Below are 144,179 nucleotides of genomic sequence, written 5' to 3' on the forward strand. Positions count from 1 at the left end.
AATTCACTTTTAAAGATCCCATTCACGTATAAATTATTCGTATGCGCTGAGAACAGTCCCTTAATTGGCGATCGAAATTAGCTGCAGGTGGAGTAGAGCAGAACTTTCTATACCTATGGCAACACTTCACATGCTTTCTCTATTAGCGTGTGGAGAGTCATAGAGGAAGGAAGTACGTTAGTTTTCTCTTGATTTTCATATAGATTAAAATCTTTTAAACTGGAAAACTATATGAAACTGAAAACTGAATTAAATATATTTCTGAAGAAAAGCATCACGGAAATTTAAGAAAATATTTTTATTAAATCAAAAGGAAAAATATTAAGAAAAGGGAAAATATCGTAGAACATTCCTGTACAACTCAAAAGAGGAGGAGAGGGAAGGGAGAAGGGCCAAATGCATGAAACCGGTCTCTCCCCAGATGGCGTATTCAAGCGTTGCGATCGCCAATATTAATTTCACTTTTTGCTTTCTTAGCCAAGTCAAATCTTCTTTTTTAACGAAAAAAAATTGCATGCAATAAGAACGTTGCATCATAATATGTTACAGGTGGAGCAGATCAGAACTCTCTACCTATGGCAATGCCATGTGGATAGTCATAGAAGGAAATATAAAAATATGAGGTTTCATCTTGATTTTCAAACAGATTAAAATGTTTCAAGTTAAGAAGCTGTAAGGAACTCAAAACTGCATTTTAAACAAAGCCTCTTAAAGAAAGCGTCAGGGATATTTTAGAAAATATTTTTTATAATTAAATGGGAAAAAGTCCCAAAGTGGACTGATCGTAAAAACGCCTGCGCAGGGACCAGCCTGCTTAGGGACCAAGGGTGCGCGGTATCGGTCCTCATTAAACTGTTCTACCATAAAGTGCTCGACTTCGCGGGCAGGTTGCCCATCCCCTCTGCTGAAGATCAAAATATCGAGGGCATATTGAACAGCTCTAGTGTGACGTATATAAAGTGCCTACCTACCTAAATGGGGAAAATATTGGAGAAAGGGGATTGGAGAAAGGGAGAAGTGCCATCGCAATTTTGATCCTCAGCAGAAGGGGTGGCACCCCCGCTTCGGTAGCCCAGCGTCCTGCACGCAAAGTCAAGCACTATACGGTAGAAAAGTTTAACGAGAACTGATACCGCGCACTCTCGGTCCCTACGCATGCTGATCAAAATGGTCACCCACCGCTTACTGACGGCAGTCAGTGATACTTGACTTCGGTGTTCTACTGAGAAACGTATCTTTACGATCAGTCCACCTTGGGACATCACCGTCGAGGGAGAACGAGTGCCTGGTTGGTGAAATATTGGCTATCGAAATAGGCGACCGGTGGTGAAGAGCAGAACTCTCTACATATTGCAGCGCTTCGCATGCTTTAACCATTAGCGTGTGGAGAGTCACAGAAGAAGGAAGTACGTTAGTTTTTGTCTTGATTTTCATGTAGATTATAATCCTTTAAGTTGGGAAACTATATGGAACTGAAAACTACATTAAACATAGTTCTAAAAGAAAGCATCCTGAAAATTTTAACTTTAATTAACCTAATTTAAACTTTAGAAATATTCTTCCTAAATTATTAGCATTTAGAAATTTTAGGTTGAGAGAAAAACAAAATTTTCTGAGCTCTTCTAAATCATTACTATTTTCTCAGACTGTTGCATTTAACTTATAAATTATTAACATAAACGTTCCAAAATATTTTATTCTATTAAAACATTGTTGACCGGTAACTAGTTGATTCTAAAATTATATTTCATTTTATTCAGTATAAAATTTATAGAGTTTCTATACTATTACGGATTATTATTCTGTAATTGAATAGTTTCTATTTCTATTCAATTACAGAATCATAGTCCTTGACATGTCATAGTTTCTGTATGAAATTGTCTTTTAACAAATTGTTGATAAAGTAGGCACCACAGGCTTTGTTTCCGATTCCATATGGACAAAATTTAGATTGAATCATTTTCTTGGTTTACCATCGTATCTTCGTTCATAAAATTGTTTCTTGAAATTCTTATTTAACTATTTTCTTACTATAAAAACTCGTTAAATATTTTTATTGTTAATTTTAGCAATAGTGGGAAAAGTTAAATCTTAATACTGACTTAGAATTTTAAAAAAGTGACTTCGCGTTTATTATTTTAATTTCAGACGTTGAGTGAATACAGTTTCACATAAATTTTAATTAAAATTAAATATAACTTATTAAAAGGGATATATAACTATTTACCGTTTACTAAATAAAATACAGTGACTAAATATTTTTTATCATAAAATATGTATAAAGATAATATTAGGCTAATACTTTTTAATATAATTAAAGACTTAAGTAAAAAGATTTGAAAAACAGATTTAAAAAAAAAACCTTAAAATGAGAAGCAAAAATTAACTTACATGCAGATTTTAAAAAAATAAATAAATATAAAGAGTAAAATGAAATTAAAAAATTAACTTACATGTAAACGATTTCTTGTAATTACTTTATGCTGAGAACAACCAAAATAATATTGAAAGTCTAAATTGGAAACATGTGAACACATATATTAGATCATAATATATGATGTATCTGTAAGAAGAGAATGTGCTTGCCAGTCATCATTTTCAAATGTATGTTATTTTCAAATCACGAATTCAAAACAAGTTAGAATTTTTGATCACAATATTTTCTATTTTATTTTATAACCGCCGTTGAACACCCGACTCAATTTTGAGTTTACACCTTCAAGTGTGCAACTCCGTAGCCTCGTAATTTTGAACCCAAAACAGAAAACAAGGGAACTCCTGGATCAAGTAGTGGGAGAAATGTGCCATCGTGGAGGACTTTTTGATGGGAAATATAAAATACGATTTTTTCGCTAATGAAAATATTTTTTATGTCCCACAGTTGGTGTTGTCGTTTTAATGTTAGTGTCATATAATAACTATTTTATGTAAGTATAGTATTAAGAAGTTAGATAAGTATTTGGCGAAAAAATTGTTTCATGTCTCGTGACTCTTAAGTACATTATTTTAATGCCGAGTCAAGCTGACAGGTTTAAACCAGCCAGCTCAATCGTTTGGTTTAAACCAATGAAATTAAATTTTAGCGCAAGTTTTATTTGTGAAGTTTAATTGAATTGCTGAGTTTAATTGCTGAAGTGAATTTGCATCATTTTAAATAAAAACACAAATATGCAATTTTAAAATGTTTACACATCATTGCGTACCTTCAAAAATATCTATATAAAATAAATTAATGTGAGTAAAGTTTTATGTTAAGTCATAATGTCTCTAAAAATGCGTGACCATCACCAACTCTGTTTAGTATTTAAAATGAGTTAAACAAAGTAATAATTGAAAGAGTACAGAATTACCCAGCACTATCGGACATCAACTTTTAAACTGGTTCTGGATGATGTGCACTGAAAGATGTTTTAATAACTGCTAAGTTTGACGAAATGATTAATACCATTTGATTTTTTTATAATTGTTATATCTTTATGTTTTTTAATAACTATTTTTATTAGCGCTCATGGTTTTCCAAATTAGTTTATTATTCCAGAATTGCAAATGTTTACCATCTTATTTTAATTAATTATGCATAGTTTTAAAATGCATGATTTTATTTATGGGAAATTTTTTAGTTCAATTTTAAACAGTATAAAAGTAGTTAAACAGTAACAGCATGTTAAAGGGGCCCTAAGCATTTCTGTGCCCGGGGGGCCCTGCATTCTATTAAAATGACCCTGATAAAATGAGTAAAAATTATTGCCAAAATACCTGTCAATCAGGTTCTCATTCACATGCAATGAAAGTGGCCCTTATCAGGAATTGCTTGTTCATGCGTACACTCGCATTAACGTGCGAACGCATACTTAAATCAGCAAAATCGAAACCACGCAATTTGTGTCTTTTTGTGACGCAGTGAAATTGTGTGAAAGAAACCGTCAATAGCCCATTGCGCAGCTCTAGTGCGACGCAAATAATAAGTACCTATGTACATCACACAACATTCGAATGTCCTAGACTTGGTTGCGATAGCATGGGAGACGCTCATGCATGAGCTTTTCGAATTGACGCTCGATACACCATCAAGGGGGAAGACCGGTTCCATGCCTTTGGTCCTTCCCTTTCCCTCTGCTCCTCTTTTCAGTTGTATTGTAATGTACTACGATATTTTTCCTTTTCTTAATATATTTTCGTATTTAATTGTTGAGAAACGTGTTTTGAAATTTCCATGACGCTTTCTTTTAGAAGTATGTTTAATTAGTTTTTAGTTCCACACAGTTTCCTAACTTAAAAGTTTTTAATCTATTTGAAAATCAAGACAGAAACTAATGTACTTCCTTTTTCTATGACTCTCCACACGCTAAAGGTGAATGCATGCGAAGTGTTATCATAGGTTGAGAGTTCTGCAATACGCCACCTGTAGCCCATTTCGATCGCCAATGGTGCTTGACTTCCGTGATAAACTGGGAGCCGAGTCAGACGATCTGTCAATTGGCGATCGAAATGGGCTGCAGGTGGCGTAGAGCAGAACTCTTTTCCTATGGCAACACTTCACATGCTTTCCCCATTAGCGTGTGGAAAGTCATAGAGGAAGGAAGTACGTTAGTTTCTCTCTTGATTTTCATATAGATTGAAATCTTTTAACTTGAAAAACTATATGGAACTGAAAACTACATTAAACATAGTTCTAAAGAAAAATATTATGGAAATTTTAAAAAATATTCTTATTAAGTAAAAAGGAAAAATATTAAGAAAAGGGAAAATATCGTAGTACATTCCTATACAACTGAAAAGAGGAGGAGAGGGAAGGGAGAAGGGCTAATGGCGATCGAAATGGGCTGCAGGTGGCGTAGAGCAGAACTCTCTACCTATGGCAACACTTCGCATGCTTTCCGCATTAGCGTGTGGAAAGTCATAGAGGAAGGAAGTACAATAGTTGCTCTCTTGAATTTCATATAGAATAAAATCTTTTAAGTTGGAAAACTGTATGGAACTGAAAACTACATAAAACATAGTTCTAAAGAAAAGTATCACGGAAATTTTAAAAAATATTTTTATTAAATAAAAAGGAAAAATATTAAGAAAAGGGAAAATGTCGTAGTACATTCCTGTACAACTGAAAAGAGGAGGAGAGGGAAAAGAGAAGGGCTAAAAGCATGAAACCGGTCTCTCCCCAGATGGCGTATTCGAGTGTTGCGATCGCGAATAGTGGGACAAGTTGATTTGAATGAGAATTAAAAAAAAATAATTAACAACTGTGTTAAAAATTCCCTTCCCAAAAATAGGCTGGTTCATACTCCGGATTAAACCAGGTAATCTTTCAGCAATTAACTTTAATGTAGCATTCGCACTGTATGAGATGGCACATAAAAGCGATTCACGCATGAGTGAGCAGTCTGTTCTACACGTATTTTGCAAGAATTAACTCGCGCGTCTACTCCAATCGTGTGCAGTGTGAATAACCCTAAGTAAAACTGCTTGGGGATCATTCTTTCTGCATGCAATACCTGTCGCCATCCAGTGAAAATGAGAATATTGTTATTGATGGTTGACCGTGTAAAGCTAAGCACAGATGGCGCTAGGGATTAAAATTCGTCGCACGACTTTCGGGTTATTACTTCCAATTGATTTTTATGCCTGAACTTGATAAAGTGCTCCATCTAATATTTTATGCCAATAGTGTTTACAATATAACGCATTCTTTCAATTTAAATTTCAACGAAACAAGCAATAAATTAATTTGGAATACCTCGTAAGCCAATTCAACCTAAAAAATATCAAACGTTGTCTTTTTACACAAATATAGCCAAATAAGCGATAACACTCAAGGCAAGGCAAACCTTACACTTTATTTATATTTTGATATTAATTTTCTTAAATTTGTTTTAGGCTTACAACCAGTTCGAATTTGTAAAGTACAGGAAACTCTTATGAATGATAAAATTAAGCGTGAATTTAATCACAAATTAAAAACATAAAGACGAGAATGTGTTCTTTTTACTAACCATTACACTCAACTTTCTGTTGAGACATCTTTTTCTCAGAAAATTCTGAGGGTCAAGTTTTTTGTTTGTGTCCATATGGAAAGTTGTTTAATGCCCCTGAGGGATAAGGGGGGACACGAAGACTGTCCTAACTTCTACCCCATCGTCATCACGTGACCACGCCTTTTGACGCTAACTATAATGCATGCATACTTTCTCCGCATCCAATAAAGAAAACAATTTCGCAATACATCACACCATTTAACGTTAAAGAATTCCATTTTTAAATTATTTGGAAGAAATGAAGTACTAGTAAGTCTGTTTTATCAACCTTTTTTGTTTTAATTTGCTCTTAAATAATGTATATATTTATATATGCTTGTGAATTCAATTATAATTGCTCACATATGAGTTAAAATATTAAAATAGACTTGTAATACCTATACCTACTAAGTTGTCTTAGGAACTACAATAAAGAGGATTCTTTATCAAACAGGATTATTCTTTAGCTAAAATGCACGTGCTACTCCATCAGAAATAGTTAAAAAAATAGCGTGTAATTTTCTACCCAATCCAGAAGACAAGGAAAGTCCTGGATCAAGCATTGGAAGTAATTATCCTTTGTGGAAGTCTTTTTGATGGAATTAACCTACATTTGAGATACATGGAGAGAAAAACTACGGAAGTCATCCACAGTTAGCCAAATGGCAAGTGGATTCTAACCCAGGGTCCGTCTACTATTAAGGATATTTTGTGTCATCTTTGCAGTCGGTGCAAGCAGCGGGCAGAATTCGTATCGACCAGGTATCACTGGGAGTCGCACCCAGGTAAACTCATAAGGAGGCGAGCTCTCTATCCCCATTGCCAGCACGACTCAAGCTTTTGGTTTTATTTTATTTTATACCAGTCGTTGAACAGCCGACCCAATTTTGGGTTTACGACTACCAATGTTCAACTCCGTAGTCTTGTAATTTGAACCCAATCCAGAAGATAAGCAAAAACTCCTGAATCAAGTATTGGGAGAAATTCGCCATAGTGGATGACTTTTTAATGAAACGTACCGCATTTGCTTTACATGGAGAGGAAAACCACGTAAACCTCCCACGGTTAGTCTGACAGCAAAGGGACTCTAACCCATTATCCGTCCTCTTCTTATAAGTGAAGATAGTAATGTCCTCAGATTGACAAAATGTCCGCATTGAGCATATCATCGAAAACTACCTTATCGATTAAAAAAAAAATGGTTAATTAGGAATAACCATTTTTTATGGCGTATGTGTAACAGAAATTACACAATTAGTAAATAAAAGAAATATGTTTTTCTTTGTACTTGTTTACTGTGTTTTTCTTGTTCTAAATTTTTACTTTGCACAGTTCGCATGGCACAAAAATGTAAAGTATACAAATATTTACATTATTTTATAGTATGTAGTTTTAAATGACTTAATACAAAATTTGAACGAAATCAGCTGAATAATTTCTGAGTTTTTCAATTTTAAATGTATTATGTTTAAAATTTGATTTCTTGAGAACTATTCAATCGCTTTCGTATAACTTTTGTGTTTTATTACTTAAAATTATGTTCTTTAAAATGATGTAAAAATTTTTATACATTAAAATGCAAGAAAGTTTTCGTCTATTATTAAATACATTTATAAAAAATAATAAATAATTATGAAATTTTTTTTCACGTGAAATTACTTCTGAATAATTGAGTTTTATAATTTTGTTCAAAAATTTTCGAGTTATAGCGAAATACTCAAAAAGTGAAATTAACATTATAAGGGACCAAACTTTAGACTGCTCTCCTGCTTTAACTATCGGAAACAAACTTTGAAGATTGCAGCTTCTTCATATTTTGAAAGTCAAGAATCCAATACTGTCGAAGGAAAGGTAAGAAATATAGAGAAAATATGTTTTGTATGTATTGTTATCAACTCAAAAACAAAGAAATAAACTTTATTATAATTCTTAATTCATTAAAGAAAAGTAATAGAGTAGGACAGCTAATCAATTGGTTTAACTGGAATATCGATCCAAATCAGCCATTCTTATTTCTTGTTTTGATGGTTCCAAATTTCCTAAAGAAAAAAAGTTTAAGGGTAAATAAGCTCTAGAGGAAAGTAGGCGAGTGTAGACATGGTGTTAATGTGGGCTAATGGAATATTTCTGTTATTTATCACTGAAAATTTCGTGTCTCTTTCTTCATTAAAGATAGTTTTCAATCTTCGAAAATCATGCATAAAATTAATTTTGTTTATTTAGAAGCCTAAATAAACAAAAGTTACTGTTTTTATCTTGAATACGTAGCAGGTTTAAATCATTCACTTTACAAAGATCCTTAGGGGTTGAAGAAAATTATGGAAACACTTCCAATAATAACTGATTTTTTTTTACATTTTTCTAGAAATACTCAGAGAATTATTTTAAAACTTTAGAAGTTATTAGGCTATGCAAATTCAAATACATATCAATAAAGTTTATAGCTTTTAGAGGTTTGAGGGAAAGGCAATAAATTACGAACGAAAATTTGTATTTTCGAACATCTTGTGCCAAAAAATACAGAAATAAGCTTAAAACTTGTATCAATTACTTTGGTTAGTATATGCAATTATTGCACAAAATTTCTTAAAGCTAGCTTAAATTTTCATGGAGATAAAGACATTCTTACATTAAAAAAAGCAAAATTTTTATCGTAATTTTTAATTAATAACGAAAATATTATTCTAAAATTTGAAAAAGTTCGTTTACAATTGTGAAAGATGTAAACATTTAAAGCCGCCCATTCATACTGCGCATGGGCGAAAAATATTAAAATTTTTTTTTATTTTCTTCGTAATTTTGTTTTGAATAGTAACATATGAAAAAAATCCGATTTGAATATCTTAAAAATTTAAAACGTTTGTAGCAATTTTCTAAACTGTTTGAATAAATTTTGATAGAAAGCTATGAATGGTAAGCGGTTTTCCACTAATTTTATTTTGTACTATTGAACTAGAGTTGTTAGAAAAGACATCAGCATTGTTTAAAGATATCCCCTATAAGAGTACGTTTCATTTAGCGTGTTTTTTTCCTAATGTCATCCCGTTTTGTGGTCTGGACCATAATTTTTAGGTGTTATCATTTGTTATCAAATTTTGTTATATGATGCAAAATAATATTTGTGAAAATTCCTTACCAATTAGAATTTCGATAAAAAAGTACAAAAACTAATTAGAAAATTTCTAGAAACCTTTTACATTTTCACGATATTCAAATCAGACTTTCTTCTTTAGATAGCAAATACAATTCAAAACAAAGCTATGAAAAAACAATTTTTTTAATGTTTTCGCGCATGCGTAGAATAAAAGGATTACTTTAAATACTCATATCTTCGCCCAGTTTAATACGATTTTTTTTAAAATTTTATAAAGTTATTTTTTAATTAATTAAAAATTGCTCCAAAAAGATTGTAAAATTTTATGAAATACTTCTGCAGTTATAGTAAGAAAACTAAGGTAAGAAAAAAAAGTTTTTTATAAAAATATCCTAATGAAATTCGGTGCAGTTACTGCACATTATAAACAAAGTAATTGATATAAGTTACAAGCATTTTGCTGTAATTTTGGTACAGGGTGTTCAAAAAACATTCTTTTTCATTCGTAACGCATTGACGGTTCATCAAATCTCCAAAAGCTTTACATTCTATAGATATGTATGAGAAATAGCATGATCTATTCACTTCGAAAGTTATAAAATAATTTTCTAAGTATTTCTTAAAAAATATGAAAAAATTAATAAGTATAGAGGTGTTTTCATAATTTTATTCCACCCCTGTGCAAAAAGTTACTTTTCTCCTTCATCGGAAGCTATAATATTTGCATTTTGAAAGGCTAAATATAAAAGGTTAAACTATTATAATAGAATAAAATTTCTATAACTTTGAGTAGAAAATTCCAAAATTCCGCATCCATCTAAAACTCTAACAAGAAATCGTTTAAATTAATTTTATTATAAGTATCTTAAACATGACTCTTCCAACTCCATTATTTATCACGCCGTGCGCTTGGCAAAATTTTTTTGCCATTCTTTAGAGATTTTTTTTGCCCAAACCAATACGAAACGGACAAAATATTTTACGAATTTTTCTCAAATTTAGCCCATTTTCAAAAAGTTTTTAAATAAATAGTTTTCTCAAAATTTATAACTTAGGTATCGCAGATTTAATATTAAGTTGAAAAAATAATTAGTTCTTAGTTAAAATTGACCTGCAAGTTTTAGATTAAAAAAGGGACTCAAATGAAAACTGCAAAGTAAAAGACACGTTTCGATTGATCCCATCATGATGCTTCCACAACAACCATAGAATAATGATATCAATGAGATGGTTCACAAGATAGAAGCTACCTTTCATGAGGCACCACCAGAATTTACTGGCAATTTGTGAAGTCCTTTTTGGGGCTTTCACTTTAGTTCTTCCATCGGCGATTTCTTTGTAGAACCTGAAATGATACTCTGTTTCAAGTATCCATTGAATTATACTGTCAAACCTTGCTATGGTGAACTTTCAAGGTACCAAAAGTTTTGTTAAATATAACCGGTAGTTCACTATATGAGTAATGCAAACAATTTTTACTAATTTTACCGAACTGCTCCGTTTTATTACACATTATTTAAATAAATGACCAATAAAAAGAAATACAAAAATGTTTAAAAAACTATATGTAGTAACAAAAAATTAGTTAACTTTTACTTTTATTACTCTTCGTCTTGTGCACAGAAAATTTAGGGATGGCCTTTATTTAGGGATAGGAAACTGAGATAGAAGAAGCAAACAAGAAAAAATGCTTATGGCTACATTCCATTTAATGGATGGTTTTAAAAATTGGTATATGTATTTTACGCAGAAATTTCAAAAGTACTAAAAAATGAAGAAAAAAATCATTCGAAAACAGAAAAAAGTTCATAATATCCAATTTCCTCTCTTCTTTTGGTTCACTGTATCCACGAAAAATAACATATTATATGTATATAGCTAGGCACGGGAACGAATATTTCGTTCACTATATCTGGGAGTTCACTATAAACCATGTTCACTATACTGTATAACTATTTAAGCATCTTTTGTTCTTATTGTCTGAAACAGCACTGCAGAGCTTATTTTAAAGCTAGAAACTTTTAGAAACATGTAAAGATCTTTGTTTTTATTTATTGTTTGTAAAAAATATAGGAATAGAAGAAAAAGTTTACAAATGTTTTCTTTTACTCATTGAGCTGTTTTTGGCATTTTATAATCAATATTAAACACTTGATTATCTGCAATAAAAATAATAAATTTAAATTTTCCATTGCATCAAACATGTTTCATTAATTTAAGTTGTTTAGGTGCTTCATGGTGATTGAAACTTAATTTATGGATGAGTTTCGTATTTTTCATTTTTGTAAGGAAACTTTATTGTTGTATTCTACAAAATAATATCGAGCTATTTGAAATCTATATATAATAACTGTATGATCAAAAATAGAAAAAAGAAGAACATCTTCTTTAATATAAACATTATTATTACATTATAATTTTCTTCAATTTGTGAGGAATAAGAAAAGGTCAATTTCTAATAATAAGTACTGTTCCTCTTCTGAAGTTTAAGATCCTTCTTTTTCTTATTGGTTTTTTACTCTTTGATATAAAAAGCTTATTTTTGACGATATAGTAATCCTTGAACTTGTATTTCGCTATTTTTGACATAATTGTACTAGCGAAATCACGCAATTTTTGATTAAACGTGAAATCTCAAATACAGTAAAGCACCGTGTATACTTTCTTATTCATACGTAGATTAATTGCAGTTACCTTAGTTTATTCAGCTATCTTAATTTGCCAAATAAAACTTTTACATGCCTGTACATCTTTCTCGATTGCATATTAATGAGAACACTGGAATGTACCTATTATTAATCTGTCAAAAGAAAGGACATAATATCTGCATCAACATTTTTGCTTTAAGTATAAATCAAAATGTATTTATTACAAAAATGTATTTTGCTTCATTTCATAACATCCCTGAGGATGATCCAAAGACATGCCATTGCAATTTTGAATCTCTGCAGAGGGGATGCCACCCCGCTTCAGTAGCCCGACGATCTGCACGCGAAGTTGAAGATGTTACGGTCGAACAGATTAACGAGAACCAATATCTCACACCCTCGGGCCCTACGCAGACTGATCCAAGTGGTTACCCACACTCACACTGACCGCAGCATATATATATATATATATATATATATATATATATATATATATATATATATATATATATATATATATATATATATTCTAATCATTTAAATTTAAAAGAATGAATAATGAATACTTTTTTCTATCTACATCCTACTTATCGTAGAATAGTTCATTAAGCTAGTAATGTTTAATTTCGGAGGGGGTTTTGTCCCCCAAACGCTCCCCAAAACTACGCACTGATCCTGCGCAGCTTGTTTTTAGTCATGCTTTTTCATTAGTGATTCGTTAAATTTCGATAACGTTTTCATTTTCCCCTCCTTATATGTTAATTGATATAAGTTTTAACACGGATTCTTAAGGAGGGATCATATTTGTGAAATCCTATGAAAAATTATCTAATTTGGTGAGGTTCCGTTGAGAAATATAATCTTTTTTTGACGCATGCATGCGGCATTTTGAATGGCTTTAAACTCATCCCGAATTAAAAAAATTTCAATCAGTTAATAGTGAGTTTCACATTGCTATACCACAATATGAGCACTCCTTAACCTTTTGAAGCAGAATTTTCATTAAACATATTTTTAATTCTTTTGTCATTATTTTGTATTAATTTAGTTCAAATTAAGTGAAAAATGTTATACTTAGTATTTTAATAATTTATGGTTGTGAAATACAGCACGAAACATCGGTGTCTTTTACTGAGTGAAATCTTCCAAACAATAATATTTAAGAATTGCACTTATTTGCATTTATTTAGAACTATAAGAGAGCAGTTATTCATCATTGAAATTTCCTTAATTTACAAAATCAATAATTGATAAAATTGTTTGAAATTTTTTTGTTTCAGATTTTTTTTATTTTAGAACAAAAATAATTCCGCTAATCTGACAGATATTTTTAGTAACTATAAGACTGCTCTTTATTTCTGAAAAATACTAAAATATATGTGTTTGATTATAATTACAGCATCAGAAAAAAAAAACATAAAAGGGACTTTAATTTCTTAAGAAAATGGCTTCGAAAGTTTATTTTCCGTCATTGAAATGAATTTTCTTGCAAAATGTAAATTGAATTCAACAATTTGTCTTATTACAATCAAATTTTTATTGTTGTTCAACTATGAATTTATAAGAAAAGAATTTTAAAACATATTACTCTTCTGATTTTTTATATATCATTTTCTTTAATTCTTGGCATTGTAAAACTAAATTTATTCATTTTTCATTGCAAATTTAATTTTATTTCCAAATAGGAGGGATATGTAAATTAAAATGGAGTGGCATGTTTTAAGCTTTTTACACTGAAGGTGACAATTGTGTTGTGTGTTCACTTTGTGTTATAATGTATTTATTTCCATAATTGTTTTAAAATAGTTTAATTTTATTTTTTATAATTTTATAATCGTCGTTGAATAGCCGACCCAATTTTTTGAGTTGAAGACTACCAATGTTCAATTCCGTAGCCTTGTAATTTTGAACACAATTCCGAAGACAAGGGAACTCCTTGATCAAGTATTGGGAGAAATTTGCCATAGTGAAAGACTTTTTTGATAGAACTAACTCGCATTTACGCTTCATGGAGAAGAAAACCATGAAAACCTCACAGTAAGGTTAGTCTGGCAGCAAGGGATCTTTAACCCATGGTTTGTCCACCACTGAGTATATTTTACGTTAGCACTGTAGTCGATGCGAGACGGGTGCAAAATTCGTATCAACCAACCATCGTTGGGATTCGGATCCGGGCGCGACTTTACACATTGTCGACTCCCGGGCACCTCCACTCGCCGCGGTTTTATTTGTCAACTGTTTCACCGCCTTATCTAGTAACCCTCACTCAGAGGCAACCCTACGCTCGCCTCTACAGCACTCGCAAAAGTCATAAATGAATCTTCGCGCTCATGGATATTTTTAAAAGTTGCTTGTTGAATTAAGTTAAAATTTTATCCTCGTTTAAGACTAGAAAAATTCAAATAACGAGAACAAAATACTTCGTTCTTCTTAAAAGAAAGAGGAAGAAAAATTTACATACACACAATTATTTCAGTTAATTACATACATATTTCGATTAAAAAAAATTTCAAATAGAAACTATTCTTGTAAATTAAATAAAAATCTGGAGTAATAAAATAGTCAATTATTCAGAATAATGAATTTCTTTTGAATATCTTACTTAATAAACAAAGTTTAAAAAAATAATTCCCTATATAAATCATGACATTATTAAGTGTACATATTTTTAAAGATAAAAGTATTAAAAAAATTTTACTCAGTTTGAAAAATAATTATTTTCATTTCCTTCATTTTTACCAGGTTTTATCAATTATTTCTATTTTGGAAAAAATATGTATTCTTCAAAATGCTTACAATATCTTAAAAAAATTGCATATATTTTATACTGAACAACTTTTGATTGACAGTATTTTCTTCATAAGAGAGTCTTTAAAAAAATTTGAAAATATTTTCATTAAATTTGTTCAAATATTTTCTGTAAAATGCGTGCTATTAGGAAAGCAAGGAGAAAAAATATTTTTAGTGAAGCCATGACATAAAGAAACAAATCTATGACATATTCACTACTATTTTCGTATAGTTAATTTATTTTTTATAACATCAAATCATATTTATTGAAACTTAAAGTTGTGGCTGCTTAACTTTTTTTAATGTTTCTTAAATTCGTCAGGGAAAATTCCGATATTTTCCATTTTTCTTGCTTCTATCACTATTATTTGTATATATCTGAAATTACTCACCTTCGTTTTAATTGTTTCCTAATTAATTTTATCATATATGTTGCTATATATATTTATCCTTTCATTCTATGCTTCATTAATTTCATAACATATCCATCTTGTAACTTTTTATTCATAATTTTATAACAACTTCAGCTTATTAGATTCTATAACTCAACAATTGGTCTATATATTTTATAATTTTTTTTATTCAATTTTTGGGCTTCTAAATAAGATATGGAAAAAATACTATGAAAATTATTACATTTATTATCAATCTAAAATTCGGCCTTTTTTTCCTCCTAAGTGCGAAAACACATTTACTAACTTAAGGTAACGTAATTTAACACGATTCATCTATTTTAATAAGAAAGATTCAGAGAAAAGCAGGATCAGAAAAAGTGAGATGTGTATTTTAATTTATATTCTGCTTCAAAAATGAGACAAAAGAGACACAGAAAACTTTTCTGTTATTATTTAATAGTCTTCATTAGTCTTTAAAATTCCGAAAGAATTTTTCCATTGCTGGAATCATATAATAGTCTCATTTGTAACAAATTGTTTTTTAATTTTTTTTTACACAATAGCTTTTATTGTATGCAATTTGCTTTAAAAGTTCAAATATTTATTCTTGGATTGTCATGCAGTCTGTGTGTCTGAAAACTGTATGACCTATTTTATTTTATTTGTTCCTTGCAGAATGGTAATAATTGTTTCTTATTTGATAATAAAAATCTTACTATTGCTGAGATAACTGATCGCAGGAGTTTTGTTTTATTATCATAACATCGATTAATTTTTTTGAGAAAAGTGTAAGTCCTCAGCCTTTCAACCCAATTGCTTTAAAACTACTTTCTTTATTTAAAGAAAATTATTAAATTTAAAAATTGTTAAGATTCTCTTTTTTGACTCAATATCTTGTCTTTAATGAATCAGAAATAAATAAACAGATTGTCCTTATATTGTTATACAGTTATGATATGAGAATGTCAAAGTTGATGCTTACTGTTTACATTATATTTTTATTTTACAAATCATAAAAAGTTTTCTTTAATCAAAATTGTGTTCACCTCATAAATATACTTTAACTGCTACAAATTTTTCAGTCTTTGCTACCAAAGCTGTGGAGTTGGCTAATACGTATGAAGGAATTTATCGTTTGGGACATAACATTTACAAAAAAGTGTCAAAGCTAAGTACAATTGTTTGGACGCAAATATTGTTGGCACTGCAAATAGGAATCATTACATCAAATTTAATCATAGATATCAATGTCAGAAAAGTAAAAAAGAATAAATTCATGTATAAAGCTGACAGCTACAATCTCCTCATCATTACACGTATATAAAAAGAAAATGCTTAAAACTCATAAATTGTGTAGTTACTTAAATTAAAGGTTCTAAAAACTAAACAATAAGGTACAAAACCCTGCTGCATTATAGAATATTGTGTCCACATACTTAGTAAAGACACCATAAATTATTTGCTATAATTTTATAAAAATAATTAAAAAGCTATACCCTACTCATATATCCTACTCCCACAACAAAACTTTATCCTAAAAAGGAAATAAAAAAGTAAGAAATAAATATGTGTTTCAGGAAGTCCGAATAAAAAGAGAATGATAATACACAAAATTTTTTAAAGCAGCTAAATTTATTCACACCACATGTTCACTCATGCGTTTTTTAAATCGTATGTCGCAAGTGAAACATGCGCGAATTAATATTCGAAGATTTTCGCGAGAAAATTTGAATCCCGACTTGGCGAATGTAAGATTGGCGAATTTCAAAATACGGTGCCAAAGAAGTGCCCGGGAGTCGACAATGTGTAAAGTCGCGATCCGGGCAACCTCATTGGGGGGTGAGCGCTCTATCCCCTGAGCCACGAAGGTTCAGTTTAATTTTATTGTAGTTCATCTATGACTTTATTTAAAAAAAAAAATTTTTAAAAAAGGTTTTAAGATTCTGATTTCATATTTTTATTTTCTTTAACTTTTGGTATTGTAAAACTTTATATTCATTTCTCATTGCGCATTTTATTTTATTTCAAATAAGTACTGTATAGATGGGATATGTGAATTAAAAAGGAGTGGCACGTTCAAAACTTTTTACACTAATAGTAGCACTTACAGTCTTCACTCTGTGTTAAATTTTTTAGCAAATCTCAACACCAAAAATGGTGTCAACTACTATACACCAAAGTGGTGTTGTGTAACCCCATGCATAACTCTCGGTTGTTCCACTGCACCAAGAACTATGGATATTTCCTGGTATAGCGAAAGATCAAGAAAATTATTTTACATTATTGCTGTAAAGTAACTCCCGCCATTTTTTGGTATTCTGAAACGATAAAATTTATAATTACAGTAAGATATGATACACATATGAGTTATTCTTACTGTTCAAACATTTATTGTTTCTAAACTACAAGGCGGTAAAGATGATGAATATACATAAAATGAAATGATTCATGATTTATGTTATTTAAAAGAGTGATGAAGGATTATAACAGTTAATTGCAGCAAGCCACATCTTGAGTTCCATTACAACAACTAACTTGAAAGTTTTTGGAAAAAAAAGTTATTATTTTCCTCGGCGCTCGCAGCGCCATCGGGAAACAATTTTTACCATGAGGATTTGGGACACTTATAATACAAAATGAAGAAAGAATTATTAATATAAGAAGCATTAAGACATTAATTCTTAAAATAAAATTAGCTTGTTAATCGAATAAACCTGCCTCACAGAGAGAATATTAAGATGAACTAGGTTTGACAAAATAGAAGTGAATTAAAGATTAAACATTTTAAAATTATTTAATACAGTTGACAGATTTCTGAAAATCTTTTATAAGAGCATGATTATATAAATAACAAAACTAAAAACATTCATGTCTTTTATTTCAGATAACCTCGGTTTTTGTAGAAAATTCAGCAGTGAGGAGACGACCCAAAACTCTCATATTCTCCTGCTCGATTATGTAAACAAACTATACCATTGTCGTCTGACCGTTTCCAATCATGCGCCAAACTTGACGAAAATAAATCCTGAATGAAGTAAACACATATGAGCTTGGTATAAGATTCTTCAATTATTTGTTTTTAGATTTAACTATACCCTTTGAAGCGCGTATGAACGCTAGATTTGGTATTAACTTGAAATAAAGTTTTTGGAGTTTTTCAACACCAGATTCGAATAGGTATTACAATACAGTATTGACAATATATACATTACCTGACTTCAATTATGTTTTTGTAATTTAGTGCTTAGAAATGTTAATAATATAAAGGATCTTCGTCGAATTTCAGTGATAAAATTACCAATACTCTATTCATTATTCTTATTGAGTAATAAAACTATTATTTATTTAGTATCAAACCACTATCACTACTCAAATACGCTTTAGAAAAATGCCTTTCCACAAGTTAATCATTAAACGTGCTATAATTAGAGTTGTATATTTTATTGACAGACTTACTCATTTATTTTCAACTTAGTTTGACTCGAAACTTGTATTTTTACATCTGTATTAAACAAGTAGAATAAAAATCAAGAGAAAATAATTAACTTCCGAGAATGAGTGCATTTATTCATTGATTTTAGAAGATAGGTTAACTTTTAGATAAATTATTGGAGCACTCAGGGTGTCGGTCATTTTTACCGTAGTATGTAACAGAACAGAAAATCTGTTGTACCGTAAGAATTGTAAGAATTACAGTAAAACCCCTAAATCATTCTAATTAAATAAATATTACTGTAAAAATGGACTTTTCGGATGATTCTCGGTACTTTAATTCGGAATGTTTTAAAGTGTAAAAATTTTATCAGGTAAACATTATCATTTTTAAGGCTTCAGAAAATTGCTGTTAAAGTGTAAGTAAAAAATGAAAAAAATCTAAACATTCGCATTTTAAACGAGAAAAAAAAAAAAAAAAAAAAAAAAAAAAAACTGGCAAGCATGTAACATACAGTGCGCAGAAAAACGCCTCAATAACTTTCGAAATAATGATCTGATTTTCATGTTTTCAAACATAATCATTTACGGGCCTAGCCCTAAATATGCTGATTAATCTGCACCTACGATAGTTGAAGATGCTAAATGATACCCACAAACGTACTTTCTCTGAATTAACATTCATATTTTTTGACAGATCCTTATCTTGACCCTCATCCCTTATCTTGACCCTCAAGATAAGGGAGGGGAAACCACACAAAGAAAGAAATTGAGGTAAAATTACCGTACTCAGGGCTGATTGTGAGTCCAACTCAAAAATCCGGAAAATTTCTTGAGTAAAATCATTAAAGACGCATAATGTCTTTATAAATTTAAATCATTGGTATTTTCAAAACATTGAATTCCAAATAAATTATATACAGCATAACTTAAATGAATAATTATGCATAAGTTTACTTTTATCTCTAATCACATTTATTATTCTACCAGAAAAAATATTTACAAATGAAAGATACCAAGTATAAATTCTAGTTCTTCTTCTTGGGCACTACAGCCTGTAACAGGCCAAGGCTGTCCCAAAAAGTTTTTGTCATCTTGATCTATTCTGTGCCATGGCCTAGTTCTAATATTTTTAAATAAAAAAAAGAATTTTTATACATAAATGTGATCGATGATTTCTTGAAACTTCGGGACCAAAGATTTCCGGAATCTTCAGGAGTGCAATTCAGGAGTGCAAATCTTCAGGAGTGCAATTTTTTCCGGAGTACAATCACCCCTGCGTACTGTATGGAAATGACATTTCTGGTTAAAAAAAAGTGTACGGTATTTAAATCATTCGTCAGATGATTTTTCCGTACCTGTAGTAACGTTTACCAGAAATTCTGATTTGCAAACTTATATAGTTCTTATTGACACCTATTTCGCAAAAAATATCAAACTGAAAATAAATTTAACCGAATAAATAATTTTTACGCCTTACTCCATTGTGCTTAGGCCATTATGCGTTTTATGACCCATAGGTATCGTAATAAAGTTCTGGTAGTTAGGACCATACTTTTTTTTTCACTCGGTGCTTAAATCTTGCTTTCCAAGAAATCAAGATTTTTTAAAGCCTGCTTTAAAAAATCATACTAATTTAAATAATTCAGGAGATAAAATTTCTTCTTTTTTTATTCTTGTTATTTCATCTATAAAAGATAATTACTCATATTTATTGCAGAATTATTGTTGATAAATGCATAAAAACTAATTGTTTTTAAACTTTATAGCAAATAATGAAAAAACAAAAGATGCAAAATATAATCTTATGTTAAACAGAAAGATAAGTGTATTTCACATTTTAATCTTGTTTACAAAACTTTGATTTGAGGTATGATATTTTTAATGATAATTTTTATTTGCTTTGATTAGTTAGTTATTAAATATACACGGTTATTCATTCTGCTACTTAAAGTTATTCAGATTTTCAGATGTAACATTTTTAAATACATCAGCAATTAGTTTAAAGTTTAGTGTTTTAGCAATTGTAAAAAATTGAAGAACTTATGTGATATCAATAACATTTAACTTAATAAAAGAAATGTAATTTTTTTAAAAAGTAAACTGATAATAATTAGCATTATTATTTAGAAGACTAATTATAGAAGAATAATGATAATCTCTCCCCCACAGAATCATTGGTATTTTGGAAAATTGGAATTCTCACATAATCCCGGGATCTTTTCGAATCAAGTTTTTAATTGTATAATCATCAAATTATAAGTAAAATTACTCAATAAATTTTTAAAAAACCGCTCAATAAAGTTTTAACGTTCAATTAAAAATAATGATGTGACATCGAAGAAAATATCATTATACTATTTTACGATATTTTAGTGGTTTTTACCATATTTTTTCTCTCAATGTATCTCAGTTTAATAAAGGACTAGATAAATTGAGCATTAAGAATTGTAAGATCTTAATAAGTTTCATAAGGCCAACTAATACAATCTGAATATCTAATCTGAGTTCAGAGCAATAATTTAGATCTAAAATTCAGAGCTATTTTGGCTGTACAATTGAATTTTAGTTATAAATACAAATTTAAAATACAGTTAAGACACTTAATATCTGCTTATAGTTTCTTTTATTTATCGTTTTTCTATTGTTTCTATTTTTTGTTTTAAACTTAAGATGTCGAATCGTTGAATTCTTTATCTAAGACATTCAAATTTTTTAATTAGTTTCAGGGGGAGGATTGAGGCTGATAAATAAAGAGCTTAAATACATTTTTGAAATTTCATAACGATTTCGTTCACATTTTTTTATTTTGCAATTTAAGATGACATACTTTAAATAATATAAAACTTTGCATGTCTTACAATTCAAAATTTATTCGACTATTATTACACTAATGTTTGTGAAAATTGCAGCATCATGAAAGAGTTATGTAAATAGAACCACACTTACTTAAGTGAACAAATAATTAGAGATAACATGCAAATTATTAGAGTTACAAAGCGATTGCGGATGTGAGGAACGAGAATCGAATCCTTATCAGTTGCCTGTTCCATGCATACGGGACTGTAAATATGACGACGTTGAGCATGAGCTCAGCGTTTATTTATTTTATTTCTTTTTGTAAATTTCATCATGCATTTGTACCACTGTTAGTAATATGTGATATAAATTTCCTTTTCAGAGAACTCCCTCAGGATGTTGCATTTTCACAAACATTAGGGTAAATAAAATAATAGGAAACAGTAAATAATTAATAAAATTATTTTTTATGTTAAACTGTCTTGTATACTCAGAGAAGATACGTTTTTGTGTCGGATTGTACTTAATAAATTAATTATTCAACATATTTAAAGTAACTATTAACTAATTAATTAACACATTAACTAACTAATTAATTAACATTTTAATTTACTAATTAAATAACATAGTAGTTAACATATTTGAAGTAAATCTTTAGAGCCATTAGATTAGGCATTCAGTATGTAAAAATTTAATTAATCAGTATTGAAAAAAACTTTTTTTATTGTTGTTGTTGAAAGTAGATTTATTTTGTTTAGACCAAGTATTAAGCTTCATTTATAAATAATATTTAAAGCCTCAAATTAATAGTATTCCTACTACTAAAATGCATTCTATAAAAAACAATATTAAACCATTTACTAGATTTTGAATAAAGGATTAAAAAATATTCACTCTTTTTCCATATATTAGTTAAAAATTAAAATGCTCTACTCAGCATTGTGCCATTCTTTAGCAGTTTAACTATAATAACTATTAATAACTACAGTATCAAATGATTTTTATAAAATAAACATTTCTTGTCTTTTTTTACAGATTGAAGCAATAAAATTTTTTATATGAAATGAAATATTGAAATACACTTTTCAAAAAAGAAATTATTTGAAAGTAATAGAATGATGTAAAGGAATAAAAATGACCACTTGGTGACATGAATATTCGGCGTTGTTTGTTGTTTTCGCATGCCTGTTTAGGCAGAGGGGTGTGATTGTTCTTGTTCTCCATTGGCGCCATCTATAGCCAGGAATTTCGACTTCTGCCACACCCATTCGTCTCACCCGTTCATAGGGCGAACCCATTCATACAGCCATTCATTCATCCACAGATCGTAATTTTGACCTGAATCAGAGAACGATCGATCTCTAATCCAGTACCCCCAGAAGTAGTGATTAGTTATGGGAATATGGAGGACTTTGCGACTCGACAGATTTAACGTGCTGCAGTCACCATTTACTACACGATGAGTCTTCGGCCGGCGGGGTTCGAACGCACGAACTCTCGGACATCCGCACAGCGCGCTACCGACCAGGCTAGATCGGCCCTACATGAATATTTATATAAATAAAAATAGTAAATATGTATTTCGCAAATAATATGTATAAAGCACAAATATAAATATGTATAAAGCACAATAAATGAACATAAATAAACAAAAATCATAATAATTTCGTTTAAACTAGTGACTAGTTTAGAATAAAAGTTAATCCTTTAATTTTAAGTTCACTGTACCTCAGACTAAAGATCCCTCGTTTTATTTTATTTTATCTTTGAACAGTCGATTCAGTTTTGAGTTTACGGCTACCATGTTCAACGCCGTAACCTTGAAACTTTGAACCCGATCCAGAAGACAAGAGAACTCCAGGATCAAGTAATGGGAGAAATTTTACCTTCGTTGAGAACGTTATAATGGAACAAACCCGCATTTGCGTTACATGGAGATGAAAACCTCCCACGGTTAGTCTGACAACAAGGGGACTCTAAACCACGATCCGTCGACCTCTGAGGATAATTTAGGTCAGCGTGGTCGGTGATGTAAATTATCCTATGTTCGTTGAATGGTCGGTGCTAGCCGGGTGTGGAAGCCGTATCGAACAGCCGTCGCTGGGATTTGAACCCGGTTCACCTTATTGGGACGCGAACGCTCTATCTCCTGACCCACAACGGCTCAAGATCTCTAGTTGAAAATTTCCGTAGTTGATTGATGCTGATGTAGTTGATTAATGCTGACTTGGCGATCATTTCAGGTTTTTCAAACTGTGTGAAATATTTTTTATAGCTGCTGATAATCAGGTTGATTTGGAAATAAAATCCTTACTTTGAAAACCGAACTAAGTTACTAAAATGTTATTCTGTATTAGATACTAGTTTTTTTTAAGAAAAATAACTTCTTTTTGTTAGGTCTAGCAAAATCAGAAATGTTTATGCTTGCTGTACCTATGCCAATGTTATGCCTTGGATTGGTCTGAGGTAAAATATGCTTAGCAGATTTATTAAATGAAGCAAACTAAATATCATTATTATTTTAATTATACCAACAATTGAAAGTAATATTATTGAGATAAGGTAATTTCGATTAAAATTAATGATGGAACTTGGAATAATACATCAGGAATCTTTTAACTGTCTTAAGGGCATCACTGACACTGTTGAAAATTCCGAATCACGCTGCCCCAAAATTCATTTGCTGGCTACATAAAATTTCACTTTATTTTGGTATTTTCACTAGAATGTTGCACCAAACATAGGTGTATTTAAGAAACAAAACACCGATTTTAATCCTTTCCTTTTTTTTTCGTTTATAAAAGCAGAAGAAGGTTGCACCATTATTAGGTATTTTTAAAGCTCCCAAATGCAGGCTAAGTTTGCCATTTACCGTAACAAAACTTTTTACTGTAAGTAGGTTATTTTATGATCAATTTATACCAGCAGCCAAATTAAAAAGGCAATGCAAAAGAAATGAAAATTAATTAATACAAATAAAACATTTACCAACCTAAATAAGTAGATACTTGAGATAACATGTATCCCGTCCGATATATCGAGATCGAGTTTTAAAGAAAAGATGGCGTCGTAAACAAATATCGTTCGGTTTACAACCGCAGTCAAAGTTTTGTGTCATTTACCAATTTTTTTTCCTAATGGCGGGCATTGAACTTTTACGTCCTTCGTCTAGGAAGATGCCGGAAGTATTACTCATTTAACGTTACCAAGTGGGCACTTGTGAACTTAAGTCACGGAAGCTAGCAGCATTACCCACGCCACACTGCCACAAATACCCGTTTATAGGGTGGGCTACATTTACACATCCCACAATAGAGAACAACACACAGAGAGAAACATCTATGCCCTGTGTGGGGATTCGAACCCGCTTCGCAGTCAGGCACACTAACCGCTCGACCGTCTGGCTGATGACCATTTACCAAATTTTGGTGTAGTCAGTTGCACCAGTTGTGTTTTTCGACCCTACTTTACAATTTGTGGTGAAACTGAATAAAAGATAATCGTTCATTTAACCAAACTTTTGGATAATGCGAAACTTTGCACCAAATACTGGTTTCAGATTTACAGTGCACTAACATAAGTTTCAAATGCCAAGATTTGAAAAGGCTAGATCAAGCATTTTGATGCACCTCCTTAGTAGCGTACTTTTCCCCATCAGCTATGGCTTATCATGAAACAGTTTTCATAAGACGAAAATTTCCAAGCTCTGACAAAAATTAAGTTAAAATTAAATACATAGCAGAAATTTGTAATGCTGTCCAGGGATTGGCTTTAACATAAATTAAAGCTAAAGTTTGCAATAAATGCCTTTAAAAATATTTTCCAACTAAAATAGACAATTTTGGACATTCATGATGTCAGTCAATGTAACACCTCCATTTCTTTCTTTTAATAGTTTTTAGATGTTTACAAATAAAATATATCAGCAATAGATATCAGCAATAAATATCAACAAATATCAGCAATAGATGAGCAATATTTTACCGTTCGAAAGACTTGTAGAAAAAATAAAACCTATTTAGTTTTTTCTATTATAAAAACAAATGAAAAGAAGTTAAATTCTAGCATTTTATTAAATCGATTAAATTTGACTTAAAAGGTCAGAGCACATTTTGTAGTATAAATATTTATGCGTATGCAAGGATCTTTAAATTATTGTGATTAAACAATAACTAACGTCAATTTACTTTCTAGTTAACTTTGATATCTAGAAATATTTATGTCATTTTTAAATTCATAATATAGAAGTTCTCAAGAACCTTTCCACTTATATGGCATATTTTCGCTGACACGAAAAAAAAAATAACTATTAAAGCTTACTTTAACATTTTCCCTTCGTTTTAAAAGGCTTAATTTAATAGATTAAATTATAAAATTAGTTTTAAATAATTCAAATGTTTCTGCAAAATTCTGTGTTTCACGAGTATCAATTTATATGCTAAAATTAGAATTCTAACTAAAAATGCTTGAAATTTATTTTTCAAAGTATCTTTCTTTCAACTGTATTATTTTTTGCTCATTTGACGAAATTTCTGCGATACTTTATAAATTGTTTTGCCCATATTTACATTCTCAATAAATTATATCTCTGAAACTAATACAAAATTAACAAAATATTTTAGATATACTATTTCCTAACCAAAGAACTAACTCTAAAAAAAAAATTCAGCTTGCTTTTTGAATGACACTTCGGGTACCTTTCTTGTAAATGTCAGTTATACAGTCGTGCAATTAAAAAAAAAAAAAACAAATTAAGTGCTTCACAACTGATTTCGAGAAAAGCGGCTTGACTACTGTTTTCTTCTTCTTGGTTATACTATCAACGCTAAATTAGCCGAGCTGAAAACAAAATATTTTAAGGATTTTTTTTTAAAATATGTAGCTCATCATGCATAAATGTCAAATGTACTAAAATCTCAAATTTGAAATTTTTATAGCTTACATTGATTTTGTTTTATTGTACGGCAGTAAATGATCTAATATTCGATTTGCAAATCACGTTCTTCAAACTGATTGAAAGTATGTACAAAGACAAATTTTAGGATATTTCGTAAAGTAACGACGTTCTTAAATGGATTACTAGGAGGCATTAAACATAATTAAATATTTTAAACGGTTCAAAATTTATAATAGTAATTTATAAAGCATAAAGAAAACATAATTGTTAACTGAGACTTTTTAATTAACTGAGATTTTTTAACTACTGACATCAACATGTGCAAGAAATAGAACGCCTTTAACTTTAATCTCTTTTGTAGTTAATTACAAAAATAAGATTTTATTATTGAAAGTAAATAAAGCTTTTAATTTAGTAACAAAATTATTAAAAGTCATTCCCAAATGGATTTCACGAAGACATTAACAGTAATGAAATATTTTAAATGTTTTAAAATTTATAACAGTAATTAATAAAATATAATTATTAACAAGATGAGCATAAAACAATATTAGAAATTGGCATTAATTAGTGGACAAATAGATATTTTTCTACAAAAAAGAGGAGAAAAAAAAAACTTATTTCCTATAAACAACTATTTTGAAGAGAAAAGAAATGAAATTTTGTCATGATATTTGCTGTTTAGTAAATGAAACGAATAAGTAATTACTTTAATTTAGTAACAAACATGAAACATAGATAGTTACCAGTAGACAGACGGCTTAAGAAGATTAAGAGAGATGATTTATGTCGCCACAAGCCCTTATCAGTTCTCCGTCCAGTTCGCAAATACAGTCTGGACAGTCGAATGATAAGGAGACGTGGAAACTTTTCTTCATCTGTAGTTCTTCCTCATCTGAAATATTAAAATGTATTTTGTAAAAATCTAACAATTATGAAATAAATATCACTTCGAATAACTGACCATGAAAAAATTAAAATTAATGCCGAAATACCATGCAAATTACTCTATAGGAATTCTTATAAATTTGAAGTTTTCAAATTTATAGGAGTTCGTTGGTGTACCACCGTAAATATGATACTTTATAGTTGATGCAATATATATTTTAATGAAAAAATTTCCACTGTAAATTTGTTAACTTACAATAAGGAAATGTGAATTTTAATGAAAGATAAAATTACAGCAGTTTTTTTTTCTTCAAGCGGGCAATATATGCTTATCTTGCCTTAAAAGAAAGGGAAAATACAAATAATAATTTTATTACTGTTTAGAATAAATAGTAAATTTATTAAAAAAAAAACCGTTTGATACAATGTAAATTTTAATTTGCTTATTCGGCATTAAAAATGTGATTAGTTTCATGATATTTAAGGATAAGATTTCAAATATGTTCTTTCAAAAAAGAAAATCTTATTTATTGAGATCGTTTAGGTCAAATTTGCATTTTTTTCTTACCATGATCAACCTAATGGTATTTCCTTCTTATTAATGGATGGTTTGGTAACTAAATGTTTTTAGTCAAATTTTTTTAGATTTAGTTTAAAACCAATTTTATGAGCAAAAACAATCTTTCGAATTTCACACATAAAAAACAAATAAATAAAAAAAACTACGACATAAGTACTTTAAAAATGTACAGAATTAAAGAAAAAATCTTTGAAAATCGATTGAATAGACATTTAAGTTACCCATTTGTAGATGGACTAAATAAAAGTCTCTCCTTTGTGCTGTCGTTTAGAGAAAGCAACATTTTAATTATTATTCAATTAACATAATCTTCAAACAATAAACTTATCTGTTATCACGTGCCATAATTTTAAAGATAACAGACACGTCACCTCTTCTGATTGATTTATACTAAAAAAAGAGAAAAAAAAAAGAGCTCTATTGGAAGAAAAAAAAGTTCATTGATCGGTGAACAATGACGACTATTCTCGTTTTTGAACGCACTACATTGTCAATTCACGTTAGTTTAAATGTGTGCTTCCCGGTATTTAGCGGTTAGTGGAGCCATATGTTGGCGACTGCGTTTCCGAATTATCGCCAATACGAACATTGGTCCCTATAATCGTCAAGTATGAATTTTAATATCGCTTTTATTTGTAAAGAATATCGATATTTAACAATATATCACGATATTTTTCAAAATTAAAAATTTTTTTTCATAAAAATTCAAAATTTTTTTTTCAAAATTAAAAATTCATTTTTAGGCTAATTAACACTTTCGTCACCCGAATAAAATTAATCAAAATTAAAAAAAATATCGCTTTCAATAATTATTGTCCTGCTTAATATTAGCGATATTATCTTCTAGTGATCGATAATGATGAGGATATTATCGTATGCGATAACTATAGTTGACAATAATGATCGTGACATTATCCTATTTTATAAATTTTTATTCTATAAATGTTTTTTTTACGCTTCACATCGGAAAAAGTTTTCACTCTGACATCTTACAAATATGTTTAGATGCAAGACGAATATACTGTTTTTAAGCAAAAACAAAACCGAAATTATTAATAACTCTTGATTGAATGATGGGATTTTTACCCACTAAGACTCAATTGTCCGAAGGACAAATATGGCAATTGGTTATAGCAGACGATATTTAAAATTATAAAGTCAGTCATATTTCATTTTTGTATATTTCATCGTATTTTATAATTGTTTAGGCAAATAATTTTTTTTGCTGAAGATTATAAAGTCTGTTAATCTAATGCAAAAAATAATCTTTTATAATTATTTTTCATTATTCAATTTCATAATGCATCGAACATGCGTGAATTATAGGAATGTATATTTAAAAGATGTTAAGTAATCTTTAACATCATTTAAAAGTGAGTAATTTTAAGTGACGAAATCAAAAATTTAAATGCACTCTGTTGAATAGTTTATTAACAATAAAAATTAAAAGGTCATATTTTCAAATTTTCACACCGCTAGAACAATTCGACTGATTTTGTTGAAATTTTAGAGGTCAGCATTTTAAAATTATGTTGAATAAAATGATTTGAAAAATTGCGTATCTTACAATTCAATTATTTTCCCTTTTATTAAACTAAATTATAAATAATTGCAAAAATTATGTTGTACTGTAAAATAGTTTGATTTGACGAGCTTAATAATTATGAGGCAAAAATTCGATTCGCTTTAATTGTCATTATTATATGATGAAATAAGAAAATAGGAAAAAAATAAAGAAAAATTTATATTAAGGATTAAAAACTTTCTCTTGACTTAACTACATAGACTCATATCGCCCTTCTCTACTTTGAGGGTGAAAATTTCAAAAAAGGGTATGATTATTTAGAGAAAATGCATTTCTGTTTCTGATTTTTTGAACTAAAATATCGTCTGTAATATTTATTTAGCAAATTTTAGGTCAATTTCTTGAACTCCTGATATTGTAATTAAGTACACTGTTAAAAATTCCGAGCCACGTTGAACCAAAAATTAGTATTCATTTGCTGGCTTCATAAAACGGAGCTTTACCAAATTTTGGTATTTTTACTAGCTCCAAATATCAGTAGAAGAGAAAAGTAGGTGTTTTGAAGAAACAGAACACTGATTTTCATTCTTCCCTTTTTATTTCTTTTATAAAAAAAAGGAAGATTGCACCATTATTAGGTATTTTTAAAGCGCTCAAATGCAGGCTAAGGTATAGCTATTTACCGTAACAAAACTATTTACCATAGGAAGTTATTTTATGACATACCTCTAAGCATTTTATACCGCCAACCAAATTTGAAAAGGCAACATAAAAGAAATGAACTTTAATTCATGCAAATAAACAATTTACATAACTAAATAAGAAGAAACTTGAAACAACATGCATGAGACAGAATTGTAAAAAAAAAACATGGCGTCTTTTACCAATTTTTGGTGCAGTCAGTTGCACCACTTAAATTTTTCTATATCAGACTTCGCAATTTATGGTGTAATTGAAATAAAATGATCTTTCATTTAACTAAACTTTGGGTTAATAAGAAAGTTTGCTCCAAATACTGGTTAAAGATTTACCGAGTTTTTTACAGTGTAAGTTGATCAATGAATTAAAAGTTAAACAAGGCGTTCCATTTATGATTTTGTCACCACATTCAATTTCGTTAGCTTAGTCTGCATATTTATGATATAATAGACATTTTAAATAGTATTTTTCGTTGCATTTTTTAAAATTGTACTTAACGTTTATTTAAGGAATTTACCTACTTTAAAATTCATAATAAAAAAAAATCGTAATGAAATTGAAAAAAATGCATGACAAATTAGGCACGTTATCAGGAAATAATACATTTATACTACGTGTAGACTAAAATTTTGTCTGACTAAACGTGTGACTAAATTGTTTTCTTTTTAACTTTGGAAGCAAAGAGTATAAAGTAACGGTAAAAAAAATCAAATTTTAATATCGCCAGCATTAAAAAAGTTGTAAACAGTTAATAAAATAATTATCTATTATTTGAATTTCAGCTAACAAGACAGGTATTTCAAACCATTAAATAGGATTCACAATCGCATTTTTTTATGAGAATATATTCCGTCTCAACACCAAATGAACAGCAGGCAAATTAAAAAAAAAATTAAAAAAACCGAATGCCTAAAACCTTTTAATCTAATGATCGGACAGTCATGTATTAAACGGTTCATTTCGGTTCAGATTTGACACAAAAACGTATTTTCTGGAAAATGTGGTCCCAATAGCATGGTCCAGAGGGCCCCTTAGTGTGAATCTTACTTTTTGCATATTTTGCTATATATTTAAAACAAATTTCACAATAAATTATAATGTTTGCTTACCTAAAGCCAATTTCAGGCAAAATTTAGTTTTTTCGCCATTGCTTTTTATTATTTATTTTAATAACAATTGAAAAAGTTTTGAACTATAATGTACACAATCTTCTGTGTAACTTTGAATTATTCTTAAAATGTGAATACAAACGGTAGAATAGTTCTTGTTAAATGAAAATTTAAGAATATTACTTTTTCGAATTTCTATTACTCGAAATCAATTCAACCGATATCACTTAAATTTCGGATTTTATCATTTTAAAATTTCCCAGCTTTAACGACGTAAAAATTTTTTAAATTCACTCTTGAAATTTTTTCTCGATGATTACTGTATTAAATGATGAAAAACAGCAAAAAATGTGAATAAATTATATTCTAAAAAAATTATTCTTGGTAAAGCTTTTATTAACCTTGAAAGGAAGCACACAAAACATAGAATCAATTTTGTTATTTCTACCAAAAGTGAGTGAATCAATACCTTCAATTGCAACATGAATAAATCCTAATTATATCGATGAAAATCTAAAAATTATGATGAATTTTAAAATTATGGATTTAAAAATTTGATTTAATCAGTACTTATGATCAAGTTGATAACTTCGAGAAAAAACTACTTTAAATCTTAAAAGAAACTAATTTTAATATGTTTAGTTTTAAATTTTACTCTGTTTGTAAGTTGATTTACGAGAAATATAGATACATTCATCACTCCCGGGCGTATTATTTAATACTTTTCAGTAATTATAACCAAATTTTTTGAGTAATTTTAATACATCATTTTGAAATAAGTTATGTCGCTGAAGATATTTAATTTCGTAAATATTTTCAATAAAGAAATTTAAAAAAATATATAATAATTAAAATTTTCTGTTTTAAAAAGTGATTGCAAAATGAAGCAAGTACGTAACAAAGATCTCACGAACTTTGACCCTTTCTGCTCAGCTTCTGTAGGAGTGAGATAATTGTGATGATAACACGAAGTAAGGGGCCGTGCACATAATGCTAGTATTATTTCATTTAGCTATGAAAATATGTTGAAAAAAATCACTTGTTTACAGAAGAATAATGTAAAAGAAATGAAAATTTATTCATTCATTTTTCAATACCGAATATTTAAGTATCCACTCATATATTCACTTTCTCAGTAATAAAAACTTGCCCATAGGAGTATTTAATATATATATATATATATATATATATATATATATATATACAGTCAAACCCCGCTATAGTGAACCTTCAAGGGACTGAAATTTTGGTTCACTATAACCGGGTGTTCACTATATCGGTTACGCAGGCAATTTAACTAATGGCTCCCAAACTCCTTCCTTTTATTACACATTATTCAAATAAATGACTGAAAAATATTATGTAGTAGCAAAAAATGTGTTATTTTTCATTACTCTTCGTCTTGCGTACAAAAAAAAATTTGTAATCTTTAGCTGATGAGCAATCCTCAACATCAGATATGGAAACACTTCTCGACTCCTGAATTTCCTGAATTTCTGTTATTCCGTTTTTTAAACCTGTCTAACCTGCTGTTCGAGCACATAAAAGTAGTCTCATAAAATCACTTAGCAAATTCATCCACATTTGTCCAGATACTGGAAGATTGCGGCTTATTCGAATGGTGAACCACTTTAGTAATGCTTCTTCCTTGTGATTTGCTTTTCTCAACTTTTTTCTGCTACCGAAATTTTTTTTCATGAGCAGAAATTATTAATTGCCTGCTTTTCCATATGTTACAAACTTCAGATTTGGATAGTTTATATTCCCTGAAATTATCAGCTTGATTGCATTCATTTTAAATGTTTCTGATTATGCCCATTTTATCATCAAAGGAGAATGTTTTACGTTTACTGCTGGCCATAGATAAATTTGAGATACTTGTTTGCAGGCTTTTTTTTTTTAACTGAACTAAGAACAAGAAGGAGTTGAAATGAGGGCCTTATCAACACATATTAGTGTCCAACCGTTTGACCTATAATGAATAATTACTCATTCCATCTGACAAAAAATGCATATTGATCCCACTGACACCATGCTGGTACATCATCTGCCAGGGTTCGAAACATCTGCTTAGTTTGTTTAGGGATGGGAAAGTGAGATAAAAGAAGTAAACAAGAAAAAATGCTTATCACTACATTCCCCTCTATAGATGGTTTTTAAAATCGGTATATGTATTTATTTTGAAGTAGAAATTTCAAAATTATGACAAAAAAAAAAAAATGAAAAAAAATCAGTCGAAGACAGAGAAAAGTTCATTATATCCAACTTCATCACTTTTTTGGTTCCCTATATCCACAAAAAATAACATTATGCGTGTATAGCAAGGCACGGGGCCGAAAATTTCGTTCACTATATCCGGGAGTTCACTATAGCGGGGTTTGACTGTATATATATATATATATATATATATATATATATATATATATATATATATATATATATATGTGTGTGTGTGTGTGTGTGTGTGCGTGCGCATTTCATTTAACACTTTTTGAGGAGGTTTGAGACACGAACATCTAAAAAATTATGAAATTTTCTTATTTATAACAATAAATTTAATTATCGATCAAATATTGACAAAAATATGTCATTACTTCACTTAGAGGGCAGATTAAGTCTGGAATTAATTTTTTCTTCAGTTTGAGTTTGAACTAGTGCTGAAACTTAACAGATTCTTCTCTTCATGGTCTTTTTTTCAAAAAATTTTCAGCAATTTATGATCTCACATCTCAAAATCATATAATCTCTCTCCTCAAATTCGGGAAACTTTCTTAGGTTTTATTTCATATATATTTTTAAAAATAAAAAAAAATATGAAATTTTTATTTTTTAAATACTATTAACTAAAACTTTTAAAGATAAATTTAAGTATGGGCATTTTTTAAAAAATAAATCTGAAGCTTAATGTTGAAACATAATTTTTTCACTTACATCAACAATTAGAGACATTTATCTGATTTATTAGAAATGACGAATAGAAGATTTTTGTTTCATACTTGTTACATGAATTTAAAACAAAATTTAAAAATATATTTTGGAGCTCTTAAGGCTATTGATGATGTCCTTAGTTGAATTTGAATCGGAACCAAAAATCTGTGAAATATTTAAAGTTCCTAATAGAAAAAACTGTTTATTCTTTCCATTAGAGAAGATTTGACATATTTCAGTAGATTTATTTCAATGAAATCATTGAGACTAGGTAAAATTCCTTGTAAAATTAACTAAGAACTTATTTATATCAAAATCACATGAGTGAAACTAAAACATATTTGATTAAGCCGAAAATTGTAATTAATATATCATAATTATTGAAAAGAGATAATTTGAAGAGAATTTATTAAATAGTCTATGCACAAAGTAAAAAAAAAAGACCCGGTTTAAATTTTTTTTTGAAGTAGGATATTATCTGTTCCTAATTTCTTTGACATGCAAAATTCTTTTCATATTGGTATGCATTTATAATAGCCATACTTTCTTAAGTACTAAAGTATGCAAAGCTGTAGGACATGCTAATAAATATACAAGCAAAATATTATTCGGTTTTTAAGTATTAGGTTTTGATAATTTGTAATAATTGCACAAGTTAGAGGACATTTGAAAATATGTATATAATATATTGTAATATAATTGTCATTTATACTTATTCATAATATATACTTATTCATAATAATAATAAATGACATCATAAATGAAATTAATTATTATTCACAAAAGAGTTTTTAATGGTGCATATCAGAACCTTTACTCCAATTAAAATTTTAAAAAATTATTAAAATCTCAATTCTCAATTCAAATATGGCTTCAGAAAACACATTTGCATGATTTTTTTTTCTAAAATTAGAAATATGTGTAAATTCATGTTTTCTTATTTTATACTTTCAAGCGAAAGCACCTTCAGTTGTGGTGGTTCCAAAGGTGAAAGCCTTTTCAAGTAAATACTTTTGTTGGCTTTAAATTTATGAATAAAATTTGTAGCTGAGAATTGGATATTCACATAAAATCTAACACAATATCGCTTTGTTAGTGAAAATTCAAATTTAAACAGGTTTACAAATCCTATTCACCCAATCACAATGGCTCCTAGGAAAACGTAACTGGAGTCGAATAAATGACGTCACCGTTTTTTTAAAAGAAGAATTAGGTGAAGGGTCCTTTCTAAAACTATAAAATATTGTCAAGAGTTCATTCTTACGATGAAGTACTTTGCAAAGGGCCCGTTTTTATGATTCAACAATTTGTCAAAGGTCGGTTTTTTACGATAAAAAATAAGCGAAGATTCCTTTTAATGCTAAAATAATTTGTGAGAGTCCATTTAAATATTTTGCATTTTCAGTCAAATGTTTCTTAAACTGCGATGTATCTGAGATGAGTATGCAAATACTTTTATACTCTTTCAGTAACAGTATTCTGATTTTTGTTTTTAAAATTGTTTAAATTTTGTTTCGTACTGAACATTGGAAATCAAATAATGTGGATAAAATATTACGTCGAAAATTTAATTTTAATAGGCAAGTGAACCTCAAAATTAATAATTATTAATTACGGCATGAAAAAAAGTGTAGCCTATATTTGTCATTCCATAATTACGCCCTTTGTCTTTAAAAAAATATTAAAAATACATTAGTTTTAAAACTTCATCCAAATAAATTTTGTTAAACTAAATCACAAAAACAAAACTTTAATGATTGAACTAACTAAAAATGTTTTCGATTAATTTGATAAATAAAAAAATAACTGAATCTCAAGACAGGAATTTTGATCATTGAATAAAATAAAGATAATCTTCGATTGATGTAAAAAAGCAATCCTCATAACTTTTATTGACATATGTATTAGTAACAATATTGAATTTCAAGATTTTAAAAAAAAGTGAAATCAACTACATATAGAAATGAAAAAATAGAACGAACACAAAATTTTGCCAACATAAACTTTTTTCTTTTTTAAATATGTTCAACTATCATTAGTTCAGTTAATTTTTCCATATCTCATTTAAATCAGTAATAAAATCAATTAATTTTTATTAAGTGCAGGATAGTATAAAGTAAAGTCAATTATTTAATTCAGCTGATTTAATTTTATTTTTGATTGAGAAATCCTGTACATCAGTTAAATTTAAAAGAGAAACAGAAATTCCTTCTTCACATACCGCCATTTTTTTTCTAACAATTTTTCAACATTCTATTGGCGTTCACTTAATTTTCTCAGTTCATTTCATCGATTATTTTTCGGACCAATTATTTTATTAGTTTAGATAATAAAACCCTATTTATTTAAAAAAAATGAAAAACAAATGATAAAGGAAAACAGTTTTTTTAAACACAAACACCAGGCATGAATTTTGTCCCTCATTAACAGTCGTTCTAAAGCAACTTGGCTAACGGGTGTTACAATGCGGCAGGCCTATTGATTGTCAGTAGAATACAATAAGCTAGCTGGAGCCCTGTAACATGAGAAAATTTAGAGCTCCAGCTCCAGCTCTGTCTCAGGCTCCAGGCAAACCACAGCTTCGACACGCTCCAGCTCCGGGTGCCTGATGTATTCAGTTATTATTTCCATTTCAGTAGATTTAAATTCCATTCATGAAAATGAACTGCGCTCCATTTAGACCTTTTTCTATTTGTTTTTTTTTTAAAGTTAAATTTAACTTATTTTAAAACAGAGGATTCGGCTCGACTCCAATTGATATCTGATTAAGAAGTTCATATTTGAAGAAATAAATTTTAGGAAAAGTATTTGTACAAAATATCGAAATTGTGCAAAACCATTATAATAAAAAAGGCGAATATAAGTATCTCACGCGTACAGCCGTAAACTTCTTATTATCTCATCATTAACTATTACAAATGATACATTATATTACTTTCCCAATCTGTTTAATTAAATTTTCATGCTAGCTAAACGAAATTTGAATGAATAACAAATGATTCAAAACATAACTTATTGATTAATATAATAATTCAAATCAAATAATTCTATAAAGCAATCATAAGCTCAAATATGATGAATTAAGTTCTTGATAAGTTATAAATAATTGTCATGATAGTCATTTGAGTAATATTTTTGCTCACATAAATATATATATTGATCTAACTAACTTTAATAAGACCGAAAACTTATTTTCTTCTCTTAATTTAGGGCCCTAACAACTTTTAACTGAACAGAGTCAAGCAAATTTTTTCAACTGCTACTCCTGCAAAATTTTTATCGACTCTGACTCCATAGCCCTGTTTGAAAAAGTTAAAAATCAACAAATGATAAAAGAAATTCAACGATTCATAGAGAGAGTGTAAAAAAATGTCGAGAAAATTAAGTAAATGACTTAACAAAGGATGTCTCATTAATAAGGATGTTGTATTTTAGTGAAATTAATGTTTCACTTCCGGTTGCCTTTCTAGATCAAATGTGAGAATGGCCTTCACACAAAGAACGCTTTGTTTAGGAAAGCTTTGGACGACCTTACATTTATTTCATTTACTTCTCACATATTTATTTTCTCAACAGACCTTTTTTTCGACAAAAAAAAAAATGTAACGTCATAATTTTAAAAACAAAAGGAACACTGTTTACTTATTTTAAGCACGCTAAATAGTTTTAAAATTCTCCTAATATATATTTCAATCTGGATCATATCTATTTTATTGATCTATTTTTTAAATACAAGGGCATTTCTCGAAGACTGAAAACAACGTGAAAAGCAGTTAGTTCTGTATCCTATTGATATTTATTCACTAAATATTCATTACTTATGCAATATACTTTGCTATTTAAATGAAAATTAACACTATAATGACTTTATTCACGAATTATCAGATTATCCTAGAAAATAAATTTATGGAGAAAACTAAACGCGTTGCACACGTTACATATTTTGGACAATCCTATATTTCCCGTGAAAGAAAACGGCATTTTGTCAAAGAAATGTTTAATAAAACATAGGAAAATATTTAAATACTCGAAAAATTATCTTAATAATGGATAAATAAGTTTATAGTACTTCCCTTATTCTATTTTTTGTTAAAATAATAACTTGGTTTTGTACATTTTTTTTAACGCAAATCAAAACACTGAATTGCTTCACTTTTCTATGAAAACACTTTTCTACAAACTTTTTACATAATAAAGTACTGCTTCCATTTGTTCAGGATATTATAAAGAAACCGTCATTTTCAAACTTAATATTCTCATTTTTACTTTTTAACATACAAAAGAATTTTTTTTTCTGCTGATACATTGGTTCAGTTAACATCCTGAATGCACAAAATTGGTTTTAAATTTTTTTTGAGGTATTCATTGAAAACCTTTGCAATAATTCCTTTCACTAGACAATTAACACAGAATTACAAATTATTTTAAAATTTTAACTGTGAATTAAATTTAAACTAATTTTTTGTCGTATTTCATAGTTTAGATCTGTACTATGCTCCATCTCTGAGAACTTCCCAAATACATTTATATTTTGAAAAATATAATATCATATAATCTTTTTAACAAGCATTAAAATTTTTTGATTATCAACATGGCTTGATTCATTTAAAAAAATATATAAACAATGTTAAGAGTGATTTTATTTCAAAATATTTTATTGATAATACAATTTTGCTTTCTCCCAAATGTTAATTAATAAAAATATCTTTCAGAAGTTCAAAATTTCAGCATAGAAATTGTTCTTTAATTTAGTTCTATCAATATTTTTATGTACCACAGTTATGCTTACATTATTAAATATTATTAGCAGATTAATTGTGGAATTGAAAAATTTACATCTATCCAATCATACGATTATTCAAATCAGAGGATAAAAAAACATGATGGAAAATAAAATTGTTCTTTAAATGTCTTCATATTTTTACATTATAGTTAAATTGGCAGTCAAAAAGGCAGTTAATGTTCCTTTAAAATTAAGAATAATAATTCATTAGGTAAGAAAGTTCATAAATAAAATTTTGTAAAAATATTCAAGTAGGTATAAGGTAAATATTTTCTAAAAAAATTTCATACTAACAATAACTGTTGATATATTGTCGTAAATATCATATTTTAATATTTTACTCTTTCTATTCACTATTGCTTATTGTGTTTTTCTTAATAGAAATTCATCACATCTAAGTGTTGTTGGTTTTTAGTTTACTGAAAATAAGCAAAACGAGAGTTAAGGAATATTCTTTAGAAATTTGAAGAAGAAAAAAAAACGATAACCGACTCAGAAAACAAGATTAACAATTTAAGTAAAATAACAGAAAAACGTGACACACTTTTTTTCAGTTTGAAATTTCAAAACATTAGAAAGCTTCTGCGGAAAAGATTTAGTCAATTTTTGTTTACAGCTTTCAATCTTTATTTTCTATATTTCTTACGAATATGATACCCTTTAACAAAGTAATTCTGAAATAAAAAATAAAGTTGTCTTTTAATTTAACCCTTAGAGTATTTCATATTTTAATGAAATTAAAATCATAGTTATAATGTAAAATCTAAAATGTTAGATCAAAGAATAAATTTTGCTATTAAACTTTTCTTAAAATTATTCATTTAAGTTATACCAGCAATAACTGTTGATTTAATAAGATAATCCACATCGGATTTCGCTCTTACTGTGCACGGGTATTTATAGTTTTACTTACTTTAAATTTATCACATCAAACTAGATATCAGAATATATTAAAATTAAATATAAAATATATTTAAATGTATTTTATCAGTAGACAAATTTTAATTTTACTTAGTTCTATAATATTTGTAAATATCTATAATATACTTACTTACATTCATATGTAATTTAACTGACGGTTTAAGAATATGATATGGCAGATTAAATATTTTGAGTTGTAAAACAAATTTTGTTTCAAAATTTTATACAACTTACCGACATTACGTTAAAGTTTGATTCCATAAGTTTTAATCCATGACTAGAATTAATCACATCTTTCATGGTTTCATTTTAAAAAGTACAGTGTTTTAGTTTGCTCACATAGCAGATAAGATATGCATTGTATTCAGAGATAAGCATTCTCAAGTGCGTTACTCTGCTTGACTTTCTTTCGTCATTTCCTTTTTATTTATTTTTGCCCAATTACTATTTTTAAAGCGCCATCTTTCGAGTAGACTTTGATGGAATATTTAGTACTAATGAATTATTTTGAAAGGAAAATTTCTTAACAGCGAGAAAAAAATAGTTGAAATGAATAAAAATTATGTAAACAATACTTTTGGGTTATAGGGAACGCTACAGTGCTTGGTGGCAAATTTAGCAAGATTAGTAGTATAATAAATATAAACAGAGCCTGACTAAGGCAGGGGCATATAGGGCAGTTGCCCCGGGCCCCCGCATCGGAAATCCCCCCTCAAATCGAATAGAAGGTTTATTTTAGGTTTCCTTCTTTTATGAACGTTTTTTTAGACAAATTATCAGTACAGTGTAAAATCAGTTAGTTTTATGTGAGCTTCTTCCTTAATCTATCGTATGAACACAAAAAATCTATTTTTCGTAAATTCATGGCTTTCTAGTGCAAATTCAGCTAAATTTTCGCAATATCGATGGACAAATTTGGCCAATCTGAAGCCTTTTATTACATATCGAAAATGTGATATGTTTACAAAAATACAGGCTTCTGATTGGCTTAACTGAGTCATTGTAATTGCAAAAATTTAGCTGAATCACTCCCTAATGTCAGCAAGGATATGAATTTTTCGTAGCTGTATGACTAAGTTAACAATCAGAAAACTGCATTCGGCATGATGGACATAGAAATGTCAGAAAATCAATAAAATGGACAGAATGATATTTCGTATGACCATTGGAGGGAGGGGGACATTTATAGCTATTTTAGGTTCTAGTCAATTTTCTTGTTATATATCTATAATGAGGTGAAAAATTTAAATATTTCCATAAGGTCCCGTTCTTCATTACTGAAATAATGAAGCAGTGGGGGGTCCCTAAAGAAGTTTTTGTTCCGGACCCCAAATTAGGCTAAGTCGGACCATGCATATAACGATTTTCGAATTCCATGCTAATGTGTTAGGCATAGAGAGAATCTCTAAAAATAGATTTTATTAGGCAATCAATATAAGGTTGCGGTATAAGAGACTATATTATAGATTTTTATTTATTGAAACGGATTAAATTAAAAATAATTTGTTTTTAAATGTTTGAAATATATTATGCATATTTCAGCATGACAAGTATTTAGCTCTCAGTTTCATTACTAATTGTTCAGTGGCTAATTGGTTTATCTTTTGGATAATTAGTGGTGTAGTTAAGCAGTTTTTAGCAGTTCTGCCTTGACTGCTCTGATCTGATATGCTTGAAATACCATAAAAATTAGTAGCACCGTTACCCATCTGGCTCATACTCCCCTCCCAAAATATAGCCATTTTACCGCTTTCCACTAACAAATAAATTGAGTGTTTGACATAAGAAACAGGTTTCCATATCTGTTAAAATATAAATATTTTAACAGATTACTACAAAAGTTTGGAATAAGAATAATTTTATATTATGCTAATTAGTACTCACAAAAAGCCAAAAAAAAGTTTTTTTTTGCGGCTATTTACTCTTTTTCTAAACGTGATACTAAACCTCAGGTATTTTTACTGTAAAATTTTATTTTCTCAATGTGATTATTTTTTATTATTTTTATCAACAACAAAAAATCTATATGCGAGAAAGGAAAAATTTCCCAAAACGGCAAGTAAAGGGAATAAAAAGGATAGAAAGAAAAAAAGAAAACAAAGGTTGAAAGAAGGGAAAAAATAGGTAAATTTAGACATTTTTAGAGTCTTTGAGAAAATTAAAGTCAACTTTATTTTATAAAATGCAAAGTTCGAATGCTTTTTAATTTGAAGTAAAATATATTCAAACATTATTTTAAAAATAAGAATACGTACTAAACACATTAATTTTTTCAATAAAAAAATTTCTATCCAAACCTAAGGAATTGCTAATAAAAAAGGTGGAACTGAAAACTCAAAATCTGTTTGATTGCAAGGGAGAACAGAAATATCAAACTTGCAATAAAGTTGCAGGTACTATCTCAATTTTATCACTGGTGATTCAACTAATTTCAAAAGCATTTTCATATTTTTCTCGATTAAAAAATGATTTGCGAATTTGCAATCATTTTTTAAACTTCATTATTGACAAGGAAGGATACAACCCCCCCCCCCCAAAAAAAGTGTATGGGGTGGGGATCGAGTCTATGGATTTTTTTCAAAATATCGAAGACATCCATTTTTATTTTTCTGACATGACGTTATTTCTCCAGATACACCTCCGATGTAAATAATATGTGGCCCATTTTTATTTCGTGGCTACAGCGCCATCTGCTAACTAAAATTAATAAAAGTGCAAGTCAAATTGTATATATATATATGGAGAATACAAATGTGCTTTAAAAAAGAGAGGAGGGCTATTGGTTAAGATTTCGTCGTAGTTAACTCTGTCAGACATTCAAGAAGTGAGGGATTCGAGTTTTGCACAATAAAAGCCATCATTTCAAAATATTTCTTGCCTGCATTTTTCGAATTTTGAGCCAATCCAAATTTCTCTACGTATTTTATTTAACCTTATAACTGGGGCGAACTACCGACCATTTTTTGGGTTGAGGACTATCAATGTTCAACTCAGCAGCCTCGTAATTATAACCACGTAATTTTAAGCCTAACTCGGAAAACAAAGGAACTCCTGGATTGGGACAAGCTAGCTTTCAGCGAGGACTTTTTGATGGAATTAATCCTCATTTGCGTTAATGGGAGAGATAACCTCCCACGGTTAACCGGGCTGCAAGAAGATTTTATGTCATGATCCGTTTACCACTGAGGATATTTTTTGTCAGCGTTGTAACTTGTGCTAGCCGGGAGTAGAATTCGTATCTTGAAGTCATCTTTGGGATTCGAACCTTGGCAACATTAGTAGGAGGCGAATGCTGTATTTCCCGAGATACACCGGCTCTCATGAGGTAGCTCGTGGGACACTCGCTCTATACTTTTCGAACCATAAAGAATTGAAGCTTAAAAGTGTTTTAAACAATAGTCTTTCGAGGCCTTTATGTTTCTTCTCGCAATTAAACAGATTTTTTGTGTTTCATGCACAGTTTTCCTGAACTGCTTTCAATAGCATGTTTAAATTTTCTTTTTTATTCGCAAATTAAACGTTAATTTCTGAATCCCAATGAGTATGAGGTTCTTTTTCGTCATTTTGACGAATATAATAAAGGTAAAAAAGAAGGGGAAGGCTCCTGTAACATTCTCCTTACAGGACATCTGACGTATTCATTTGTATTCGTGTTTTTATTAATTGAAATAAGTTTGCAAAAAATTCTATCAGAGTTTAACACCCTCTTGTTGAAAACAACAACATTTAAGAATACTTTTCAATTATTTTTTCGATTAAAAACAAAATTTACTTTAAAGAACAAAAAATTTGCATTTAACTAGTCCCTAATGAAACGGGATAACAGTCAAACTTGAAACAGGATTTATTTCTTACTTCAAAATCTGTAATTTTTGCATGGCAAACTTAAAACGCTCAAAACTATACAAAACTCAAAATGAATAATACAGATATATACTAATATATAAATATATGCTAAAATATAAATATACGATTAGCAATAGAAAAAACAAATTTTAATTTTATTTTCCTATTTCTTTTAATAGTTTAATTATATTTAAGCTCTCTCATTTTCATCAAGATATTTGAATTAAATTAGCTATAATTATTACATAGCACTGTTATAATTTTGATTTTCATATTATTGAAATTAAAATATTTTATTCTGGTTTTGTAATTTGCAAGTTTTTTGTATATTTTTTTTTAACTTTATAACCTTGACTAAACTGCAATATATAATGTAAATGATAGTACTGAATAACTTTATAAGCAGAATTTTAAAAAAGAAATTTAAAAGAAGAATTATGCAATGCATTGCAATATGATAATATGAAAAAAGGATTTTAAGTAATTCTACCTTGTATTTTATAAAAAGAAACGATGACTTAAATAATTATCAGAATTTTAGTTCTTTTCCCATTATTGGACTATCTTCTTTCAAAGACTTTACAATTATATAGCGTTTTGCATAAGTATATGTTAGCATATAATATACTTAATTAATAAAAGGGTTTCTTTTAAAGAAAATTTCTTTTCAACATACATTAGTTTTAAAAGGGTTTCTTTTAAAGAAAATTTCTTTTCAACATACATTAGTTTGTATAAGAAAAGTAGAAATTTAATATTTAACTCTAACCACTACGGACAATTTGCTATTTAAGATACAAATAATGAATGAAAAGGATGGTGAAATCTGTTAAAAAATGACTCATTTTAGAAACTTGCCTACTCTGACTCTAATCCGTCCGTTACTAGAAATACTTTTTGACAGCAGAGAAAAAGTATAGGAATTGAACAGTCGTCACCAGAATTCGAACCTGAGCGTGTTCTTCTTTCTACCTTCGCAATTCTACTTTAATTAACTGAGGGTTTTAATTAACTAAGATTTTTTAATTTCTATCATTGAGATGTGTTAGAAATAGAAAGTCTTTTACTCTACTTTCTTTGTAGTTAATTACAAAAATAATTAGATTTTACTATCTAAAGTAAATAAAGCTTTCAATTTAATATCTAAAAAATACTAAAAGTCATCCAGAAATGGATTTCAAGAAGGCATTAAACGTAAATAAATATTTTAAACGTTTTAAAACTTATAATAGTAATTTAAATGTAAAAAAAAATCCAATTATTAATTAGGTATCAGACATAAAGGACAGAAACATTAAGATAAGTCATAAAATAATATTAGAAATGGGTATTAATTAGCCTAAGGAAATTTCAGTTATGGCAATATTTAGTTTTATTAATTGATCATATACAAATATTGTTATTACTCAATATTTGTTTTGCGACATCCATGTGACAAAAATTTGACGAATTATGATTGATTGAAAAAAAATATAGCATTTCCATACACAAGAGTTTTACAAAAGTTTTTATTCAACTATAAGTTATAACTTCCTAACTGGTATTTTTTGTAAAACAGTTTCAAGTTTTAAAGAAGTATGATAAGCTTGGTGCAGCAAGCATTCTAAATCATTTATTTTTTTACATTATATTTTTGTTATTTTATATTTTCGATTTGTTGAACGTGACAAATAAACATAGAATAATTTTTTTCTAATTGACCCAAATAATGAAGGAACTAAGATCAAGAATGAACATCATGAAGGATCAGCAGGTTAATAAATCAATGAATAATCAGCTCAATTAAATCAGTGAATTAATGAAAAAGAGAAACAATGAATCAACGAGTAAATAAATTAGCAGGTCAACATTTTAGACAATGATTAAGTAAGTAGGTCAATGATTCAGTAAATTAGCAGAAAACGTTTCTGGTAATTAATGAAAAAAGAATCAATAAATCAGCAAATTAATAAATGAGGAATTAATGAAAGAGAGATTCATCAGATTTGCTCACATTCCTTGATCAAGATTGCTAAAAGCCTGCCTTTACTTCAAAAAATCATATCGGACAGACTTCGTTATTTAAAAAAAGTTTTTTTGAAGTTTATTTATTTTATGCCTCACTAATTGAATCCAATGCGTGTATTTTATTCATGATAATTTAGTAAAAATATGTTTATCACGAAACTTATGGATCAAAAATCAATTTTTATAAGTTAAATGGTTAATATTAACCAATACTGCAGGGTACTCTGACTATCAAGTGTCTAGTTGTAAGAAATTAAGCAACAAAAAATGAATTTTTACCGAATATGTTTTATCCATCTTTTCCTGTATTCTACACTTATTTTTGAGGAAATTACAAAACAATTAAGAAGAAAACTAACAAAGAAGCTAATTTATTTTAAAAATGTAAATTTTGTAAATGTAATCTGCAATTTTTGTAATGAAATTCAGTAGATTAAAAATAATTTTTTGATAATTTATTACATTAAAGACAAATTATATTTTAACCAAGTTAAAGTTTTATTAAACAATTTGACATTTTTGTAGTCTTCAAATTTGAGTTTGTTTCAAAGTTTAGCACAAAATTTTTACTTCATGAGAATTTTTATGACGTAAACAAATAAAAATGTGACGTCAATTCACCCGATTCGCTATGAACCAGATTTTTTAGACAAAAATTGCTCCGAACGTATTTCTATCATACTCCAGTTTTTCCTACCTCATTCTTTTGCTCTAGAATAATCTATTTACTGACAAGCTTTTTAATGTCTTGTAAATGAGGTATATGAAATGTAAAATAAGGCTTCTATAAAATATGTTAGACATGTTAACAAAAACTTGTTCGATGTAAAAGTGAGATGCTTGGTAATCTTTGTTACTTTTGTTTTATTCATGCATTTATGTTACATGCATTGTTTTAAAAATTTCCAAATAAATTCCAAAAATAAGCAGTTGCAAACTTTACCAAAAAGGAAAAAACATGGATTTAATGGTTTGCCGCTAAATTACTTTTAATAATCGATCACTTCCCTGAAATTGATAGGTTACACTATGTTTCCCGAAATTTTAGCTACAAAATAATGTAGCTTTTTTAATGTAGCTGGCTTTTTAACAGTTGTTAAATAAAAAAAATATTTCCTGGTTTTTTAAGATTTTAAAGGATAAATAAAAGCTGTTTCATTCAAATAAAAGCGATTTTCTTAAACGTATAGTGAACGCAATTAAATGCAAAGAAATAACGGTTTTGTCATCTGCTTTAATACAAGAGTATAATATTTTTTTTCCGCATTTTCAATCACATTATTTCTGCTTATTCGATTTTGTAAAATGAAATCCAGAATCTAAATAAAAGAATAGAATGAGCAATCATTCCAACAATAACAGCAAGCGTAAAAAAATATGCATTAAATCAAGAGTTATTAAATATGTGACTAGTCATAGAAAAAGTCAAAAATATTTCAAAATAAACTTAGATAAAGATAATTGAATATTTCATTTAATCCTGAAGATAACTATTGATTTAATGTTAATGAGATATCCAGAGTTTACCACATGGAGGGCAAGCCTCCATAGCTATTATTAGGGGAGGATACTTTATTTATACAATTTTGTAGTTTTAAACTGTAAATTCGAATTAAGGAATACTTTTAATTGTTTAAGGAAATTTTTGTTCAATATTTGGGGGAGGAGAAAATTTTTTAAATATTTTTGGTAGGAGATATTTCTTTCAGTCAAATTCATAACATAATCATCAATGCCTAATTTTGGAATCACATAAAATAACAAATAAGAGAAGGAAATTTCCAACAAGTAGTTAAGTTTGAAGGGAATAGGAATTTTTTGGGTGATGGATTAGATTTTAAAATAATTTATGGAGGGGATTTTTTTATGTGGGGATTATTCCTTTTCTAGTTCAATTTATTTTCTACTCAAAATTTATATTATAAGAGATGCATCTATAGAACCAACAGATTATTTGGCCGAACTGAAACACAAGTTTTAATAAATTTTTTGGGTGGTATTTTTTAAAATCTTTATTGATGTGACTATTATTTTGTTAATTTTTATTACATCTCTATTATATCCCAAAAAGACGTCAGAGTTCTAAAAAAATCTAAGAATCAAATCTAAGACATTTTTAATCATACGCAAAATCAAAAAGCACCTGAAAAGCATCCCGAAAAAGCACAACAGGAAATAAAGCATCAAGAAAAACCACAGGAAAAAAAACATCATAACACGAAATTAAGACTAAATTAATTAAGTATTATGATTGGAACATTAATGATTTAAAAAAATTTTATTTTTAAAATTAATTGATTTACAAGGGTTAGTTAGAAGTTTATAAAAAGGACTTTTTTGCATTTCATACTTTTTAATACCTTTATTTCACACTATTGTGCATGCGAACTTAAAATATTTTTAACTCCAATTATTATGCTTATCATATTGCGAAATTATAATCTAATCAACTGAAAATAATATTTTTTAAGAAAGAGCTGAACATTAAAATGAAATATTTCATTATTTTTATAAATATTTTTAGCTTCACATAAGAGTAACACACTGAGAAAGTATTGCCAATTGTTACAAGCTATATGATAACATACTATCATAGGGATATAAAGTTAAAAAAACATAAAACTTCAAAAATTCATTTTCCAACACTTTAAATTAATTCTAGTATATAAACTAATTTTTTAAAACATAAGTATCTAGTTACATCGCCTACTAGTTTTAAGCATCTATTCAGAAACGTAGAGAAATGTTGAAACGAAAAAAAGAATTGCAAGAAAAAAAAATACTTTTATCAAAATCTGCCCGAATCTTTTTAAAAATGTTTTATTTTTTTAGCATTCATTAACATTCTTCTATCATATTTAAACACAGAGAAAAAAAGTTAGGCCAAATCTACCAATATATGGTACAATTTACCTAATTTTTTCATGATACCTCAGAGTATGTCATAAAAACTTGCTATTCGCTTAAATTTACTTTTCAGTATTGTATTTTTGACTAAATGTGTCGTAATAAGAATTACAACTTTGAAAACCAGAATTTCCCATAAACCGTTACCATATGAATGAAAAAAAATTAAATCTGTATATATTTTGGTTTTATTAACTAGTGTTATGCTTTTTTTTTCACCTGAAATGTATTTACTATACAGAAAGGTAACTTCACCATAGTTTCTCCGTTAAAATTTCAATAAAAATGAACAACTGCATTAGAATTATTTACCATGTGTAGTGCACCAAAAGCAAAATATAGTTTTATATAATTTTAACTGACAAAAACCAAAATTGAAATGGAATAGGTCAAATAGAGAAAAAATTAAAAATTCAACTTTTCTTAAAATTTTCTGATTCTAATCGATTAATCATTGCTCAAATTTTTAACTTTTCATATATAGACATTTAGTTTAAAAATATATCAAAAAGCTTTTTCAAGCGTCTTTAAACAAAATGATAAACAAATAATTATTAAAATTGAGAAATAATTTTTTACATTTAGTTTTCTTTGGTTAAACGAAAACTATAATTGCGTTCAAAAAGTTTTTTATTCTCATATGAAATTAGGCAGAATGTGCAAACATTTAAATTATTATTAAGGAACACAAATTCTCTCTCTCCTAGCCTTATTATTGGGATCATATTTCCCAAATGGACGTTACTATCCATATTTAGAGGATCAAGAATCCAAATTCGTCATTTTTAATTAAAAAAAGAACATTTTTGTGACTGATTTTTAGTTACTTAAAAAAATTGTCAGTATCATCAATTGAGTATTTAAAGTTAACTTCTCAAACAGTTTGCAGTAATCCGATCAATAGATCAAAAGCTATTAAGTTGTTCCCTTTTTCATTTTGTACATTGATGTAAGTGAAAAAACATGAATATTGAACATCAATGAACAAAAAATATCTCATGTCAAACTAATTCTTTTCAAAATAAGTATTTATTTTTGTAACATTATCCTTTCATCGTTTGAATAAATGTTTCATTTATTCATACGTTTTTATTGCAATGCATTTTAACCACGAATAGAAAATTAAAATTCCTCCAATTTAAATTACAAAAAACAATCATGGACTTTTTTCTAATTCAAGGTGAAAGAATTTTCACTATATCTTTGAAAATGGTTTAAATTGTTTTCGAAAAGTCTCGTTTGCCAGTAAAGTTTAATCAAGTACTCAAACATGCTTTCGTTATCGAAAAATAACACTTTTTAAAATCGCGGGCCTTTGCTAGCTAGAAAATTTTCAAATTTAATATGTATGTTAACTAAAATCCAATATTTCTAAGTAATTTTAAATCCAAGGCGTGTTGCTATGGTAACAAAATTAGGCATCATTGCATCTCGTAAAGTAAAAGTAAAACTAATTCCTTCTTTTATAGATGGGCAGCCATCTATTGATTTTTACATCAATTTCGAAGGTTTTTCTTCACATGCGAGAATATTTTCCACAGTTCTTTTTATACATTTAATATAAGCTGTAATTTCTTTTGTGAAAAATATATTGATCCCCATAACATTAAAATTTCTTTCTAATGTTATGGCTAAAGTTAAATCTTATCTAATAAATAAGCACGGATGTTATCATTTAAACAGAAATATTCCTCACATTTCATTTGAACAGAAATAAGTCTGAGTACAATTTTCCTAAATATAATATAATCCTAAAAACTAAAGATATAACTATCAGACCTACAAAATTAATTATTACATTTTTATTACAATTAATTATTACGATATTATTACATTTTCAGTCCTGTTAACAAAATTGAATTTAAGTCTCTTAAAGATTCTATAAATTTTGAAAATCGTTGGGGTATTAATCACATATTTTGCCAGTGCGACCGTTGCTACAGCTAACAAATCAGACGCAAATTTAGACGTGAGGAGCAGGATGAATGCGTCGGTTATCAAGAATACGATAAATCCTCATTTGCTTACACATTCTTAGAATCTTGGGCATAAATTAATTTTAAAAATAAATTTTTTTTTTCCATCCCAGTCCTATCAACTTATCTTGATCCCTGGAATCTTATTTCATTCCCTTGTTAACGACATTAGTTCCTCACCATTTCTCTATAGCGCGTGGAAGTGGATTTTATCCTGATTAACCCCAATAAGCCGAGGTTTCTTTTGTTCCGTTTTTTTTTTCATCTTTATTTCTTTTATCACTTGGCTATTGCTGTTTCTCTAATTTTGTTTCTCACCTTTGCTTTCCATTTTTCGTTGGCAACTTTATATTTTATATTTCAAATCATTTTTGCTTCCTCCTATTCATGTCTGGTATATCTTGAGAATGGATGCCTATTTTTGAGCGCTTGAAATATGTTAACTTTTATTGCAATTCCATCCGCATATTTTTGAAGCCTATAAACGTTTTTAATCAAGTAACACAATCTTTCTAATATAATTATCATCTATTACACGTATATTTATGTACTTTCAGAAGTAATCTTTTATAGTATAATTACTTTATAAGTCCAATAATAATGATCGGTAATCAAAGATTCTATTATATTTGTTATATTTAGCCAATACTGACACTGATATATATATATATATATATATATATATATATATATATATATATATATATATATATATATATATATATATATATATATATATATATATATATATATATATATATATATATATATATATATATATATATATATATATATATATATATATACGCAACAAGAAGATAGATAAATAGTTACTTACATAATTATGATCTTTTAAATCAACTAATACATCATCTCTTTAAATTCAGCAGTTTATTTGATACCTAAAATATCGCTGTATCATAAATTCCCTGTTTTTGCAAGAAAAATGTAAAATAACTATTTCTATGTTGACGTAAATATGTATATATATAATATGTACATGTTTTATACATTGTGGAAACATGCACTTTCATAATCATTTTAATTCAGTACAATTTTTATATTTTGCAACACTTTTATTTAAATGGAAAGTAACGTTCTTTATTTTCAATGAAAATGTCTGAGTGTATGTAAAAAGTATAAGAAAATAAATTTTCAATTTTACTACTCAAACAAAATGTTTTATGTTTCTTCAAAATTCCAATATGTTTAAAGATTAAAAACGAACTAAACGAAAACAATTTTTAAAATTTGATGAATAGAAATTTATCAAAGTCGCACACTACTTTGTTCATGGAAAATTGTATTTATGAAAAGTTTTAATTAGAATAAAGGATTTTGCTTAAAACTTATAAATTTTTAAACATAAATTAGTGTGCAACAATAAAACGAAATATTTTAAACCTCAATAGAGAAAAGTTTTAAAAGTAAAAGACACAGTAAAAAATTACTCTGAATAGATATTTCAATTCGTAACTTTTTATTAAAAGCCTATTACATTGAAATAAAAAAGTTTACAAATGAAAATTTGATTCTTCATTTTCTTGAGATGAATCTGTTTCTCAAACATCTCGTGAGCAAATTCAGCAGTGAATCTACGATTTTAAAAAAAGTAGTTAATTTTTTTATTGGTTTAACAAAAAAAGTTAACAATGTGTAAACAAAATAATGTGTTTTGTTCATATTGTCATTCATGCATCACAGAGGGGATTTTAAACTCTTTTTTGAAACTTTCATTCAAAAAATTCAAGCATAAAGTTATATTCATACTGCAAAACTGAATAACATTTTTTATTTGAAATTTCCGAAAAGGCAAGTTAAATAAATTATTTGTCGATGTCATTTGCTCACAAGGTTATGAAAAGATTGCCTCAAGATTAGTAAACTTTCCTAATCGTTGTATTAAACATTCACAAAAATAAGTAAGTTTTTTAAACTTATTTTCATGGTTTAAAATTTTTCAATGATAAAGGCTTAAATGATACATTTTAAATGCAAATGTTATTTTTAATAAATTTTTGAATTTTAGAAAAATAAATTCTAGAAATAAATTTATATTTTTTTTTTTACCCGGATATGTTTTTAATTTAAATTCAAATGCGCATTTGTTTGTATGATAAATTGCTCACTGCAGTTAATTTATTTTATATATTTTATAACATACAGCTGCGAAAAAATAAAAGAAAAATTATTTATGGCGACGAGAAAAGAGTAATATTTTCGTAATATAAATTCAAATAAATGTAGCTTTTGAATTTTTTCTCTATCAGCTTAAAACCACAAAAACTCTTCAGAAATATAAAATATTTTTTTTTACAATAGCAAAAACAAAGAATAAATGATACATACGGTATATATATATATATATATATATATATATATATATATAAATATATATATATATATATATTTATATATATATATATATATATATATATATATATATATATATATATATATATATATATATATATATATATATTTATATATATATATATATATATATATATATATATATATATATATATATATATATATATATATATATATATATATATATATATATATATATATATATATATATATATATATATATATATATATATATATATATATATATGTATATATATATATTTCTTAATAATTTACAGGAGAGTAAAAAGAGTGATTCTTACCTTTTTAAGGTACTGAAGTCCCTTCTTAGCATGTATTCTAATTTTAAGACACAATGAAGAATAAGAGAATAAATTTTACATAATTCTTTTTACAATAAATTGCATGTATATTTTTTTAGAAAATTTAAATAAAACTTGCAAAAGAAACCTAAGTTCATTCTTTTTTATCTAATCTTCGTTCAAATTTAAAGCTACTTACTTGTATAAATCTTGATGCAACAGGTCATCATCAAAACGGAAAGAAAAAATATATTTTCACCAACCTCATACATTACTATATTGCTTATGGTCCTTAAAAAGAATACAGATTGTATCTAACCTTAGATCAAAGTATACATACCCATAACTACCAAAGATTCCTTCGAAATACTTGAAATTAATGAATGAGAGAGTGAAACGACAGAAGATTTCTTCACCACTTCTTTAAAGTGCATGATTTTATTTAGTATGACCATTTATATATATATATATATATATATATATATATATATATATATATATATGGTCCCCTGATATAATCCCCAGAAGCAAGGCGCCCGGTTATACCCCCAGACACTGGGTACCCATTTTAGTCACCTTTAACGACATGCATGAGCTGCATTCGGCCTATTCTTTCACACCTATTCACCACACAGGATTTACACACAGATCTTTTTAAACCCACTGGAACAAGAAAGCGGGGGAGGCCGCCGTTGAGATGGGCTAGATGGGCTGATTCGGTGGAGTCTTATTTTCTTGCAATTAATGAAAAGAATTGAAGATCAAAGATATATCGGAAGTCATTATGGTGAAATCTTCAGAGGAAGGCATTTGCCCACATTGGGCTATTGGGCTGACTGGTCAACTATGATGATATATATATATATATATACATATATATATATATATATACATATATATATATATATATATATATATATATATATATATATATATATATATATATATATATATATATATATATATATATATATATATATATATATATATATATATATATATATATATATATATATATATATATATATGTATATATATATATATATATTGGGTTTTCTCATTGGCATTAGAGTTCATACAATTTTATATCATAATTCAGATAAATGTGGCCTTTGAAATCAGTTTCAATGCAGACTGAGATTGCTGGAGTCTATGTTGACCAAAGGATCATGAACACATTTAAAAGAAATGGATATTTTTTCCTAAATTTATATTCTTTTACTTTTTTAAATGAATTTTTGGCTAGGAATCAGCCATTGAACACTCCTTTTTTGTTAAAAAAAGGAAAGAAAATGAAGTAATTCATTCTTTAGTTTGATCATTTTAGGAATCGCAATTTGAACGCATATAAGTGCAAATCCGTATATTTAGTAAAATAATAATTGTGTCTCTTGTTACAATTATTAAATATGAAACGATGGATTGCTTCATGTGTTTTATGCTTTTTATGCAGCAAGTAAATCAGCTAAAGATTATTGAAATACTACATAAGGAATCATGTAACTTAGTAATATATTAATAACAAAACTCATTTACATATATTTGTTAACTTTCATTCCTTTTTAAATCAGAAAATAATAGATCTACCAGCATTATGCAGACCAGCATAAAATATTCCTATTTCCCGTTGAAGTGGTGTATACTTTAAAAGAAATCGAATTATTTTTGCTTAAAAAGAATTTAATTTTTTGCTACTATGAACATGATAAATTGTACTAATAATTAGTTTATCTTTTAATTTAATTATTTAAATCAATGATATTTTTTTGAAGTCACGTGATTATGATTTTGAGTTAATATATATTTTCTACTTATTAGACTTGTTTGTTGTTTGCTATTGTTATTAGTTTTCGCTTATGATTAACCATCAGGGTTACAAGTAAGGTGATTTCTTCTTAATGAAAAAGTGGATTTCCTTGGATGTTACTTATTTCCCTTATCTTTAATTTTTCTAAAAAACAGCAAATTTATCATATCCACTACAAGCATATATGAAATATCGTGAATAGTCGATATTTTCAAAAATCTTGATGATGATATTTTAAAATGAATTCTTGTGATGATCGTGAAAAACTTCTCTTATGATAAATATCGAATATGTGATAGTATAATAATCGTGGTAATCGATCAGTATGAAGAATTGAAGTGATCAAGTTATTGATAACAATTATTATTGAATACAATATTATCATGAGCAATGATAATTTTTTTTAGGTTAATCAAATCGTGTTCTATTTAAAATAAAGAAAATTATTCGAATTTGAATATCGTAATTTTCTGGTGATCTATTGCATTATTAAAATTTCGATATCGTCTAGAAATAAACAAATATATATTATTCTCTTACGTTATTGCAAATCACATTTCCTAATAGAGATTCTTTTTTAACCAAATTCTTATGTTTATCTTAATTTATATAAATAGCTCATTTGATAACTCGTTGATCATTTATCTTTATTTAATAATAGTTAAATATACAAATAAAAATTTTAATTTTATTGCAGTTGCGTGTAATTAAACTTAATGTTTCAAAACTATCAGAGTAGTTTAATTTTATACTAAATTTTTAAGAAGGAATAGAACAACAACAACAAAAAACAATAGGGGTCTTAATTTTCAGTCATTTCCGTGCACATTAAAAAAAAAATCTGGAAAAATTACAGCTCTGCGTTTCAAAGAATTTTCTAGCAAAAAAAAATAAATTCTGGCTTATGAAAACAAAATAAACCGCTCATTTGGTAATTTGTTCATTCACATGGTAATGGTTTACAGGAAACTCTTGTTTTCAAAATAGTTCTTATTATCCCACATTTTGTAAAAAATACAAAACTGTAAATTAAATTTAACCGAATAAAGGATTTTAATGCCATGCTCTAAGATATCATGATAAAATTACCTAATTTTACCACATTTACCAAATTTTATCACACGTCATAAAAATCATATTTTTTGATAATATTACCGAAATCAATACCGAAACATTTCGTTAAAATTTTTTTAAGATTTTTGAGCTCCCATAGAGCCGGAAACACGGTAAATTTTTATCATATTTTGGTAACTTTTCATCATTGATCATTATTTTTTTATTAAGCAAAATGATTGAGAATGATAACTTTCTGTTATTAAGATAATTATATGTTGCATCAGCTCCTAACTAGACTGAATCCATTTCCTTTCTCATAAATTAAATTTAATAACTGTTGTGAGTGCAAATGATACTTTTTCTTTACTTATATTATATTTTTACATACAAAATTCTCATTAAAGAAAAGTATTGATGTAACAGCCCGTTGTGAACCAGGGATCATGGAGGTTAACGTCTCACAATATCTAGACCAACGGGATGATTGTGGCAATGTGACCAGCATTGCGTACAGACCGTCTTTACTCCCCAGAGATGCTGGTACCCGTCGACGCGAAGCTGTGTGGGCAACCATTGCGGATCGAACCCCAGTTTTTCACAATGACAGTTCAGTGCCATGACCACTAAGCCATTGTGGCTACTATTCGCATTAACTTATCTAAAATATTTTCAAGAACTTAGATTCGATAATTTTTTTTTCTTTTTTGTCATGAGAAATGCACTCTCTTTCAGAAAATGCTATTTCAATAATTGCTTTATCTGATTGGAATATGCAATCTGTCGATTGTCTCATCAATCGTGAATAGTTGAAATAAACATTGGGTTTAAGTATAAATCATTATAAAATTGTTCCCGTGGACTCTTAAGGCTCCCACAGTGTTACTTCAATTGCTTTAAACTTCAGTAAGAAATATTTTTGACATAATTTAATTTTTAAAATATTTTCAAATCCCATCTTTATCTTTCCCCATCTCTAACTTCTTAAGACTTTTAATTCTATAGAATGAAAACCTTTACTAAGTCTTACAAAATGGTCATAAATTAACGTTTAACGAAAGCGGTAAAAAAAGATCGAATAATGGATCCTTTTTTCTTTGTAAATTAAGTAAGCCTAGCTTAGAACAAGTAGTAAAATCTGGTACTTGGTATTTTTTTCCACGCATAAGATGCTTATAGAACATGTCATTTTATAATTAATGTATTTATTTTTAAATAGATAATTTTTTAACTGCCTTTGAGCACTAGATGGCCTAATTTATTCCCATCCTATGTAATATGCGATTAAATTTTTTTAATGTCTAAAACAATCAACACACACAATTTCTGTTGTATTAATAAAATGTTTAAGTTACTAGAAAATGGTGAATAGTTTTCATCAAATTTTCATAGCATTAATTACTAATATGATAAGTGGATGCTCTATCAGAGAAAGGTATTGCATGATGTTTTCTGCAATTTTTTTAATCATATATTTTTCGTATATTTATTATTTAAATTTTTCTCGACATCCGAATATGAATAGTTTCTCTAATCAAGAGGTCTACGGCATTCTTGGGAAACTACTTGTTATAAACATAATCAATACACGTTCCCAGTCCTCTGTCTGAATTTTTAGATGCCTTTTTTGTGGTTTAAATTATTCAAAGGTTTTTTTAAAATTTTGGTTGCATTATTTATGTTAGAAAGTATAATTAGTGAATATACTGCCAAAAGTGACCGTTGGTAAAAGTGAGATAAATTAATCGTTCTTATCTTAACGTTCTTCACTTAAATCGTACAATGACTTTTTTTTTATGTGGATACTTTGGCATTTATTGAATTTATATCTTTAATGCTTGGTTCTTTTTCTTCTCAAAAAGAGGTAAGTATTTAAATGACTTATGAACTTCTATTAATTATCTAAATTTTAAGAACATAGTCACTATCAGCAAACCTATGATATTGTAATCACTGAATGAAGTTCTATTAATTTTAAGTTTTCTTTTAAGAAGGTAAAAATACTAAGAATGTCTTGTAGATTACCAAAATAAGGAATAGAAATTTTTGTATATAAAATAGAAAAAAATAATTATAAAAATTCTCAATCTTTTTGGAGAAGAAATTCCTATTAATTTTAAAATATGTTTCTTTTTTTATTTTAAGATTCATTTTTATTGGTTTCAAAATGTTTTTTATATAGATATATAAAATAATAAAAATAAAATATTAAATTTCTTTTAAAATTATCTGGATTTTTTTTATCAAATTATTACGTAATATTAACTAATAACTATGTTTTACTCATACATTTGTTTGTGTTCTAAAAAAACCTTTTTACTGACCACATTTTTCAGTTTTCACATCCACTGCTTTTTTGCTTTTAAAAGTAAATGAATAAAATTGGCGTAAAATATCTGCTACATTTTTCGGCGGAACTTTAATAAATAAACCTCTTTCTATATTTGCAATGTTTCAATGCAGATCAGAACTCCGATAATTAAATAAAAACCCTGGTAAATTTTTCATATTGTATCGTAAAGACATTTCTGGTAAAAAAAAACAAAAAACAACAACGTAATTTTAGTAATAAAACCAAAATATTCGGCATTGAAACCATTCATATGGTAGTAGTTTTCCGGAGATTTTGGTTTTCAAAGTTACAGTTCTTATTACCACATATTTAGTAAAAATGCAAAGCTGAAATGCAAATTTAACCGAATAAAGAATTTTTATGCCAAGAACTAAGGTATCATGATAAAATACCAAATTTTACAACATTTACTAAATTTTAACACATGCACAATAGTTTATGGTTAATTTTATCAAAATCATTACCAATGCTCTTTGGTAAAAATTACTTTGCTTTTCGGAGTTTCCATAAAGCCAAATTTACCATACGTTAATTTTTTGGCCATACTTATATTGATATAAAAAAATAATAAAAATAAAATATTCAATTTCTTTTGAAATTATTTGAATTTTTTTATCAAATTATTGCGGAATATTAACTATTAACCAATAACTATGCCATTCACATGCATTTGTTTGTGTTCCAAAAAACCTTTTGACTAATTATGTTTCTCAGTTTTAGCATCAAATGTTGTTTTTTGTTTAAAAGTAAATGAATAAATTTGGTATGCAATATCAGCTACATTTTTCGGCGGAATTTTAATAAATAAAACTTTTTCTACAGTTGCAATGTTTCAATGCAGACCAGAACTCCAATGAATTAATAAAAATACAAGGAGAAAAAATTCTGGTAAATTTATCATATTGAATCGTAAAGACCTTTCTGGCAACAAAAAAACCCCATAATTCTGGGAATAAAACCAAAATATTCGGTACTGAAACCATTCATATGGTAACGATTTCCACTCATATGGTAATAGTTCTCCGGATATTTTGGTTTTCAAAGTTACAGTTCTTATTACCACATATTTAGTAAAAATGCAAGACTGAAAAATAAATTCAACCGAATAAAGAGTTTTTATGCCATGCCCTAAGGTATCATGATAAAATGCCAAATTTTAACACATATTATGAAAACATTTTTTATTGTTAATTTTATCAAAATCATTACCAATGCATTTTGGTAAAAGTTGCTGCGTTTCTCGCTGTTTCCTTAAAGTCATTTTACCATATTCTAGTGGTTCTGGCCGACTTTTTTTCTCAGTGTACCTACCAATGATATTTTTCTCGCCCATATTGCAGCGTAATTACGTACTTGAAATTAAATCAAACATTTTATTGCCTTTTATGTGAGTTTATATGCTATGCTTAATTTTTAATCAATTATTTTCATTTTATTATTTTGAAACTGAATATACCACATAATATTCAACTTATATTAATTCTATTTTTATATCTGAGTTATTTTTCTCTCGTTCAAAACGCAGTGGGATAACGTATTTGAAATTAAATTTAGCAATTTTTTTGCCTTTTATGTTAGATTATATACTATACTTGCTTATTAGTTAATTTATTTCAATTTTATAATTGTGAAATTGAATATGCCACGTATTTCAATTTATAAATTTGAATTTTTGTTTTTTGTGGAATAACGTATTTGAAATTAAAATAAACAATCGATTGCTTTTTGTTAGATTACATACTATATTTTCTTATTAATTCATTTATTTTTATTTATGATTTTGAAATTAAATATTTCATATATTTCAAATTATAGCAATTTCAAATTTTTGTTTTTTGTTCTTTCTCATTGTTTTCTCATTCAAATCGCAGTGGAATCCCGTATTTCAAATTAAAATAAACCATCGATTGCGTTTTATATTTTATTATATTTTATATTTGCTTAATAGTTAATTTATTTTTATATTACTATTTTGAACTGGATATATTTCAATTTACACCAATTACATTTTTTTACTTCCTGTTGAGATATTTTTCTGCAGTTATTTTGCAAACTCTCGGAATAGAGATCTACCATTGAAAAGTATTTGAAATGGCTGGGAAATATCATGTCGCAATTGGAAAAACTATTTAGTAAATACAAAGTTTCATTCAAGAAATATATTATATACACATATTAATACACAGATTTATAACCAAGTTTGTACATAAAGTACTGTACTAGCCTCGATGTTCTAAGAGAAAAAAAATTTATTTTTGATGAATGTCTCATAAAAACAAATGATATCAGAATTGTTTAATTATTTTTTAAAATTTTTTTGAAGAGTCACTTAATTATAAAATCTTTTTTAAGTTTAAAAATTTCTATATATCTGAGCAACAACAATAGAAAATTTTCGTATCATAAGTCATGTTTCATTTATTACCGAAATATTGAGAAACATTTTTAATTATCTACGGTTGCAAAAGAATTCATTTCCAGAAATTCTCTTTAAGTTTTTATGAAGAAAAGGAATCGCAAGAATTACTTATGAATTAATCAATATGTAAGCAAAGCATAAGAGCTATCGACTTATTTTTAAGATAATTAGTATCACAGTATAAAATGTAAAACAACACAGAGAGAAAAGTTTGCAAGAGTAAAAGCAAAATTTTTTAAAAATAAATATTCGTTATTTTACATTGATTCAAATGAGATATTATTTCTTTAAGACAAGCTGTTATAAAATTTTGAACATGTTGATCCATTATATTAATTAAATATGCTTGAAACTTAATAAGTTGCAACAACAGCATTATATTTCTTAAATCATGATAGTATGGCTCGATTTGGAGGAAAATATGTTCCAGTTTTAGAGCGTATGAGGATTGTACCATATTATGATTCAAAGTACTAATATTACGGTTCCTTATTGGACAGATTTTTCTGTGTCTGTTAACTTATATATTTTTGCTTTAAGATAGACAGAAATAACATGATATGTTGAAATGATGCGCTTTTTTTCAAGATATAATGATTTAATATATAAATGATATGGTTATTTCTTAGATAACGAAAAAATATGTTCTTTTAATTGTTCTTTCATTAGGATTATGAAATAATTTCTAAAGAATATGCTTTCTCTCAAAGGAAAGGAAATAATCTTTAAATGATAGGTTCTTTCATTGAAATATTCAAATATATTTTCAATAACGTGTTTTTCCATTAACACTCGAAAAAATCTAATTTTTTAAAAAAATGAAATAATAATCTTAAAAAAGAAAAAAGGCATTTTATTTTGCTGCCAAAACAAGCTTCATGCACATTTTATTTCAAAAGAGTCTTGGGATTTGGAAGGTGTAACAGATTTCAACTACATTTAAATGAGTTATTAATGTGTAATATCATTCTCCATGCAAAATTAAATTTACTTACCTTCAAACAATGAAGACAGTGGCTCTGAATACTGAAGTCACTTACCTGAGTAAAAATAAATTCAATTTAGGCCAACATATTTAGAGTATAATACATAATGTAAAACTTTATTAAAAAATATTTGAATTAATATACAAACGAAAGTAGCAAAGAGTCAAACTAAAAGAAATAAAGTGAACATGAACCAATATAATTAAATTAAAATGCATTGTTTTAAATTTTATTAATAATTAGTACGGTATAAATACTCCTTCAAACAAAATTTGCGAAAAATTGAATTGAATAAAGTAAATTCAAGGTAGATATTTAGAAAATTACATATAATTAAAAGCTTTATTAATTATTTGATGGAATAAATATTACGTTTCTTAAACCAAATTGGTTGAAAGGTGGAAATAAATAAATTGTTAAGTATCATTTACTTTATTACGAAAGAATATAATATTTTATAAGTTTAAAGGATTTGTTTGTAACCAACACTTCTCCCCAGTTGGTATCAAATGTTCCCCTACATTCTTTTCTATAAAAGCACAAAAGAAGCATTGTCATCACGATGCAGCTGTTTTCATAATGTAGCTAGATGTAAGAGTGGGTATAGAGTAAAATTTTTGCTTCAATTTAATCTTTATTTATGAAGACTTAAAATTAGTACAAACGTGATTAATTTCGTATGTTTCATTCAGTGTCTTTCTGTGCATTTATTTCTGTAAATAAACGATGCAAATAGAGTACATACAATTTTTAAAGCTAATTTATTTATTTTTATTTATCAAATAAATAATGTTGAAATTTTTATAATTAAGGAAAATATTTAAGATTACCTAATTCAATGTAAAGAAAAACATTATTTATTAGATAATTTTTAATCGAAACGTAATAAAGATCTCTACGTTTTGATATGGAATAAATTTCAAGCCTAGTGCATTTTTGCAAAAATTTTTTACAACAAAACCTTAATAGTTAGCACTTACCAATTTATTCTTATATTTATTTGATTTGCAATCATCTTAAGCGGTTATGGTCTCCCCAACTGTTTCTTTATTATATCGCAATATGTTAAAATATTGTGAACAGTTTCAACTATCCTCGGATCAGTAAATAAATTATCAAATAGTAAAATAATTATTTGGGTCTTTACTTAACAAAAAGAATTTCATAACGGTTAAGAGATGAAAAAAATAATTTATAGAATATGGGATGAATTTTAGCTTTTACATTCTCTCTTTCACCTACAGGTAATTTTAATACAATGCAATCATTTAGCATAAATAAAGATCCCTAAATTAACTAATAGTTGAAATAATAATTATTATTTTAATTATTTTTTCAACTGTTCCATTAAATAGTATCGGTATAATTTCACCATGTAATTAAGCCTAAAGAAAGTTGAAATAAATATTGATAAAATATTTACGAGAGAGAGGTTCCAGATGAAAGGGATGAAAAGGATGCTTGTTGCTAGCTGTGTAGAGAATAAGTTGGAAATGTGCTCCAACTACTATTCTGCGGCAAAAAGCATGTGCGCATGCGCGAAGGCTGCTCTACTTGCTGACAGTCTGCAGTATGAGGACAATATGGCGGAAGTACTGGTAGAAGAGGAACTCTTTTTTATTATTCCCGTTATCGTTTGGCTCTTTCAAATCACTTTTAAAATTAAAAATTAAATAATATATTTAAATTTCTCTAACAGGGTATGCGCGGATTTTTTCAAAAAAGTTTCTTTTGTTTCTTTTCTTTATTTTTTTTAATTTTATTTAATAAAAATAAATAATTCATTTATTTATTTTTAGAAAGAAGAAACGTATTTTTGTTAATATATTCAATAATTTTACAAAATAAAAGTTTTACCTATGTAATGAATGCACGTTTAGTTGCCGTCTTGATGGAGAGGACTTGTTGCTTGTATGAATGTGAACAAATCATAACTTTTGGTTAGTGCAGTCACAAGATATCATTTGCAAATTTAGATTGCTAGGATTATTTCGTGAAATGAAAGCATATTTGTATATATTTTTAAATGGATTGTTAAAATTACTCGAAACAATATTTATGAGATAACAATAAGAAATTTTAAAGAAAATATGGTATTTTAGAATAAATTTTGTTTATAACTTAAAAAGTTTCATATTTACCATCGAATGACGTAACTGTTCTGTGCGTAGAGAAGATTACAAAGAGGTTCAAAGCAAAAACAAATACTTTTGGTAAAATATAACAAAAAAAAATCATATTAAACATGCTCAGCGAGTCTTATGTTGTTTTATAAACAAATACAAAACTGAACAAAACGCATTTTAAAAATGAATGCATTCGAAATATAACAGAATAAAAATGATAAGTTTTGTATTTGAGTCAGTATAATACAAACTGTGATATTGATATTTATTTATGAATAAGATGTTTTCTTGGAAGATGTATGATAGTAAAAAATAACAAAAATAACAGTCATGCAAATTTAAAATGAGTTAAAAAAAGAAAAGATATCTTTTTATTTATGGACTTTTCTTACGATATCATTTCAATGCGTGTTCTCTCAATTTATTATTATTTGTTACTTACGAAGTAAGTTATAAATTTAACTAATATGGAAACATTAAAATATTTAAAGAAAAAAAAAGATGAAAGAAACATTGAGCAATTTAATAAAGAAAATATGTGTGAGGCATGTGAAGCAAATCATGCATTTTAAAAGAAAGATGTGTAAAATAAAAATTCAAGCAAAACAGGGGAGAAGATGCAGTGAGAGATGCTTGCTCTGGATGTAGCAGCTGTGATTGTGAGTGGAGCAGCCTCAGCTCTCCCTTCTTATGGGGCTCGTTGTCATGACAACCGTATCCTGATTATGTTACACTCCTCTTATTGGCGCACGTGGGGCTACGCATCTAGACACTAGCGCCCTCACTTACTCTCTCTTTCTCTCTTACTAACTTCTCATTCATTCATTCTTTTATTTGAACATCTTCACTTAATTTTACTATATATATCCAACATTTTGTTGCTTTAAAACTTGAATCATTTTTGTAAAGCTAATAAATATTATTATATATTTAATTCAAAATTGTACAGAATGTATTAATCTTTATGCCAATTTTTTCCTTATTTGATACTAGCGGCTATATTACTCTCAACAAAAAGAATGTCGATATTCAAAGTGTTTAGATATAATACTACCATTATTTTATGCAGTAATAATAATAATAAATATTATTCTTATTATTACCCGTAAGTTTTTTTTTTTTAAATCTAACATGCATTGCGACATAATGTACTATTAAATAGTTCAGATCACTTATTTTCGTTCTAAATTTAAGATTAAGACCGAAGAAAAAGTTTTCAGAATTAAATACTGCTTTATTTCAAAAAAGAATTATTATTAATGCATCTGAAAAAGATTAGCTAGTGTAAAATGCTACAGGCACAGAGCTATTTGGAATTGGTTTAGTAGTCAAGGATTAAAATATTTATAAATCAAGTAACAAATAAGTCTAAAAGTGTGAAAAAATAATTAGAAATTAAATAAAGATAATATATATAGCAGAACTTAATCGTTTTTATTGTGTGGAAAAAATAGTAAGAATTTTGTGTGGATAAAGAGCTTGAGCCACTAATTCAGAGAAAGGTACGTATATATATGTTCTTTAATTTTCTGGCATTGAAAGAAATAAACATTTAAAAACAGCGACACAAAAACGAATTTCATAATAAATCTTATATGATTTCATTGATGTTTTCGTCTAAACAATACGAAGATATTATTGCTATCAATACATTATTTTCCTGAAAAAAGAAATAGTGATGCTTTTTAAAGTAAATAAAAAAAATATTAGTTTCAATTAAACTATTTTGAACTAATTATTTCTCGTAAAATTTAATTCATAATTTCTTGTCACTTTCGAATAAATTAACACTATTTTCAAAATTATTGATTTAATCATAAATTAACTTAGGAAATGTTCGTGTATGCATTTTGTTTCTGATTTACTAGACTTTCATCTTGTGAAAATGGCTTCAAAAGAATCAAAAAAGAGTTTAAGCTTTGTGAGACAAAAATTAGTAACTAGATTTCATAAATAATAGGCTTCATTAATGCTTTATATTGAATAACTTTCTAACTTAAAAACTTTCACAATACAAAGCTAAACAACATAAAAAGTTACAAATAATCCCAAATAAATTTTTTATTACTTTATATCCTACGTATAGTATTAATACGTATAGTATTAATGCAATCGAAATAATTTTTACTTTTGTCTTTAGACTTAAATATTACATAAAGCTAAAAGATATTTATACTTATTAGAACTAATTGAATATCGCTCCATACTACCGTAGGTAAAATATGCATAAATTGTTGTCTTTAAAATTTTGTTGCTGAAATAGAGTTGATTATGTTAGCACAGATAAAAAAAATTGAGCGTCAATGATAATTTATTAATTTAAATTCCTCCATAAAACAAAGATTTCAATTTATTTTGATAACTTTAATATTTAAATTTAACTTACGAATAAATATTTGAGTTTATAAATTCAAAACGCAAAATAAAAATAAATTTAAAATAGAAAAAATCGATAATAATCTTTAAGTAATGAAAATTAACTCACGTATGCGTAAATTTTGGGGAGGTATACTGTATACTGATTTTAAATTGTCGATTTCTTACGTTGAGGAGGTACTAATATTTTAACGTTTTTTTTAAAATTTTCTGTCCATTTTTTTCAAGCTTGCGCCTTTTTCAAACTATAGTATTTGTATTTATTTCTCATTGCTATTACGTAATGAGCTTTTTTAAAAACAAATATCGTTCATCACTGAATATCTAAAAAACCTACTCCTAAATTCCACTTTAGCACAGAAAATTAGTCTAAGTTAAATGACCATAGAGAAGCGAGATGTCCAGTCTCTGATAATATTTTGCAGTTTTCAATATTATCAATTTAGACAGATCATTGATTTTCATGACAACAAAAAGTATGCCAAATTTTAATGTTTATTTTATTTAGATCTCAAATATTTTAAGTATTTAAGCCAATTAAGTATGCACTAGTTTTCCAAAGTGAAGGTTATATTTTTTTTTTTGAACTAGCTTTATCTTTAAAGCATATATATAGTCTTATTTTTATTACTGAGCAAAAAGCAGAGGAATATTATTGTGCAGTTATGCTATAAATTCGATGACTATCTCATCATCAAGAGAGATGGCCACATAAAATTAAGGAAAATTAGACACTTTTCATTCATGTGTATTAAGGATCCTTAAAAAATAAAAAATAGTTAGCAAAAGAAAAAAAAAGTTGTTTTGTAGTAAATTAGTTACGAAATCTTTGCATTCGTCTATGGTTTTCGTTTGGTGTCTTTTCGTAAACTAAAATAAAAGCTAATAAAAATAAATCCTTAGCTTTTTTATTATAATATTGAAACCACTTTTTAAAATTTTTAAGGGTCGTATGAACCCTGCATATTACATTCTGAATCTAAAGACCTAACATATTATCCGATAAAACCTTATAAGCTACTCGATGGAACCATACAGGTATTATCCGATTCTACACACTCAGAATTTTATGAATAGCGGTATGTTGACTGTTAAGAAAAATACAACACCATAACTAAAAACGATGACATGTGTACGATAAGACATGTTCAATTTTTGAATCAATAATTTAGTAATGTTTTTCGAAAGTGAATGATGCACATTAGATCTTGTTCATCAGAATCCTTCTACTTATTTTTCAAGAAATAATCATTCCTTACAGCTTATTGTAAGTTTTTCTTCCTTAACTGTATAAAATGTGTTATTTGTCATATTTTAACTTCATTTTTCTTTATAGTGTCATCTCACCTTGGCATAAAAGAGAGATGGCCACTCGTTAGTTTAATATTGAACAATTTTTTCATGTTTTCTTCTCAATATTACATTATTTTTACTCTAAATATGTTGAGTACGTGTATGAGAGTTTGAAATATACATAAGCATTTCTTGTGATTTGAAAAAAATATAGTCATCTATCCTAGACTTACATTAATACTAAGTGTCATCCGTGCAAGTTCTACAATATTATTTGTACTTGTAAAATCAAAATTTAATTAAAAATTAAAATCAATCACGTCATTTTTAAGGAAATTGACTTAGGAACTAAGTTTTCTATCATTAAAATAATTTTTTGCACATTTTAAATTACTTCTTATAATTATTTTATTATAATTTATTTCTCATTATAATTCAACTATGAATTAATTAATAGAATGCAAATTTCTATTCTTAAAAATTTTAAAAAATATATTGATAAACGACTTGAAGCTTTTGATTTCATATTATTATTTTTTATAACTTTTGGCAACAAAAAACAGTGCTTCGTTATATTGCGAATTACTTAAAATAGTACAGAAGGGATGTAATGAAGGATTGCACATTTAAGACACAAATGGCACTAAAGGTATTCACTTGTCAGCCACCGCTGATTTCTGTCAGAAACACAACTTTTCTGGAAAAATTTGATTTTGAAAATTATTTCAAAGCATTCATAAAAAAGTTGAGATTATTCTTGTGTACACATTAAGTAATACATTAATTCAAAAATGCAAGAGATTTTTAAAGAATGTGTCCTGAATTCACGAGTCCATTTAGTTAAATTTAAACAAATTAATTCAAAATGAATTATAAACAATATATACTTTTTATCGCGAAATTTAAAACTACACTTAACTTTACAAATTTTTAAAATTTTCAGCTAGCATCATCCGATATCAAATTTCGTTGGAATAACTTAAAGTTAATGTGCGTTATTTAGGTATTTTAAGAAATTGTCGAATTTTAACTATTTTTATGGACTGTTATTTTACAAGCCAACTAATGACATAAATGTAGTTCAACATTTTATTTATTTATTTAATATCATTATCAGATACGTAATAAAAATGACTTTATTAGAACGTTAAAGTATGGAATAGACATTTTAAGAGAATATTATACCTAGACAAATATGTAACAGTTACATTTAGGATATTCTCTTATAAAATTGCTATTGATTAAATTACTTTACAAGATTAAGAGAGTTAAATATCTTAATTGTTACTTAAATACTTCATTACTTAATTGGAATTACTTAGAGGGTTTTACAAAATTATTAAGAAAGTTAAATATCTCAAATTTTTCTTAGTTATTACACTACTTAATCGGCACAACTTATGGGGATTCTCCTTTAACTTTTTCGTAAAACTATTGTTTTGTGTTTCTTTTTCTTTTAAAAAAGCGCATTTTTAATAATTTATTGACGTGTTTTGAGCTTTACATAGTTATACTGATAGTGGTGTTCGCAGTTATTAATTTTGACGAATATTCTCAAAGCTATAATTTAGTCGAAGAGAAGTTTAGTAAGAAGAGATTTTTACTTACAAGGAAGGTACTCGATGTAACACTAGCAAATCAACTTCATTTTTTAATGCAGTTTTTTTGTTGTTGTTAGGAAATAATATATTTTATTTTACAACCGTCGTTGAACAGCTGACCCAATTTTGGGTTCATGACTACTAATGTTTAACTTCGTAGTCTTGTAATTTTGAACCTATTCCAGAAGACAAGGGAACTCCTAGATCAAGTATTGAGAGAAATTTGTCTTCTTGGAGAATTTTTCGGATGAAACTAATTCGCATTTGCATTACATAGAGAGGAAAACCACGAAAACCTCTCACGGCAAGGGGACTCTAATCCATGATCCGTCTAACACTGAGAATATTTTGCGTCAGCACTGTGGTCGGTGCGAGCCGGTTGTGAAATTTGTATAGTCCAACCATCTCTGGGATTCGAACCCGGTTCACCTCAGAGAAAGGCGAGTGCTCTATCCCCTGTATGAATTTGTAAAAATAAGATGTATTTGTAAATAAAATATCTGTGTTACAACTAATCAACAGAAATCCTAAAATCGACGTGAAATTACAGCATTCAAAATTCATGATAACGCTATGAAATAGTTTAAAATTTTTCCAGACTGAGGCCACTGCTTAGTTGCACTGCTGTAAATAACATCATATTATGATTTAACAAGCGTTCGTGATCAATTTTAATTACAATATGAAACTTTATATCACTGAGAATATTTTACGTCAGCGCTGCGGTCGGTGCGAGTGGAATTCTTAGAAATAATATATTTAAAACACTTTGTCTATTTCGCTTTGGCTTGTAAGTTTTGTTGCAAGTTTGGGCGAAAAAAATTAAAAAGAATCACAGTAATTTCGCTTAATGGGCGATAATTAATTCTGCTGAAAAAAAAGTAAGTGACTTATAAAAAAAAAATGTTTCCAGCGATTTTTCTCGTTAGAGTACTCATTTAGCTAATAAGGTGTTAGTATGGAAAATAAATTGTAAAATTTAAAATTATGCCTAAGAGTTTAAATTTATCACTCAAAACATTAGAATTTTTATTCTAATTTTATAATGTAATCTCTTAAATTTAGTGTTTTTAAACGCAGAAATTTACAAACAAATGTAAAAAAACAAATACTATAAAGTCCAAATAGTTTGTTCAAGAGAGCAGTCGAGGTTTGGACCCCTTTATATTAATTTTATTTTCTGCTTATTTCACTTTAGAAAATTTATATAAAGGAAGAAAAAAAGCTATTTACTCTAGCTACGCTTTCCTTTATTTAACTCGAGTTGTTTATTTCAAGAATGTTTGAATCTGGCTAGAATCGATGATCAAAATAATATAAATTCTTTGTACAGTCGTAAAATTTTTGTATTGTAACGAATGCAAATTAGTACTTTATTTTAAAGTACGAAACTTTAAATTAGAAAATACAAAAATGGAGTGAACTGGGCTGAATAAATTTCGAGGAATGAAAAGTAAAATAAATTGTATTTTGTATATCGTACGTTGAACTATCGTGTGAATGAGAAAAATATCATGTATAAGGGAACATTATCTTAATACGAGACAATCCGATCATTAGAAAAAGAGATATTAAGATGCCTTTTAATTTTGAACACAATACAATAGTTTTTGTTAAAAGATAATTTTGCAATGATTCCGGCTCTTATCATTGTTTAATGATAGAAATTGATATGGTCTGTAGCGTATAAGTAAAATATCTCCAGAAGAAATGAGTTTTTAATCTATACCTTTTCTCAAACGAACAATATTTTTGATAGGAATATACTTTTACAGATATTTAATTGTAGACTAAATCTTTTCTCAGAACTTTATAGTTTGTTTAAGAAAATATTAATGTCTGTAGTAAATATCTTATAAAGAAACGTAACGCCCCAAATAAATAATAATAATTGAATATTCACGGAGAAAAAAACTCTGGTAAAATTACCGTCTCGTATGGTAATGGCATATCTGGTAAAGAAAGCCATATTTTTGGTAATAAAATCAAAACTTCCGTGCGGTATTTAAACCAATCATATGGTAACGGTTTCTGTTCATATGGCTACGGTTTACCGGAAATTCTGGTTTTCGAAATTATAGTCCTTATTACCACACTTAAGTGAAAATGTACTGAAAGTAAATTACTACACTGAAAGTAAATACACTGAAAAGTAAATTTAATCAAATAAATTACTTTTATGCTATGTTCTAAAGATAAAGCATAAAGCTAAAATTTCAATATTCACTTAATTTCAGAACGTGCTATAAAACAATATTTTCCTGTTGATTTTACCAGAATCATTACCAAAGTGCTTCGGTAAAAATTACCGTATTTTTTAGTGTTCTCATAATATCATTAGAACAATCCTTCAAGTAATAGCATTTAAGGATATTGCTATAAGAGATTATTTCCACCAGAGGTCATCGCTATCGCTAATACAAAGTATGGATTCATTCATTTTAAGTATCTTTCTCTTTTGCTTAAATTGTTACTATTGAAAAAAAAAAATTCTTTTTGAAACGGTCATGTATTTCAGGAGGATGTTATATTTTTCCTGTGGTATTTGACAATGACAGAGTTGCAATCCAAAGGGGGTTCTCAATACATTCCCAACAATAATATTGAATAGATTGTTTTTTCTTTCTGATTTTTGTGATTTATGTCGTTTCTAAGATGCTTTTGTTGTTACCAAACGAGTTAAAGAATAACGGACATTTTTTTATTTCTCTCATTTAAAAATATATTTTGATCTTATGACCATACCTGAGAGATACATAACAATATAAAGAAAGCTTCTTAGAAACTCTTTCTTTAGAATTGATAGATTTAGAGATTTCTCAGCCAGGAGCTTGACGTACCAAAAGACTTATAAGGCATTTAGTTGCTACAGGAAACATGGATGAAAACATTTTAGAACCAGTTACTTCATTCTATGTCTGTGTATTTTATTATATTTTATAATCGTCTTTGAACAGCCGACCCAAATTTGAGTTCACAGCTACCAAAGTTCAACTCCATAGCTTTGCGATGAAACTAACCCGCAATTGCGTTACATCGAGAGAACCACGAAAACCTCCCACGGTCAGTCTGATGGCAAGGGGACTCCAACCCATTATTCGTCTACCATTGAGGATATTTTATGCCAGCACTGTGGTCGGTGAGAGCCGGGTGCGGAATTCGTATCGACCAGTCATCGCTGGGATTCGAACTCGTTTCATCTCATTGGGACGAGAAAGCTCTATCCCCTGAGCCATCCCGGCTCATATCTGCGTATTAGTGGATGGCATTTTTGTAATTAATTTTAAAGCGAATGAAGTGAAAAATCGAATTCCAGGAGAAAGTGCAAATGAAAAAAGAAAACCCTATTATAAATTAGATTAAGAAAGTTTAATTTTATGAGCCAAAAGAGTTGGAAAGGCTTGAAACAATTTTTCAAAAATGTACAAAACACATGAAGAGTGCTTATATTGATATATTTTAGGAACTACACCAGGAGAATATATAGAATATAACAAGTCAATAAATGACCATTTTAAGCTGAACTAAAAGCATAAACTATTAATACATTGCCAAAATTGATATTTTAAATTTTTTTGAGCTTCTAAATGGATATCATTCTGTTGTGGCTGCCAAAGTTATCTACTGGAACGCTACTAAAGCAGTCTTAGCCGCAGTTACTAAAGAAAAAAGAAACTCCTGCCAAAGAGAAGTGTTCAAAAATGGATAATCCTTAAAAACTTACTCAATTTTTTTATTATATTGTCTTTAAATGCTCTATAGCACTGAACTTATCAAGTTTCAAGTTATATGGATAATTTTTTCTAAATTCCGAAATTAATCTGAAAAAGTAATGAATAATTAAATAAATAAATAAATTATTACACAATCAATCAATAGACGAATGAATTGATGCATCAGAAAATTAACCGATGTATGAATCAATAAATGAACGAATTGAATTGATGCGACAGTGAATCGATCAATAAGAAAATAAATTAATTGATCAATCAGCAAACAATTTGTGAAGGAATGAATGAATTGGGGAATGAGCGAATCAATAAAATTCTAAATCAAGCTACAAAAAATTAACGAATTGACAAATTAGTGAATAACTTTAGAAGCGGTAACACGTTCTTATATTGATCCATAAATAACCGAATCAATGTAACTTTGCAGAAATGAATCACCGAATTCCTAAATAAAGGAATAAAATAATCAGTGAATCAATGAGCAAGCGAATTAAAGAATCAGTACACCAAATATTCAAAAATTAGTAAATTACTATAATACTGAAAAACAACTTAAGAGTGATTTTTCGACCTATTGATTTGCTTACTTATTGATTACTTGAGCCACTGCTTCTCTGATTCATTGATGGGCTGATTCGTTGTTTTGCTGATTTATTGATTCTTTTGTCCCTTTATTCATTGATCTGTTAGCATATTCACTATTTCGATAACTTTCAATTCTCTGATAAATGAGTAATTTAAAAATATTATTCACTAATTCGCTAATTTAACGAATCAATAATTCTTTTTTTGCTAATTTTTTGACACTACAATCCAAAAATGCATTATTTCCCCACTTATTGTTTTGTAGATTTATGATTTCACACATTAATTGATTCACTGTTCTGTTGCTTCATACAGTGGTTCTCCGAATTTACTTAGTTATTGAGTAGGTCATTCATTGATTCGTAAGCATTTCAAATCGTTTATTCATTGATATTAAACATAATGCAATATCTTAAAACAACAAATGCTTGAAATATCTGTGATCTATTTTGTATTAAATTAATGAACATTGTTGTTCTATGAATGAAAACAAAAAATGAAACAAAAAACATTCAAACTCAAGCAACAAATGAAATGCGAATCTGAAAAACTAGATGTATTTCAAAAGTGGGGAACTTTGAGGAAAGCTAAATTCACTTTTCATGTCTCACTTTGAATTTCATTTGAAATGAAATGAAACTACGGTTCTTGTCAATATCATGTCAAAATTTCACGCTGTTAATGGAACCAGAACATGTCGTTAAACGGTGCGTGTCCTCTAACGATTAATTTCAAATTGATGGAGCTTTTATCAAATTGTTTGATTCGCTTCATTTTGTTCAACTTGAAAAATAAATTATATGTAGCATTTCTTTTTTACCTCATAAGATTTAGAATTTATTTCTGAAATGTGAAAAATATGTTGCACATTATAAAACATTTTTCTAACAAAATTTACATATGAACTTATTTTATGAAGGAAAAAAACAGCTAAAAAAATGATTTACTCAATCTGTAAAAGAAACATTTTAATATGTTTTAAATCTATATATGTTCTCATATAAAACATATGTTTCTCATATATTTTATTTGTTTTATATGTTTACATATTTAACTCAATAAACAACCTTAATTTGCTAAAATAATTTTAAATTAACTTTGCACGTAGCAGTTACTCATCGAAGTGTGTTTTATATATGGAAACAAAATAAATTGCTGACATTCAACTATGTAATAAAAGAAAATGTTTAAGATGTCGTCGACACCAAATTGGTTCCTGTTCAAATTATACTCTACGGAAATATTCCTAGAACTCAATTATTTACGTTATAACTTTTTCAAAGAGAGAATTAAGAAAAAAGCACATTAGAAAAATTGGTTCAACCTGCAACCTTAATAAGGTATTAAATCAAACCATATTATATTGTAACCAAGTTCAGGCGAATTAATTTACACAATTATTGGTTTAATTTGGTGTTGTACTGAGGTTGGGGAAAATTGGAATGAGAATTTGGCTTTATGCTTCAAGAAGTTCCAAAACTTCTAACATTAAGGGAAGGTATTGTAGGAACACCGAGATCAAGATTTTGTAGGAACAGCGAGAGAGATTCTGTATCCCTTCACAGCCCTGTAAGTATTCATTATTTATGTATTTATTGCTACACATACATATGCAGACTTGAGACTTCTATGCTCAATTTACGGATGGGTGACCACATTTACCAACCAGTGAGGGGACCGAGGGTGTGCGGTATCGGTCCTCGTTAAACTGTTCTGTTATAAAATTCTCGAGTAAGTGCAACCTTGGGGATGCATAAATTTACTTATATTTATTTGCCGTTAACAGATCTGAAGTGTAGATGTAGTTGGTTCTATGGATGTAACTGCTATAACACTGGATGCATATTCTTTTCAAATTGAAAAGAGGTTTTCAGCCATTTTTTGTATTTACAAATAAACCTACATATCTAAGTGAATAAAAAAAAATCCCTTCACACACATGAAAGATGGATAAAATAGCCATCATCGTTTGTAACATCTAAGTTTAGTATAATTAAAACACTTTAATAGAGCATTTTGGTAATTTTATAGTGATACTTTATAGCACGGAATAAAAGCGTTTTATTTCGCTAAATTTACTTTACAATTTTGCATTTGTTACCTAACGTATGGTAATAAGAGCTATAATTTTGAAAACCAGAATTTTCGTCATACCACTACCGTAATGAGCGGTAAAATTATCAAATGAATGGTTTAAATGCCGAATAGTTTGGTTTTATATCCAGAAATCTGATTTCAGAAATTCATTTATTAATTTATCAGAAATGTATTTACTATACAAGTATCGAAATTTTCCATGATGTACATTAGGAGTCGCAAATAAATATTGAAAGTAGGAAATTTCAAAAAATGCTGTAAAATGTAGCAAATCACTATTGAGGAAGGAGGGACTTGAAACATCGAAAGTACTTTGCTTGTGCTGTGAAACTTAAAGATTATTCTCTGTTTTTTTTACCGACAATTGATCACACTTCAAAATTATTAATCCAGCTTTTCAAAGCAGTGATTTATTCACTTTTGGAAACGTTTTATTTTATTCCAAGCGTAAATACTAATTCGGGACACTTTCTGTATATAATTGTTATGTACATTTAAAAAATACATATTTAGGGTGCTAATTTCAAAGAACCTTCCTTGTGTGCAAAATATTAGGTTTTCATACATTTTACTCTATTTTGTTTTTAAATATTTCATGTCTGAATGTTGACAATGATAAATACACTTTCTAATTTACTAAATGGTAATTCCAAATTAAAAAAATGAAACAAATGTACTATACTTGAATAATGCATCTAATTATATCCTTATAACGTTTAATTATGAAACACTTATTACAAGTATCAAAAGTTAAAAAAAGAAAATAAAAAATTTTAAATATTATTTTCCAAATCAGAAATATTTAATAAGCCAATTTTTATTGAAATTAAAGTTGAGATAAGTTAATGTTTTTTAAAAAAAAATTCTTTATCTCTTTTTCTTATGAAATTTTCCAAAGGTGCGTAAAAAGCTTCGCAAAATATTTTCTTATCGTTTTCAATAAAGTTTATTAAAAAAAAAGTTAAGCAGAAAACAAAATCCTGATCTCTATCTTGTAATAAATATCACTTGAACTTAATGCTGCATATCAATAGAGCATCATTTGCCCGGTATGGGGTAAAAAAAACATTAAAACATGAGCGCAAATATATTTCACGGAAGTTCTCAAAAGCTGGGATTGTGACACTGAACTATACTTTAAATTCTGGTAGCAATTTAATTTTCAATTTACCGTTACTATTTAAGAATCAATTTATAATTATGTCTAGTGACACACGTAAAAGAAAACTCTGATGGAATTACCATAATATATGGTAATAACATTTCTAGTTAAAAAAAAATAATAATTATGACTAATATCAAAATATACAGCATTTAAACCATTTTTTTAGTAATTTTTCCGTTCATATGGTAACAGTTTATAGGAAACTCTAGTTTCTAAAATTATGGTTCTTTTTACCATACATTTATTAACGATAATGAAACTGCATAGTAAATTTAACAAAAAAATGGGTTTTTTTCTGCCAGACTTTAAAGTATAGCTATCACTGTTCTTCAGAAACTGTTAAAACTGTTCCTGGATCACCACGCATTTAGTAAAAAATAAAAAAAATGCAAAGCTGAAAAGTGAACTTAGCATAATAAATGGTTTTTAAACCCTGTTCTAAGATATCATGCTGAGATTCACCACATTAACCAAATTTTATGACATATTTTAAAACCATGTTTTATTGTTAATTTTACTGAATTCATTACCAAAGGGTCTCTATAAAAGCTTTTTTGGTGATCTCCTTCAAAGGAAACACGGTCATATTCTGCTATTTCAAAACTTTTTTGTGACTAAATTTTTCCATTTTTACCAACCAAAAGGAAAAGCATGCATGTTGTTAACTGAGTTAATGCAACGCTAAAAAAATAGTATCTAGATAATTTACAAATAAAAATAAAGTTTAAATAGGATTCTTATTTAATAATATACTTAACAAATGGCAATAACAGATAAATTATATAGCTGAGTGCAAAAGTTTTAGGAAAAGATATTTAGTCTTTTGGTGCAAAAAGAAAAATAACGCATGGAACCGAGATATTATTTTTAAAAATATGCATTTGCATATGTTTTTATGAAATATTTCTGTAACAAAATGCCATTTCCTTACACGTAAATTAGGATTATCTAAATATGATTAGGAAAATGTTACACACGCCACAGCTGTAATTTTTTTTGTAAATTTATTTTAAAAAATCTGATGTCCTGAAATTTTATGAAAAAAGTTATCATAGTGCTAATTTCATTTATTGAGAAATGCATATTGAATTGTGTATTCCATAAATCATGAATAATTAGTGCATATAACATAAATATCAGCAGAAATCAGCTACTATTAACGTTATTGCTCCCACTTTTAAAGAAGCAATAAATTAAGTCTTTATTTTAGAATATTTTTTAATTAAAACATCTTTTATGGTGCTTAGTAACAAAGTCTTGATTTTTACGGTTTAAGTTTAAGTAGAAATAAAATTAATTTAAAGATTCTATTGCCGCTTTGGTAAAAATTTACGAAGATAAAAAAATGAATAAAATCCTTTTAAACTTGAAATTTGCTGCCCAAAATATATTTCAATGAATAAATTTAAGCGAAAAATATTGCAACTCATTAAGTAATAGCTGAATAAATTGAAAATTGGTATTAATATTGGACTCTCCATAAGTCAGCATGAGGGACGGGCACCAGAAACTGACTTCAAGACAACAATTATAAGAAACACGAATAGCTTGTGATTTCTATAATTTTTAATAAATTATGATTGTTGTTTAACAACAAATTATGAAAAATACATTTTTAATAATTTTTAACTATGAGTGCTCACTTTTATGTAATTCAGTTAATATAGAAGAATCCATACTGCGAATTACTTGTTCGTTTTTTAAGTTCTGCATATAAAAATAATTTTGAATAATCCAGAGACACATAAGTTCTGATTGACGAAACATGCTAATGAAGGAGCATAATAGCAAACATTTTCTTTTTTAAAATTTGAGGAATAAGCTTGTAAACAAGAATCAAATAAGATCATCAAAATTATATATGGTACTTGTATGACTAGTTACTATAACAATTTTACTATATTATTACTATTATTACTATAACAATTTATAGCTACTATAACAATTGCGTTCGCAATAAAATAAAAATAGTACTGCTAAACTGTTTCCTGTAATGATACCATAATTGTGGCTAAATAAGAAAAAATTAAATTATAATGAAATATTTATTAAAGTGCATCCGTAAAGCAAGAACTGCTTAAGAAGAAGTTTCCCAAAAGTTTTGTTAGTGGCGAGTTTTGAAAAACTTTGGGCTACGCTTCCTCGATTGCCGTAATTGCTTGCTCTTTTAGATTGGAAGGAGGGCTTCTTTCTAGATTAAAGCATTAGCAGATTGATGCACAAAACATCTGTAACATATCAACCCTTGCAATCACATCTGAGTAACCTTTTATAGGTTTACATTGCAAGGAGTCTTATTTATTAGCTCTTTCAGAAAATATGAATTTAGATTTGATTTTATACGGAAGTTTTTGATAGTTTTAATGATTACTTGCACATTAGATCACGCCTGAGTAAGCTTTTAGAGTTCTTTGTTTACAGTGAAGGAATACTTAATCTTCTTTATTAGCTGTTTCAGAAAATATGAATTCAGATTTTATTTTATACCGAAGTTTTTGATAGTTTTAATGATTACTTGCACATTAGATCACACCTGAGTAAGCTTTTAGACAGTGAAAGTTTAAGTTTTTACAGTGAAAGGATACTTAACTTTATTTATTAGCATTAATTTTTTTCTAAAAAATCTAAGTAAGGTTGTAAAAGAAAGTTTTTGATTGCTTTAATAATTTCTGACGCATTAGAGAATAACTCAAGTAATGATATGTATGTTCTTCCACATTTGGACTTAGTACGTGTTAAAATGTATTTTTAACCGAATACGAAACATTTATGGAAGTTAATATGTGTCTTACAACTAGAGCTTTTGCCAAGAATTCCACGCATCGAAAAACAAAGAGTAAAGAGTGTAAATAAAATTTGGTTTCAAATTTTGTGGTGATTAACCGTAAATATATATTGAAAATCACTTTTATTTAATATTTGTTCATTAAATGAAAATTCCTGTATTGGAAGGCTTATTTCTTTAAGGAGTAAATTTATCTTTACTGGGAATACAAACCTTTCATTTCAGAAAGATTATCGTAAATGTTAAAATGCTTCGAAAAAATTTTTAAAAATTTCTTTTAAATGCTATTTGACACGCTAATTTGTTTAGGAATCAAAAGCAGTTGAAAATTTTTATAATTCATAAACGTTTTCTTCCTCAGTTGGAAATAACAAACTGGGGGGGGGGGGACTTATTAAGTCTCTAAATACAAATGCCATTACATGCGAAGAATAGTAAATAATAAAAGATTTATTTAATTTTTATGGGATTGTAATAATGTAATCACATTTTGAAAAATTGTAGTTATGAATTGATATAACTGCAATCAGTGATAATAGTGTAGAACAACGAAGAAAATAAAATTGGACTAAATATTTATACTTAATGAAACGATCATTGTAAGGGACATTGCAAAATCGAAATGCATGCATTTTGTAACATCCCTGAAATATTGATTCATAAGAATTTTTATATTTTACCTTATGTTATTAAAACCCTGTCAATTTTACCAAAAAATAATATTCAGTTAAATTTTAAAGTAGTTTACTATTTATAAGCTTTTAAAATAATTTGTATAAGAACAAAAGACATTAACTACATTGTTAGAAAATTTGGAACAAATCGAAAAACACGGTTCTTAAAATTTGTCACAATCTTAATATAGTTGAATCTTATTATTGTACTTTGAAACTATGGTCCACTTTTAACGGAATTATGGTTCAGTTTAACACTTTATCAAATTTTCAGCAAATTCGCATTGAATAATGGTGAAAGATTATGGTTTAACGAGGAACCGACTTTTCTAATAAATACATCATTGTCCAGTGTGAATTTTTGTAAGTAGAAATGTATAGAATTTTTAAGAATAGGAGAGAGTATTGAAGCCATATCTTTATAAGTTGAAGGTTAATATTTACAGTTATTTAAACATATTATACTCAAAAAGAAATTCATTAGGATTAAAAATACAAAATATAGTTTATCTCTCATACACGCGCTAATTATTAAAATTATTAAAGTTTTGCAAAGGTATTTCCAATTTTAACAAAGCCTATTAACCAATTTTTTTCTAATATGATAGGTCGCATAACCATTTTACTTAAAATGCTTTTTTTTTGTATAAAAAATTTCTTTCTTTTATCATGATTTACAAAATAAAATTTGTATAAATTCCATATTTGGAAGTTAAAATTCTTTCTTCCTCGTGCTTTAAAGTGCACAAAGTAAGGCTTTTCCTTAAAAAAATATATATTAGTCTTATTGGTTGTTGTATAATGTTTCCTTAGCATGACAAGACGAACAATATTACAATAATTGACAAATTCTACAATAAGTGAGGTTATGTTTTGAGCTATATTAAAATCAATGCATAAAATATCACCAATGTATAAAATGCCGATGATTGCAGAGTTATTTAGTTATACAGCATAAGCTATTAATATTCTTGAATAAACCTCTAAAATATCGCTAAAAAGCTGTATAAGAAAAGAATGGAGAAGAATGAAGCTATAAGTATTAAATGAATAAATTAGTTTTACTGAAAGTGGAAATTAAGATCATTATAATTTTTCTTCTTTGCGTAATAATGACAAATGTATTCACACTGAAAGCATTTATAAAATATAAAATAAATAATATAAAATAAAAGAAATCAAGAATATTAGAGCAATAGACAGAAATAATAAACAATAAAAATATAAATATAACCATGTAAATTAAGCTATGTTTGTTATAAAGTGAAAAATAACGTGAATAAAGGGCAAATCAAGTACGGACTCGGACATACTATAGTTTCAGTAGTCTAGACAAGAATCTTCTTCAGTATCTTAACGCCCAATGACACTAGAAAAATAAGGTGATAAACGGGTGCAAAGTGGTTTAACAAATCAGGACAGATGATCAAGTTTGTCAGAACAGAGGAAACTGTTCACCCCTGCTTTTCATATGCCAAACTTGATTTCTGGGAATCATTCCATATTTTGAAAAATTCGGATTTAGTTATGATTGTACTAGTATCCCACCCTTTCTCTATGTTTGGAAATCTATTCTAATTTAATCTTTTCCTCCTGGGTAAAAAAAAAACTCTATTCCTAGAAATATGTATCTAAACGATGTATAATACTTTTAAATAAACACAACGAAAGGTTACAAAAAATGACTCCAAAAGTAATGTAACATTTTAATATTCCAAGAAAACATTTATATAGATTTTGAGGCACCGATTACGAATATGTTATTTATTTTGAGACCGCATGAATGATTTTTGAGTTAGTCTCACAAAACTTTAATGGTGCATAATTGAAATAAAAAGATTTTAAAAGAGAATAGAGTATACTTTGTGATACGTAGAATAATATTAAAGCAAACAAAGTGAATAAGCACAAATAAATTAACAGAAATGGGCACACTATAGTTTTAGTTCTATGAACAAAAACCTTCCGCAAGTCTAAAAACAAATTTAATTTCCAAATGCCAATGTTTACACGCTGAAAAAAGTTCTTGTTTTACAGAACCAGAATGTCCATTTCTGTAAGTGAATTTGTTTAGTCGCATTCTTTTGCTTTAATTTCATAAAATAATTTCAATTAACAAAAAAAAGATAAAATAAAGAAAAAATGATTCTCAGGGGGTGCAGTGGTTATTTATACTATTAACCGTGCCAGGAAGCAATTTATACTCATAATTATTTTGTTCTCCATTTGTTCAATATCTGCCCGTTTTTTTTTTTTTTTTGGCTTGATTCGGAAACTGGAAATGTGTAGTAGAAATGTCTTAAAATTAAAAATGTTTTCAATAATTTTACATGTAAAAATTTGAGGTAATCTCGGAAATTACTACAAGTCAAATAACAATCCCTAGATCTGTACCTATTTGTGAAAATTAAGTTATACTGCTCGGATCGATGAGAAAATCAAATGATTTAGTTCTAGGACAGCCAATACAAAACTGTAAATTATTTTTAAAATTATTTAAATTTTTTTTAACCAGTTTTTTCAATCCAGAAATTTTCAGAGACAGGGATCAGGTATCATCCAGATACTTTTCAGAATGCTGTTCTAGAAATTATTTTCATCACAAAAATTTCAAATGTTCTGGAGAAGAATTTACAAAATGGGCACATTGACACTTACATTGAACAAAATATAGTTTTCATTACCATTAATAAAAATATTGGTTGTTTTAAAAATATTCATAATGAAAAAATATATTAGAAAATACATAGAGTTAAACACCTATAAAAGGCTGAAGTAAAACTCCTAACAAAAATTACAGCAAAAATCGTAAATTAATTAAAGTATAATATGCGCAAAACTTTTGTAAAAATTATGTTAACCATCAGTTTTAAAACAATGATCTCATAAGCGAAAAATTCTCGTTCTTTCGAATTGCACCACCCTACACGGAGGAAAAAAAATTACTGTACTCCATAGTAATGACATTTCTGGCAAAAAAAAAACAACTGCTTATTTCTAGTTAATAAAACCAAAATATACGATATTTAGACCATTCATTCGATAGTTTTTTCGTTCATATGGAAATGATTTACCGGAAATTTCAGTTTTCACAATTATAGTTCTTACTTCCTCAAATTTAGTTGTTGCCGTCGGACATTAGGGCAGAGGGGGTGCGATTGTTCTTGTTTTTCAGTGGCACCATCTATGGCCAAGAATTCGACTTCTGCCATACCCATAAGTCACATCCATGCTTCACATCCAGTCATACATTCATTAAGTCATCCAAAGATCGCAATTTTGACCTGAACCAGACAACGATCAATCTCCAATTATTGGAACATGGAGGACTTTGTGACCCGACAGATTTAATGTGCTCCTGTTACCATTTACTATACGGGAGTCTCGGCCGGCTGGACTCCTGTTTTCACAAACGAGAGTCCAGCACCCTGCAAACTAGGCTATCCCGGCCATCTCACATTTATGAAAAAATACAAAAGATACTAATATATTGAAATATTTTCAATTACGTCAGTTTTACGCAAATTTTTATAAAAGTAGTTCTGTAATTAAAATTTTATGACAATTTCCCTACAATCATTATGAAAAGACTTCCCATTAAAACAAGGAAAGTTGCTTAATTCTTTGTAATCTATTTTTTTGTGTTAAATATGACAATTTCTAGTAATAGTAGACACCTATTGGTAGACAATGTATTTCAATCTTGTTATAACTACAACAGTAAATGTTTTTTTTAAAAAATCATAAACTAAGACTTTTGTACGCTGTATAAGAGTAAAATATCAGCGTATAAAGTGTTCCACATAATTTGCGGTAAAGAAAAAAGTTAGTAAATTTTTTTTTTTTTTTTTTCAAATTAGTTATGCTTAACCAATTCATGAAACTTGCATTGTAAGCAGAAATGCCGGTATAAAGTAATTTAATATTTAGAGGGTTGGAGTAAGAACGAGTTTCAATGCTAGAAGTTGTGATAATAATTACGCGATTTCCCGATAAATATTAATTATATATAACAGTAAGTTGGCAAATTGTAAGTTTGAAGTGACTTTTATAATGAAGGTACAAATTATTTCGTTGAACAGTATCAATAATTAATCGAATAGGCTTTTACCCGCTAAATTTACAATTTGCTTAAAAAAAAATCTCGAGCGATTCCAAGACGAAACAATTTATATCAATATTAGAATTTTGAGAATCATCACAGTATTTCGTTTTATTATTTTCTTTGAAATACTTTTACCTAACACGAGTGTAGATTCCGAGTGGAATGAGGGGGATTCATCCCCCTTAACTTTTGGAGATAATCCCCGCCCACATTCGATTCTATATTTTGGAGATGGAGGATAATCTCCTTCACGTTTGACCCAATCTAAGTAATCGGATTAAAATATTACATCGAAACTTCGTTCAAAAATTAAGGAAATTTATAAGTCCTGAAATTGTAATTTACTGAAATAATTGTGTTTTGACTGTGATTGTTAAAAAATTTAAAATAACAATAAATCACGAGCCTTACAGTGAAGTTGTTTACCTATATTGAATTCATTCATATTAAGCATGGAATGGCAGTAATAATTTAAATCAAGATTATATTCCATTATGATTATTTTATTACAATTACAATCAAGGTTAGTTATAATAAGTTGCGATCATTATTACTTGAATTATTATTACTTGAAATCGCAGCTGACTAAAATCGTGGATTCTTATTAATTGTAAGTCACTTATAATTTTAATTGTTATTAATTGATATTATTATTAGTTTTAATCGTAGATTATTCTTACTGGATTATTAGAACTGGATAATCACTACATGTAATCGTATATCATTATTGCTTAAATTTTTTTTTCTTCGTGTTTTTACTTTTACAGTTTTACATTACATTTTTTTTAATTACATTTTTTTAAATTATATTTCACAATTACATTTTTGTTTCATTTTACTTGAAAACGTGGATTATTATTTCTTGTAATCGGTATATTATTATTGCGTATAATCGTAGCTTATTTTTACTGGCAATCCTAGATTAGTTTAATAATCTAGTGTTGGACTAAGGGAATAGTTGTAATTTTAAATGAAAATTTTTGATAATCATGATTTAAATTGTAATCGTTAATTAAGAATGCTTGTTAATTAGTAACCCAACTCAGACACTGGTCTTCTTATTCATTAACTGAAGATTCTTGCTATTTTGTTTAAAAATAAAAAAAAACCTAAAAAGTTCAAATAATGGTTGATAGATGGCGTTGTTTTCACCATTTCTTTCGATGAGCCTTTCTCAGAGGATTCGTTATTCACGACCGATCGCATCTGTAGTAGAGCGCGATTGCAGAGGAAAGAAAATCTTTTATTTAATAGTATCTTCTTTATTATTCGCAAAAGACGAAAAAAAAAAAAAAAAAAACAAGATAATAAATACAATTGACAGTATCTTTCCAATCATTTACAATACAAGGTCGACACCCAATTAAACAGGGTGAGACCAGCGTTATTTTATTATTTCTACAAATTTTTTTCTGAAAAGATTATACCAATGAAAATATGCAACATTTCAGAAAGGTAATAAAGTATTAAGACTTTGTTTTTAGATATCTGAAAGATATCTTTGTATTTGCATATTTACGAGACTTTTTCTGCTTTAAACAAATAATTTTTTATAAGTTTGAAGAAGAAAAATACTGAATCGATTTGAATGACCACAAACTTAATCAGAAGAAGTTGAAAAGATTTCAATTTAAGAATATGAACTATGAATCAAAGATCACCAATATCTTAACACAAAATGAATTTATTTTGCACGTTTTGTCTTTTAAGTACATGGTTCAAAATTGAGAAAGAGCTTTTTGAGACACGTATTCTCATGCGCACCGCCACCAGTAAACACTGTCAAACCATCAGAGAAGGATTTAAAGCTGAAATGATATTTAAAATATAGTCTAATGATACATGGTAAATGTCGAAAATTTTCGTCAACATCAAGTATCGGTAGTAATTGAATATGATAAAAACAGAAAATGTATCTATCATTTTTGAAGTATTAGTTTATTATCATATTAAGTCACATAGAACTTGCAGTTGTTTTAAATATATAAAAAGTTTTTATAATGGCTCGCAGTCATTTTTTGTAATTAATAAAATTGTTGAGGAAGTTTTTTTCATCATTTGGATAGCAAAAACTTTGTCTTCCTAAAATTATTGTAAATCGAATAGTGTTAATTACACGATGCAAAAATGTATCTATATAATCAAATTTTGAAGTGTTAGAACAAAGTTTAGCTTACTAAATAGTTCAGATGATATTGTAACGTACAAAGTAAGACACAAAAACTTATTTTTTCTGATTAAACTTGACTTTTTTTTTTAATGTATTCGGATTTTGTAAACTTAAAAAGCGAGGAGTAGTCGTCAAAATATGAACTGAGAAAAAAGTACCAAGGTATGTTAACATTTACCAAGCAGATCTCAAAACAGATTTTTAAAAAGAAAACGCAAAGTTGCCAACGAAAAAATAAGCAATAAAATGAAGCTGAAAAATGAGACTAGAAAAACTGTGATAGTCGAAAGGCAAATTTGAACAGGTTACTTTTCCAAGAGCTATTTAGGTTAGTAAAGTGTAACCATGGAATCAGCATTCATATGAATGAAATAAGATTTTAGATCAAGATGTCACATTATAAGTTGATGTGACAGTGATAAAAAGAATTTACACAAGCGGTAAAAGAAACCCTATATGACATTTTAAGTTGATGTGACAGGGGTAAAAATAATTTTTGGTGTTATTGAATTTAAATTCATGCCCAAGGATCTAAGAATGTGCAGATATAGATGATTCATCGAATGCTCGATGCCGTGTTCCTTTAATATTCTAAATTTTAAAGCATGTTTGGTTTGCCTTATGTAGTCAATGTTAAATTGGCAACTTCTTTTCCTCATTGAAGAAAATTTAGTTTTCCCCTTCACAAGTACATCTTTCCACTTTCATTCATTAGGATTATTAATTTTATATGGTATTAATAGTTAAGTTAGAAAAGTGGCTGAAAGTTAGAGCCCAGCTTTCAGCGCATTTAATCTGGTTTAATTTAATGCAAAGATTTTTGCATTCAATTATGAAACTTGTTTATCCAAAGATAGTTCTATGTTTAAAAAAAAGACATTTTTATGATAATTTTTACTTTTATTATTTAATTTTTGCAGCGATCAAATAACTTTTGAGTTAGATGGTATGCACTTTTTTATAGTATATATGCAAAAATTTATACGAAATCAGTTAATTAGTTTCTGATTAATAAAATTTCAAAAAAGTAATTTTTAAATTTTTTTCTTCTCAAAATTGGTTGATTCCGCTAAAAAGCTTAGGTTTTGTTATATAAAATAACACAGTTTAATAATATGAAAAAAATTAAAACGTAAGGCATTCAAATTTTATTATTTTAAATTGAATAGTAGAAAATTATAAAAGGCTATTTATTCATGAAAGGGTTTTTGGATAATTTACTGCAGGCAAAAATCTTCTGATTTGCGTTAATAGTTAATGATGTGGAGAAGTAATAGTCAACTTTTAACAATTCTCCAGACAAAAGTGGGATTTCCCCTATTTTTGAAAAATCTGAATTCGTTAATAAAGTCCTATTTAGTTAAAAAAAGTTTTTTTTCCTTCTTTTTTTGGTATCGTATAACAAAATATATTATAATTAGCATGTTTAAGGTCTCCACCGTCAAAAAATTTGTAGTATAAAGAATAGTGTTGTAACTAGTGTGAAAATGAACCATATTAGCATACATCTTCAACTTGATTACTATGGTTCAACTTGAATACATTGTAACACCGTTTAAGGTTAACCGTATTATACTTTAAGAGAACATATTCTGAAAGTGGAAAACCAAGGTAAGTAAAAACCTGATCATTCTAGGTTTTATGTACTATTAAATATTTTTTGTGCTTGTTAATTCAAATATAAATGAAGGTATACAAAAATTTGCCACCGAACTGGCAGCATTCAGTTTCTTATAGAAGATTTTATCGAAATTTTTTATTCAAAAGGAAAATAATGTTCATTTAGGTAAATTTTGTAACAGGACTGACGTAAACCCAATGTACTCCAGTTATATTTTCCCCGACAGACTTTGTTTTTAACACCGTTAAGACAGAGATAGTATTCCCACTAACATTACGTGCAGTATAACCGATTCCAGTTTTGTGCCATCTAACTCAACTATAATGTTCATTCAACTAGCCTAGACTGTCTCAACATTTTATTTTTTTACCTCAAACTTCATAAATAAAATTAATATTCATATTTTACAACAAAATTTTTTGCTTTTTCAGCAACAGAAAAATATTTAAATATAAAGAGATAATAGTTATTAATAGAGATAAATAAATGACTCTAATTTGCGCTTTATTACATAATTGATGAATTTCCCATGCATATCAATTGCATAATATGCATGTGTGAAATGGACTATTATTACGAATAAGTTATTATTTATTACTGCAGACGATTGAATCATAAAAAATAAAATAAAGAAGTTACAAATAATTTTTTCATAATATTATCCGAGATATAAGATATATTATTTAATTTTGAAAAAAACTCATTTCAGTTTTTTTTTCCTTCGCAAATTGACTTTTTTACTTTGTTTTCTTGCACACTTCTCATATTTTGTCAGCTCGAAATTCTGACTTCCAGTGTGTTGAAAAATTCCTTTTTGTTAATCTTTAAAAGAACACAACTCAATTTTTAGCCATTAATTTTTTCAGAAAGCTGCTTTTCATAACAAAGAAGATAGAAAAACTTATAAATTATCTCTTCTGAAGGCTTCGTGATTTTTGGAGAGAAGCCTTTCTCGAAATTTTGAAAATAATTTTAATTTTTTAAAATTTAGCTATTAATTAAACTAAGATCTCAGTAACATTGTTTATCAAATGAACTTTTAAGATTCAATAATAAAGTTCAATATATTTTGAGTTCTCACTCTATTCCTTATTCTAGGCATATAGGTAATTGCGATTTAATCCTAGAGGGAAAGACAACATTTGATAAGAGTTTGAATCAAATTAATTCTACTAAAAATTCCTTATTTTTAAAGAACTCACGAAATAAAATATAATTGATTTTTAAAACCTTGTTTTAAACCCCGGATGGTCAACGTTTTCTTTCATAACTAATAGATGGCACCATCATAGTTAACGAAAGATTTAAAAAAATTTGCTTCTTGGAGAGTTTTTTTCCAAGACCTGTTACTTGTTTCAAAATAATGATAAAAACTACATTTATTCTACCAATTTCTATTTATTATAGATTCAAGGAATGCTCTACACAGATTTTGCTATATAGATGATTTTATCTCTTCTAGGTGATTTCCACCATGTAATGTTTCAGCTGAACATAAAAACTGAAAGAATCCCTGATACATTCACCTATGTACAGTCACTGTCCTAATTATTGGACGCACTATAAAATTTTATGAAAAATCTTAATTATCAAGTGATATTATACAGCCTTATTTTTTTTAAGCGACTGAAACTGATTTGCACTTGTTTACATTTGTTTATCAATTGGTTAATATTGTAATGCAATACGTTAAAAATAAATACAAATAGGAAGTAAAAAAAAACTCTTGAACTAAAAACCATTGCATGTTTGTTTAAATATAAAAGTATTGCGCATAAACTCGTGCAAAACATGCTATTATTAAAACACTACAGTGCGTATAATTTGGTCTAATTATTATAATATACTAATATAATATCTGATGCAATAAATATTCTATATTTATATAATATATCGTCTAGTTTATCCAATGATCGAACTTATATCATGCATCTCTAATTTAGCCAATTGATACACGAATGTAAACAATTGCAAACCGGTTTCAGTCGCGTAAAAACAAAGCTGTACAGTATTACCTGATAATTAAGATTTTTGCAGGGACTGTATACCATTATACATATACCTTTGAAATCCTTGTCAAAATTTATGTTCTTTTAAATTAGAAAAAAGTGCTTTATTAAATAAAAGAACCGATCGTCCGTGTAGATTAATTTGTAATGCATTTAAAAACATTTTTCTCTTTAATATTAATTAATTATTTTAAAAGGTATCAAAATATGCATATTAAAAGTGTTCATTACAAAACATCCTGTTTATAAAATTTATAGAGCTGCCAACCACAACTAAATAGGCATTAAATATCTGATTTGAATAAAAGAGCATGATTTTATGTTCTAGTACAGTTTTTATATTTACCTTGCTTAAATATTAATTTGTAACTCGGGATTGTTTATTAATTTTACACCTCTATTATCAACAGTATAGTTCAGACTATAAAAATGCCCTCTTTAGATGACGAGAGCTTTCTTCTTAGAAAAGTTGCTGTTCGAACCACGTTGCAAACAAGGTTTCCAATTTCAATTGAAGACATAATATCTCTTATAAGCTTTTGAATTAAGCAATTAAGTATCTCTCTTGAAACTATACATATAAAATATAAAAATAGGCTATTCTATAGGCTATGTAAAAATAGGCTATTGTATAGGTTAAAATCATAAAATATAACTCTAAATGGCTAAGAATGATTATAAGCTATTATGTGGGAGGTGTTCACTAGTTTATTATGAACAATATGATTATGCCTTAGTAAGAGAGCACTATACAGTGGGAGAAACATTTTATGGAGAATTATGTTTCCTCTCTATTGGCATTCAAAAATTTAAAGTTTAGAGAAAATTGTGTTCAGGTTAATCATGAAGTTTCAAATACTGAAAAAATGTTTTCAAAATATGAAAATATAAATAAATTACTTACAAGATAACTTCCCCAGTGCGTAAACCTAAATAATTCTGCTGTATATATTTTTATTTTGGTATTTTGAAATTTCTCTTTTAGCATTTGAAACTTGATGGTTTTCCCTTGGTTTACCTGTTCTCACTTTTCTTCAATTTTAAAATACTTATGTAGGCCAAAAAGAATTTGCTATGAAAGATTTCTCCCATGGTATAGCTTTCTCTAAATATTACCAAACCCTTTTTGCGCTTTTGTTTATTTTATGCTTAATTTGAAAAATTTTTATGCTCCGAAGGAACTGGAAAAAGACTGATGTTTTCAGGAAGATTTCTTTCCTTTTTCTTTTATTTATTTTTTTAAGCTAAAAGAGGTTTTTAAATCATACAGTTTCCTAACAATTGAGTTAAAAGAGACTCCTAAATATAATGGTAAAGATCTCCCCCCCCCCATAAAGTTAAAGCCTTAGAGCTAAAGTGACAAAAAGTTTCCTAAACATAAGAATTCTAAAGCCATGAGTCGCGGGAAAAAAAGCCATGAGTTTAGAAAAAATAAGGTCTGAATTTTTGAACTTGCAGGCGATCACATGTTTGTAGATTACTAGGTATGATGCTGCACTTCCAAAAGTACCGTTTGAAGAAACACGAGTATCCTTCATTCGAAGCAAGAACAAGAATACCATTCTCACTCAAAGAAATTTCAATATTACCGCAACTCGTATGCAGCATGAAAGAAATAGAATGAAAAGCATCCATAAGCAATTATAAGTATTCATTTTTGGATACACACCCATCATCAGCTACAGTAAATTCGAATTTTTTTTCTCAGGTATGCTTGAATTTTTATGATAACTTTAATATAAAGCAATTCTCGTTACCGTTAGAATAATCAACTAAAATATTAATTGGTACACATAATGATTAAACACAATTGTTCATTTTTAATTGCAGTTTAGAAAAAACTATAACCGTTATTCATTATTGACAGTTATTGCGAAGTAATCAATTATTTGAGGTCATAACCATAAGCGATCGCAGGTAATCAAAAAATTCGTAATTATTAATAATCATGATTACAGGTATTCATGTTTATATGGAATCATGGTCATGAACAATTGGCATTGCATGTAACCACAATTTATGTTTACTAATAATCAGAATCTATGGATTAAAGACAATTATGATTGTAAAAAAGAATAAATATTTGATAACAATACACGTAATAATAGTTTTACATAGCTTGATTAAGTAGTTACATTTCAATATATTTTATTTATACAGAATGTTCTGTATAGATCATCCTCAATTTATATTTTTAGAATTCATATCAAAAAAGAAAACAAAAGAATAAACACATGGGGATCGCAAATTAATATTTAACTGAGAAAAAAATGACAGTACAGGAAGCCAAATGTAATAAATAACAAGGCAGGTTTGATTGCGGGAGGAAACAGAATGGAGTTTAAAGATGATTAGTTGAAACACCTTCAAGTATAACTTCCAATTTAACTTGTTTTGACATTTTTCTTTCTAACGCCTTCCTTTATTGTAATTTGTTAGATTTCAATAGCGTTTTTATTTCTTCCTAGCTTAAATATTACCGTGCATACTTTTTTGTTTTCATCTTTGAAGACGATTCTAAAAATAAATATTAAAGGTGATTATTGGAGAATAACCTGCATATTTGAAACTGATGATGTCAATCAGTTGGACAAAATATATCAATCATACAGAATATGCAAATATCACAATTAACCGATGCGATATAATAAAACGTCTAAGAACTAATTAATGAAGGAGAAATTGACAAAACAATATGCATTCAATAAATCAGTAAATGAAAAAGCAAATAGTGCGAGAGTGAATAAATTAATCATTGGGTCAACGAATCAATCAATTAGAGAATAAATTAATAAGCGAATAAATAAATGAACGTGCAAATAAATCAAACAAAGAATCAGTTCTGATTTGTTTATTTTCTCATTCCTCTATTCGTGTATTTGTTTATTTCCTTACTTTTTACTCCACCTATTTATTAATTCGTCTAATGCTGGCTAATTTAAAGATTTACTCACTATTTGATTGTCAATTCGGTGATTTGCCCATTCATAAAATAGCCGATGTATCTTATTCATTAGTTAAACTTAGAATGCTGTTAAATGCTGTTGGACTATCGTTGTTTTTGCCAGTAAATGATAATAAAATTTATAAAATTAATTAGCTACCGCATGCATGAGAAGTCCAACTACTAAAAAATATATATATTTTTTTAATATTAGTACCAAAAAATATGAAAAAAAAATTATGTTTATGGTCTAGGCACAAGATTATAAAAAAAAAAAATTTTGAATCATGATGACAAATTATTTACTTCCAACTTTGGTTACAATTGATATTATGATGACTTGTAGTTACTATGAATTTCAGATGTTAGTAATAATCACGATTAATCATGAATTTAATAGGCACTTTTATTTTTCGGGAAATATTTATCGTATTTATAAAAGTTTCTGAAAAATAACAAAAGGCAATAAATGCAATTACGTTGTTGTTCCTAAGATTAGTTTATTTAAATGCATAAAATAATTTCTACTTTGTCTAATAATTAATAAAGTTTATAAGTGTATTTTATTTTTGTACTTTGTTCCGACAAAGTGTCTAAAAGGAAAGAAATTTTTGTATTACTATTTTAATTAATACAAAATTAGGGTATTTATTTTTACACGGTATATAATTCATAATCAGTTTTTATTTTTATCCTGTCAAAATATGCGTTATTTAAGGATCGACATGCCGCAAATTACAAGATAATTTGATGGATCGAAAATTTTCCGATGGGGTAAGAAAAGTTTTCAGCTACTTTTTTGTTTTAAATTTCTTTAAGAAAAAGGAATATTTATGACTACAGCATACTTGTTTTAATGTTAGTAGAAAAGGTAGACAGCAAAAAATATATATTGGGCTAAAAATAAGTAAAATAAAATATAAATAAGTGAAGTAATAAATAAATAAACAATAAATAGATTAAATAATATAATAAATAATTATTATGAAAAATAAATTATATAATAAATAAATTATATAATAAGTAAATAAATGAAACATAAACAAAATAAAAAATAAAAGGAAACAATATTAAGAGAAATATGTTTTAAAGAATATCTTTCTCTTGCTTTCTTACTTTGAGGTGAAAAGTTTCTCCTGGAAATAAAAGGGAATGTTTCTAACCTGGATGGGGCGCGGCTATCTTTGAAAAACGAGAAAAAGCATGCCACGTGACTATCGATTGCCAATCAAAATATTTCTCCTGTTAAAGGATACGCCTATGGTTGAGACTAAATTCCGAATTCTAAATTATTATCGATAGTTGTTAGCATAAATTTAAGGAAAGCTTTTCGAGGGAGGTTAAGAAATAATATACTTTTTCTAATCATTCTCTTTTTTTTTTTTTAAATTTTTTTTTACTCTTAAAATAAAGCTTTCAGCTTAGAGCTTTTACTGTAGTTCCTTTTAATTTTTGCTTATTTATCATTAGTCATTTAATATTTAGTACTTTAATTAACTTTAAACAAACTGAGCAATAAAATAATTATGAAATGGCAGAAGGAAACAATATACATTTTAATATTTTTTAAAATTAAATCTATCACTATTTCACATTAAATCACATCAAACTGTTATGAAAAATAGGAATGAAAATTATTAGATTCATCGGAAAAGAATTTTTCTAAGGATTAATCATAAATATGTACGACAAAAAATGGATACTTTATAATTACAAAAAACATTTCAGACGAAATCTTTTACTAGGAAATGCTCAAAGCGAATATTTCCGTCATATTGTGAAAATTATTATCTGTACTTGTTTCGTCAAAAACATTAGGCTTAATGCTACTTGTCGATTAACTCAATTGTTTAGGATCGAGCCCTGGTGGCTCAGGGGATAGAGCGTTCTCTTTCTGATGAGGTAAACTGGGTTGGAATCCCAGCCATGGCTGGTCGATATGAATTCCTAAACCGGCTCGCACCAACCACAGTGCTAACGTGAAAATATTTTCAGTGGTAGATGGATCATGAGTTAGAGTCCCCTTGCCGTTAGGCTAGCCGTTGGAGGGTTTCGTGGCTGTTCTCACCATGTAACGCAAATCCTGGTGAGTTCCATCAATAAGTATTCCACGAAGGCAAATTTCTCCCAATACTTGGTCCAGGAGTTCCCTTGTCTTCTGGATTGGGTTCAAAATTACAAGGCTACGGAGTTAAACATTAGAAGTCGTAAACCCGAAAATTGGGTCGGCTGTTTAACGATGGTTATAAAATTGTTAAAAGTACACAAAATAAAACAAAACAAGATAAGTGAAAGTGTTTTCAATCATTATCAGTGTTCGAATCCAACAAACCTGATTGATAAGAGAGCACACTGACTCAGTGATATCCTGTTTTTCGGTGCAAACAATTTTGGTATTGAATGAAAATTGTTAGAGAACTCTTAGAAAATACAGAGAGGACAATAACAATTTCGTCAAATGCTCGAGAATTCAAGTATAAAATAAAAATAGAAAGAAAGGAGGACGATAGAACGAATGATGTGACTAAAATAATTATCGAATTTTATTCAAGGATTGCTGAAATGAGAGTTTCATATCTGAAAGTGTACGTAATAAAAAAAAAAGCATTTTTTTCAGCTATTTGATAACATTTAAATGCATAAAATATTGACATTAATAGATTTTCATATAGTGTTTTTTTTCTATTGAATATTGCATGCAGTATTCAAATCAGAATTTAATCTTATTGAAAATAGTCTAGTGGTTAAAGGCCCTAAGCTATCTACATGAAAAATAGTAATTTCGATCTTCCTTGCCCACAATCTGAAGCCCTCCCAGCAGCAAATTGATAAGTAGTGACTAAATAAGGTTTTAAATTTAATTCTGTCCGTTGAATGATAGTACCGAGTAAATAAATTTAAATAAATAAAATTTCCTGATAATAGTAATTTCTTTTTGACTTACATAACATGTTCTTTTTGTTATACGGATAAAAAAATCTGATAAAACTAACGTACTCTAAGGTAACTAACTGAAGGTAAACTAACGTACATTTTTGGTATAAAAAACCCCATAATAATAATAATCAAAAAAGTAATATTCTATTTAAACAATTAATTTGGAAATTTTTCCGTTTATATGTTAACGGTTTACCTGAATTTCTGGTTTTAAACAATTACAGTTCTTATTACCACACATTTAGTAAAAATACAAAACTGAAAAGTAAATTTAAACAAATAAATGGTTTTAATGATATGCTGTATGGTGTCATGATAAAATCAAATTTTACTACATTCACCAAATTTTATCACATTACATAAAACCATATTTTATTGTTAATTTTGCAAAAACAATTACCAAAGTACTTCGGTAAAAATTTGTGGGAAATGCTGTTTTTCTGAGTGTAAAGATAGTGGACGCTGGCTAAAAGAATACTTGAACAAACCACCATGAATAACTGTTAGAAAATTTCTAACAGTTATAAAAATATAGTATTGTTTCTCGTAACGACGGAGCCTTTAAAAACACCTTTCAATATTAAAGCTATTTATACATTCCAAAAACCAGTCAATCTTTTACATCAAGATAACTAAGTTTAAAATTAAAACTCATGTCAACGGCACTCAAAGAAGAAGAAGGAGAAACATAAGGGGGGAAGTGAATTGATTTTGTGAAGCAGGTGATGTAAAGATTTTAAAATATTGTTCCCCTCTCCATTCTAAATGAAATATATCTAACTTCCCCCCTCAAGTATAAATCCTTGTATTCCCATCTGAATGCTTTGATTTGTCTACATTCAATGCTAAGACAGAAATCTTTTTTTCATTCAAAAATGATTTTAGTTGTTTGCAAAGGGAATGTTTTTTTCTATAGAAAATGTTGAAGAAGAGGAAAAATCTCGTCAAAATATTTTAATATTCTGCAGATATTTCAAATACAGACAGGGTTTTAAATTTTCACCTACGCACTGTGATGCTTTTTCATTAATTCATGAAATGGGTTCGTAATAGTTCACTTTTTATCGAAATATTACTGACACTGCTATTTTTATGTTATTATAATGTTAAAAATGCTGTAATAAACTGTTATTTGATTCAAAACAATTTAATGGAGTTTTGAAGTTTCACTTAAAATAATTATAAATTAACATTAATCGATATTATGCAAACTAATTAAAAAAAGAACCTCCGTACAGTGAAGTCGGGGTTCATTTCGTATTCCAGCACAATTTTCTATTTGAATTTCCTCAAACTATTGAGATTATTTTATTATTTCTCACATTAATGAGATTAATTTGATTTGGTACTTTACTTTATGCGTTATTGTTACTTAACAATAAATTTTGCAAAAGCTGGAAATGACTCTTCTGATAAGTTTTCTTGTAGGCAAGATAAATTGCATTCAAAATCCTACAATTTGTGACAAATTAGAATTTGGAATGTTCAATTCAAAATGAAATAAAAAGCATTTACGATAGGAATGTATTTCTTAAAACATTTATCAAATACTAAAAAATAATCATCTATTAAATATCAACTATTAATACACTTTATAAATCAACTAATATTTACAGAACTCATAACAACAAAGAACCTATACGCAGTAAAAAATTATGGAATTACTGCACATCCGTAAAATTCATTTTATCTTAAAACCAATTTTTATCGTAAAATTTTATATTGTGCCTTTTTATGTAATATTTATTTAATTGCAGCTATTCAGTAAATATTACTGCGAAAATTGGGGTTTATCATTTTTTTTTTGCTCCGTAAAAGTTTACGATAAAAAGTACCGGCACTGAGGGGGCCAGTACTTGTAATTTTTTACAGTGTATATTACTTACTAGAATATCTCTTGTATAAATACATAAAATTTAAGGATGATATTGTAAGATATTTAAATATTGTCAGTGAATTAAATCATTTTCCCTTAAATAAAACATTATCTGCGAAACATAGCTGCATGAAAAATATAGCAAAACAAAGGTTATCTATTCGTTTACTTAAAATCCTAACTTTTTACTCAACTCTCTTTGAAATTAGGCTTAGTCTACTTCAAATCTTAAATTTTAATGGTGTTTATAAATGCACGTATGAATTCCTCACAGAAAGATTTGAAGCTAAAAATAGAAATATCGGTAATGCAAAAGTAAAAACAAAAATTTTTTAAACAAAGAATGATCTCTAAAAAATGTATCTATTTTCAATATTGTAACACCCTGTGACCATAGAACAACTAACAAGAAAAGAAGAACTGATGTTGAAGTAGCCGTAAAAGGTTTAAAAGCACAAATTACATTTGATTAAAAAAATTAAAAGCACAAACTTACTTTTTAAAAAAAGTTTAAAAGCACAAACTTATTTTTTTTTAAAAAAAAGTTAAGTTAAATCTGTCGATCAAATAATTTAGAGACAAAAACTAACAAAAATAATTGAATGGTAGAAAATGTACATTTATACTGAATAGGGAAACTATGCCAATAACAAAATAATAAGTAGACAGTTGGGAACATTTTAAAAATCATTTCAATTTAAGACATTTATAATAAGACACAGCTAAAACCACTCAAAAATAGAGTCAAGAGAATGAAGTGTCACAGCATATATCCTACTGAAATTCCAGTTTTAAGAGGGAGAAACTTTCCATACCCTGCTTCGTCTTTTTTACTATTTAAAGTACAGAACAAAATGAGCCCACGCAATATTTCAAATTCTCTTTTCACAATGATTACTTTCTGCCATGATTTGTTTTGCATTTTGAAAACATCCCAGCACTTCGTGGTTTGTCTTGGTTTAGCTGAAATCACTTTTTTCATAACTTAAATTTCATACTGAATTTCATACTGAAGTTTCACCTCTTTACATGGAGAGTGAAGAACAGGAGGGAAAAAACGCGTCAGAAGAGAGATCTGCTCACAGACAGAGATGGCAAACTGGGCATGTGAAGGAGATAAATAACCTTATAAGGAATGAATAGTAGATAAATAAATAAAATCGCAAAACTCCTAGTTTGTAGCCGTTAACAAGTTATACGTAAATGATAAAATAAAAGTTAGTGTACTTCGTTGCAAGTAATGAGAAGACCACTGAGATATTTTGAGTTAAATTTCATTATTTCATTACGGTTTTGAAACCCTGTTAGATGCAAACGGTTAAAAAACCGTATAGTTTTGAATTCATGTTTTCTTTATCCATACTAGTTGTAAGCGGTTTCAAAACCGTTCAGGTAGAACATGTACTTTACCTTAATGCCGTTAATTAATTGAATGGACAAACTGTTGCCGATAATTTTACAGTAATTTTAAAATGAAAATTCAGACAGTGTAAAACAGCTAGCCATAACTTAGCTCAAATCCTTCACTTTAAGGATCCATCTAGTCATGGCAGTCGACGTATTTTTGAGTATTGTAGTGAGTGTCGGAACTATTATTGCATTGCTCTCGAGCGATCGACCCATCTTGCCGTAGCTTAGCACAAAACCCTTACATAAGGAACACACATGGCCGGAATCATACATATTTTTGAACATTTTTGTCGGGACTGGAACTATTATTTCATTAAAAAATAATATGAGAAATTGTACTCCGTTGTATGTTAAGAAAAGTCTATTGCGCTATAAGATTTAATTAATCATCAGCGACTGCATATCGTTCCGTTTTATTTTATTATTAAATTATACTAATATGCTTTCAAAACAATATAAAACCTTTTAAAAGTTAAACACGTCAGACAAAAATTTAACTCATGCTATTTTTTACGATACATATCATAGAATTACTGATTAAAAGGTGATAGTTTCGTAGTCTAACTGGAATACCAGACGTAGCGAAATATTTAGATAAATAGGGAGAACATTCGTTCTTGAAAAAGAAACAACTATATGCCGTTGCGAGAGTATTATATTTGAATGGACCATTAAAAATGGGGCGTCATATGTTGAGATGTAATTAACAACGAGATATTCGAGAAGCAAATTTAATTTATTTTAAATACAATTTATGATTCATTTTTAGAAAAGTAACCCCAATACAATTTAAATATGATGCAACTCTCTAATTTTACAGTAAACAAAAAACAATAATTTTTATTCAATAAGTCTTGTCTTACTCATTTCAAACATTTAACTCAATCATTTAATTCAACCATTTTACTCATCTAAAAATAGAAGTAAAAAGAAGCAACATCGTTTTAAGAGTTAGTGATAATGATATGTGCTCGCACTGGGAGCTTGTCATCCATTTGGGATGCTCTTGGAGGTAAACAGGCTCTCTCCATAGAGAAAATTGTTTTTTCTTAACATGCAACAGAGTATAGATGTAAAAAGAGATGCATCTTAAAAAAATAGCTACTGTTAAATCCTTTATGTTTTTTTTAAATACATGAATATCATTGATTCATTGATTTGATATGTTTCGTTCAAATCTTTTGACTGACACGCATTTAATATATATATATATATATATATATATATATATATATATATATATATATATATATATATATATATATATATATATACAGTACCGGTCAAAAGTTTAGACTCACTAGTATTTATTTCAAAACTTTCAAAAATAGTAGTTAAATATTTCTGACTTAAACATATAATTTTCAAACATAAACAACAACAAACTTCTCAAGATACTGTTTCCATTCAAAACTGTTCTTTATTTTTTTTCATTTTGTACCTATTTTTTTTTTTTTTTTTTGTCCTATGCCTGTTTAGGCAGTGGGGGTGCGATTGTTCCTGTTTTTCAGTGGCGCCATCTATGGCCAGGAATCCGACTTCTGCCACGCCATTCACACAACCACAACCCGTTCATAGGGCGGGTAACATTCACACACAAAGGAGAAAGGACGTAGAACACACAGAGGGAGAAAGAAACATCCATGCTTTGCCCGGGATTCGAACCCTTGATCTTTCTGATGCAAGGGCAGTTCCCTGCCCCCTACACAGGCCGGTTGGCTTTGTATCTATTCTGCAGTTGATTACGAAATGAACGAAAATGCATGTAAATACCTATTCTAAAAAAAGTAATTAATTAAAATAATTTCATTAATTTTTAGTTTATAAGCAATTTGCTTTTAATCTTGTGTAAGGTTCATTATAAGTTAAGTTCATGTACATAACACATTTAAAATATTGCTATGATAGCCTTTATTTGACAGAATAACTGTATGGATCAAAACCAGAAATAAGTGTCAAAACACGTGCAGATATTATTGCACTTCATGGAAAAGGCTATTTAAGTAGACAAATTGCCTCTAAAAATAATGTTTCTCATACCACTGTTGTCAGAACTTTGCAGAGGAAGAAAGAAACTGGCCATAATAAGAGCCTCCAATGATCAGGGAGACCTAGAATAACGTCCAAACGCGATGTTAAGTTTATCTGCATTTAAAGTAAGTAGCAGTAGACTCAAACAGCACTTGAAATCAGTGAGAAATTGATTGCTACTAGTCAGAAAACTTTGCCAGTAACTACTGTACAATGTCGACTTCGTGACAATGGTTTAAAAGATTGTTCAGCTGCAAGAAAACCTCTTTTGAAAAAACAAAACATAGTTAAACGACTGAAATTAGCTAAAAAAAACGTGTTAACTGCTTTTTAGAACAGTAGTCAAACGTTTCGTATACTGACGAGTCAAAATTCTAGTTGTTTGGAAGCAAACGAAGGCAGTATGTTCGTCGTTTAGTTGGTTACCGTTTGACAAATCAATGTTTACTAACCAACTGTGAAACACGGTGAGGTTCAGGCATGGTTTGGGGATGTTTCGCCGGTGACAAAGTTGGAGATCTTGTAAGAATAGAGAAAATTATGGATAAAAAATATTATTACAGAATATTGCAGCGTTGTGCTTCTCCATTTTGACAGATTATCATTGGTCAGGGATTTGTTTTTCAGCAAGATAACGATCCGTCCGAAACATTCATCGAAATTGTGTAGAAACTACATTGCATCAAAAGAAAGGAAAAAAGTACTGAAATGCATGAATTGGCCCCCTCAATCCCAAGATATTAATCCAATTGTGGTATTAACTCGATAAAAATGTTAGAAAAATGCGATTTACCAATCAAAACAAAATTTGGAAATTTTTACTTAGTTGCTGGAACCAGATCTGAACTAGAATATTGCAAAAACTGATAGAAAGAATGACAAAAATATGCGCTGATGTGTTTAAGGCTAATAAAGCGTAATTTGGAAAATACAAGATTGGACGAAATTCATAAGTTAGACATAAAATTATCAAAATGAAGTTAATTTGAAGTGATTTTATATATATATATATATATATATACCTTTTCATGGACAGAATTGTAGTAAGAAAAAGCAAATATGTAAGAGAAAGATGTTTCTTATTTGGCAAATATTATTAAAGTAACCATAGAATGGCAACAAATAATTTTACTACATATTTAGGAAATTAAATATACTGGAGGAAAATTATGAAGAGTCGTCAGAAAACCAGTTTTAAAATATTAATTCATTCAAGTCTCTTCCCAAGAATATCTTCCAAATCGAGGATAAATGTTTTCTAAAAACGGTCTTTTCAACAAGACGCTAAGCTAATATATTTTATGTTTAGTTGAGTAGTTCAGCATATTTTATGTTTTAAAAAAATGGCTTTTTAACTGCATGTCATCAACTAAGCCTTAAAATCGAGTGAAAAAAACTGACATTTTAATCTTATTACATATGTTCCGCCGATAACGGGGTCTTTTGGGGTTCCAATAGATATAGGGATCATTAAGAGCAATTATTGATGACTAAGAACAGCCTATATTAAGAGTTGCTGTAGAAAAATATATTTTTTGATTAATTTTGTTTTAAAAAACGATGTTTAGAAACATAAAACTAAAAAGTAAACTTTTAAGAAAAATAATCCATATTTTCTATAGTAATAGTTTGTACTTTTACCGTAACTTAATGGAAGAAATGACTTTAAATTAACGTTTCGAATTTTTTTTTATTCAATCTCTTTGTATTTGAGTAAGTATATCTCACACTATTTGGCGATAAGGGATTTTATAGATTCTTTTCACATAACAGACGCAGCTTCTACATAACGGACAGCATATGGTACAATTTTATCCCTAAAAAATAATATTTTTAATATTTTTTTCGGTGGGTATGCCTTTTCAAAGCGATTGTCTGTGTAAAAATATAATCGGATTTATCTTCGTTGTTGGGAGTTTTTATTGCAATGAAAAATTACAAGGTACGAAAAACAATTCAAGTAAGCAAAATTTATGGAGTAAAATTATTTTATTGTTTGAGTTCAGCTGATTTTTTTTATGGTCAAAATACGGAGAAATGCACTATAAAAAATATCCTACGCTATGCAAAAATTACAATTTTTCATCTTTTTGGGTTATGATTAAGTACAACATTGCAGCACTAACTAATCCAAAACCAAATCAAATCGAAATATATTCCATGCACCATATTAAAATTTAATCTACCTTTCTTTAAAATAGATAAATATAAACTTGAAGCAGTTAAACATTTCACAGATTTAGGCTCTGAAATCAACCAATGGTTGAAAAAGATAAAGAAATATTTGCAGTTTTTGAGAGAAAATGCTTAAGACGTATATTTTTGGTGGAATTCAAAGTAACGGCATAGGAGGAAAAAGAACAAATAGTAAACTATAAAAAATCCACAAAGACTCAAATATAATAAATTTCATCAATATTCAAAAATTTAAATGGCGTGGTCACATTATCAGAATGCTCGATGCCAACACCACGAAAAAAAATTATCCATACCAACAGGCATTCGAAAAAGAGGTCGTCAGATGGGCATGTCTGGAAAGAGACATCCTTAGAGTAACCGAAAGAGCAACAGGAATAGAATTTTGATGAAGACCAGGTCCCACACAGGGCAGTGGGACCATTGAGGAATGGAATTAAAAATTACTAAAAGTATTATTTACGTTCAATTGATTTCTTTGAAAAAAAATTTTATCGCAAGAGTTTACTTTCCTCTAAGATATTTCGAGTAAAAATTTATGTCATTATCTAAGGCTTGGGATTCAGGAGGTTGAATGTAAGAGAGTGTTGATTGGGCTATCTACCGATGCCAAAATAAAAATCAAAATGGCAAAATAATTTTCGACGTTCACTTCGCTGTGCATTACATGGTACGATGTACTTTGATAAATTAATTTTCAATATTTATATCAAATTATACATAAAAACATACTTTTTTTGAATAAAAAAGAGCTTTTTTCTATATTAGGGAAAAAAGTATGATCAAAAATACCAGAAAATGGTAACATTTACCGTGTATATGGCTCTAGGGAACTCCTTTTACCGAAGCACTTTGGTAATGAGTTTGGTAAAATTAACGATAAAATATGGCTTTATAATAAAATTTGGTAAATGTGATAAAATTTAGTAATTTTTTTCAAAATACCGCAGAACATGCCATAAAAACCATTTATTCGATTAAATTTACTTTTCAGTTTTTTTATTATTTTACTTGTGGTAATAGGAACTATAATTTTGAAAAACAAAATTTCCGGTGAACCATTACATATGAATAGAGAGATTAATAAATGAATAATTTAAATAATTTAAATTATTTAATAATTTAAACTACACCCGTCAAAGTGTGTCTGAACACTTGATTCGGTATAGACTGGAAATGAATTATTCATTCAAACTACTTTTTAACTAAATAACCACTCCACAGTTTTTACAGTGCTGATCTTGCAAAATATAATAATTTTATATCTTTCATTTTATAAGGGGCCTAAAAGTAGGTTTACAGTATTTTTTTTTAATATTTACATGCACGACCAGGCATGTAAGGGTAAGAAATACATGTTCGTACGGAATTTTTACAGTCCAAGTGTATGTCGAACAATGTATATTTTTAGAACCTTTTATATAAATGCATTGCTTTCCTGTTCAGTGGTCTAACAGCTGTTTTTCATTTTAACACTGCTCCGAAGACTGGTCAAGAATTGAAATTCTCGAGAAAAAAATTTTAATCTAGCTAACATTTAATTTTGGAAAATGTGGCTAAGTTACCTTACCCTGACACAAAATAACGTTAGAAGATCCTCCCTTCTTTGGCGTTATTATCATAAGACCTGCCAAGTTTTCTGGCTTCTTAATTATAGTTACTAAAGTGGTAGACTTAAAAAAAAGGTTTCTTAAAATTGAGCTAAAATGCATCAAAATAGTTCCGAAACAAATATGGTATCAAAATAGTTCCGAAACAAATATAGTATCAAAATAGTTCCGAAGAAGGTTTTATTTTTCGGAGCTCCGTAAATTTAGCGAATGCTTAGGGTATGTTCTAAATATTTAACTAAATTCTAGAGGGAAATTATAATAGGACATATTTTTTAAATGCTTTTGGACCATTCATGGAAGTTCAAAGACGAACAATTATGCAACTTCAAGACAGTGACAATAAGGCAGCCAAGTTTACATGAAGTGTACTGGTAAAATTTGAGCTTTTCTTGTCGAATTTAGTTAGCAATACTAAGTAAGTTTCAATCCTATCTACTGATTGATAAAAAATATTGCTTATTGTCGATTATTTGCCTAGTAATTTCAATCTTCTTGTCAGATTTATTTGACAAATTTCTCATATTGACTCGGAACGTGTCGGCATGGTCGAGCGGCTGAAGACACCCAACTGGCAAGTCGGAAGTCCCGAGTTCGATCCTCCAAGTTTTCCCGATTTCTAACAAGACTTTAAAAGTATGTAAATATGTATATAAGTTGCTTACGATTTTAATTATGGTTTATGGAATGTTTTAGAAGTTTCTAGAACATTCTCATACGTGATTTCCGTCTCCTGATTTCACTGCTATAGTTCACTGTTCATGCGTTTCACGTGGAAACTGCAGTTACCATGTTCTGTGTATTCTAGATATTCTATTCTATCTATTCTACTTGACAGCGTAACTTGCCAGCGTAACAACACTGTTTTTCACTCTCATTGACATCTTCTAGCATCCTCCTAGGGTACAAATTGTTGTAATACTGCACAACAACCAATCACAAATTTCAAATTCCAGGTGTTTCACCACGTCTCAGGCTGATCTTGATTTCAGTGAAATTATGACGTCAAAACAACGTTATCCATATCAGGTTCATCTTCGCTGTCATGATTACTACAATCATCAATGATCAACACAAAACCAAAAATTAATTCTAAGTACCACCCAAATTGCAATATTCTAGGTTCTCAAGACATATAAAGTAAATGAAAAGGTGTGAACATTTCTGTTTGTAATGTTAATTTCATTTCTTGCGCATATCGCTACATCTTGAAAACTGTTTAAAAGAATTGATTGTGATGACAATTATGTAATTTGCTTATTCGGAAATGATTCTAAGTAAAAAAAAAATTTTTTAATAACTATTTATTATTCTTATTATATTTTATTTTTTCATTTAAAGTAAACCGAAAGAAAAAATGGAATTGAAAGGTATGCAAAATTTTACAGTATGTAATTTTAAACAACAAATCAAAAACACTTGAGTGAAATCGGTTGTAAAGTTTTCAAAAAATAAAACTTTAAATCTATGGCTTTTCTAAAATTGGATAACTTAGTAACAATTTCACTAATTTCACTAAAATTTTGTATTTTGTTATTTAAAAAGAAATACTTAAAAAAGGATCTAAAATATTGTACACCTTAATATTCAAAATTTTTTTGGCTATTTTCAAATGATAAATAATTATTTAAAACTATTTTTTTACATGTTATTAAAAACATCAGTATTTCAAGTTTATTTTTTCGTTCGTTGCCTTAGACGAAATAAGTAAAACTTGAAATTAGCATTAAGGGGAACTTTTACCAACTCTCTGACTAGACAATTGAGATAATATTTTCCAGATTGCGGCTAACCTCATGTTTAAAGGGTCAGGAATCCGTTGAAATGTAGGTATGTTTAATATTTAATCAGAGAAAGTACGTTTTTGAGTCTGATTTCTTGATTTAAAATACACTGCAAGAAATTCCATATGGAATTAAATTATTTCCGGTTCAAATTAGTTAAGAAAAGTTATTTTAGTTCTAGCATTCGATGCCATTCATCTCAAGCAAACGTGTGGATTCAAAATAACTTCAATTTATATTTTATTTTTCACATACGACATGATCTTATGCCTTACATAGTGGATTAAAAATTTAAAAGCAAGTTACAACACTGTAAAAAATTCCGGATCAAATTAGTAAAGAAAAGTTTTTTTTAGTTCTAGCATTCATTTTACCGGAGTTTGATCCGAAATTTTCTACATTGCAATAAAGAATTAATAGTAGACTTCAGACCAGTACGGTATCACTTGCTTCTATACTTACTCCATGGCATCTCAAAGTCTCGCGGCTAATAACATTAAAAAAAATTATTTAACTTTGCAAGTTTGACCTTCTTTACCATTTTTAAAAATACTGATTATTTTATAACTACCGACATTTTCAGAAACCTTGTTAAATATGAACTCAAGAAGGTATGCAAAATTTAAGTTAATATTTCAGTAAGGAAAAGCGCAGTCGAATTCCAAATCAATTACAAAATATGTAACAATAAAATGTAAAAAATGTAAAACATAAAAACCTGTTTGATAGCAGAAAAAAGAGAAGAATTAAAAGGCTAGTATTGGAAACACCCCCAAGCTTTATACTGTATATGTATTCGGTTCAGTTTTCTTGTAACAATAATAAAAGAAATAAAATATTTTTCGGTTCTTGAAAATGAATAAATAAAATCATCAGTTTTGACAAATTATCAAATGTTACTTATTGTAAGAAAAAAATACCTAAAACATGAAGATCATTTTGAAGACAAGTTAATAAGAATTTTTGATTGATAAATAAAAACACTTCGAAAATGAAGCAAAAATTTAAGTAAAAATTATTGTAAGCAAATTAAATTAAATCTACCAATGACATATTAAGAAAATGCCACTTCGTAATTATCAACTGGAGCCTAAAGTTTATTATTTTTCTATCAAATTCTAAATAATATATTTAATTGCTTTTATAACTTATGAATTTTGCGATTCTTGATTCCTTATACAGTTTTCCGTCGCAATATACGAAATGAAAAATTATTTATAAGCTCATTTTGAAGCAAGAAAATTGAATTTTCAACATTTTAAACAAACTTGCTAAAGACCTTGTCATTGTTAGCATGCCTTTTTGATGTTTTTAAAAAATTATATCTAAATGTTTTATTGTTATAATGATTTTCTTTTTTCTCTCATTGTACCCAGTGAAAATTTAAATTTTTATGTGTGATGCATGCTTCATCGCTAAAATTAAATTAAATTAAATTAAATTAAATTAAATTAAATTAAATTAAATTAAATTAAATTAAATTAAATTAAATTAAATTAAATTAAATTAAATTAAATTAAATTAAATTAAATTAAATTAAATTAAATTAAATTAAATTAAATTAAATTAAATTAAATTAAATTAAATTAAATTAAATTAAATTAAATTAAATTAAATTAAATTAAATTAAATTAAATTAAATTAAATTAAATTAAATTAAATTAAATTAAATTAAATTAAATTAAATCAAATCTTAGTATATGGTTCAATCCTTCTGTTAAATAAAAAAAAACAGTACCAATGAAGCAATGTAATAAAAATAAATAGTCCTAAAGAAAGAACATAGCTTCTCAAGACATCTTAATATTTAGTACTTTGATTATAATAAAGAATTCCTGATTGATAAATGCAAATATTTTGACAACAATGCAGTAATTTAAGTAGAAGTTATTTTAAGTAAATTAAATTAATTTTTCCAAAGACTTTCTTGGAAAATGTAATTATCAACTACAACACAAATCTTAGAATATGATTTAAACCTCCTCTTAAAAAAAGAAAGAACAACACCAATTTAACTATGCAATAAAAATGAATATTCTTACGAAGCTTTCCAAGAAATCTTAATGTTAAGCAATCAACTATTTGTCAAACAAAATAACTTCAAAACGGTTAAAATGAGGTACTAATGGTTCATTTGATGAATCGGCTGATAAAACGATAACAGCATAAATTATTCATCTTAATTGAGATAAAATTTAGAACAAAAGAATCATTTGTTTGAAAATATTAAAATAATAATAGAAAAGAATTTTATTTCAATCGATAAAAAAAAATCTTTCGAAAATATTTGCATACATGAAAATTCTTACGACACTATTCAAAGGGTGTAATTAATATCATAAGCGATATTGATTGTTTTTTGTGTCGATAAATGTAATGATGAGTAGCGCGAATATTCTAAATTCTTTGTTTTTATCTCTGCATTAAAATCAACATCAATTAATCAGAGATCTTGTATTTAGAAAGCGAGGAAAAAATGAATAATATGATAAAGGAATAAAAAGGAAAAGTGTTCTCTAAAGTAGGCTCAATTAAGATTTCTTCCGTTCTCCATTTAATTGAATGCACAAAGCCAAGTATATTTTCATTAAAAGAACGATTTTAAAGGCATCTCAATTGAATCACGAACCGCTTACTTCTTTAATTATCGTAGATATCTATTGTGCGCTCATATTAAGGGCAAGTCAGGGATCATAATAATTGAGTCCGAAATCCATTGTAAAACCTGAACAAAAATTGTATACCAGAAATATAATACATAAAAATTGAAATTTTTATTTAAAATAATAACAAAAAGGGTTAAAACTAAAGACTATTAGTACACAGTAAAAAACTAAACCTATTTTAAAATGTTACCCAAAATGAAATAACACTTATAATAGCTTTTCAATAAGGGCGTAATTAACGAATTTAAGACTATCGGTCCAGTAATGGGTCTAAGATCTTTCGAAATTGGAAGAAAAAGGTCGCGTGTTCGACGACCAGCTTACAGTACCAGTTCGAAAACGTCAAATTGAATTACAGCTTTGCAACTTTAGCTGTCAACCGAATTCGTTTTTTCGGTCGCACCATATTTGTTCCACCATATTGCGCCATATTCGGTCGCGCCATATAGTGTCTTCATAACTTTATAATGATGATAATATTTTTTTTAAACATTACGATTTGATATACTGCAGATCTTTTGATATTTACAACTTAGTATTACTGTACAACATCAAGTTTCTCCTATACAAGATTTTTTTTTTAAATATATTTGTGTAGGGGGAGTCAACCTCCATGTCAACCTTCATCTATGAAAAAGTACTCCAACATAGAATCGAGTTAACATGTCTTTTATACTAGTGAATTGGAATTATATTTCTGTAGTGGTCGATACACTACAGTACTCCCGAATTATTTCTGTGATAGAATTCGATGAATGGATACCACTAGAAACGTTACTAAACTTTATATTCCACCTTAGATTTTGTCCAAAAAACGTTTAAATTTAAAAAGTCGACACTCTAAATAGCAATTTGCAAGAATGATGAATTTGCAACTTTAGTCCTGGTTAATATTCGTAAAAACAGCTTGTTTTAAAATGAGGAGCGACAGTTCAACTCATTTTAAAATAAATACGATAATCTTTTATTTATGACCAATTAAGGACTATCTAATACTTGCAAATTTTAAACTTATTAATAATTTTAATGTTTAAAGTTAAACTATAACATTCTTTCTATTTTCATGAGCAATTCTTTTAATTTTTCGAAATATTTATGATAGCAATATATAGTGTGCAAAAGTGAGTTTTATTAGATTTCGTCTTATGCAAATATATGACTTTTAAAACCTTAATATAATATTAAATGATTGACACAACTATGAGTAAATGTTAAATAGAATATAGTTCAGCTTAATTTTGAAATGAATTTAAAAGGGTGGAAAGCTAAGTATTAGGCATAATCACTGAAATTCTTTAGCTTGAATGTTTGAAATGTTTCTTTGCGAGTAATGTTACAAGGAATCTTTCTAATTTACTGAGAAAGGATAATGATCATGCGGAATTCCAACAATTCAATAAATGCTTACAAAGTCTTGTTCGAGGCTTTTTATTTTACACTTTTATTGAAAAGTTTTTAAAATAAATTTCTTGAAAATAAGATGTGTATGAATAAGCTATAGGTTTGTGTTAATTGTGTAGATTAAGTGATTATAGTCTTCAATGGTCATTTTTATTTTGTACTTTTGAGATATTTTTAACATAAATTTCTTAAAAATAAGGTGTGAATGAATAGGTTTATATATGGGTAAATTGTGTCTATTAAGCTATAATAATTTTTAATGATCATTTTGTTTTACACTTTTGTTGAGATCATTTTAGAACAAATTTCTTGAAATTATTTTCAAGAAATTTGACATATTTATTCACTTTTTATGAAGTGAATAAATATGCCAAGACTTTCAAGCATAAGATTTAGCGAGAGCAAAAGAGAGATAAATAATGGAGAAAACAAGATAACTTACATCACCACTATCAAACAACGGGAAATGCGATTTAACTTTTTAGAACAGAACGAGAAGAGCATTTGGTTTTGAAGGATTAAATTTGTTTTGGGTGCAGTTTAAATGAGTCTTCATGAATATATGCGTCTCTTTAATTGATGTTTAAGGTTTTACAAGCGTAATAAATCGCACATTTTATTAACTCATTAGTTATTTGGTAAGCTCAATCAAGTTAAGTGAAATCAAGTTTCTAATATCTTGTCAGGAAATCAAGTTACTAATAAAAGGAAAAGAAAACGCTCAATGGCAGTTTAAGATGGAGCCGAAGTATAAGAAAATTGGATTTACAGGCCAAGGAAATGAATATGCCTCATAGTTGTGCAAGGACATTCATAAGAAGTATGACTAAGTTCAAATTAGAAAGCGATCGACGGGTCTTCGGAAAGCTAATAAATGATTTTAGGAAATCTGATTTTGGAAAAAATTCGGAGTCACGGGAGATGTACGGAAGTCACAAAAGTTAGAAAGAAGATACTATGAGCAGTTACCTAGTATAGTCGCCAAGGGACAGACTCTTTTAGAGGAACTTTGAAGAGGAAAATGCCAGAAGTCAGGGTTCATATGAAATGAATAGAAATTGAAAACTGCTGCCAAAATGTTATTCCTGGGGAAAGGAAGGGCTGGAGATATTGTCTTAAAAATAATTCTAAGGAATATCGAGGTAATAAAAGAAAGATAAATACGCATAGAGTTTCTGTGGCGAATGAAATAAAGATATTAGAAGTCTTAGTGTCGGAGTTTCTTGCAGGGAAGGATTGAATAGCAACTTAAGTAGTGAAAATATCAAATGAACATCTGTGCTACCAGGAGAAAACACAACTTGGAATTAACAGAAAAGTAGGGAAATTGTTGGTTGGCTCGAGAAGGTCAATGGTGGTCTAAATAGTGAGAGAAACGACATAACAGAATAGGTGCTATATTAAAAAAAACTAACTTGGATCAAGAAATACGCTGTAATATGGCAACCTTGAGGGCGGAAAACATGTTGTTTACAACAAAAATAGTTATACGAAAAATGGCTAAATGGTAGAAATCGGCGATGGAAATAGTTCTGAAGTTTACGAAAAGATGCCGTTAACAACCTGAAAAGTAGACGTGGTGAATTTAGAACACGATAATATTGTAACGCGAATGGAAGACAAGAAAGCATTGGAAACAGAATCTCCAGAAATGAGGCATTGTAATACGAAGAAAAAGGAAACAAAGCTTTACAAGCATCTGATAAAATCTGAAACGAGAGTACCAGTTAGGAAACAACGTACTAAACAGTTGGAGAGAAAAATGGAACCTAGAAAAAAGAAAAGTTCTACTTTGTGATATTCCAGACAGACAAATAGATTCCATAAAAGAATACAGATCAAGCAAAATCATTAAATTATCAGAAACTAAGTTTAAGAAACTTATAAAAAAAATTTTCTTCTCTTCTTAAGTTATTTTCAATTTGTTGGTTTAGATAGAATAATTTTCTAAGAATAAGAATGAAGGTCTTAGTAAAGTATTTTTTAAGCTCTTAAATTAACGCAGAATAACGTTTAAAAACGGTTTTCCCTTTATTTTGAATGTATCTTCGCAGCATTTTGTGTTAGTAAGGTTAAATTTTGTACTGTTGTTTTGATTTTTTTTCTGCCTTCGGTTGCCATTTTATTAGAATTTATTTCAGTATAAAAAATTATTTTATAGAGAGACGTCGCGGTTGAAAATTGAGATATAATATCACCTATAGTTAACTTTTAGACACTAGATCTTGGTTTTATGTTGCAAATATATAAACATGCATTTTAATTATTTAGTTATATTTGTATATAGTTGAAAAAAGAATCATTTATATTAAGTAACTTTTATTCATCTAAGGCTCACTGTATCTAAATGAGTTTTTTCTTTATATTATTTAAACTTTATTCTTTTGTATTGCAAAATTTTTATGAATCAAAGAGATTGGATAGGGCTATCATCAATGTTTAGCAAGGTAGATAAAAAAGGAACTTGCTTCATATTCTTAAAGGAGAAAATGTTGTCATATAAAGGAACCAACGTTTTCTCTTGCCGGCGGCATGTCAGGACTTACGGCGTCATGTCAAAACAGGATAATATTTAGTGAGGCTAATAATGAAGAAAACAAGGTAACTTGAATGGCTAATTTAAAAAACATGAAATGTGATATATTTTTTTAAAACAAAGCGGAGGTTAGCTTTTGGTTTTGAAGGAGGAAACTTTATTTGAGTTTGGCATAATAAAATAATTTTTTTCCAATGCCCACCTGGGTGGACATTCGTCAATTCAGGCGTATTAGGGCAGATTTGTAGGCCACTCTTTCAGGTCCCTGTTAGGTGGGCCAACATTACTCCCACAGTGTGGACAGATAGTACAGAGAATGAAAGAACATCCATAACTTGTCCGGGATTCGAGCCCAGTAATAGAAGAATAACTTAAATGAATATAGTCTTTAATTATCCTTGTCATTTTAAAATTTAGTGAGTTGTTTTTAAAATAGATTTCCTTTAATAAAAGTGTGAATGAATAGGTTTGTATTTGTGTTGATTGTGCTGATTAAGATAATTTTCTATGATTCTTTTTTTACCCAGAAGGATATGGACGAATGACAAACCAATCTCAATACACAAGAACTAACTTGATTTTCTGCTTGTTTCTCTGGACACGGCACCTCATCCTGTAGAGCTCCCCTCTGGAGTTATGGTGAGGTCGTGTACTGGCAAGCGTGTGATTCTTTTTTTTTTTAAATTTATTTATCACTTTTAAAGAGATTTCTTAAAGTAAATATTTCTGCGAATGAGTTGTAACTGAGTTTAATTGTAATTGTTACTATTAAGTAAATATATCCTTCAATGATAATAAAATTTGTATTAACTGTCTTAAAGGAAATTTCCTGCAAATGAGGTATGATTGAAATAATGTGCACTTGTGTTAAGTAGTAACATTTTGTGAATAAAATATTTGATGATCCAATTTATTTTACCTTAAAATAGTTTTAATACACCTTATATTTTTTTAAAGGCAAAAACTCTATTGAATATTGTTTTACATTAATTATATGCTATAAATATCAAATAGTTTAAGAATATTTTTATACAATATTGTTTTAAGTAAATATTAATGTGTTATCCTCACTTCAATGTTTTGCGAGAGAAGCTTCATTAATAGTCTGCATGCTATTAAATGTGGCAATATTTTTTTAAAAATAATTTCACAACAAAGTGCTTTAAAGTTTGAATAACAAAGTTGAAAATGTTCTTGTTTGCTAAAGAAAATATATATTTTATTTTTTAAATTCTTCATTTATTTAATTTTATAAAATTTTTTTGATCTTCCACTTTATTTGATAAATAAAAAATCACCCATCGCAATTTTTTTTATATCAATATGCTTATCAACTGAAAATCATTTGTAGATAACCATTAGAAAGTTTAAATACTATATTTGTGCATGTAATTACCAAAGCAAATTTTATTTATTAAATTTTTAAGTTTTTTTAAATATTTTTTTGGTTTTTCATTTTACTTAATATTTAAAGAGTAGTTACTTTGAATTAATTTTTATAATTTTATATTTATTAGCCTTTTTATATTAGTATATTTATTAGCTAAAAACAGTTTGTATAACCATTACATAAATAAATTTTATTGAAATAATTTTAGAAAAATGTGTTATATTTATGATCTCTCAATTTAGTTTTTGCGATCTTCCAAGTTGTTTAACAAGCCACCTTTATTTTCTAATTTTTATCAGCAGTTTGTAAATGACTATTAAAGGAAGGAATTTTATTGAAATAATTTTAAATATTTTAATGACACCTCACTTTATTTAATACGTAAATAGGTTCTTGCTTTTAGAAATATATTTATTCACTCTAGATGAGCATTAAAAGTTTCGGTTCCTTTAAAGCTTATACAGGTATATAGTGTTGCATATTTTAATTATTTAATTTCAGAAAATTGTTTTATTTTTTATGTTCTACACTCTTAGAATTTTCATTCTAAAACTATGGTAAAATAACCAGCAACAGTCTGTCCTTCCTATTAACCGTAAAGTTTACGGTGAAAACATGTTTTACCTTAACGCTTTTTCAACCATTTACAACTAGCATAGTTTCAAACCTGCAAAATCGAAATTTAACTGGACATAGGAGCTAAGCTTTTCATTAAGTAATGGGCATTGGAGAGTGCAGGACACAAATTGGGGAGTGCAGGACATTGGAAACTCTTCATATATTGAAAATAATCGAGGAAATATTGTGGTGTCAACGCTGTGACTCGAACCACAGTTTTATCGGTCTTGAGACTGCCAGATTAGTTCTCTAGGCTGTAACATGTACGCAGTTGAAAGGAACTAAGTGTTTTCATTAGGTGAGCTTAGTTGGTGAGATAAAATTCTGGGTTTTTAATCCTATTAAATAAAATAAAAATTTATAAACTGTGTTACCTCACATTTAACAGTTTGAGTACCATCTTATTTATGATTATTTAACTCTTTTGTTTGAATATGGCAAAATAACTATTAAATAAATTGCTATTTAACCATTTTTCAAGAGAAATTTCTAACAATGTAATTTGTTTTGCAAATAAGCTTCCTACTCAGTTACTCTTAAATAAATATGCTTATTAGCTTTATATAAGAAGAAGAAGTTATATTTTTGCAGATAACATACATTTAGATGATCTCTATAAGAAGGTTTTGATTTTCAATAAGATATATTTTCTTAAGGTCAGGTTAGTTATCTATTTTTTATGAATATGTTTAGCTGATAACTGTTAATAGATAACCATTAGAATCTTACGTTTTTACTTGCAAAGCATATTTTATTATTGAAAATTATTTTGTCTCTATGATCTCTCAAGTTATTTAACAAACCACCCTCCACTTTCTTATTTTTATTAGCAGTTTGCACATGACTATTAAATGAAGAAATTTTATTAAAATAATTTTAAATATTATTTTTATGATTCCTCAATTTATATATTAAGTAAATACTTACTTTCAAAAATATATGTATTAGCTTTAGATGACCATTAAAAACTTCAGTGCTTTAGAAGTTTATACACTGTTAAAAAAATTTCTGAAAAAATGGTTAAATAAGAATTTATTTGTTATTATACCATATTCAATAAGATTTCATAAGATTCTATATTCATAAATAAGATGGTATTCAAATTGTTAACTGTGAGAAAAACTGTTTATTAATTGCTTTCACCTAATACGATTAAGCAACCAGAATTTTATGGTACCAACTAAGCCAACCTAAACCCACTTAATTCATTGCAGCTGGGTACATATTATAGCTTAGAGGGCTAATCTGTCAATCTCATGATCAACAGGACGGGGGTTCGAGTATCAGCGTTGACGCTACAATATTTTCCTCCATTCCTTTCAACACATGAAGAGTTTCCAGTGTCCCGCACTCTCTAATAAGTGACCCTGGACTATTAGAGTACAATACTCTCATACACGCATAGATGGTAGCACCATAAAAACGTTTAACACAAAAAGTCGAGTATTTCCCATCTCTCACTATTGGTGAAATAAGTAATTAAACTACATTCCGAGGTTCATTTACTAAAACACAACTCAAACATCAAAATTTAGCTCTAACGTTTAGGTAATTTTTTAGCGATTTTGAAACCATTCTAGCTGTAAATGGTTAAAAACCCTTTAATTATGTTATATTTTTTAACCGTACCAGTTGTTAACGGTTTCAAAATCGTAGAGAAAAAATTCTTTAAAGTAAACTTTATGAATAATTGGATGGACAGACTACTGCCTGCTATTTTACCATAATTTTAGAATGAAAATTCGCACAGTGTGCAAGTAATATAGCGTAGAATTTTTTAACTATTTCATTTTAGAAAATCATTTTATTTTTATGCTTTTTCAATTTGTTTGGTGGGCAAGCTTCCTACTAAGTTACTTTTATATCAATATGTTTATTAACTTTATATAATCATTATGTTTTTACGGATAATATACATTTTGATGATATTTATAAGAAAGTTTTGATTTTCAATGAGATATATTTTACTAAGAAAACTTCTGGTTAGCCTAACCCTAAGGGCCAATCTTATGGAACACTTTCCTAAATGACCATAGGAAAACACCTTATCTTTTTTTTTCTCCATTTCCTGTATTTGTAAACGGGCGAGATGTTTTCTTAAAGAGAAGCCAAAACTTCCCCGTAGGTAAAGAAAGACCAGTTAGATATGAAAGACCATTACGAAGCTACATTGCCAGAAGCAATCATTGTATTGCATGGTTCTCTCTTAAAAAAGGGGAACTTCATTGCTCTTCATACCGAAACATAAACTCAAAATATTTTATATGTTGAAAATCATTTTTGGCTATTCTATACAGAAACCGATCATTTCCATTTTACAATATTTTTCCTAAGGCTGTTTTTTGAGTAGGTTGCCCACATACAAATGTTTCCTTTTTTTAATGGGAGTTCGAAAAATACTTTGGATTGAGAAATCTGTTTACTCTTATCAGTTTTATGTTAAACGATTGCTTTTTAATATTTTGTTATTACTAAACCATCCTTCGGAATAACTTCAAAATTGTAACAGGATCAAATTGAGAAGCTCATATTTATATAATACAAAACTGTTCAGTTTTTTTCAAAATTTAATTTTTACGCGTTAGTGTTGGTGGTCTATTTAAAGACTAATTTCTCCCATAGTTTTTTCTTGCCTCAATTTTCACTTTAATTTCTTTTTTGTAACTTTTTTATTGCATATTTCTAATATATATGAAAGAAAAATTAAATATAAATGCTTAAAGTATTATCCTCAAAAATATTCATTTTAAAAATTGTACCCGTTATTCTTAACAGTTAATTGGGAATATGATTCGATTAGAGCATTACAAAAAAGGAGATAAGTAGAGAATTCCGTAAACACCATCAATAATATGTCAAATTCTCGCCAAAAGGTAAAATAAAGAAATCCTCAAAAAGAGGCATTCTAAAAAGCTTAACCGTTGTTTCCTACTTAGAGTCGGCAATACGATAGATTTGAAGACAACAAATGAGAAAAATACTGAGAATCTTGAAAACCGAATAACCACCCGTATTTTTCAAATTCTTGACAAAATGTAATACAAAATACACACAATAAGGATAGTAAATTAGTATTTAAGCGTGGAAGAAACAAAAACGCTATTGAAATCTGTGGGAACACTAGTCAGGAAGGTGAGATGGAAATATTAAAATATGTTTGATTGCTGGTTGTAATTATAGGTATTTCGACTTATATCTTCCCCAGCAGTCAAACAGGCTTTTAAGCATAGTCAAAGCACAAAAAAATCTCTTTATCTTCATGCGTAATAGAAGTAGTAGTCCATGTGTCGAAAATACTTTTTCGCAATCATATTTGCTTTTGAAAAATGGCGTTAAAAATATAAACAAGCTAAATGTGGTTTTAAAAAACCTTTATTATTAACTTTGAGTAGATTTTAATCTGAAGAAAGAATGTGTTTTTCTTAAAACTGAAGATAAATTCAAATTTAAAAGAGTATTCCTTTTAGTGAAACTTCTTCGCAGAAAATCATTATTTATGAGATAAATTTTAATGTTGCTGCATAGTTTCCTTGTTCAGTCAAATATAGTTATTGATCGTATAATGCAATAGCTTATACTTATGATAAGAGTCTGATGGATTGAACAACCATTATATTGATTTTAAAAGGTAAAAAATTCCTATACTCTAGAATATTCAATTTGAACCAGCAACAAGTTTTTAAAAGATGTTCCTTTCATTTATTTTCGGAAAGTTACGTAAAAATAAAAAGAAATAATAACGATTTTCGGTAAAGTGTAGACCTTAAAGAAGGCGGGAGTAAGTGTGGACAAGTTCTATAAGCTTGAGCCTTCTTCCCAAAATAAAAGCATACTAATCCACATCACATTTCTAACATATCGATTAGTTTTTCTTAAAATTTGAACGTTTACAGTTATTTTAAATAATACATAAACTAGTTTGGATGTAAACTCTCCTCTCTCTCTTTCTATTTGATTATTATTTTAATATAAAATACTCTTTTGAATAAATAGTTTTAACAATGTATAGTTCAATTAAATTTGACGCATAATGATTATCCATTTATAATTGAAAACTGAATATATTACAACTAGTTAAAAACTGTTTTCAAAGGTAATGTACTAGTTTAGAAGTCAATTTTTAATATTTATCGAGTACAAAAAGTATAATTTTGTTATCCAAGTATTCATCTGGGAAATCAATATTAAATGCCTGAAATACACATTATATAACTATAAAAGTAAAAGAAAATTCCGTATGCAATCAAAACTATAAATAAAAGCATTAAAGCATAAGATTTTTCTAAAATGTTCACTGCAACAAAAATCAATTGAATTTATTAAATATCAGGTCAAAATATTAAAAAAAATTGTAAATAATTTACATTCTATACAAAATTAATCTAATTTAGTAAATAAACTTATAAGTGATGCATAAATATTTAATCCTCATTATTATTACAGAAAGCTTAATATTGATTTGTTCACAGTAGCCCCAAAATTACAAGTCCACCAAATTAGCTCCGTGGAGTCATTTGTTTGTTTAACTCAATATTGGTTAATGAATTGAAGGGGACATCAAAATTAGCTTTTAATATATATATATATATATATATATATATATATATATATATATATATATATATATATATATATATATATATATATATATATATATATATATATATATATATGTATATATATATATATATATATATATATATATGTATGTATATATATATATATATATATATATATATATATATATATATATATATATATATGTATATATATATATATATATATATATATATATATATATATATATATATATATATATATATATATATATATATATATATATATATATATATATATATATATATATATATGTATGTATATATATATATATATATATATATATATATATATATATATATATATATATATATATATATATATATATATATATGTATATATATATATATATATATATATATATATATATATATATATATATATATATATATATATATATATATATATATATATATATATATATATATATATATATATATATATCATGAGCATATTCTTTATAGTATATTTCCACTTATTTAAAAGCGATGAATAGTACCGATTAAAAACATGTTTATTTAAACCATATGCCTTTATCAATCAAAAGTGTGGTCTTGCAACTGCATACAAGTGTGTAAGACAGTTTTGCCAAAATTGATAGAGCAGTTTTGAGTGATGAATAACAGAAATATTTCAGCTGCTCAGTACAAACTCACCCCCATTTCCTTTAAATAAAAAGGTGCTTTTAACAAAAGAAATAGTTTTTATCCATTTCATGGATACTGATATTTAAACAAAATTTTTCCAGCTGAAACAACAAATTTCATATTTTTGAAATTTAAAGCATCAGCATTTATTTCATTTGTGAAATATATTTTGCCTTATAAAACAAGTTCAATCAAAGGAAAAAACTTTTCTGTGATTGCTTATGCTGTTTTATCTAAAAGAAATGATCTAAATTTTTATAAGATCATTGTTTAAACAGGCGTGACCACCAACTTTGAAGTTTAGAAAAAAACACTTTCCATTGGGATTCTGGCGTTCGAGCCTAATAGAAAAAGTTTCCAAAAGTAACAAGTCTGGTAAATGTATTGGATGATTGTAACACAGAATTGCTTAACATTTATGACTTTTAATTAAAAATTTATTAATTTTGAATTAAAACTTTTAATTAATGACGTTCGAATCTTTTCTGCATGAAAACAGTGTTATAATAATCCATAGAAGCATTTATATTGATTTCAAGCAAAGCTGTAAGGTCTGGAGTTAAGGTTTTCGGCTCAGAACTTTCTTCGGAGCTTGGCTTCGACTCAATGTTCAATTTAAATTTTCACAAAATTCCTGGAAAATATAAGAATTAAGTAATTGCTAATTTCAAATTATATATATTTCCATTTTTTTGTGTCTGATTCAAATACATGAATGGTATTTTAATTAAAATTACATTTTCTGTTCTGAGCAACAAATGAAGAAATAAATTTAAAATCTGTATTTCTTTTTACCTATATTCAAATTGTGCAAAAATATTTTTTTAAAAATTTAACTATTTAACAATGTGTCACACACACTCTCGCATCGATAAACGTCTAATAAGAAATAAAAAATTCATGAGCTAGGAAACTATTGCAAATGATACATTTAATTCATTCGCTTAGTTTTTATGAACTTTATAGGTTAGTAAAACAAATTTAGTAACTTAAACAAATAGAATTTTATCTTTTGAAATTTATAATTCAAAAAATAATTTTTTAATGTATCATTTAGTAATCTCGATTTTTCAATAGTTTCAATGATTTCATGTTTTATTTATTAAATAGTTCGGTTAAACAAATGCTTAAAGACGTTCAAACGTGATTAATTAATAATTTCGAAATAGTTTAAGTAATCGTCATAATATTCATTAGAGTAATATTTTTTTCCATGATTATAACTATTCATCTAAATAAATCTTAGTAAAAAAAATTCCTCTTTCAATCTTTAAGTTTTAAGTAAACGGAGTTGAGCACATTTTTCCGACAAATGTTTCTTCGACTCCACCTATTCGATTTTGAGGACAATATTTCGATATTCCTTAATTTTATTTTAAAGCTTTGACGCAATTCAAACTCGTTTTATAAAAATAACAATATTATTTCATATTCTGGAAGGTTGACTGAAAATAGTGGTAAGTTTATGGCTGCATTATCAGTCATTTGAAAGTTTTGTAACTTTTATCTCTGCAAAAATAAATGATGGTATTCCCAATTAAATTTGATTTAAGTGGGAGCAAATGTGTCAAGCATTAGCCTTATCAAACGTTAAGCACCGTTGCTATTGGATTCCCCTTACGGTGCATCCAACAAAGATAACGCTAGTGTCGCACTAAGATAATGTCTTTGATGAATGAACAGGTAGTTTAAGCGAGAAATTATTAGATCACCAAATAATGTAAACAAATTTGTACCTTTCATCACAAAAGTACCTGAATTCATTGTACTTCACAATGATATATCATTTTGCGTACAACATTTTGTACAATAAAACAATATTTTAAGATAATTTTTTTTTGTTTGTACGCTTCTACAAATTTGAGTAAAAATATTATTGGTTTTGCTCTAAATGTAGTTGGTTAAATACAGTTGGTAGAAATTTTTAACTATCATGATAAATTATAAAAGAGGTAAGAAATTCAATTCCAGTAACCTTTTGGGCAGTTTTATGGCATATGCGTATCTACATTATTTGAATCTAGGAAATTTTGTATCATGGAAAAATGTAATGACACACTATACAAATATTCTGCAATATATAAAAATCAAATTTTATTATTTTTTATGAAATGATTAAAAATAATCGGAAAAAAATTCTTAAGCTTAATTAACTAAAATATATTTGCAAATTTCTTTAAATATAATTTATAAATTAACTTTCTTCTACGCTACATGTTCCTAAATAAAAGCTATATTTTTTACCATCATTTAGAGCCTGCGTCTCAGGAGCACTTTTAAAAATCTATTAAATATACAAACTCTCAGCTAGTTTGCCAGTATAAAATTGTTTAGTTGTTAGGAAAGTACTGTTATTCAAAAAGAAAAGCCTGTTTTTAAAGTAGATACGTACTATTAGTTTAATAATTTTCTCTACTTTTTCAGTTGCTTAGAATGTTTAGTGAAAGTTAATTTCAAACATTTTTCTCCTTTGTATAAACAGCAATCAGTTTATTTATACTATTTTACTTTCCTATCAATTCATTTCAAATTTTGGATACACAGTAAAAATTATTATTTAATTTTCAAATGTAATTACTAATTGATTATGACTAATTTTTTCTGGTAATTTTCCTTAAACAAGTGAATTTTTAATTTTGAGGTTTTCAATCAGTTCCATAAATACTCTACATAAACCGCAAATTATAAGCATTTTTTTTTTAAATTTAATCTTTTACATGATTTTTAATAATTCACACTTATTCATTTATTTTTTTATAACAATCATTGATCAGCTGACCCAATTTGGGGTTTACTACAACCAATTCTCAACTCCGTAACCTTGTCATTTTGAGCCCAATCCAAAAGACAAGGGAACTCCTGGATCAAGTATTGGGAGAAATTTGCCTTCGTAAAGGACTTTTTGAGGGAAGAACATTAGAAGGTGAACACACTATCCCCTGAGCCATCATGGCACACACTTATTTATTTATTGAAATCATCCTTATAACAATTATATTGATCAGATTCGGAAAAATACTTTAATTACATCTCCAGAGAACTATGCTCGATTTTAGCACCAAAAAATGCTTATTTTTTTCGTGAAGTTTAGTAAGATGCCTTTCATAATTTTTTTATGATTAAACGTTTTTCTTTTCTTGTCATTCTAGTGTTATGAAATATAACTTTTCCGAAGAAATAAACAAATTATTCTTTTTCTGAAAGACCCAAAAGCATTTTTGTAATAAAATTACTAACTAAATACTTTATATGAAACAAATTTTTAATTATCCATCAGTTTTGAAATATAACATAGAAAAACTTACTTTCACATTTTTAAAATCTGATTTTCACGCTGTTTGACCCATAAAAAAATACCTGAAACCTTAAAATTTCCTAAAAATTGAAAATAAGGAAGCCTTTTAGTTCTTAAAAGGAAAGTGTTTCATTTCACGAAGCATTCTTGTTTTTCTGGGAAGTTTTCACACTACTGTATTTGGAGCTATTTTTAAACAATTTCCCCGAGTTTTGTTAAAATGTTTAGTGAAAGGTAATTTCAAGCATACATGCATTTCTTGGAACACTCAATTCATCATGTTTATTAAACGTCAACCGCACTTGATTCTTTCTTAAAAGAGTTTTCCCGATTCAATTCACACACGTTGAAAATTACGTCAAATGCACAAATATTTTCCAAGATTCATTTAATTCATAAACAAGATTATATTTGGAGACGAACTTTATAGAAGTTGCATGAACTATTAAAGTTATATACAAAGAAAAAAATTTCGGTAAATTACCGTACTTGTTGGGTAATGACCTATCCGGTAAAAAAATAAATAAATAAATAACTTTGGTAACAAAACCAAAATATAAGGTTTTTAAACTATCAATTTAGTAAATTGGTAACATGATAATGATTTACCGGAAAATCTGGTTTTTAAATTATGGTTCTTATTACCACACATTTAGTAAAAACACATAACTCAAAAGTACATTTAACCGAATAAATGATTTTAATGTAATCTCTAAGGCAGTGTTTCCCAAACTTATGACTTTTGTGTACCCTTTCTAAATTTTTCGTAACGCTATGTACCACTAATAGAAAAAATTAATGTATTTTCTTTTACTATAAGTAAAATTGCACAAAAGTTTAAAACTCCTAACTGGCTGTTGACACCACTAATTATTAACTGTTAAATCTGCAAAAAATGGCCAATAAAAAAATGTAATCATAAATGTTCATGGCTAGCTTCGTTTTTGAATAAAATATTTTAAAATTTTCGTTTGTCGCAAGATATTTCGCATAAGACCCCTACACCCCCTCTACACTGCTCCCGTACCCCTGGGGGTACGTGTACCACACTTTGAGAAACACTGCTCTAAAATAATATGATAAAATTACCAAATTTTATTACATTTTCCACCAAATAGCAAGCAAAAATAGATTTTATTGATAATTATACTAAATGTCATAAGTAAAACGCTTCGATAAAAATTATCGTTCTTTTCGGTGTTCCCAATCAGCCGGAAACATGCCAAATTTTATAATCTCCAGGTAATTTTGGTCATATTTTTTTCATTGTAATAGAGCCAAAAGAAAATCATTAGAAATAGTGAAATGCCTTTCTAAATTAGGAGAGATCTAAGTGTTGAAAGAAACATGTTATAATTAATGATATATTATTAAACTGATCGTAAAATATTTTTTGAGGAAGTCGGTTTGACTTAATCTTAAAACATGTGTAACATTAAACACAATTTCATTAATCATGAATTCTATATCTATAACTATTAAAAATAAAGCTTAGAAATGCGTAGAAATAAGTGTAAAAAATTTTATTGCTAAAAGGAATACATTAAATATTCAATCTTTTATCATTATTTTATCTGAAACATTGAACAGTTTGAAAGTTTTTTTTAAAACGTAAAAATCAAATAAAAAATCATTTCAAACTAATTTGAACCACTATTTGTTGACATTTAAATATGGTTTTTAATTGAATTGTGTCCGTTGAATCATAGTATCGAGTAAATAAATTTAAACAAATAAATTTCCTTGATAATTGTGTTTTTTTTTTTCTACTTACAGAACATTTTGTACAAAAATGTCATTTTTTGTCAGATAAAAGGCAAGCTGATAAGCACTTACTTGAATACGCGTTAATTTTGCTTTGATTAAAAGCGACCATATTTATATATTTATTCGTCAAAAAGAATATTTTTGAAACAATGATATTAAAGGAAACCGAAACTCGGTACGAATTTCAAATTAAATAAATAATATCTCAATAAAATTGAAATAAACGTTAAAATCTGTTGCCCACTATTCAGACATAAAATAAACATTTAATATTGAGATCAAAGGAGCAAGATTACTTTAAACAAGTCTAAACTTGGTTATTTCTTACTTATGAGAAAAAAATTCAGAAAAAAACGGAAAATTAATATAAACAAAACTTATTTTGCTTTTTTTCGAAAATTCTTAAATTGCAAAGCCTTTTTAGGAGTCAATCAGTTTCATATTTTGTAAACTAAAATTGCCATTGGTCTGACTATGATGTGCTGTGAGAGAAATTTCTTTTTAATAGTTTTAGAAGAACACACAGAGAAGTAATGATTATTTCAAATTTGATTTTTCCCCCTCCGATGGTGTTTATATAAAGTAATATGAAGCTCCACTTTCAGATCACTTTTTTTTACGATTTAGAAATCATCGCTATTTTTTTACGATCATTTCGCTGCATGATTTTTGATGAGTCGCAAACTTCCCTCACTTACGTGAGATCTAAGTGCCTTCGGTGCCTAAGTGCTTTTTTTTCTAATCTAGCTTTTAAAAGGATTAGCACCAAATGACAACGGGCCTGGATAGCCTGGTTGATAGGGTGCAGGACTCACGCTCGAATCCAGCCGGTCGAAGACTCCCAGTGTAGTAAATAATGACTAGTACACGTTAAATTTGTCGGATCACAAAGTCCTCCATAATAAATTATACCTCTGGGGGTACTGAATTGGAGATTTATCTTTCTCTGGTTTAGGTCAAAATCACGATGGTCAAAATTACATACGTCACACCCGTTTATAGTGGCCCACCCTATAAATGGGCGTGACGTATGAGTGTGGCAGAAGTCGAATTCTTGGCCATAGAAAGCTCCACTGTAAAACAGGAACAATTGCACCCCCAGTGCCTTAATGGCCTATGATAGCAACAATCAAAAGACAATATGATACAAGAGTAATCACTTGAGGAACGGGTTTCTCATTCCGTGTCTTAATTTCTTGGAATGGATGAGACAATTTTATCCCTTGTGAGCTTGATTATTTTTTATAAATTAAATAGGTTCCATTTGAGCGATAATATGGTTCAACGATCGTTAATAACAATGTACAAACATGCTGCGTGTCATATCCTTTGTATTTATTTTTAAAAAAATAAGGGATGCAACAATATAGGATCCTGGGATGAGATGCATCAATTTAAACAATGTTTAATAATGAGCAGTGATGGCTCAGGGGGTAGAGCTTTCGCTTGAATGAGGTGAACCGGGTTCGAATCCCAGGGATGGCTGGTTGATACGAATTCCTCATTCGTCTTGCACCGACCACAGTGCTGGCGTAAAAATATCCTCTGTGGTAGACGGATCATGGGTTAGAGTCCCTTTATCGTCAGGCTAACTATGGGAGGTTTTCATGGTCTTCCTCTCCATATGATGCAAATACGGGTTAGTTCCATCAAAAAGTCCTCCACGAAGGCAAATTTTCTCCCAATACTTGATAAAAGTTCCCTTGTCTTCTGAATTGGGTTCAAAATTACAAGGCTACGGAGGTAAACATTAAGAGTCGTGAACCCAAAAAATTGGATCGGCTGTTCAACGACGGTTATAAAATGTTTAATCCTCACACTTATTACACAGCATACGTAATCTTCGCTCTTATTATACAGTATGCTCTTTAATCATTATTCTTATTATATAGTATGCTTTTTATCATGACCATTATTATACAACAGGCTCTTCTTTCATCATCACCCTTATTATATAGGATGCTCTCTAATCACCACGATTATTTTACAGCATGCCCTTTTATCCTGACACTTACTCTTTTATAATCACCCTTATTAATGAGGGTGAACTTTATTCATCATCCTTCTTATGCAGAGTGCTTTTTATACAAATTAACTGGTTTTTAATTATTTCAATCTATCATTTACTCTTCCGGATTATAATGATAAAACGTTTCTTCTCACATAGATTATGACACCTTATGTGCATTTCAACAAGAATTCGAAAATTATATAATAAAAGCCGTCCTCAGGCAACCTGTATCTATGTAAGATTTTCAAACATTGCATACTTAATAATTAAACAAGATAATCATTAAGCGTTTATTGCGAAGACGAGAGTAAAAATACCATTTCAGATATAAATTCAATTACTTAAATACAAACTTTATCTCAGTGTGATAAGAGGCATTGAATTTAACAAAAAATAATTGAGATAAACAATACTTTTATGGGGTTCTATAGTTACAAACACTTCTTAATTTTATTGCAGATTCAAACTTGTTTTTAAGCTGATTATTGACTTACCTCGGGTTTACCTTATATTAATCATATTAAGGAATGAGTAGAAGATATTTAAATCTATTGAATCAAATTTTTATTAAATCTTTGTGTTCTTCTCTTTCAATATATGTTTTAAGTCACAATGTATGCATTAAGAGAATGAACTCTAACATTTTGCAGTAAATAATTCAATATTTATTCATTTTTGCTATAAATTTAAATTTTCTTTTTAAAACTGCAACTTTAAAGTCGTCAATCTCCATGATACACAAATAGTTGTGTATTCTTGTGGGCTCTTTTGTGTCATTCTTATTTATGTGTCAGTGGTTATAATTAATGATGACGGTGACATACCTAAAAAGCCATTTTAAGAAAAGTTTGAGGTCGCACAAAGGAACACATATTTGTAATGCTGAGAGAGAAGCTGTTTTTATGATCTCACTTAAGAAAACTCTTTTCTGTAATGTACCACGTATTCACCTTTCATGCATCCGAAAATAGGATCGTTTTAAAACTCGTATTAGAATCTAGGGTTACTGCATTCAGCTATTCAACGAAAAATAATTAGTAAACGAATTTTTTTTAAAACAAAATCTTGTGTTTATGCAAGGCGCGTAAAATTAAGATAAACTACAAAAACTTCCAAAATTTATTATACTAAAATTATACAGATCTCGTATTTTTATTCTAATTTTTTATGGGTGATACTTGAGAAAACGCGTTGTATTTTGAAAGCATGCAAAAGAGTTAAATGTTTTGCATTTTCGTAAAATCTAGGGATGTATCTAATATAAATACTATTAGAGTTTCTAAGGAGTCTAGAGGGTATTTTCCGAAACAAAATGTTCAATTTTTTTTAAAAAAAATATACGTTATGACCTGTTTCATTCAGAGCAATTTTGACACGAAGAATAAGATAATACTAAAAAAACATCTGAAGTTATAGGAAAAATACTGACACCAACTCACTGAAGACAGAAAATAATGCACCCATTTTCTAAATTAGAATCGTGCGCAAACTCAACCATTTTGTTTAAAAATTTTTATTCAAAATTTTGTAGTTCAATCTGGTTTTTTATTTCAAATTTTTTTCATCATCTCGCTTGCAAGACTTTTCGATTTCCAATTAACCTATTTAGTTAAAATCTACTAATTGTTTTGAGTGTAGTCCCTTATGAAAATGTAAGGTATATTTAAGGTTGATTTGAGGTATTTTTGAGGTATTAAGGTTGTTTTGAGGTATATTTGAGGTATATTTAAGGTTGCAGAGAAAACAGCAATAAAAATTATACCTCGTAAAGGTTGTAATTAAGGTGTACGAAGTTGATTTATATATACTTCAGCTTGTTTTGAGGTTGTTTAAAATTCACTTCAAAACATCCAGACTGATAATGTGATTTTTAAGGTATACCAGGTTTATTTTCTTACACTTGTAACAAAAAAGGTATTTTTGAGGTACAAAATTTTTTACCTTATTTCAACTAACGAGAAAAAGGTATTTATTGAGGTATATGAAGTCATTTTATTTATACCTAAGCTTATTTTGAGGTCGTTTTAAATTCACTTCAAATCATCTAGACTGATAAGATGATTTTTAAGGTATACGAGGTTGTTTTTCTTACACTTGTAACAAAAGAGGTATTTATGAGGTATAAAAAATCAACCTTATTTCAACTAACGAGAGTGAGGTATTTACGAGGTATAAAAATATACCTTTTTTCTACTAACGATATTGAGGTATTTATGAGGTATGAAAAATATACCTTATTTCAACTAAAGAGAGTGAGGTATTTATTGAGGTGTATGAAGTCATTTTATTTATACCTAAGCTTGTTTTAAGGTTGCTTAAAGTACACTTCATATTAACTAGCTCACTTCCCAGAGTTCCATGCGAGCCGGCAAATGGCGTGTGTGTTGACAATAGAAAGTCTATTCGAAATTCGGTAAGTGCACTTGACATTTATTAATTTAGTTTTATCACTTTTAATCAAACATGCTTCAATTTTCAAACTTAAATTTTATTATTTTTGTTTTAACAACGCGTCCTGATCTTAAATAATTTAAGTTGGAGGATATTCTTAGAGGCTATTGTTGTAGGCTTAGCAATAAGAGAGAATAACCGAAATATTTCTCGTCCCTGTTTAGGGTAACGTTACTGGTGAATCGTTGCAGCAGGTTATGCACAGTATATTTTATTGCTTGTAGTTCATTCAAATAGAATTATTCTTTTTATTTTGCTTAAATGTATATGTTTTAACGTAGCAGTATGCACGCTGATTAATTGAGAAAAATGTTCATAATTTCTCTTATAAATAAATCATTGAAAATTTAAAGATTTTTAAAAATAGCAATTTTGCTTTGAAATTCTACCATAGCTGTATGCTTATCGTTTGGATAGTTGTTGCAAAGTTTATATTATTTATATATATATATATATATATATATATATATATATATATATATATATATATATATATATATATATATATATATATATATATATATATATATATATATATATATATATATATATATATATATATATTTACAGAGCTTATCCACCGTTCCCTGATATTGCTGAAATGGCTTAGTCTGTAAATAGCACATGCGCAGCGGCGCAGAAGCAGAGACTAGCAAGCTACTGCTCAGCCTTCCCCTAGGAAATAGTTCTGAATTTATACCTAAAAGAAAAAGTAATCTCTCATAATAAACTACAGAATTTATATAATTGTTGATAACAATAGTTTGCTAGATATTTGATAATTGAAAACTAGTAACTGTACTAGCTCACTTCTTCATGTTTGATGACAAAACTGCTATTTTCACTACATGTTATTTTCTCGCATTTTACCCACGTTAATTATTTACTAAGCAGATTGTTATTACTTATTAGAACATTGAGCAGAATTAAATTAAATCCGATTTCAAGTTTATATGACAATTTGTTTCAAGGTTATGAGCTTTTTCATGCAGCTGTTTATGGTTCACTACTTCAAAAATGTGCGAATTTCGGAAATCTTAAATTTTTTAGAAATAAGTCAGTATAGTATGCAATTTTAATCCTGAATTGAATAAGATCAATTACAAATAAAAACATTTATTGTTGAAAGTAATATGCATTATTTTGAATTTCATCCTATGGGATGTGTATTTATATTTAAACAAGTGTTTGTAACAACTGACTATTAGTTTTATTCTGCTCGGTATTATAAGTTATATAGGAGATATTATACTCAACTTATTTTTAAAGTATTATTTCAAATCATTCTCTCCTAGACAATTTCCTCACATAAAATTATTCACAACTTTAAAATAAATGCTCCTTATCAGCTTGTAATTTGTTCTATTCGATTGAGTGTAAAAAAAGAATAAAAATTGGTACATAACTTTAAAATTTTAATTTATTAAACGATTGTAGATTCTTGATTACATTGATTAAAAATTATTAAAATAACTATTTTTCGAGAAACTCTGATGTGATTGACAATAACATAAGTCCTTTTCAAAATCAGCGTCAAAAATTAAAAAAAAAGCTGTTAGTTTCATCAAGTCTGACAAAAAGTTTAAAAATATAGACTAGGTTTATTGAGTTTAAAGATTTTTAAAAAAGAAAAGGAATAAAATCTAATTATTAAACTTACAAGTACCATAATGTTAAAGATGTATAGAAAAATAAAAAGTGTTTAAATAGCATAATAAGATTGTAATTATACAGGTTGTTTATAAAGTCCCGGACCCATTTTGATGTTTAATAACTCATAAAATAATAAAGATAGATTAAAATTAATAACATTAATAGTTAGATAGACTCAAAAAGTTTCAAGACTCTTGTCAATGAACTTCCACGTGTGCTCCCTTCGTCGCACGGAGAATATCAAGTCGATAGTCAATTTCACGCCAGGTAGCTTTCTTTTTTACAGAAAAGACAGTCTCATCAGTCGTATACTTAGACATGTTGGAAAACTTCGTATTTCCACAACTAGAAGAGCTTCAGCCACATGTCTTTTTGCAACAGGATGGTGCACCACCTCATTGGGGTATCATCGTTCGTAGTTCTTTGAATAACCATTTTCCAGGAAGATGGATTGGGCGAGGAGGTCCAATTCCTTGGCCACCCAGATCACCTGATATAACTCCGCTGGACTTTTTTCTTTGGGGATTTATGAAGGACAATGTTTACAGGAGGATCGTGTCGAACATTGATGACCTAAAAGCCAGAATTACAACCGCAATAGCCTCTGTGGATGCCGACATGCTTGCCTCTACCTGGGGTGAAATCGACTATCAACTTGATATTCTCCGTGCGACGAAGGGGGCACCCGTGGAAGTTCATTGACAAGGTTCATGAAACTTTTTGAGTCTATCTAACCATTTATGTTATTAATTTTAATCTATCTTTATTATTTTATGAGTTATTAAACATCAAAATGGGTCCGGGACTTTATAAACACCCTGTATATTTGAATTTCTGTAAATGTTGTTAATGGTAATACTGTCTTCAGTGTATTTTATTTTGTGGCTGTGATACATGTCATGCTTTTTAGCTACGAGGATTGAATAGAAATGGCAGAAGAGTAATACTATTTATCTGAAAAGGAAAATTAATTTCATCCAGTTAATTTAACTCATAAAAAAAATACTTTCTAATATTTTAAAACCTGCCACTATTATTGTAAATATGACTTTCTTACTAATTTATATTTTTTTCCCTTTTAGGTTCCAATAATTACAAGTTTCAACATGTAGACGGAAACAGTATTTAAAATAATTTTGTTGGTTTGTAAAAAAAGTGAAATTTTAGTTTTAAATAAAAGTACTTTGAATTTCAGCTGACTAATTATTTAAATTTGTAGTTTTATAGCTTTAAAAATTCAAGCACCTTAGACGACCATCTTCAAAAAATACGAAGTATGGGTTCCCATAAATAATTTTTACTATCTGTAGAATTTGGATAAGTGTTATTTTAAGATGATTTAAATCAATCTATTAAAATTATAGAAGAATTATGCAATTGAAACTTTCTTTTATAGCTTAACAAAAGAAGCAATTACTGCCGAAGGTTTAATATTAAAAATTTCAGGTTGATAAATGATATCTACTAGTGAAAAAAATGTAATGATATACATTATTCTTCATATAATATATATAATATCTTTATATATATATTATATTTTTTATATAGTGAGTCTAAAAATTAATAAACTAGGTGGTCCGTATAACACCTCACCTTCGTAAGTACTAAAAAAAAACATCTTTGGTTGATAAATTAATACTTCTAAAAATACAAAAATATATACTTGAGTTTACGAAATAATAACTTAAGGTAGAGCATGGGAAACATGGCACTAATTAAAAAATAACCTTTCCAAGTATTGAAAATACACTTCAGGTTGATATATAACAACCAGAAGTGTAAAATGGCCCTCCTTAGGTTGAAAAATATATACCTCTACAAGCATAAAATTATATACCTGAGGTTGAAGAATAATTACCTGAGGAAGAACAAAATACACCTGAGGTTGATTTATAACAACCAGAAGTGTAAAATGACACACCACAGGTTGATAAATAATCTACCTCTACAAGCATAAAATTATATACCTGAGGTTGAAAAACAATTGTCTGATGTCAAACAAAATACACCTGAGGTAGATTTATAATAAGCTGTAGTGTGAAATGACACACCTTAGGTTGTTGAATAAATACTTCCACAAGTGTAAAAAAATATACTTCAGGCTGATAAGTAATAACCTAAGGTTGAAAATGAAGCACTTTAAAGTAGTAACTATCCACCTCTCCACAAATGTAAAATTAAACACCTCAAGTTGAAACATATATACCTCTGGAGGTATAATTAAGGTATATTTGAGGTTGATTTTGTGGTATTCATTTGCACCCTTTTCAACCTTAACTCGTTTATACCTCGATTTTTTCATAAGGGGTGTGGTGTTAAAATTCCCATTAGTACTTGAATATGGATAAATATATTTTATATCCTTATAAAAATACAAAAAGTGTTTTTTTATTTAAAAAATGCTTTTCAATTTCGTTGAGGTGGTATGTTTTCAAAACAGCATATTTTACTGCCTATTAACCCCTTATCTTATGCGCTCCAGTTAATTCACGTGCTCTAAACAGGCCAAACTGTGCACACTCGAGATAATTCGAGCGGCGTTGTGTTCTATGCTGCTAGAATTTTTCACACTCGAATATAGTCGAGAATTGAAAATAACAATGTGAAAGCTAAGAAAAAAATTCATGTTATTGGTATTTATCATTTACATAGGATTGTAAACTATAACACTTATTTATTCAAGAATAAAATATACAGAGATGCCAACTTGCTCCGGACAGAAAATATATATTTTAAAGTGGTAGATTATCAAATCTGATTCTTGGTTTTATAAATTCAATTTAGTGCATTTTTATCCACCACTATTTCTAAATACTTCGTAGACTTATATAATTCACCACTTTATAGTACTTATGCTTTTTAAAAAGCAAGCAAAAATAGTCAAATATTTGCAAAATTTACTTTGTAGTTATTTACCGTTTTTTTTTATTTATTATTATTTTGGCGTGTCCGGAGCAGTTGGCATCTCTGAATATAATTTTTTTCCATGGAACAAAAGCGCAGTATATCAAAATTGTCCACCAAAAGCAAAGACAATGTTCTAAAGTGTGTTTTTTTTACATTAAAAAAAATTGATTTTTTGGCCGGTTTTTTTCAAAAAAATCTGCGCGTTAAAGGGTTAAAAGTTGTTTCAAATCATAATATGGTTTGATGACTTTTATTGTTATCACAAGACGTATCTTTTACCTTCAAATTTTAGCAATAAAGAAAATGAAAGTTCTTCGAATTATTTCACAAAAGCGCTTGCATTTTAATAAAGCCTGTGGTTATGCTTAATTCCTGTAAAAAAATTCAGAATCCTAAGTTAAAATTTAGATAAGTTATAGAAAGCAAAAAAATTAAATGTTGTGTATTCATATTTTCAAGATGAAATCAAAACCACTCATAATTTATAAAAGTTTTAAATTTGTGCACGAAAACAATCCCTCTTTTTTCCTTCTTTATAGGTATTCTACCCTACCGTGCGGAAGGAGCAAACAAAGCGCCAACGCCAGAAAACCAGTTCATGGGATGGGAGAAAGAGAAGATTGCGTAGCCATTAACATATATTTCTTTCAATTTAAAAAAAAAAATTCAATAAAAAATGAGGAAAGACCGTAAAATGATAACTAGTAGTGTGAAATTCACAGCTCATAACAAAGAACAACGAATTAGAAATCCGAAATATTAAATAATAAACAGACTGATTCGGCAGAGAATGCAAGAATATGTTTCATAGATCAGCATTTGGAGGATATTTTGAGAATTACTATCACAAATATTTAATATCATATTAATGCTTTCGTTTAACGAAATTAATGTCAAAAGCTTTTGTAATTTTCATTTTTGTCATCCCATCATTGTTTATTTATTTATTTTATATTTTAATACTGCAGTTATTTTCAGTATTCATTCGAAGCATTTATTTTGTTTGCTTCAGACCAGAGTCGTGAAGCCTGTAGAAGAAATCCTCGACTACGACTTCAGACTTTTTTGAGAGCTCGATTAAATTCCAACTCCGACTTAAACCCAATTAAACTTTCTACCAAACCCCAGGAAAGTATTCATTTTATTGTTCAGTTATTGCTAATTTAAAACTTTAGGATTCTACTTTCATGTAGGATTAGATGCATTATATAAAAAGTTACATTTTGCATTATATTATAAAAATTGAAGAAATAAATTTCAAAAAAAATTTTTTTAAATTGTACAAAACCATTATTGGAAAAAACCTACATCTCACACGCACACTCGCACAAATAAAAACGTCTTGTGAGAAAAAAAAATTGTTCAATGAATTTTAATGAACTATGAAACCACACTAAAAAAAAAACAGCTGTCTGTTCATCCAATTAACCTTAAAGTTTACGGTAAAGAGCATTTTCTACCTTGATTCCATTTTCAACCTTGAAAACCATGAATTCAAAACTATATGGATTTTCACCCAATTACAACTAACATGGTTTAAAAACCGAAAAAACGAAATTTAACTGGACATTGGAGCTAGACTTTTTGTTTGGTTATTGGCATTGTTGTTAGGCTGTGTTTGAGTTGTGTTTTATCAAATTAACCGTGGAATGTGGTTTAACCAATTTCACCTATCGTAAGAGATGAGAAATACTTGACTTTTTTTGTGTTAAACAGTTTTATGGTACTGCCATCTATGCGTGAATGAGAGTATCGTATTCTAATAGTCCAGGGTCACAAATTAGAGAGTGCTAAAAACTCTTCATTTGTTGAAGGGAATAGAGAAAATATTGTGGTGTCAACGCTGGGACCCCTGTTTTGTTAGTCATGAGATTGACAGATATAATACGTATCCAGCTGCAAGGAGCAAAGTGGCTTCAGTAGATGGGCCTAGGTAGTGAGGTAAAATTTTGATTGCTTAACCTAATAGGTTAAACCAGTTAATAAACGATTTTTTTTACGGTTAACAGTTTGAATACCATCTTATTTATGGTTATTATGTTTGAATATGATAAATAACTATTAAATAAATTATTATTAAACCATTTCTTACCAAGAACAGTGTATTACAAATTATACATAAAATTCATTCGCGTGTTATGTAATTAACTTAGTAATTTAGTTAAAAACTTGGAGTAGGAATAGATAAATTAAGAGATAACTTATTAATTATCTCGATTTTTCCGTAGTTTCCATGATTTTCTACTTCCTTTTTCAATATTGGGCTCAGAAACGATCGAATGCGAGTCATGCAGAATAATTTAAGCAATATTCCTTCGAGTAATATTCTTGTTTGAATATTTTTCTAAATAATTTTCATCAGCTAAATAACTATTAACAACTCTAATAACTCACAACTCTAATGCAACTAAATAACAACCAATAACTCTAAATAATTTTGATTTTTGACTGACTCTCTAGTCTGAATCAAGCAAAATTTTCCGACTCCTCAGATTTTTACAAAGTACCAAAATGTCTGTAACCAAAAGATTTAGTAACATTTGTGACATACTCTAAAATTAAATGTTATATCCAGCAATATAAATTTTCTTTGCCTAAATTATCAAGCAAATATGTGGCCCGTAATATGGCCCTAGGTTGCAAAACATTGAAGACTCCTACTCAAATGAATTTAAATAAAGTTTAAAGCAATTAAAGTATAAAAGCTGGGGTATTAAATGAGAATTAAACTACTCTGTGAAACAATTGGTGAAAAAAAATTTCCAGTTTCCCCTGTAGTTTGTTGTCCAGCATGATTTAAGTGAGAATTTTAAACTATTGAGTTTAGTAATAAATTAATAAGATTGGGGGGATTTTTTTTTTCTTTTTTTTTGTTTGTTTTGTTTTGTTAAAAGCTCATTTACGTACTTTGGGAAAATAAAAAGATTTATTGATAAAAGAGTTTCGATCCTTATCACTTAAAATGCTACACTACATTCTAAAAAATTCTGATTCAAATTACGGTAAAAAGTATTGGCACCCCAATTGCAAGATTCCGTATCTCTTTTACCGTAAAAACCATTTTTACCTCACTTTTTATAGTAATATTTATTTAATTAGGGAGTGAGCCAGTGATTTTATAGTAAATATTACTGTATATATAGAAATTACGGTATAACAGATATTTTTCTGTGAAATTTTACGATAAATATGGGTTTTACGGTAAAAAGTACTGGCACCTTGAGTGCCGGTACATTTTAACGCAATTTGGTCTGAATATTTTTACATTGTATTAAAATACAATGTTTAGAAAATTCCCCACTATCTATTCTTCGGAAGTGAAATGACCACATTAACACCAATTAAATGATCGATGTCACGTGATAATTTGAATGGTATTGCAATGCATAAAAACAATATTGATAAACATGATGAGATGCCAATAATTATTCTAAAATGGATGCCTACAAGAGGGAAAAAAACGGTATAAAAATGTGCCTATACTTTATCTATTTTAGAGCGTTACAAGTTTTAAGGAAAGATATAGAAAAAGAATTTCCAAACATAAATTAAAATCATGAGGTTCATAAATAACCCAAGGGATTTTCTTTTCGGGTGCATCGCCTAGCGATTACGATAGCAGCAGCGTCATCAAAGCTTACTGCACATTTCGTCTCCGATGCATATTCTCTGAGTCATTTACATGTTCTCGAATAAGAGTCGAGAGGGGGGTGTCGGAAATGGGGCGAGGAAATGAGAACTGGGACCAGCTCGTTCCGGTGCGTTGGTTACCTTAAACCCCAGTTTTCTGGTAGCACCTTCATGTCGTCAAATCGTCTTTTGAACACGGACCACACATGTGTTTGCTTATGAGTTAGTATGGAGTCTACAAATAGATTTGGGGAGCCCATTAAAGAAAGAGCTCGTTTTAATGTTTTGCGGTTCTCGATTTGAAAGATGAGTTTTCGCTGTTTATGGGACTCTGTCTCAATCGAGATTTAAAGAGTTATTTAACGAGTGTTGTGTTATATATTAAGAAGTCCTTCATTGCCCAAAACCGGATTAACGTCACCAATGCAAAAACATCTTGCTGTTGAAATTTTATTGATGACAAAATTATGACATTCAGTTAATACTCGTTTCAGCTATAACATCATTTACTTCTCTCAATTACCATTACCTGGAATGTAGACACATTTCAGCGAACATTTCATCATCATTTTCTAGAATCCCGAATTTTTCTCCCATTTTCTGACTATCATGTTTAGAGGAAGGTAAAATATCCTGCACGTTCAACTTTAAATTAAATTATTAAAAGAGGAGAGAATTACCAAATATATATTTTTTCTAAAATATTTCCCTATATTTTAATAACCATCGTGTTTTCCCTCAAAGTCCTTTCAAACATTGCGGAAAACAGAAATGTGTTTAAATAAACGGAAATGACTTTCATTTTATCTGATTTGATGCGAGACTAGAATTTTAAAAATACTCACATCCGAAAATTCACATTTTGTAAAATGCTTTAAATATATCTCTATACCCAACTATAGTTCAGTTGTAAGAATAGTTATCACTTATTCATATCATCCGAGTATTTATTGAATGGTAATTAAAGTGTAAGATTTTTCTTTTGCAAAAAAGGGACCTATTTCTAGTACAAAAAAAAGATTCAGGAGTAGAATGTTAATGCCATGGAAAAAGGGAAAGGAATAAAAATTTTAACAATTTTGAAACTATTTAAAAAAATAATTTTGTTTCAAATTCTGAAAGAATTTTATATTTATCGCAAAGAAAAAGCGTAATGCTACTTAGTTTCCTTTTCAACCTTAATAAACTTATAAGAAAAGCTGAAATGTTTATTTTTTTATTTCTTTTTTCTTACAAAATTAATTCTTTCTACTATCTTTTTACTACATACATTCTTTTTCTTTTTACTTTTTACTTTTAATTCTTTTTACTACAAAAGCTATCTGCATGGAACTTAGAATATATTTATTTTAGAAATATTACTTTAATTTGACTCAAGGAAATTCGTATTTTATGATTTGAATGGGATTTGAAAATATGTCTTAATAGGGAATATGCTGAACTTGTTATATCGAACTTTTACTGTACTTGTGCTGAATGGACCTCAAAGTATTATTACTATCCAATTAAATAATGAATGTACTAGCTTTATGAAACAATTTTCAAAAAATGAATCAATTTATGATTGGTAGCAAAAAATATTTTTTCACAGCTAATGCAAACCGAAGTATTCAACTATATTCATTCATATGCTCATTTTGGTGTACTTTAATATGAAAACATACTGATAATGTAAATTTTAATGTTTAAAAATGTGTTGAAAACGTTCTAAATAACTGTATCGAATGAACATTTACAAACAGAAAAAGGAGTTATAAAAAATGTGCCTCAGGTATCTCATCAAACCCCCCCTTCTAAAAAAATATGCCTTAGAAATCTCATCAGATCGATTTCATCGATCCAAAATCCTCCACTAATAAAAACTATAATCATATTTTCACTGTAGTGACTGCTTTTACCAAATTTGTCTGCTTCGATTCGTTCAAGTCAAAACGTGAATTTGAGATTCAACAGGCAGAGCCAAGCACAGAACGAGACAAACGTCCTACAGATTATAAAATTTTAAATCTATTAATATTTTTTTTTTTAAAAACTAAATTTTTTAACACTTAAATATTTGGTTTATGGAAATAAAAAATAAAATAGAATATTTTATAAAAAATAAACATTATTTTTCAATAATTTCAGTAATGAAGTTTTAGTGCATTGTAATACAAAAGAGAAAATTAATTTATTCAATCTGAATATTCTTTACATTTAAGGAGAACAAAGTAGAAAAACTTAGTTAGAAACAATTCATTTTTACAATGGAATAATTTCTGCTTACATTAACATAAATGAATTTAAAATATTGATTTAGATTTTTCTATTACAATATAGCTTTTCCTGTGTTTTATTATTTTTTAAAACTAAATAGAGTTGTTTTGACACCTCCAGCGATTACTTTTTTCAGGGGGTATCAGGAATTTACATCGATGCAAGCCACTGTCAACAGGTCCATCAAGAAAAGTTAATAGCAAGTGTAAAGTAATGATGCATCATCAAAATTTGGAATTTATTGCTAGGCTATTAAAATTTTAAAATTTCAACGTTCAATATTCCTTTTTTTAGTAACCAGAATAGACACATACAACCACAGCAAACTCCTCAAAAAAGATTTTTTCTGCAGTAAAGAAAATGATGAAGCTACCGACTTTTCTCTTTTTTAGCTGAAGTGAAATTAAACCAAGTTGAATATAAAAGAAATACTATGCTCATTCATTGAATTTAGATGACAGGGGCAAAGCGGTTTGTATCTACAATAATTAAAACAGAGTTTTTTGTTTTGCAAAATGCAATCGTAATTTTGGTGGATTTAGCTAAGTTAATTGAAAAAGTGTCCCACTTTTTTCAATTAGTCTGATAGTTTTTAGGCATATTGAAGTGAGCTCACTTATTATTAAGCAAATTGGATAATCTGTTATTCAATAATCAATTATCTCAAGCCGTTTGCAATGAACTTCAATTAGTCTGATAGTTTTTAGGCATATTGAAAAAAGCTCACTTATCATTAAGCAAATTAAATAATCTGTGATTCAATAATCAATTATCTCAAGCCGTCTGCAATGAGCTTCAATAAGTCTGATAGTTTTTAGGCATATTGACGTGATCTCACTTATCATTAAGCAAATTAGATAATCTGTCATTCAATGATCAATTATCTCAAGCCGTTTGCAATGAACAAAGACTTATTGCAAAGAACCGAAGGACGTAAAGCTTATTCAGAAAATTAATGCAGAATAAATAAAATAAAAATAAAGCTTACGTTTGAAAAATTATAACTACATAATATCCATATAATTATTATTTTTGGATGCTTTAAAGCCAATTAAAAAAAGAAAAGAACCAAATATTTAATTCTTCTAATTATGTTTTCCAATACTGAAATTCGCATCGTCATCTCTCTGCTTATGATACACTTTTTAATTAGTGTTAAGTAGTAGTTAATCAAGTATTTTTTATAATTAAGCGAATTTTCAAACAAATTTGCTCAATATGCATTCACAAATACGAAGCAAATTTAAAAACACTTAATGTTATTTGTTTAAGATTTATGGTTGGAATCAGATAACTGAAACCAATTTCTATCATCTAATACCATTTCGATACGGACGAAAAAGAAAAAAGCGAGTTTACCCAGGGAAAGTTCAAGTAAAAAAATAATTTTATTTATATTTTCTTTATTATTCCTTTTAAAATTGGTTAAATAATATAATTTGAAAAAATAAATATTAGAGATAATAAATCCTATTTTGCAATGATCATACAATACTGCATAATGAATGTGTTGCAATAAATAATTTCTTGGAATAGTAATATTGTTCTTTATTATTTTGTAGCAGCAGTCTCGTTTTTCCGCCTAACACTATTTAAACTGGAGGTAGCGGATTTGAATCAAAGCGTAACCATGGATGTGTAGTAGTAAATAAATAAAACTGGTGTAGCAATAATGATTTGATTCTTGTCTTAATGCAAATAATGACTTGTCAAGCTACTGAACAGATGGCAAAAAAATATTTGATTCCGCTACATCTATTCTTCAGAGCATTTAGCGGGTGGACAACACCCCATGGCAATGGAGACACAAATAATATACAGTTGCTTCTTAGCCCCTCACCATACTCTATTGCTATTACGCTAACCGATCTGAAGCTTAGATGTGGTGCGTTCGAATACCGTTATAACATAGGATGTACATTTTTGTTGTCTTTCGTAAAATTGTTCGATTTGTTTTTGAAACTGAAAAGAGTTTTTAAGCCGTTCTTGTTATTTATAAAAAAATTCCACATATGTAGTAAATAAATAAATGAATTCCACTACCCCTATTAATGATGGATAAAACAGTCAGAATAGTTTGATATATCTGAGTTTAGTATCTTTAAAACACTTTAATTAATCATTTGAAGTCATGATTCGTGTCTCTTTTCACCTTGTTATAATTGAGTAATTAAATTAGAATGAGAAATAATAAACAGTCATCTAACTTGCCGTCATCTAACAGTCAATGCTCATCTAACAGTTATTAGCAGACATCCAACTATAATAACGGAAATAATAAACAGTCATCTATAAGCCATTTAAATGAGTCATTGAAATGTAAGCAGATTATTACCATTCTGTTTGGTAAGAGGTATTAGCATCAAAAGGTTCAAATTAATAAATAAATATAATAAAATGAGTGACAGTTTTGAAAAACAGTCTGAACAATTTCTGAAGAACAGTAATCTTTATACGATAGAGCATGGCATAAAAAATCTTTTTTTTTTTTTTTTTTTTTTTTTTTTTTTTTTTTTTTTTTTACTTTTCAGCTAAATGCATGGTTATAAGAAATATAATTTCAGAAACTTTAAAGGAAACGTGTTTTCCTTCGCCAGAAATGTCTTTACGATACAAGTACGATAGTTATGCCATAAAATTTTTCATTGCATTCATATTTTTCATCGTTTCTCATCGTACCTGATCTCGAAAACAAAAGTAATTTAGACTGTTTCAAATTTTTATTTCCCATTAAAATATTAATAAAAGAATTCAATAAAGTGGAACAAAAGAGAAACATTGAGAAAATAATACTATTGCAAGCTTTCCAAATAAAAAAGTATTTGGTGAGACCTAATTATTTTTTTATAAAACTATATACCCATATAAACTCAACATAATACTCAGAAATATTATACTCTTACAAAATAGCATTATAAGAATTCTATCCTAACAAAGAGGCTTTTTTTTTAATCATACAATAATTACCATTATTACTCATAAGAATTGTATAATTAGCATGACTGTAAAGTATGACTTGCATCAAAATCTTAATGCAATGTCAGCTTACTTTGAAATAAAAATAAATAAACTTTATAGCCTGAACTAAATAGTTCATTAACCATTTATAGTTTCTCAATAGACCTTGAATTCGGAAATCTTTAGAACTGAATGTTTGTATAACATTGTTACACTGTCGTTGAGGGTTTTTTAATGATACATTTCTCATACAAACATTTCAACAGTCACCTAGAAACATTTCATTTTTTTTACATATTGTACTTTTATTCACTCCCGTCAAAACCGGCGAAAAACGTTTTCGCGGTACGGGCGATTCTGAAAACAACACCCTTAATTCGATTTTGCACACAATTATAAAATTCGTTAATCCAAAGATAATTTCATGCAAAAAAAATAACGCTAATTTATTATTATTTTTTAATTTAATAATAATCATAATAATTGTGAGGTACACAAATTTTTACATACTTTTAAGGAATGTAATTTTACATAGCAAAATATAAAATTTGAGCGACGTCGGTCGAATAGTTCATTTGAAATCGAATTTTTAATCTATGTTTCTTTAAATAAATTCAATTTCTGAAAAAAAAACAGTGAAGGCGGCCAATTATTGAAAAATAATGAAGGGACATATCGTTAAAAATATCACTAATTGACATTTTTCTATCTTTGATTAAAAA

The 144,179-nt window shown here is 28.0% G+C and overlaps 2 long non-coding RNA genes across 2 annotated transcripts; both read right to left on the reverse strand.

Moving 5' to 3' along the window:
• Positions 1–7,972: 7,972 nt before the first annotated feature.
• On the reverse strand, positions 7,973–42,807 carry LOC139427036 (uncharacterized). The gene is made up of 3 exons (XR_011638179.2): positions 39,734–42,807; positions 26,813–26,961; positions 7,973–8,050 (listed from the first exon to the last, which is right to left on the reverse strand). It is a non-coding gene; the product is annotated as an uncharacterized LOC139427036 (long non-coding RNA).
• An 8,887-nt stretch (positions 42,808–51,694) lies between these two features.
• LOC122269246 (uncharacterized) lies at positions 51,695–63,254 on the reverse strand. Its single transcript, XR_006225083.3, has 3 exons — positions 62,952–63,254; positions 61,538–61,582; positions 51,695–51,830 (listed from the first exon to the last, which is right to left on the reverse strand). It is a non-coding gene; the product is annotated as an uncharacterized LOC122269246 (long non-coding RNA).
• Positions 63,255–144,179: the final 80,925 nt, after the last annotated feature.

The sequence above is a fragment of the Parasteatoda tepidariorum genome, chromosome 11 (assembly GCF_982258835.1).
Source record: "Parasteatoda tepidariorum strain Cologne lab strain chromosome 11, Ptep-v5.0, whole genome shotgun sequence".
Lineage (NCBI taxonomy): Eukaryota > Metazoa > Arthropoda > Arachnida > Araneae > Theridiidae > Parasteatoda > Parasteatoda tepidariorum.